Source organism: Podarcis filfolensis (assembly GCF_964270895.1).
Source record: "Podarcis filfolensis genome assembly, chromosome: W".
Lineage (NCBI taxonomy): Eukaryota > Metazoa > Chordata > Lepidosauria > Squamata > Lacertidae > Podarcis > Podarcis filfolensis.
Genome location: NC_139619.1, coordinates 32,205,171 through 32,349,349, shown reverse-complemented (window position 1 = coordinate 32,349,349; position 144,179 = coordinate 32,205,171).

The window sequence follows — 144,179 nt, the reverse complement described above, 5'->3', positions numbered from 1 at the left end:
GAAAGATGAATGCTTTAAAAAATGGCAGAAAGAGATTTTAAGATTTATCTGGGGGGGGGGGGGCAAAAGGCCAAGGATAAAACATAAAATACTTACAGATGTAAAAGATAGAGGCGGGTTTGCCCTCCCAGATCTTAAATTGTATTACAAATCTGCTTATTTGGTATCGATCAGGGACTGGATGAGATTGGACAAGCAAGAGGCATTAGAACTAGAAGGACATGACAAGAAATGAAAAAGTAAAAGGCATTTCAGTCGGTCGGAAAGAGCATAAAGTGAAAGCTTTTGCAGATGACTTAGTATTAACAATGAAAGAACCACTAATTAGTGCCAAGGAAGTATTAGAAGAGATAGAACAATTTGGATATGTAGCAGGTATTGGACTTCTGGCTGTCCAGTGCGCTTCCCTGCGCCAAAAACTCTGCTTTCTCTCAGTGCAATCTTCTGGGTAAAACTTCAGCTGAGGCAGAAGTAGTAGCAGAAATGCAGCGGTGTTGCTGTCGCGGGAGAATAGAGAGTGAAACAGTCCAGAGAAAGATTCTTCTTATCTAGAGGCTTTATTATCTACAAGCTGTAAATTATACCGTCAGAGCTTGCACACATCTTTTCTCAAAGCTCAAACACACTCTGACTGAAAACGAAACTAGAATCACAGATCAAAGAAAACAGGGACATGACAAACTGGCTGTCTTCCCTTAGAAACCCTCCCTCAGACATGAAGCACCAAGCTCTAAAAGTTAACCCTATAATCACCAAACTCTACAGCAGGTTTTAAACTGAACAAAAAGACTAAAATGATAGTTAAAAATATGAAACAGGACTTGGTGGACATGTTGCAGCAACAGATTGGTATTGAAGTTGCTAAAAAAGTTAAATATTTAGGAATTTGGTTAACGTCAAAGAATATAGACCTCTTTCAGAACAATTATATACCGGTGTGGAATGGAATCAAAAGAGATCTGGAAATATGGGGAAGGATGAGATTATCATTTTGGGGAAGGATTTCAGCTATTAAAATGAATGTGCTACCAAAGATGTTATTTTTGTTTCAATCAATTCCAATAATCAAGGGGGCAGCAATCTTTAAAGAATGGCAAAAGTTGGTTTCAAGATATATCTGGCAGGGGAAGAAACCAAGAATTCAATATAAAGACTCTCCTCCTGCAAGAGAGGGGAGTGGTTGTGGTCAGGAGCCGGACTCCGCCTCAAGCAGGGGGCGTTAGCCCCCTGCCTCCCACTCACCTGGCTGGCGCCCACACCCACGGGCAGGCACCCAACCAGGTGCCTGTGAGGGGGCGTGTTTAGCAGCCTAAATTGCTGCGGCACCAGCCTTCCGGCCTCACTTTTCGTCGTCCCGTTGCAAGTCATCAGCTAGGAGTCATCACAGTCATTACAGGGAAGAGCCACGAGGTTTGGAGTCGGGGGGGTCTGTGTGTGTGGAGGCTGCCTGGTTCTTGGCTTGCCTTTTAACTTTAGGAGGCTTGCGTGCGCTCATTGCTTTACTGTTTTTAAAAACCCAGGCATCCAGGTTTGCCTTGCTGTGTCCTCTTTTCCGTGTAAAAACCTACATTTAACCTTCTATTTCCCCCCACTCTTGGTGCTTGATTTGTTTGTGTGGTCTAAGTGCGAATTACCTTTCTTAAGCTGCAGCTTGTTCCCTTGCCCAGCACGTGCCCCCAGCGAGGTCTGAGTGTGAGTGTGGCTCAGTCTTTCTTTCTCCCTCGTCTCCTCGCTTTCCTTCCCCTGCCTTTGCCTTGGTGGCTGTGCGTTTTATTTTAATTTTTGGCCAGGGTGCTTGTACATTTTCCCCTCTATTGCCCTTGCCTGTCCGATTGCGTGGCTGGTCTGGGTGACTGAGTGGGTTTGCCTTACATTTTAATTTGTTGTCCAGGGTGCTTGTGCATTTCCCCCCTCCATTGTCCTTGAGAGCCTGGATAGCTCAGTTGGTTAGAACATGGTGCTGATAATGCTAAGGTTGCAAGTTTGATCCCTGTATAGGACAGCTGAATATTTCTGCATTGCTGGGGTTGGACTAGATGATCCTCAGGGTTCCTTTTCCTGTTCCTCTCTAATTTTAAGTCATGTGTGTGTGTGTGTGCTTGCAGCGTGTGTTTGTGCCTGTCGTTTATTGATTTATTACTCTTCTAGCGTGGGTTTAATTTACCCTGCCATCCCTTCCATTGGTACCACTTTAATCCGGAGCCCCCTGTAAAATTTTAAAGGCTGCCGGGGCTTGGAATAGACTGTGCGCTTAAACCTCACCCCTCTTGGTTTCTCTAAGCCACACCCCCCCCTTCGCTTGATGTTTGGGGGAAGAAATAAGGCAGGGCTTGGGGTGGACAATTCAGGGTTTCTGATCAGGGAACCATTCCTCAGCACTGCACGTTTATACGTTTAGAACCTTTGAAGGTGTGCCTTTGCCTGGTTCTTGTCATTGGCTTCACTTGCCAGTACAGGCTCCCTAAAGAAAACCGCTTTTAAACAACAACAACAACAAAAAGGTTACGGCTTATAGTACCTTACTGAAAAGTCCAGGTTAACCCACGGTTTATATTTCCACTTCATTTTGGCTCACTGTAAAGGACAGCTATTTTCCTTTTCCTTGCCCGGCATGTTCATTTTACTCCCTCCACCCCTCCTCCCTCCCAACTCCCCCCCCCACACACTTTTCTTCTCCTCCCTCCACCCTCCTCCCTCCCTACACCCCCCACCCTTTCAGGAGATACATTGGTCTTTGGAGTTCCCTTTGCTTCTTGCCTGAGTCATCACAGTTACCAGACAGGTTTTTTTCAACTGCTGGGGCAGGCTTGATTGCTCTCTGAGTGACCGGTAGTTTGTGAGGCATTGTCTTTAAGCACCTGGCAGTTCAGCAGCTCTAGTTGCATTGTCAGTTTAACTAACCAGCAGTTTGACCAATTGCAGTCTTTTGTCTGTTTAAGCACCCTTATTTCCCTCAACTGGTCTTGAGCCGACCTTGTGGGCAAAGATTTACTTTTCTTTGTTTGGCAAAGTTTCCTTTGTTTGGTAGAAGTTTCCCCAGCAGTGAGATATTCCCCTTAAGAGCAACCTCACCCCTCCTTTTCAGAGGGCCGCTGGTGTGGGCCTGGAATCTTATTGATTTCCTTTTCTCTTAATTTGGCTGCAGCTTCTGAGCATCTCCTTGTAAGCAGTTATTTTCAATTCTGTTTGATTACTTGGCATTGCTTTGCACCTAGATTTGCCTATCATTTAAAAGGGGCAACTTTTTATTGTAGGCAATTATCTTCTAATTCTGTCTGACTGCAGTTGGGGTTGCTTTGTGTATGGGATTGTTCCTTGGAGCCAGGTGCTAATATGTAGCTGAGCGCTGCTGCTTGAACTCTTGCTGGGTTGTGATTTAATAAATATAAATAAATACAAGCGGTGCAGTTAAGTGACGTATAGCTTGTTCATTTTGTCAGCAGTGAGTAGTAATTCCTACTCATAGCTATAAATCCATTGGCTATTAATTGAGATGCTATCGATTAATAATTAATTCATCAACCGTGCTCTGAACTTTATTGATGCACAATAATTGTATACTAACATTTAATTACAGTCAAGTTATTAATTGATTGGAGATATTAATACTAATTAAAAATAACAACAATAATAAAATAAAATAATAAAATAAGTTTGATAAATAAATAAATAAAATAATAATAATAAATAATTATAAATAAAAATAAAAATAAAAATAATAAAATAATAATAATAATAATTAAAATTAATAATATTAAAAACATAAATAAATAAATAAATAAATGAAAATTAAATTTAAAATAAAATAATTAGTGACGAAATAAATAGTAGGCGCATTTTACTAGTGCACAGAGCAGCTCATGGCGCCCAAGAGGAAGTGCACGGGTGCAGTACCAGCACACACTGCAGCTGGCAACCGTCGTAATAATAAACCCAAACCCATTTCGCATTTCCTCAATGCCTTCAGATCATTCATTGTTGACTATGAACAGCGCTTTCTCTTAGCTATTCTTTAGTTCTATTTGCCTTGCATTTCTTACTTCCTTGTTTCGCAAACCAGTGGCCAGCCTTTAAACTACCCAGGTGCAGGCCCAAGCCCTCAGACAGGAACGGTGGCTGTGCAAACTAGGTCTCAGGCTTGCTCACCGACTTTCAGAACCGCATCGGGGCGCCTGCGTGGAGGCTGCCGGCCCGTATCAATAACCCGGTTGCTTCCAGTTCTTCTAGTTCTTTGCAGAATAAGCAGCCCAGGGTCCAGCTTCCAGAATCAGGCACCTCATCAGCCGGTGATGATGAGTCAGAATGGCTTACGCCCTTTCTGGGGAGGCCGCCGCTATTAGCATCTGGCAGTTAGCCCGTATGTCGAGAAGAAGTCATCAGAGGTGTGTCGCACTGGAAAGCTGGACCTTAGAAAGGATTTAAAACGTAAGGTGTGCTGGTAATTCAATGAAGGGCAATGCCAAAGGCAGTCTTGTAAGTACCCGCACGAGTGTGAGAGATGTGCAGGGGCTCACCCAGCCACAGCGTGTTACAAAGGGAAGGGGCCCTTTCGGGGAGGTCGGGTCTTCCACCACTCTAGTTCCAGACGAGCCCCCGCAGCAGGGAACCATCGATAAAGTCCTTCTGGGTCTAGCATTTTCTCCAATTCAGCTTTCTCCTCTCCTCAACCTCTTGTCTATCCATCTGGACGGAAGTGCAGCACCCTATCTTTGGAAGGGTTTCTCAGAGGGTTTCAGAATCCCAGCAGTTGGCTCCTTAACCGCGAAGGACTCTCCTAATCAGAAGTCATTAAGGGAAAGGATGCTCGCCTCGCCCCACGGGTAGCTAGCCCCACCCCTGGGTGCACACCATGTGTGCCACTCCGGGTGCCAGAGCAGCTAGCTCCGCCTCTGGAGTCACACTATGGCATACAGCTAATTGGGATGAACCCAACAGGGCCGCCACTTAGCCCCTGCTTGGTCTCCAGGACAGAGGCACCCCTTCCCAGACCCACCCCCCTTTTGAGATTATTAGGCAACCAAATGTATCATTCCATAACACCTCATACAGGAATTATTTTTTCCTGGGGAACCTGCCTTTTTCTCCCAGATCAACTACAAGAGCAAGACCACAGCTTTAACAAAATGACAGCCCAAACAGGAAGACACATGGGAGCAATGGTACTGCTTTGAAGTGTTCCAGATCCATTTCCTGTTCTCCCAATGAGCAGGGCAGCTGTGGGCAAAATTGCAAAGAAGTACAATGATTTAGTCCTTAGTCCTAGAATCTAGTAAGCCTTTAAGCCCAACAGTTGGAATCGCATCATTTCAATGCTTGAGATTATGTATAGTTAGTAAACAAATTGCTAGTTTTGTGAGAAATAACACTTCACTGAAGTGGATAACGCTTTGGCCAAGAGCTCACCTTTGGCAATCTTCTAGAACATGTTGCATATGTAGCAGTTCTTTCTAGCTAGAGTGAAACTGAAACCTGACATTTACAGTATCAGATAGAATTGTTCTGGAATGTCCTGGCTGTGTCTGGAATGTCCTGGCTGTGTCTGTAGTACAACAGTTTTGGAAATCTGTAGGAGAGCATCCCACCAATCTCTTGTCATACTAACAATCTTGTTATCAACTAACAATCAAAAGTGCTAAAATTTTAGCTACATTGGCAACAGGATGTTGGCTAGAAGCAACTGGTTTTCTGAAGCTAAAACTTACAATTTTGTTCTAGGAGTTACTTGATCACAATATAGAACTATTTGTTTATTCCTTATGAGTTTTACACATGATGAAAACGTATACTCAAGCAGATATTTTTATAATCACTGTACTATACTATGATACAGTGCATAATGAACATCCACATTCAGTTAGTCTGTGTGCCATCCCCCTTCAGATTCAGCACAGAGAGCACCAAGTGATTCAGAAACAAATCAGAAGTTTAAAAGTCATGATACAAAATGAGTCTTGGGGCCTGTGTGCATACCTAACCTTAAAAAATAAAATAAAATAACAAACAAACAAACAAACTGCACCACAGGGTAAGACTCCCAAAATCGGTTAAGACAGACCTTGAGATCTGGATCACGTTTCTGGAACGCTACAATGGAGTCTCCTTATGGCAGGAAATCCTCAACCTGTCCTCAGATTTCCAGGTTCACTGATGCCGCTGGGTCCTTGGGCTTCAGTTTATTCTTTAGGGGACGCTGGTGTGCTCAACAATGGCCAGCAGAGTAGCAAGGCGAGGCTATCACACGGGATCTCACTTTTCTGGAGTTTTTTCCCCTTAGTTGTGGCTGTTCACATTTGGACTGAGGAGTTCCAGAATCACCGGGTGTGCTTCAGAACTGATAACCAGGCGGTGGTCAACATACTGGCTAAGCAGTCATCGCGTTCCGAGAGGGTGTCGCGCCTACTCCGATCATTCGTCCTCCGGTGCCTCGCTTCCGAGCATTAGCTCCCAGGGCTCAGCCACTGCCAGAACCCGTTCCAGAGCACCTGTGGAACCTTGGAGACGTGAAGTGGTTAAGGGAGTATTAGCATCTGTCGCACCCTCTACGCTTAGAAGGTCTGGTGTGATTTCATGGGGTTCAGGTCCAAAGTATCCTCCCTTTCCACTAATGTTACACCCTCCACAGAAAACGTTCTGCAATACTTAACACACCTTCATGGCCTAGGTTGAGCCTCGAAAACTTTGAGGATACACATAGCCTCTATCACATTCTTTAGTAGACCCATGTTTTTCCACCGATTCGTGCTGTGACTTCATGGTCCGCAGGGCAACTGAAGGTTGGAGTTGACTGCAGCCTCCAAGTAACAAAGGCCGCAAGCCTATTTCTTACGAGCTGCTGTCCCAAATCCGTATGAAACTTAGGTCAATTTGCTGGTCCAAGTTCGAGGCCCGGGTGTTCTCTGCGGCATACGTTATAGCCTCCTTTAGGCCAGGCCCCCAAAACTTTAAAGATACACGTAGCCGCCATCAGCTTCCATTGTAAAGCCATGTTTTCCTCCAACCCGTGCAGTGACTTCCTGATCCGCAGAGCTATTGAAGGTTGGGGTAAGCTGCAACCCCCTAGAGCCGAGGGCCATAAGCCAATTTCTTACAGGCTGCTCTCTCAAATACGCATAAAGCTTAAGTCGATCTGTTGGACCAAGTTTGAGGCCCGCCTCTTTTCCGCAGCATATGCTAAGCCAATTTCTTACGGGCTGCTCTCTCAGATATGCACAAAGCTTAGGTCAATCTGCTGGACCAAGTTTTAGGCCCGCCTTTTTTCCGCTGCATATGCGATCGCCTTTTTGGCGCCTTGAGGGTCGGTGAAGTAGTAGCCGAGGTTAACGCAACTGGGTCAACGCACAGCCTCCTCACGGAGGACGTGCAGTTGTCCGAAGCTAGCACGACGGTGCGGATACGTCAATCCAAAATGGATCAGGCAGGTAGGGGTTCCCTCGTAAAACTTACAGCTTCAGCACAGCAGGGCCCATGCCCGGTCAAGGACACTGGATGGTATCTTTACCTCAGACTGCCCGGTCCTGGCCCGCTCCTGGTTCATAAGGATGGGTCACTTTTGTTGTGACACCTATTCACACGGGTACTCTGCAAAGCTATTGATGCCTGTGGTTTATCTTCCCAGGATTACGCTGCACACTCATTCAGGATTGCCACCACCACAACAGCGGCGCGCTTGGGTCTGCCGGCGGATAGGATTAAAGAAATGGGCCGGTGGAAATCCGATGCTTATAAAGGTTACATTCGCTAGTATGCGCTCCGCTGCATTACCTCTACTTACCCGTCTTTCTCTTTCCTTTATTCTCAGCCGTTCTCAGAAAAAGTGTTTGGATTTGCGGCCACAGTATAGTCCATTGGGCCCGTGTCGGCTAGCTGCGGCCTCACACCTAATCTTGGGTTGCCACCTGGAGTGCGAGTTTCCTGGTTTTCGAGACAAGGCATGCGTTGGGAAGAGCTTGTGCCATTGCTGAGGGAGAAAGTCGCCATGTTTGGCCCTCCCGACATCCTTATCCTTCAATTAGGGGAAAATGACCTGGTTAACAGAAGAAGTGCGGACTTGTCGTGGAACATAAAAAGAGATTTGGATGAGATTGCTGCCTTGTGTCCCAGAACAACGGTGTTCTGGTCCTCCTTCCTGAAGAGAATTGTTTGGCACGGTGCGCAGAACTGTATGGCCATTGAAAAATCCAGGAAACTCTTAAATAGTGCAATAGCCCGTTGGGTGCGCTTTATGAATGGCCGAGTCATTTCTCACGACCATATCCGGATTGGCGATCAGGCCTTGTACCGGAATGATGGGGTTCATCTTTCAGACCAAGGGAATGACATTTGCTTAAATAGCATCAGCAGCAGCATCAGGGATTGGTTACAGCTGTGAGGGTATTGGCGGCGAGCCTTTTGGGCTCGGGTGGCGGTTAGGCATTGGAATAATGTGTTGTGGTGTGTCGAAGGGCTAGGTGTGGCCATCGCCTGCGCCTTCAATTTTGGGTATTCCTTTAAAGGAATCCGGCGGTCGTGTATTCTGTCCGATGCCTGCGTGGCGGGAGGCCATGGCACGACCCTCGGTGACATCAGGGGAGAGCTTATAGTTGGATTAGCATCAACAGGCTCCACCTACTGGTGAATAAACCCCCCTTTTAGACTCACCCCTGTCCGAGTGGGTGGAGTCAAGTGACGTGATCCAATGCCTAAGCCAATACCTTTTCACTTGCTGTAATCAATAAAGTTGTGGCCTTTTCTTGCCCATTAACCTTATATCACGTGTCCTTGTGTTTTCATTCCACTACGCAGGGATCGGGCCCTCGAACCACAAGTTATTAATAGATGCTAAAGAAAGAGGGGGCTTCACCCTGCCAGACTTGAAACTGTATTATGAAGCGTCCTGCCTCTGTTGGTCAAAGGAATGGATGTTGTTAGAAAATCCAGCTTTGCTGGATTTGGAAGGTTATGAGAATAAATTTGGTTGGCACGCATATTTATGGTATAATAAGACAAAAGTCCATAAAGGATTTGGAAACCATATATTCCGAAGATCTCTCTTTGAAAAATGGGATAGGTATAAAAACCTATTAGAATGTAAGACACCTCAGTGGCTATCTCCATTAGAAGCGATGAGTGTGAAGAAGATAAATATGAGCAAAAATTGGGTTACATGTGAAAAATTAATACAAAAAGAAGGAAATGAATGGAAAAAGAAACCTTATGAAGAGGTTAAAGAATATGTAAATGATTGGCTGCACTATCACCAAGTCAATGAAATGTCTAAACAGGATTTGAGGGGGGAAAGGATTTGATGATAATAAATCAAAATTTGAAATTGAAGTATTGAATAATAAATATAAAATTTTGTCTAAAATGTATAAATTGCTGCTTGAATGGCATTTGAAAGATGAAGAGGTAAAGTCGGTTATGATACACTGGGCCAAAGATTTTGGGTATAATATACAGTTAAAAGATTGGGAAAAACTATGGAAGGAAGAAAGAAAATGTGATGAAAATGATGTATAGGTGGTATATCACCCCGGTAAAATTAGCTAAGATGTATAAAATAAGTAATAAATGTTGGAAATGTAAAGCAAAGGAAGGAACTTTTTATCACATGTGGTGGGAATGTAAAAAAGTGAAAAGCTTCTGGGAAATGATATATAATGAGATGAAAAAGATGTTGAAATATACATTGATTAAGAAATCAGAAGCATTTTTACTTGGCATTGTAGGAGATGATATTAATAGACAGGATTGTAAGTTGTTTCTATATGCAATGACTGCAGCAAGAATATTATTGGCACAAAAATGGAAGCAAGAAGAACTACCAGCGGAAGAAGAATGGAGGATGAAGTTGATGGATTATGCAGAATTAGATAAATTAACAGGAAGGATTTGAAACCTGCAGGATCAGAGATTCGTAGACGACTGGAGTAAATGTATGAACTATTTGAAAAGTAATTGTGATGAATAGATTACGCTAGTAGGACTGCAAGAAGTTTTGTAAGGTGGGTACTTTTAAATACTGCAAGAAAGACTATGAAAAGCATTATTAGTTAAGGATAATTAAATGTAATATAGAAATTAAGAAATGCAGAATAAGTGATAAAGAACGGAAAATCATCAGAGGTGTTGACGGAAGTCTAAAATATTGTGTAAGATGAGAAGATATGTTGTATGACTGTTGGAACTGATATATATGTGTGTGTGTGTGTGTGTGTGTGTGTATGTATTTTTTAAAAAATTATGGATGGCATTGAGAAAGCGGGTAGGGAAAAGTTCTTCTCCTGCTCTCAAAGAATCATAGAATTGCAGGGTCTCAGTCTGCCAGTCTAACCACTACACCAAACTATCTCTGTGTCCAGTAATGTCTATGGGTCTGCTCTGAGTAAGATTAGGTCGGCCCCTACGTTCAGCCTCCCAGGTCTTAGGCTAGCTCTCTAACCGCCACACCACACTGCCTTCCCTTTGCACGCTCATAAGCTGTCTTTTGCTCCTTGCTGCCTATACCCTCAGAAAACGAATCCCTGCACCTCGCTTTTGGAGGGAGCTGCTGCTGCCATCTGTGCCGGGCGTGCACGGGTGGCTCACGCCTCTTGCACGCTCGCTCTTGTATCATGTCCTGCTGCATCCTCGGAGGGCAAGTGCCTCTTCCTTGCCTTGCACGCTTCCCATGAGAAAACACACAGCCCTTCCATCCTGTGGGAACCACACTTTCTCCCTGGCTGCAGGTCTCATCTCTCGCCCACTGCACGCAACTTCACATTCACACACGCACAGGCATACACGTGTCTGCCACCCATTTGGCGCGCACCTTGCCTCCTTGCCGTGCTGGCAGTTCGGGAAAACTCTGCCTCTCTCAAGCAACAGGTATAATAATAACACCTTCCTGGTGATTTTCTTTTCTTCCCCAAACACAATTTCCTGTATCATAAAGGGATGCACTTTTGCTATAAACACTGGAAAAGGGACTAAGTATTCTCAGTTATGGAAAAAGGTCACCCCAAAATGAAAAGTTGGAAACATCGTATATGTAACGTTACTACTCATAACTATGAGCACTTTTTAAAACTTCATGGAACTGTTTATAACTTTTACAGCTGCCTGGAACTTCCTCAAACTGTGGAGAATGTTCAAGAAGAATCCAAATATTGGTCTATAGGGAAAGATTTGTGGGCAAACAACTAAACTTCTTAATTTTTAATATTTCTTTCTGTGGCAATATACAATTGTGGTTGGAGAAACCCAGCTGGATGGGCAGGGTATAAATATAATCATAATCATTACAATGTCGCACAAGATCCTCAATTTATTCCCAGCAATAGAAGTGATGAACCATGTATAAAACAGTGTACATGTATTAGGAAATTTGCAAGCTCTATTTTTCCTGTATACATGCTATGCATATTACATAATACACTGTTTATTTATTTTTTGTTCATTCGGGTGCTCAGCTTCTTCTACCATTGCAAGGAAATAGCCTCCTATCCTGAGCAGTACTGAGTGTCCAGCCAAGCAGTGGACTGGGATGCAGGCCTCACTGGAGTCCCTTGGGCATGCCCATTGTGCAGAACCTGGCTGGCCGGAGCCCCCTCTGACAGCAGGCACCATGGGGGGGAGATCTGCTCGGTGGTGAAGTGCCCCCACTTTGCATGCCAAAGGCTCCAGGTTCAATCCCTGGCACCCCCCCCCTTAAAAGGACCCTTGGCCGGAGAGATGCTGCCAGCACAGCAGACAATACCGGTGGGTTAGATGGACCCTTAGCTAGAACCCCCACCAGTGTCCGCCAGATTCTTCTGTTCTGTGCCTTGGTGGAGCAGGTGTGATGAAACTTTGGGCCTCATCCTGGAGGTTTCTGAGCTACAATTCCCATCAGCCCCAGCTGATGGTGGTTGATGGGAGTTGTAGTCCAAAGTATTTCTTTGTTTGCATTTATATCCCACCTCGTTCTCCAAGGAGCTTAAGGTGGCAGAGGTACAGGGTTCTCCCTTCCCGATTGAATCCCATCGCAACACTCTCTAGCAATACCATTGCAGTGCCTTTGAGTGCATGCAGAGTGCCCATACCCTTTGATGCCTTGCGACTGGCCTTCGCGTGGCTTTATCCACCAGGGGTCGCCATGAGGGGCGGAGAAGGGCTATAGTTCAGAAGGTCCCAGGCTTAGTCCCCAGGGACATCTCCAGGAAGCAGGGCTGGGAGAAGACTCATGAGGAGATGCTGCCAGTCAGTGTAGACAATTCCGAGCTCTATAGACCAGGAGTCTCTGACTTGGCAAAAGGCAACTGCCCCACGTTCTTATGTTCTTCTATTATTCTGCGTGGAGCAAATGGGCGCATGAAAAAGGGAACGAAAGAGAAGGAGGGTCACACATTCCAACACAACTCCCTGGTCGGAGGTTATTTATTCATTCATTAATTGCATTTATATCCTCTCTTTTCCTCAGAGGAGCTCAATGTGACATCCATGTAGCGTCCAGAGTGGCGCAATCTAATCCCAACGACAACCCTGTGAGGTACGTTAGGGTGACAAGCAGTGACTGGCTGGGGGGGGGGCAACTTGTATGAAATATTGTGGGAGGGCAGGTAAGCCCCTTCCTGCACACACATCACATCACTTGAGTAGCAATGCCCATCAACCAGGGGAGGGGGAACTGTCCCCCTCGAATATTTTATTAGGGGGTGGACAAAGGGACCTCGACCCCTAGGAATTGGCTTCTATGGACTGTCCTCTAATGCCACACCCAGGGAGCTTCGAGGCTGAGTGGGAGGATTTGAACCCAGGTCTCTCCCAGGTCCTAGTCTGACAAACTAATCACTATGCCACCCCGGATATCCTAAAAAGAGCTCCTTCAATAATGGAGGCCAAAAAGGCAACATGAAAGTGTACTGATTTGGGAGGACTAAAGGAAAGGGAGGGGGCGCTGACACCAGCCGCTCTTAAAGGGCTCAAAAACCACCCCCAGATAGGAGAAGAGGAAGGATGTGCGCTAGAGCAGGAGTGACACGAGGAATCAGGACATCACTGGCATTGCGCATAATTGCACAGGGGTGTGCGCAGACATCGATGCACGCAGCCTCAAGTGCTTCTGGTTCACTTTTTGGTGGCTGATCCAGAGCGATTATTGGCTGCTGGAGACGCGGGGAGGTGGAGATAACAGAGGCCGGAAACATCTTTGCTAGCGGCACCGAGGAAACTCAGCGGTAGGCAGAGGACTTCCCAACGTGGCAGAGATGGGGAACCCACGGCCATGTTGGCTGCAAGTCTGGCGAGCAACGGGCCACGGGGGGGGGGGGGGTCGACCACATCTGAACTCCCAATTCTCATTTCCCGTCGACCGGCTTACAGGAATTGGTGGGACTTGACAATATTTGCAAATGCACTTTGCTGGGAGGTCCCTTCCCCAGCTTTCTTAATTATTTAATTTGTAATGCACTGCCTTTCTGGCCAAGGAACCCAAGGTGGTTCACCATTTTCGAATGCAGAAACAAATAAATTATACAGCATAAACCAATAAGTTCTCTGTGCTGGTCCTGTGGGCTAACCGAGAGGCGAGGTCTGAGTCCAGTCCGAGGTCGAAGGTGCAGTATGGAGGCATTCCGTAAAAGTTGAAGCTGGATGCAGGGCAGATAGTCGGGTGAGGTCAGGAGCTCCAGCAGGATAGCAGGACAGGGTTCAGGCAGGAACTGTCAACCAACAAAGTTGGGACTGGGGCTGGCTGGCTTTTATCTGCCCTGAGGCACAGGGCGGCCCCGATCCTCAGGTGACTCGCCTCTCCTGGCCTGAAGGCGAGCACTCCTCCTGCGGGAACTTAGTTCCCTCCGCCTCTCTGCCCTGAGCCTCTGCAGCTCAGAAGAGGCTGGAGGGTTACAGGACCCAGAGGCAACCTCAGCTTCCTCTGCCGGGGCTGAGAGTGGAGCACCTGCAGGCAATGGGTCCTCCACCCCCTCAGGAGCCTGAGCAGACTCAGCTGGTGCCTGCACCTGAGGTTCCAGCACAGGTGAGGACCCTTCAGGCTCATGCCCCAGCCCTGGCTCAGCTGGTTCTGGAGGCGGGGAATCCTGTGCAGGCTGGGATTCTTCAGGTTCAGCATCCAAATCCAAATCCGAATCCCAGGCCACCATACCATCCCTCCTCAACCGAGGGTCCAGACCCAGCTTGCTGGGGTACGCTGCATAGAAATCATGGAGACAGGCAGGCACATGGACATTGGCCGCTGGTTCCCATGAACGATCCTCGGGGCCCATACCCCTTCCAGTTGATGAGGTATTGGAGCTTCCCCCTGTGGTATCATGAGTCGAGAATGTGCTCCACCTTGTACTCGGGCTCCCCCTGAACCAGAACTGGGTGCAGACATAGTCGGTTCAGGTGGAACTCGTCAGGCTGGGCAACCGGACTCAGTAGGGACTGGTGGAATACCGGGTGAACCTTCAGGGTTGAGAGTAACTGGAGACGGAATGCCACAGGCGAGACCAGGTCCACAATAGGAAACGGGCCAGTGAAGCGGGCATCCAGCTTCCACGAAGGCCGAGAGGGGTGAAGGTGGCCAGTAGAGAGCCATACCAGGTCGCTGACACGGAGTTCCAGCCCCACCTGGCGGTGGCAGTTGGCCTGGGCCTTGTATGTGTCCTTGGCCTGGTGCAGTTGCTCCATCAATAGTTGTTGCTGAGACTGGAGCTCCTGGAGCCAATCTGCCACTGCAGGGACTGCGGATGCCGGCAGCACAACCGGGAACAAACACTGATGGTAACCGTAATTGGCCTGGAACGGGGTCTGCTGGGTGGAGGTGTTCACCGCGTTGTTGTAAGCGAACTCTGCCAATGCTAAGTGGTCAACCCAGTCGTCCTGCTGGAAGCTGCAGTAACACTGGAGATACTGCTCCAGCACTGCGTTTGCCCGTTCCGTCTGGCCATCGGTCTGTGGGTGGTGGGCTGAAGATAAGACAGACCTCTGTCCTGAGGGCCTGGTGCAAAGCTTGCCAGAAGCAGGATGTGAACTGAACGCCCCGGTCGGAAACCACACGCTCGGGAAGGCCATGCAGGCAGAACACGTGCTGAAGGTATAGCTGAGCAGTTTCCTTGGCTGTGGGTACGGATGGGCAGGAGGCACAGTGCACCATCTTAGTGAAATGGTCTGTGAAAACCAGGAGGCAGGTACAGTGATGAGACAGGGGTAAGTCCACCACAAAGTCCAGGGAGACCGTGTGCCAGGGACGTGGTGGGACTGGCAACGGCTGGAGTAGCCCGGGGGGTCACCCGGTAGAACCCTTGGCCCGCCGGCAGACATCGCAACCGGCAACGTAGCGTGCCACGTCAGCCTTCAGGCGGGGCCACCAAAACTCCTGGCTTACCAGATGGGTGGTCCGATACCGCCCAAAGTGCCCCGCTGCTGGGGCATCGTGGGACATCTGGAGAACCTCAGCCCGCAGTGGTCCTAGCGGGATGTACAGATGACCGTGGTGCAGCAGTAGGCCCTGGTGCAAGACCAGCCCTGGATAGTGAGGGCATGACCCTTCGGTACTGCTTGCTGTACCGTGTCTGCGACGTCCTCGAGTTTCCGTGACAAGGCATCCGCCTTCTGGTTTTGGGAGCTAGGGGTGTAGCGGATCCAGAACTGGAATCGGGAGAAGAACAGTGCCCACCGGATCTGTCTTTGGTTCAACTTGCGGGTGGTCTGAAGGTACTTCAGGTTCCGGTGGTCTGTTCTCACTTCCGCCGGGTGTTGTGCCCCCACAAGATGATGGTGCCAGACCTCAAAGGCCACCTTGATAGCCAGTAGTCCCCGCTCCCACACGGTATAGTTACGCTCCGCTGGAAGGAGCTGGCGGGAATAGTAGGCACAGGGCAACAGCGACGCATCAGGTCCGTGCTGCTGGGACAAGACGGCACCGAGAGCCGTGCTGGAGGCGTCAGTCTCCACCACGAAGGGTCGAGAGGGATCAGGATGCTGTAAAATCGGCGCCCTCTGGAAACAGGCTTTCAACCCCTGAAACGCCACCTCTGCCTCCTTGTCCCAGAAAAATGGTGTCTTGGGGTGCAGCAGTCGGGTCAACCGGGTGGTGCGATGAGCATAGTCCACAATGAAGTTCCGGTAATAGTTGGCGAAACCCAGGAACCACTGTAGGTCCTTGCGGTTTCGGGGTGCCACCCACTCCTGAACCGCAGCCACCTTCCTGGGATCCATCTGCACCCCATAAGGGGAGAGTCGGTGACCGAGGAAGTCCACTGACCGCTGGTGGAACTCGCACTTGCTGAGCTTAGCATACAGGCGGTGCTCCCGCAAGCGCTGCAACATGGACCGGACATGACCCTCGTGGCGCGCTGGGTCGCGGGAGTAAATCAGAATGTCATCTAGGTACACCACCACGTACTTGTCTAGTAAGTCCTGGAACACGTGGTTGATGTACCATTGGAACACGGCGGGCGCGTTGCACAATCCGAAAGGCATGACCAGGTATTCGAACTGCCCATACCGGGTCCCAAATGCTGTCTTCCACTCATCCCCGGCTCATATCTGAATCAAATTGTATGCCCCCGGAGGTCCAGCTTGGTGAACATCTGTGCCCCTTGCACCCGCTCCAGCAACTCCGCAATAAGAGGCAAGGGATACCGGTCTGGGATGGTAATCTTGTTCAGGGCCCGGTAACCATGGCAAGGGCAAAGCTCCCCACACTTCTTCTTAACGAAGAGTACTGGAGCGGCGGTGGGCTAGGTAGAGGACCTGCGTTCCAGGTTCTTGCGAAGGAAGGCCTGCAAAGCTTCATGCTCTGGCTCCGTAAGGGAGTATAGGAGACTCACAGGCAGGGGTGCCCTGGGCTGCAGGTGTATGCCGCAGGCGAAAGATCGATGAGGCGGCAGCTGGTCTGCCTCCTGTTCCTCGAACACGTCTTGGTAGTCCCGGTACGCAGTGGGGACCGTTGATGCAGCTTCCCCTGTGGGCGCAGCCGCTAGCATCTTGGACCGAGCATGGGGACATGGGTCTGGGAAGCACACAGACTGTTTGACCCAGTCGATCTGAACATTGTGTGACTCCAGCCAGTCCATCCCGAGCACCAGGGGGAACCGAGGCATGGAGGCAATGTCCAAGGTTTGCACCTCCCAGTGCTGCTGGTGACACAGAACCAAGGGCTGGGTCTCCTGAGCAACGGCGCCCGAGCGCAGGAGCCGTCCGTCAATTACCTCCACCTGTACCAGTTCTGGCTTGTCCTGGAGTGGCACCTGATGATGGGCGGCAAAGGCAGGGTCCATGAAGGAGCGAGTTGCCCAGGAATCCACCAGAGTGTGGGTGAGAATCCAGGGTCCGCCAGGGGGGTATAGACACACCGGGACCATGAGGTGTTGCAATTCCACCAGTGAGGGCCCATCATGCGATGTTTGGGACCCCAGGTAGCCAGGGCCAATGGCTACTGGGGTTGGCGGTTTCCCGGCATTTCTCGGGACAGGTTCGGGTGTAGTGTCCACTCCCGCCACAGTAGAGACACAAGTTCCCCTCCCATCGCTGCATCTTCTCCGAGGGGGAGAGGCGAGGCCGTGCTGCCCTGAGCTGCATTGGCTCCTCCGGCAACTCGGCTGTGGCCGTGGAACTGCTGAGAAGGACCGGAGCCGGGAGTGCCGGTGGCCCCAGGCCTGACGATGTTCCTCCAACCGATCGTCTATCTGCAGGCTCCGTTGAATGAGGGCGTCCAGCATTGCGGGGTGATCCATCGTGGCCAGCTGATCCAGTATCTCGTCCGAGAGCCCCTCGAGATACTGGTACCGAAGTGCAGAGTCATTCCAGGACAAGTTCTGTGCCAGCAGTCGAAATTCCGTGGCGTAGGCGGCCACTGTGGACTTGTCCTGTTTCAACCGCCGAATCGCTCGGTTGGCTTCACTCCCGTTCTGAGGGTTGCCGAACGCGGTCTCCAGATGGTTGCAAAACCCCGTATAGTCTGTCAGCAAGGGAGAGTCTTGCCGGAGCAGCGGCAATGCCCACTTGGCCCCCTGGTCCTTCAGCAAGTTGATCAAGAAGTGCACCTTGGTGCGGTCGTCAGGGAAATTCCTGGCTCGCCCCTGAATATACAGCTTGGCCTGGGCGAGAAACATGGGAAAGCTGGCCGGGGACCCATCAAACCTCTCTGGCAGGGCCACTGGGTAAATGCCAGAAGCTGGGGCGTCAGCTCCAGGAGCCGGTAAGGCGTCCACACGCTGCTGAAGCATAACTTCAGTAACTGTGTTGCTTAGCTGCTGTACGGTATGGGTCAAGGCCTGGTTTTCCTGGGCCAATGCCACCAGCGCAGCTGCCTGGTCGGCCATGGCTTCTGGTTCTTCCCGAATGCACCCCAACGAAGGGGGAGTGCAGGTGTGGCAGGAGCAAACTGTGCTGCTCCCATGGGCTTGTTGGGAAATTCAAGCACTTCTCATAAGAAGCTGGCAGCAGTCCCAGGCACCTGGCTTGAATCCCGGTTGACCTCCCTGGCTGCATTCCCCAGCGAGCGCAGGCAAGGTCTCTATCGGCGATTCTTCTCAGACGTGAGAAGAACACACCCCTCTTTCCTGCCCCCCCAGGCAGGGGAAAGAGATAGACAGAAACGTATTTACATGCTTTTATTTCTGTCTTTGCAGCGTTACAAAAAACATGACTGCTCTCTTCAAACTCCAGCAGTGTTGTGGCAAACACTTCCTGTACTTCCTGTACAGCTCATATTACACTCTGAGGTAATTCCGGTGCTTCGCACTGTGGAAAGACTGCCCCTCTGTTCCCACGAACAGTCCTGTTTACATTCCAAGCTAGGACTTTGCAGCAGCATTGCTTCATTATCGTATCATACTCCCCCATAAGAATCAATGTGCGCTGCAAACATAGCTTGATCCAGAGAAGAAAACAAACAGTTGTTATACATATAACACTCCCCTGTTGTTTCAGTTCCACCCTTGGAACTACCCGCCACTGGTTTCCCCAGTGTACCTCTCTGGCTGTCTGACTTCCAAGGAATGAGTGCATCTGCATTACCTTGGCTAGGGAATGTAGTGTTACGCTTAGCAACTCCCTGTTGTGTCTTTGTCTCTGACTTAGACACAGCTTCAACCTGTCTTGAGTTGTCAACAATAGTAACACATGCAACAGCTGAGTTAGCAAACTCTTTTGAATACCTCTTGGGTGGTTCACCCTTTGTGACTCTCTCGGACCTGCGTATGAGGTGCTGATCCTCTCTGCTCACTGGTTCAGTCTCAGGACTCTTTGGAGAACCAGTTCCAATAGTAAACAGTGGTTCATTCTTTACCTGTGAAGGTCTAGCCATTGTGTGAGATTTCCTCTCAATGACTGTGTCAACTGAGCTCTTTGAGCTATCACTGTCACTCTCAGTACCACTGTAATCAGTAAAATCATCATCATCATCTGAATTGTCCTCAGTGGGAAATGTGTGAACAATTACTCTCTCCTCTTCTGGAGCACTCTCTAGAAATTTTGTGAGAATCACCTGACCAGATTCAGACAAAATTACTCTGTAGAGACCCTTTTCATAACCCACAAAAATGCCTTTGGCATTCTTTACTCCACCCGGAGCTTCAGTCCTGACTTGGGACCCAAAAACCTTAAAATGGGCTACAGAAGTTTTTCTGTGAAATAGCTTTTCAAAAGGAGAACATCCCAAACCTTTTGAAACCTTTCTCAACCACGAGTAACAAAAACACAATAGCGATTCCGCCCAAAACTCATGTGGCAAATGTGAACTCAGCAATTGCGCCTTCATCCCATTTTGCAATTCTTTGTTCACTTGCACACAGACACTTTTGTTCCATGCTCCTGCAGAAACAGCAGTCTTGTGCCTTATCCCTTTCTTATCCAGGAAATCCTGAAAATCCTGTAAAAGAAAAACTGGCTTTTCATCTGTGAAAAGACAATCAATGTTATCATGAACAGTTTTAACCTTGTCACAAAACTCTTTAAACCTTTCTAAGGCTTCTTGTGGTTTCTGCAATATGTATATCCACACATAATGAGAGAAATAATCCACACACACAAGATAATATCTTGCATTGCCTCTAGATGGTGCTAGAGGAACAATCACATCAGCATACACTCGCTGAAATGCACTGTTCACTTTGGTCGCCTTCCGGACGTCATTCGCCATACCTGCAAGAGAAATCATGTTAGATTCAGATGCATTACAATTTATGCAATCACTTTGATCAAAAGTCAACAAATACAGTCCATCTTTCTCTCTGGCGGAAAGATACAGCTCTCCATCTTTGTAGATTTTGCAGCTTTCTCTATCATAGGACAAAGTCAGTCCTTTCTTTGTGATCTGCGAAACACTCAGCAGATTGAACTTTAAATCAGGAACCAAATACACATTGTCAATAGTCAAGTTCAGACTTTCAAGATACACAGTTCCAAACCCGGTCGCTTCCAGCTCCTGGCCATTGGCTTGTTTCACAGCGAAGCTTTGCTTCTTAAACGTTGAAAACAGTCTTCGGTGAGATGTCATGTGTTGCGTCGCTCCAGTGTCAAGAACAAAAGCGTTCTCCATTGAAAATGCGGCTTTTGTTGACAGCAATGCCTTTGCAGGTTTCTCCTGGGACTTGGTATGACTTTTGCCTGACGCCTCAGGCTTTGCAGAGCTCCCTTTAGCTCCTTTCTGTTGACGTGGCTTCTTACAGGTCCGCTGAAGATGCCCAGTCTGTCCACAATTGAAACAACGGACAACGTTCAAAGCAACAGCCTGTTCTTCACTTGCACTAGCAGTGGGGGTGTCAGAATTCCGAGCTTCTCTCCCCCTGTCTTTGACATCTATTGCAGCAAGTCTGTCCCTCTCGTTCAGAATCACGGCACAAATTCTCTCCGCCGTTAGATCTCTGGCTGGTAGAGAACCCAGTTGACTTGCAACCGTTTTATAAGTCCGATTAAGGCTGTTAATAATCATGAAACAGAATATCTCTTCCTGTAGAGGAAAATTGCGTTGCGCCATCTGCTGGCGTAAGAATTTCATCTCTGTCAGATGCGCTTGTACATCTCCATCCGGCGCTAACCTAAGATTGGTCAGCTTTTCAAAATGCAGCAACGCTGAAGAACCAGCATCTCTTTGATGTATTCTACGCAGCGTTTGCCAAATCTCTTGTGCGTATTCCAAATCCTCAATATGCACAAGTTGATCATCCGAGACACACAGAATTATGGCCGTCCTGGCTTTCACATTCTGTGAATTCCAACCTGGTGTTGGAGCTGGAGGGATGGGGTTCTCAATCACCCCAAAAATCCTCTGATTCTGAAGCAGGGCTTTCATCTTTACAGACCATGAGGCATAATTGTCATTTGTCAGTGGAGGTGGGTAAGGTAAGCCTCCCCCCTTCTTGGCATCCATTTTGAATCCAAGTCTGAGCTCTCACTCTCGAGCCTTCTAAAATCCAATAGCTGGCTGTTTACTCTTTGCACCTGGCAGCTAAACGCTGGCTGCTTTGGAAAGTCCCTCCAAGAGCAGTGAGATAGCAGTCAAAACAAACGTTGTTTTTCTTGCCTCTTACAATCCCAGCCTCACTTCCGTGTAGGCTTGGTGATTTTCCACTTTACTTTTCAAGCTAACTAGCTCAGAAGTAGCTGAAAAATTCTCACGTCTCGTTGCTTAGCAACTGGACCTGGTAGACTGCAGTAGCAGAGCTTATCAGTCCTAAGGAATGTGAAATACGTGGCTCTCTCTCAGTGCTGTTTTTTATCCAAAAGCAGCTTCTGTGAACCAGAGAAGAATCAATCTGCGTTCACTCTTTTTAGCCCATAAATCAGCATACCTTGGGGGTTCCGTTGCTCCTTGCTTATCAGCAAAAACGTCTGCTTCGGTGTTCAGCCGTCCGTTGTAGCCTCCATCCGCACGCTACCACAAACACCTTATCTCCTTGCAGAGGATGAAGTACGATCCATCAACCTCTTTAGCTGCTTTCATGGATCGATGCCATCGGCTCGGTGCTACCATATGTTGGGAAATTCAAGCCCTTCTCATAAGAAGCTGGCAGCAGTCCCAGGCACCTGGCTTGAATCCCGGTTGACCTCCCTGGCTGCATTCCCCAGCGAGCGCAGGCAAGGTCTCTATCGGCGATTCTTCTCAGACGTGAGAAGAACACACCCCTCTTTCCTGCCCCCCCAGGCAGGGGAAAGAGATAGACAGAAACGTATTTGCATGCTTTTATTTCTGTCTTTGCAGCGTTACAAAAAACATGACTGCTCTCTTCAAACTCCAGCAGTGTTGTGACAAACACTTCCTGTACTTCCTGTACAGCTCATATTACACTCTGAGGTAATTCCGGTGCTTCGCACTGTGGAAAGACTGCCCCTCTGTTCCCACGAACAGTCCCAACATTCCCATCATGTTTACATTCCAAGCTAGGACTTTGCAGCAACATTGCTTCATTATCGTAACAGGGCTAACTGAGAGGCAAGGTCCAAGTCCAGTCCAAGGTCAAAGGTGCAGTATGGAGGCAGTCCGTAAAAGTTGAAGCTGGATGCAGGACAGGTAGTCGGGTGAGGTCAGGAGCTCTGGCAGGATAGCAGGACAGGGTTCAGGCAGGAACTGTCAACCAACAAAGTTGGGACTGGGGCTGGCTGGCTTTTATCTGCCCCGAGGCACAGGGCGGCCCCGATCCTCAGGTGACTCGCCTCTCCTGGCCTGGAGGCGAGCACTCCTCCTGCGTGAACTTAGTTCCCTCCACCTCTCTGCCCTGAGCCTCTGCAGCTCAGGAGAGGCTGGAGGGTTACTGGACCCAGAGGCAACCTCAGCTTCCTCTTCCGGGGCTGAGAGTGGAGCACCTGCAGGCAATGGGTCCTCCACCCCCTCAGGAGCCTGAGCAGACTCAGCTGGTGTCTGCACCTGAGGTTCCAGCACAGGTGAGGACCCTTCAGGCTCATGCCCCAGCCCTGGCTCAGCTGGTTCTGGAGGCAGGAAATCCTGTGCAGGCTGGGATTCTTCCTGTTCAGCATCCGAATCCGAATCCCAGGCCATCACATTCTCGCTGAAGTAGGAACCAGACAGAGGTGAGAAGTTGAGTTTTGGTGCGCCTCTTCCACTCCAGGGGAGACGAGGAGCCCGCGGTGGTCCCCAGGCTCCAGCAGCCTCTAGAGAGCTGCAGGCCCCTCATCCCCAGCACTCCGAGCTTGGGGAGGGCTGTTGCGCCAGCACCCTGCTTCCAAGATGCATCTGGAGGATGGTGTTATAAGAATTTTCAGGTCTTAGATATGCAATAAATGTTCATAGATGGACCAAGGAAACACGTGCATAAATATAGAAACCACATATCTGGAGCAGCACAGGAATACAGTCCTGAAACCATTTTGACTCCCAAACTGACCAAATGTTTCTCTCTAAGGGGGGAGAGAGAACCTTCCTATTGTCTCAGGAATTAAGCTTCGTTCTGGAGCTGACAGAGGCTGGGAATCTAAGCAAGCCAAGCGAGATAAGGACACTGGAATGCGGACTGGAATGTGAGAGGGAGGAGGGGAAGCTGAGTGGCAGAGTTTCAGAGAGCAGAGAGGAAGAAGATAGCAAAGCTCTAAACACCAATCTTAGCTCAGAGACAGAAGGGGAGAGGCCGGGAATAACTAGCCCAAAGACTCGAAGGCGGGAAAAGGTCAGTGAGAGGAGGGGAAAAGAACGGAAGCGGAAGGGTTTTTTCCACTGTTGGAAGAAGAGGAAGGGGCGAAGTTTAGACTCGGCAACTGCGAACTTGGAGTCAGACACGGAGTGAAGGAGCTCCAGAGTGATTTATGTGTTTGAGCAATAAACCTGAGATAATTACTGCCGGTATCTCGCTTCTGTGGGAGAGCCAAGCCATTACAGATTGCTGAGTCTCATCTTAATCTCTCACACCAGAGGACATCAAAGACCGTGATGGATGGGCAAGTACCGGACGTGGGAAGTGCGGCTGGGGGAGCAGCTGGGGGGGCAGGAGAGCCCACTGACCCCATAACAGAATTAAGGAGCTACATGTGGCAGTTCAAAAGCCAACTAGACATTTTGGCAGGAGCACTGCAGGAACAAAGGTTGACTTCAGAACAGGAAAGGAACCTCAGAGCCAGCAGGGGGCCTGGACTGAACCCGGCTAAATACAATGGAGATACAGAAAGTTATGCAGCCTTTAGAACTGAAGCCAGATACATTTTGGACATTCAGATCAGCTGAATTCAGCTCAGATAAGCAGCGTGTTGCATGTCTGATCAGTTGGCTGGGTGGGGGGGGGGAGCGAAGGACTGGGCTATCACCCTTATGGAGACCCAACACAGTGCTCTAGGGAACCTGCAGGAGTTCTGGAGACTGATGGATGCCATGTTCAAGAGCCCACTAGAGCACGCCACTGCAGAGCAGCAGCTACTGAACTTGCGACAAGGGGGTGACTCTGTGGCTTCTTACTGGACTACCTTCAATTCACTAGTGCACAAGGTGGGCTGGGGACAGAACACAGGCCATGTATCGTGCAGCCACGTATCGTGCAGGGCTGAGTCCTTCGATCCTGGATGAGATGGCGAAGATGCAACCCATGCAGTCATTGGAAGAGATAGTTCAAGCGTCCTTACAGCTAGGGCTACGCCAACAGCAGAGAAAGCTAAAAAAGAGGGGGCAGGGGGGCCCTTGGGGGTAAGGGCCTACACTCCCAAGCTTCCGGAACAGGGGGTTGGCAGCACACCTAGTCAGGGAGAAGCTGTTGAACCGATGCAGATTGGATCGGTGGAAGGGGACAGAACCAGGAAGGCATGGAAGGAAGGGAGTCAGTGGCGTCGGGAGACACGCACTTGCTTCGTGTGTGCTAGGCAGGGGCATTTGGCTAAACAGTGTCCTGATAGGAAGACAGGGGGATTCCTTTCAGGGGCCAGGGTGGAGGAAAAGACCAAACCCCAAGCAGAACAGTCGGGAAACGGCCAATCCCAGCCCTTAAGAGATGCCAGGGGCTGGGAGACAAGTCAGTAGAGGGGCCTCAAATGGAACCAGCCATTCCTGGGATAGCTCTGCCCGTGACGCTACAACTCCCAGATGGTCGCAGGGTGCAAGGGCAAGCATTGGTGGATTCGGGGGCTTCTCTTGACTTTGTCAATGCAGATTTTGTGAAGCAACACAAGCTTGGGACACAGCAACTAGACTCCCCAATCGAGGTACAGACGATAGATGGTAGACCCTTAATAGGCGGGAGGTGGTTCAAGCCACACAACCATTAGGGGTGGAGGTGGTGGGGCACAAGGAGACAATGAGGTTCCATATCACTAAGTTAGCGACACGCCCCATAGTCCTAGGAATGACGTGGCTCACAAAACACGATCCTGTCGTGGCCTGGTTCCAACGCTCTTAATGTTCGCGTCAGCCTTTTCCCAAGTGAACTGCTTGAGGCTTGAAGTACCTAGAGAGGTGGGAGCGAAGGGGGCGGAGGTAGGAGGGAAACTCACGGGAGAAGAGAGTTCCATACCACCGCAGTATAAGGCCTTCAGAGACGTGTTCTGTGAGAAGGAAGCAGACCAGTTACCCCCACACCGCCCTTATGACTGCAAAATAGACTTGGTGCCATGGGCACAGATACCAACTAGTCGCCTCTATTCCATGTCAGAGACGGAGCTAGCCGAGCTGAGGGAGTTCTTGCAGAAGAATTTGGCAAGGGGTTTTATACTGTAGCCTTATTGGGGTTCACCGATTGGGTCTGCGTTGCTCCCGGACAGGAGGAAGGAAGTCAAATGACACCAAGGGTTGGTTCAGAGAAAGAGTTCTTTATTTCTGCTCTCCGGAACAGCAGAAAGGCACTTGCGTGGTCAGTCCACAGCAAGTCCAAAGAAATGAGAGATTACATGCAGTATATATATTCTCCAGGCACCCTCTCCCCCTTCCCCAGGAATCCAGCCACGTCAGCCTACACATGCAGGTTGACATCACAGATGTTCCTGCTCCGGTACTCTTAACCATAAAAGGGTATTCCTTCCTATACTTCTGACCATAAAAGGATATTCCTTCCTGTACTTCTGACCATAAAAGGATCTTCCTGTTCCTACTCTTATCTTGGAGCAAGAGGTCACCATCTCCAAGAACAACCTCTGGCGCTGTTCCCAGACTAGGTCTGTGCGTCTTTTGTGGTCAGGATATAAGATAAGGCACAGACGTGTCTTCCCTGTTCCACTGGTACAGTCAAGGCCATACTTGCAGTCACAAACTGATGAAGGAGAGGGCTCTGAGCACTTGTTTATACAGCTGGGTTTCGGCTCAAGAGCTCAAGTTAAAGTATTTTAGCTAAGGAAAAATAGGGATTTTGGTGCAGTTTCAAACTGCCTGCACAGTCAGTTTTGGGGTTTGGGAAACCCATTCCTTCAATCCGACCAACAAAGGCACCAAGGGGAACCTCAGTTTTCTTCGTAAGCAAGAGGGATACCCCGGAAAAAAGGCTCGTTGTGGACTATAGGAGGACCAACAAGCTCATGATTCCCAGCCGATACCCCTTGCCACGTATTGGGGATCTGCTGGAGAGGCTGAGATCAGCGAAGATTTTTACCAAGTTGGACCTGAGGGGGGCCTACAACCTGATACGGGTGAGGGAAGGCGATGAGTGGAAGACGGCCTTTAATACAAGATATGGGACCTTTGAGTACTTAGTGATGCCGTTTGGGTTGCAATCGGGCACCGCCACCTTCTAGGCCTTCATCAATCATGTTTTGGCAGACTTGCTACACAGGAACGTGCTTTCTTACCTTGATGATCTTTTGATATACTCAGAAAGTCCTGAAGAGCATGTGTGACACGTAAGGGAGGTGTTGCAACGGCTGAGGGCGCATAGACTCTACGCCAAGTTGAAGAAGTGCCAGTTCCACGTGACAGAGGTGGAATTTTTGGTGTATTGCGTGTCTCCTGAGGGGGTGCATATGGATCCGGCGAAGGTGAAGGAGGTGTTGGAGTGGCAGAAGCCTAAGACCAAGAAGGACTTGCAGAGGTTCTTGGGCTTCGCTAACTACTACAGGAAGTTTGTGCCTAACTACTCGCAACTCACCACACCCCTCACTGACTGCTTGAGGGGCAAGAAGCCGTTCGTCTGGACGGAGGAGGCTTAGTGCGCGTTTGAGAGGCTCATGGAGATGTTTGCCGCTGAGGAGTACCTGCACCATGCAGATCTGTACAGACCGATGGTAGTGGAGACGGATACTTCTGAAAGGGCAGTAGGAGCGGTGCTGTTGCAGGAAGACAGCCACGGGGACTTACGGCCGTGTGCATTCCACTCGCAGAAGCTTAAAGCCTCGGAACAGAACTACACCATTTGGGAAAGGGAGCTGCTGGCTATAAAAGAGGCCTTGGAGACGTGGAGGCATTTCCTAGAAGGTGCACAACACCAAGTGGAGGTGCACACTGATCATAAGAACTTGGAATATTGGCAGACCGCGAGACAACTGAACCAGAGACAGATCAGGTGGTCACAGTTCTTTGCCCGCTTCAACTTCCGCATACAATATGTACCTGGGCACCTGAACCAGAGGGCGGACGCCTTTTCCCGGAAACCGGAATACATGAGGGGAGTGTTGAATGGTCACTGTAAAATGTGAAGGTTCATTATTGTTTCACAAGTTGTGTATGTCTTTAAGGGCCAGGGCCAGGGCCAGGGCAAATAACGAGACCGTCTTACAGCTGTGAAACATAACAGGTGCTGCTAGGCTGTGTTAATAAAGCTGTGTCAGCATTTGGGCATAGTATATAAGGAGCAGCACCTAGCTCTCTCCTTACCCTGGTGGATGGATTGGTGGTTGGGTCATGCTTGTTGTTATTTTTAGTGTAAAATGAGTTTTTGCTTTGTTTTTAAAACCTTGTTAAAGTTATTTTTGAGTTCCTTGTTATGCATGGTCTCCCCAGCAAGCTCGCTGCAGCGCTACTAAACTGCAAAAAGCCAACATCTTTGGTTATGGGCCCAGCTGCTGAGTGGATGACTGCATATTTTTGGACTCTGAGAAAGGTTTGAAAACTCCTCCTCCTGTTGGCGTAGTTCTGTGGGTCTGGAAGAGTTCCAGAATGGTTGACCGGGTTCCAGAAGCTGAGAAGGCTCTGGTCTTCCCACAGCTGACAGATGAGAACTATAGTTTATGGTCTTTTCGGATGGAGGTGCTTTTGACCTCTAGAGAAGTATGGACCCATGTAACTGATGACCCTCCTGACCTTGTGACTAATGCTTGGTCGAAAGGAGATGCAAAAGCCAGGGCGATAATTAATTTGGCAGTCAGCGACCAGCAAGTAGTCTATATAAGGAATAAGAAAACTGCCAAAGAAATGTGGGACAGTCTTGCAGCAGTGCATATTAGAAAAGAGTCAGCGTCTGCATTGATGTTTTTCAAACAGCTGTACCAGACGAAGTTGCAGCCTGGTGGTGATTTGGCAGCACACCTGAGATGTCTGGAGGCAATATGCGCCGAATTAATTCAAAGGGACATGGAGATACCTGATATTCAGTATGTGTTTATCATTCTTTGTTCCCTTAATGAGGACTTTGATGGTATAGCTAGCCAGATATCTGCCGTTCCACCAGCACAATTAACTGTGGAAGGGGTAACGGCAAGATTAATGGGCAAGTTGGACAGAAGGGAGGCTTGTGCCATAAGCACTCCTATTTCCAAAAAGAATGAGGAACGCCATATGCAAACTTGTGGTGATACTACTGCATTTAAAGCTGCCAAGCATTGTTGGTTCTGCAATAAGTAAGGACATTTTGCAAAGGACTGCATATCCGAAAGAAAGCAAAGTATTCCCAAGTCTGTTTCTGTTCGTCAATCACGGCCGTCAGCCCAGCAGCCAACATTGTATCATAAAGACAGAAATGAGCCGCGAGCTTTTCATGCTCGGACAACAGATCGTAAAAGAATTAAAGGTGCCAAGTGGAATTCTTTTATTGTGGACTCAGGAGCATCCCAGCACATTTGCAACGATCGAAGCTTGTTTATTTCTTTCGAAGAGGAAATTGGTAATGTACATTTAGCCAATTCACAAGTCTTGCAGTCGCTTGGCAGGGGTACTGTTAAACTTGACTCTTTAAACATTACGATAGTGAACTGCATTTATTGCCTGTCAGTGGACAATTTATTGTCAGTAAGGTGTTTTGCTCGTCAAGGCATAACTGTGTGTTTCTTAGTCAATGTGTGAGTTTTTCGATGGGACCAAATGTCTATTGTATGCCCGGGACTCTGATGGTTTATATAGACTGTATTTTCGCACCTATTCCCAATCGCCTATAAATTGCAGAGCAGCACAGTCAAGCCAGGGTTGAGGAATATAAGGCCACATTCCGGGTGTGTCCATGAGGCACACCGACTTCTAGGACATCTGAATTTTGCTGATGTAATTAAGACAAAGAATGTTGTTCATGGCCTCAACTTAAAACCATGTAAATTCTTTATGCAATGTCTATCTTGTTGCAAGAATAAGATTAAGGTTGCACCCAAGGGTAGGTGCTCAGATAGGAAAGTAACTGAGCCATTTGAGCGTGTACATTGTGATTTAGTTGGGCCACTCCCACCATCATTAGGAGGTTCTAAGTACTGGCTCACTCTGATAGACCAGTATAGTAGATATTGTTGGACTTATGCAATAGCTGAGAAGTCCCAAGCATTTGAGAAGTACAATTTTTTTTTTTGTAGCTGGGTAAAAACGCACTTTAACAAACCTATTAAGAACCTGTTTTCTGGAAAGCCTTTGACAATATTTCTTGGAGTTTCATGAAGAAGAACCTACAGGGGATGGGGGTTGGTCAAGGTTTTGGGAACGGTATAAGTGCAATTTACTCAGAACAAAAGGCTAAATTAATTGTGAATAATGTAGTGACGGAAGAATTTAAGATACAGAAAGGAACACGACAAGGTTGCCCAATCTCTCCATTGCTTTTTATATCGGTCCTGGAGGTTCTCTTAAACATGATTAGAAGTTACAAATTTGGAGGTAAATGGAAAGATCATACAGAATCCATTGGAAATTAGAAACTGCTTCCAGAGATACTTTAAACAACTCTATACACAAGGGCCACAGAAAGAGGCTGAGTTAGACCAATTCCTGACGAAAAATGGATTACAAAAAATTTCTCAAGAAAAAAAGACATTGTTGAGTGACAAAATTACAGAACAGGAAGTGGTGGGTGCCATTCAAAATATGCAGCTGGGTAAATCTCCAGGACCAGACGGTTTAACCTCCAAATATTATAGAGTTTTGAAAGATTGGTTAATTCGGCCACTAATGGAGGTGTGCAATGAGATATTAGAGGGGAAAAAGGCGCCGGAGTCGTGGCAGGAAGCTTACATTACACTTATACCGAAAACTGAGTCTGAAAAGACGCAACTTAAGAACTACCGCCCCATATCCCTGCTTAATGTGGATTACAAAATATTTGCTGACATTTTGGCTAATAGGTTAAAAAAAGTACTATTGGAAGAGATCCATAAGGATCAAGCTGGCTTTCTCCCGGGTAGACACTTGTCGGACAATACAAGGAACATAATTAACATTTTGGAGAAGTTGCAAGTGAATATAAATACCAAAGCAGTTCTAATCTTTATAGATGCGGAGAAAGCCTTTGACAACATTTCTTGGAGTTTTATGAAGAAAAATCTTCAGGGGATGGGGGTGGGTCAAGGGTTTGAAAATGGTATAAGTGCAATTTATTCAGATCAAAAGGCTAAATTAATTGTAAATAATGTGGTGACAGAGGGATTCAAGATAGAGAAAGGTACACGACAAGGCTGCCCAATTTCCCCATTGTTGTTTATATCAGTCCTGGAGGTACTATTGAACATGATTAGAAGGGACCGTCTGATTAAAGGCATTCAGGTCGGAGCTAAGCAATATAAACTGAAAGCATTTGCAGATGACTTAGTCTTAACATTACAGGAGCCAGAATCTAGTTCGAAAAGAGTTTTGGAAGTGATTCAAGAATTTGGGCAGATGGCTGGTTTTAAGTTGAACAAGTCAAAAACTAAAGTTCTTGAGAAAAATTTAACACCGATTGAGAAAGAAAGGTTTCAGAAGGAGACAGGCCTAACAATAGTAAAGAAGGTCAAATATTTGGGGGTCAACATGACTGCTAAGAACTTAAACTTATTTAAAGATAATTATGAGAAATGTTGGTCAGAAGTGAAGAAAGATTTAGAGATATGGTCAAACCTGAAGCTCTCCTTGTTGGGCAGAATTGCGGCTATAAAGATGAATGTATTGCCAAAGATGTTATTTTTGTTTCAATCCTTGCAAATTCTAGACAAAATGGACTGTTTCAAGAAGTGGCAGAGAGATATCTCTAGATTTGTCTGGCAGGGCAAGAAGCCCAGAATAAAATTTAAAATACTAACTGATGCTAAAGAAAGAGGTGGATTTGCCCTGCCAGACCTGAAACTTTATTATGAATCGGCCGCATTTTGTTGGCTGAAAGAATGGCTGCTTCTTGAAAACACAGACATTTTGGATTTAGAAGGTTTTAACAATGTCTTTGGGTGGCATGCATATTTGTGGTACGACAAGGTTAAAGCTCATAAAGCATTTAAAAACCATATTGTCAGGAAAGCATTGTTTAACGTCTGGTTAAGATATAAAGACTTATTGGAGAATAAAACCCCAAGGTGGTTGTCACCAATGGAGGCAAAGGCACTTAAAAAGTCCAATATGGAGGCCAAATGGCCGAAATATTGGGAAATATTGGAACAAGAAGGAGATAAATTGAAATTGCAGAGTTTTGAGAAATTAAAAGATAAGGTGCGAGATTGGCTGCACTATTTTCAAATAAGAGAAGCCTACAACATGGATAAAAAAATAGGTTTCCAGGTGGAAAAATCAAAATTGGAAACTGAGTTGTTAGAACCCAAAACTAAAATACTTTCAAGAATGTATAACTTGCTGCTAAAATGGAATACGCAGGATGAAACGGTTAAATCTGCTATGATTAAATGGGCACAAGATGTTGGTCATAACATTATGTTTGCTGACTGGGAACAGTTGTGGACCACAGGTATGAAATTTACGGCATGTAATGCCTTAAGAGAGAACATTATGAAAATGATATACAGGTGGTACATGACCCCAGTCAAGCTTGCAAAAATCTACCATCTGCCCGACAATAAATGCTGGAAGTGCAAAGAAAATGAAGGAACATTCTTTCACCTTTGGTGGACATGCCCAAAGATTAAGGCTTTCTGGGAGATGATATACAACGAAATGAAAAAAAGATTTAAATATACATTCCTTAAGAAGCCAGAGGCCTTTCTCCTGGACATGGTGGGCCAATTGGTGCCAAAGAAGGACAGAACTCTTTTTATGTACGCTACAACAGCAGCAAGAATCCTTATCGCAAAGTATTGGAAGACACAAGAGCTACCCACCCTGGAAGAGTGGCAGATGAAGGTGATGGACTATATGGAATTGGCAGAAATGACTGGCAGAATCCGAGACCTGGGAGAAGAGTTGGTGGAAGAAGACTGGAAGAAATTCAAAGACTATCTTCAGAAATACTATAAAATTAATGAATGCTAAAACTGTGCTTGGATTGGTTATAAGTGGTAATTAGCGATAAAAGTTAATAAGATCATGCAAAAAAAGGCATTGATGATTGGCTGAAAATATTGATATAGAATGTGTTATGGTATAAAGTTTAAATATTTGAAAAAGGGTAAGAATTTGCTGAACTAAATATCTAAACGGGAATACAAAAGGGGGGAGGCGCGAGGAGGTCAAGAACATAAGCATATGAATTTGAGGTCATTGGGAATAATGGATTTGTTTTTATCTTTTGTTTTTTGTTTAAATTTAATTTTTCTTAATTAGTTGTGATTTTTTTTTCTTGTATCTCTGTGTATTTCTTTTTTCTGTAACTTATGGTTTTTTTTATTTTGAGAATCTTTACTTTTCTTTTCTGTAAAACTTTAATAAAAATTTATTTAAAAAAAAATAAACATGATTAGAAGGGACCAATTGGTTAAAGGTATACAAGTCGGAGCTAAACAGTACAAACTGAAAGCATTTGCTGACGATCTGGTATTGACATTACAGGAGCCAGAATCTAGTATTAAAAGAGTACTGGAATTGATCCAAGAATTTGGACAAGTAGTGGGATTTAAGTTGAATAAGATGAAAACTAAGGTTCTAGAGAAAAATCTAACAGTGACTGAGAGAGAGAGAGGTTTCAGAAGGAGACAGGATTAACACTGGTTAAGAAAGTGAAATACCTAGGGGTTAATATGACCGCTAAGAATGTGAATTTATTTAAGGATAACTATGAAAAATGTTGGATGGAAGTGAAAAAGGATCTAGAAATATGGTCAAACCTGAAGCTATCATTGCTAGGCCGAATTGCTGTGATAAAAATGAATGTATTGCCAAGGATGCTGTTTTTATTTCAAACATTGCAAATTTTGGACAAAATTGAGTGTTTCAAGAAGTTGCAGAGAGATATCTCTAGATTTGTCTGGCAGGGAAAGAAGCCTTGAATAAAATTTAAGATATTAACTGATGCTAAAGAAAGAGGTGGATTTTCCCTGCCAGACTTAAAACTTTATTATGAATCAGCCGCTTTTTGCTGGCTGAGAGAATGGATGCTTCTTGAAAACACTGACGTGCTGGATCTAGAAGGTTTTAACAATGTATTTGGGTGGCATGCATATCTGTGGTATGACAAGGTCAAAGCACACATAAAGCGTTTAAAAACCATATTGTCAGAAAAGCACTGTTCAATGTTTGGATAAGATATAAGGACTTGCTTGAAAATAAAACCCCAAGGTGGGTAATTAGCCTCCTTAACCCCCCCAGGATTGTGGGGGGGACGGCCCTTGCCTGCTGTGCCCTATACCACCCCCGAATTTGTGGGGGTGGGGGCACTAGGCACAAAGCCCTCCTGTGGGATTCCGGCACTCCTGGACGCCGTCCCTGATTCGCACCGCTAGTTGCAAGCATCTTCAAAAGAAACAATTTGGACGAGATAAATTGCACATGCTTCAAGGAAAAGGGGGAGTAAAGACTGCTGACAGAAGAGATCTCTGATAACAAGACAAGAATAAAATATGAGAAGATACGTCAAGATACGGTATGACTGAGGGGGGAGGGGGGAAAAAACCTGCCTTCCTTTTTCTTATGTGATTTAACAAGAATCCCCTCCCCTAATGAGTCAGAAACTAAGGACTTAAGCTGTGGATTTAAGGCTGTGTGGAGATAAACTTTCGAACCAAAGCAATGTTTCAAGATGAAGCTGGAAAGCTAAGAGTTTTGGAATGACGCAGTTAAAAATGCCGTCGCCATTTTGGGAGGCATTGTTGGAGCTCTTGGGTCTGGGAGGAGAAAGAGAGAAATAGAGTTGTTTACATATCGTGGATCAACTTCTCGGTGGGACTTAAGAGCGACAAATGCCAAATTTATGATGGAAAGAGCGATGTTATCTACGAAGGAGATATATGGAAACCATCTGGACTTAGTGGAGGAACGGGAAATCCACACAGGTTTATTATTTTGCTTATCGGCTTAAGGAGGCTAACAGAAGAGATCGTAAAGGAAAAATAGAAATTATATGAACAAGATATGATGTGGAAACACCAAGATAAGACTGGATAGAATTATGAATTTTGTTTGGACTGATTGGGACTGATTTGGACATTAACACAGTAATAAGAAGATGATCTGAATCCCCCTTTGGATCTTGAAGTATGGGTTCCCCCAACAAAATTTAAAAATTTGGCTTTGTAATTTGGAATTTATGTGATGTGATTTAATTTGATGTGATTGGCCAGTTAATAAAAATTATTTTTTAAAAAAGAAAGAAAATAAAACCCCAAGGTTGTTGTCACCAATGGAAGCGAAGGCTCAGAAAAAGCTCAATATGGAGGCCAAATGGCTGAAATACTGGGAAATTTTAGAACAAGATGGAGACAGAATAAAACTACAGAGCTTTGAGAAATTAAAAAACAGAGTGCGAGATTGGCTTCATTATTACCAAATAATGGAGGCATATAACTCGGACAAAAAAGTTGGTTTCCAGGTGGAAAAATCAAAATTGGAAACAGAATTGTTAGATCTTAAAATTAATAACTTGTCAAGAATGTATAACTTGCTGTTGAAATGGAATACTCAGGATGAAACGGTGAAATCTGCTATGATTAAATGGGCACAAGAGGTTGGACATAATATTATGATGGCTGACTGGGAACAGTTATGGACCACAGGTATGAAGTTCACGGCATGCAATGCCTTAAGAGAGAATATAATGAAAATGATCTACAGGTGGTACATGACACCAGTCAAGCTTGCAAAAATCTACCATTTGCCCGATAATAAATGTTGGAAATGTAAAGAGGCTGAAGGTACATTCTTTCACCTTTGGTGGACATGCCCAAGGAGTAAGACTTTCTGGGAGATGATCTATAATGAAATGAAAAAGGTATTTAAATATACCTTTCTGAAGAAACCAGAGGCCTTTCTCCTGGGCATGGTCGGCCAATTGGTGCCAAAGAAGGATAGAATTTTCTTTATGTATGCTACAACAGCAGCAAGAATACTTATTGCAAAGTACTGGAAGACACAAGATCTACCCACCCGGGAAGAATGGCAGATGAAGGTGATGGACTACATGGAACTGGCGGAAATGACTGGCAGAATCCGAGACCAGGGAGAAGAGTCGGTGGAGGAAGATTGGAAGAAATTTAAAGACTATTTACAGAAACATTGTAAAATTAATGAATGTTAGAAGGATGTTGGAATGATGTTATGTGGTTTTAGCAGAAATGTTATAAAGGATTAAGAAAAAACAGACTGTTAATTGGTGAAAGGAGGGAAAGTAAAGTTACATTATATTAAGATAAATTACAGGACAAAAATTTGAAAAGATGGAAAGGATTTGCTGAAACAGATAATCGAACTAGAATACAAAAAAGGGAGGTGTGAGGAGGTCAAGGAAATAAGCTAATGAAAGATAAGTTATGGGAAGATTCGCTGTGTTGTTTTTTTTTAATGGATTTTATTTTTCTGTTTTTTTTTCTTTTTCTCGTTCTTTTTTTTCCTTATTGTGATGTGTTGTTTTGTTTTTGTTTAATATGGTGTTTTTCACTTTTTCTTTCTGTAACCTTTAAAACTTTAATAGATATTATTATTATTTTTAAAAAGAACCTGTTTTCTGACCGGGGCGGGGAATTTGTTTCTGAGGTTTTTGAGAATTTCCTGGAAGCGCAGGGGACTACTCATGAGTTATCTTGCCTCCGAAGTCCCTGGCAAAATGGGCTTGTTGAAGTTGTGCAGCGTGACCTGCAGGCAGGGGTTAAAACTTATCTGCACGATGCTAATCTTCCCAAAGATTTTTGGGCTGAAGCGCTCCATGCCTTTTGCCATTTTAGAAATCACAGTTATCATTCTGGTTTAGATGTCACCCCCTATGAGAAGTTGTTTAAAAAACGCCCTAATCTGAAATACCTACGCATTTGGGGTTCAGATGTAATTATGCATTATCCTGCTAAGCAGAAATTGGGTGAGCGTAGTGTTCAGGGAAAATTAATGGGCTACCAGCAGGGGGCGTACAGAATTTACATACCAGCAACTGGCAAATTTCATATTACCAGAAGCATGATACAAACTGTAAATTAGAATGGAGTTGCTGTTTTCCAAGATACTAATGGTATAGATAATACTGAGGAAGAGGAAGAAGAAGCAGCAGCAGCAGGAAATGGTGCTTCCGAATTAATGGAAAAAGACAAAAAGCCTGTTGAATCTGATAATTTGCTTGATGATTTAAAGTCACAGGCACCCGAGGGGAGGTTAGATTCTTTTGAGTTTTCTGACCGTGAGCTTAGCCTACAGGCATCTTTTCAGTCTGACAATGATGATTTACAACCTGAAATTAGTAGTTCACTTAGTCCCATTAAGTCTGAGGAGTCTGACTCTCCTTCCGGACTGAGACGTTCAGATAGAAAGAGGCAGAAGCCACAACGTTTTGCAGATGAACATTTTAATACTGTGCATGCCAATAAGGTGGTTTTTGAGCCAAAAAGTTACAATGATGTTCGGAATTTAACTAAGCACCAAGCTGCAAATTGGTATAAAGCTATGAACTCTGAGATAGCTTCTTTAAAAGAGCATAACACTTGGTCTCTTGTACCACAAACCCCAGATATGAGACTTATTGATTCAAAATGGGTTTATAGAGTGAAAATGAATGACAAAAATGAAGTTGTAAGGTACAAGGCTAGATTAGTTGCTAGGGGTTTTCAACAAATTCCAGGCGAAGATTATGATTTGTGTTATTCACCAAGTGTAAAATATGAAACAGTTAAGCTTTTGTTAAAAGATGCATCACAACGTGGACATTCTGTTTATCATTTGGATATAAAAACTGCATATCTGTTTGCAGATTTAAAAGAACAAATTTTTAAGAGTGTTCCTGAAGGCATAGACGCCGCTGAAGGTTTGGTATGCAAATTAAATAAATCCCTTTATGGTCTGCACTAAAATGGAAGGAATTGGCACCAAAATTTAGCAAAAGAATTGCTGGATATTGGTTTTTTCACAAGGAAAGGCAGACTTTTTTTTCTTCAAAAATGTTTATTAAGATTTTCCAAAAAGACAAAAAAGATTTAAAAAGAAAAAACAAAAGAGAAAAAAAACACATTCATCTTTTACCTTTTTTTCAATAACATATTTCCATGACTTCCCCACACCTCCCTCTCTTGTATTCCATTTCCAATTATTAGTTCAACAAGTTCTTATCCCCAGTTTTTTAACCTTATTATATTTAATTCATTATTGTATTTAATTCATTTTATATAACCAATTTTAGCTTATAAACATCCATCTTTGTACCTCAGTACCCATTCTTTAAATCTTTTTTCCCCCAATACATTTTTATTCAAATTTTTGTAAATAAACAATTTCTTATAGAAGTAAGGTACACAAATAAACATGCTAATAAATGTTACAATATATGTATAGATATACATATCTTTCATTTACATAGTTTATTATATCCCTTCCCCAAACAAACAAACAAAAACCTTTGGACTCCCCTCTACCCTTTTGGTAAGTATCAAATAAAAATTCTATAATCATGTACTTTGTTTTTAAACTTATATATTGACTGCTGTTAGCGTTACTCCATCCCCGCTAATATCATCTACAAATAATTTCCAATATATTTCCAGTATTTATTCCAATTTTTATGAAATTCCTGTTCATCTTGATCTCGTATTCTTCCTGTTATCCTGGCAAGCTCTGCATAGTTTACCATTTTAAGCTGCCATTCATTTATATTAGGTATAACTTCCGTTTTCCAATTTTGAGCCAACATAATTCTTGCGGCTGTAGTGGCGTAGAGAAATATTATCTTATCTTCTTTCTTGATTTCTTTACCCAAAATTCCTAACAAAAAGGCTTCGGGTCTTTGGGGAAATGTATATTTGAAAATTTTTTTAAGCTCATTATAAATTAGTTCCCAAAAGCCTTTCACTTTATTGCATGACCACCATAGATGATAAAAATCGCCCTCCGCCTCACCACATTTCCAACAACTTTTGTTCTTTAATCTATACATTTTGGCCAACTTCACCGGTGTATGGTACCACCTATATATCATTTTCCATACGTTTTCCCTCAGTGCCATACACGCTGTAAACTTTATATTTTTATTCCATAATTCCAGCCATCTTTCAAATTCAATGTTATACCCGAAATCTAACGCCCGTTTGGTCATTGCCTCCTTCACCTCCTCGTCTTTTGTATACCACTCGAGTAATATATCATATATTCTAGACAATATTTTACTCTTGCCTTCCACAACCTCCACATTAAACTTAGATTTTTTATCCTCAAAACCTGCCTTCTTTTTGTCTTCTTTTAACAAATCATTCACCTGGTGATATTGCAACCAACCAGTAAGTGAGTCTTTTATTTCTTCATACGGTCTAAGTTTAATACCTTGTTCTGTTTTACTTATGAGATCTTCATAGGTGGCATTTTTCTCTTCCATATTAGATTTCTTGATAGTTAACACCTCTATTGGTGAGATCCACCAGGGGGTCTTTCTTTCCAGTAAATTTTTATTTCTCTCCCATACCTGAAATATTGGTCCCCTGAAAATGTGATTTAGAAAGCCCTTGTGCACCTTCACCTTTTCGTACCATAGGTACGAGTGCCACCCGTACCTATTATCGAAGCCCTCCAGATCCAATATATCGCTATTTTCCAATCTAATTCAATCTCTTAGCCATAGCAGACATGCCGCTTCATAATATATGCTCAGATCCGGTAGGGCAAAGCCCCCTCTTTCCTTTCTATCAACCAATATTTTCATTTTTATTCGTGGTCTTTTTCCCTGCCAAACATACTTCCCCAGGGCTCTCTGCCATTCTTTACATTGTCTTAAACCTTTGAGTACGGGTATAGTTTGAAATAAAAATAAAAATAAATAAATTATTTTATTTCTTTAAATCTTTTTCTAAGGTTGACCCCAATACCCTTCCACGAATTCCCCATTTTAATACCCCTGACAAGATAGAATAAAGAATCAAAATATAGTTATACACCCTTTAGGTTCCCAATCCCCACCCCCCTTTTCCCGGTTTTGATCCCCCACCAATATCTATCATCCTATCTGCAATCAGCCTGGAGATCTCACGTCCGAGGCTCGTAATTCTCTCTCAATTCCTCTCTGCCGGTTTTTTTGATAGTCCTTTATACCAAAAACCAAAACTCGGGGAAGCTCTGTCTCAGTAATGTCCATTTTTCTTCCAGCCAGATCTCCATATTTAAAAGTGGAGCTCAAATCTTGTTTCTCAATCTTTTTGAGTCCAAATGTCCCAAAAGCTCCAACTTCTAACTTGATCAAATTTATAATCCACAAATCTTCAGATTTCCTGAGGAGGTCTCTCCATTCTTCATTCACCAATTCAAACAAAATTTCCCTCATCCAGTTCTTATTTTCCTTTGTATCCTTTTTGACAGGCCTCTGGCTTTCCTTCATCTGTGGCATTGTTGCTCCTCCTTCCTTACTCTCCAGCACCTCATATATTTCTTTTCCCACTTTCTCAATTTTCTCAAGCTTCTCTTCCTGTTCGGCTACCAAAACTTTTTGTTCCGCTGCAAGGGCCTTTTGTTCAGTTGCAGAGACTTGAGTCAAGTCCTTACTAAGTTCAGTAAAATTGTTTACTGTTTCATTCAATGTTTTGACCCTTATAGCCAAAACATCATTTTGTTTTTGTAGCTTTCCCAGAAGAAACCAAGTTCTATTTAGCTCCATTAGTATTTTTCCACTTGCAGCCATTGTAGTGTCCCAGAACCTCCTCTAGAGGGATTCTGGTTACTTAGTTCATAAAAAAGCCAAAAGTCAAATTAGTTTGTATCAATTCCTCCTTGTTTCCAACAATTTATAACCAAATTGTAGCAAATATGTCCAGCAGAGACCACAGAACCAATGTTCTCTTTCTTTCCCAACTTTGACAGCTAATTTGACAGCTGTCAAAATCTTCTATGTCTCTTAAACAGGCTCTCTCGCGGATCGCTCCCGGGTCCGGGGGGGGGGGTGTTGCACTTCAGCTCTTAAAAACAACTCTTATCCTCCAGCAAACAGCTTAAACTGCCAAGTCGTGGAATTAATAACTTTTATCCAATAAGAAAGAAATTATTCTCTCAACCTTAGTTAGCTAGTCCTTGCTTTAAGATGTTTACAAGGCGGGGAGACGGACTTCCTTTTTGCGCCTACCCCGTTCGTTCCAGATTAAAAAAAAAAATTCCTTTTAAGTCCAGTTTCCATATTACTCACGGGTTGTTACTTTTAGTCCCAATATTTCAAGGAAGAAGTCAGCGCTCTCCGTCCATGGCATGCGGCTTCACTCAGCAGGGGAAGCAGAGGACTCTCAGCACCGCGCCGCTCCCCGTCCCCCGTTCTGCAGCCTTTAAAAAGGCTCCTTCGCGGGTCGGGGGGGCGCAAAGGTGCCCACCGAGTCACCAGGTCCACAGGCTTCCACGCCTGTGGTTTTTAGGGGTCCCCGCGAAAGGCAGACAATTGTGTGTTCATAAAGGAAAGGGCAAACTCTGTAACAAAAATATGTGTGCATGTAGATGACGTGTTAATTTATACAAAAGCTAAACAGGAATATGAACAGGTAGTTTCACAGTTCCAGAAGAAATTTGATGTGGTGGAATTAGGCATAGCTAAAAATTACTTATCCATGCAAATTGAGAAAGGCAAAAATGAATCTTTTCTGGTTCATCAAACTGCAAAAATTGATGATCTTGTTGAAATGCTATGTTTAGAAAATGCAAATGGGAAGGAAACACCTATGGTGTGTGGTTTCACCTTTACAGGTGAAGATAAGCCATTTCCTAACAAAACTTTGTATCGTTCTGCTATAGGCAAGCTAAATTTCATTCAAAGAATCTCAAGACCAGATATAACTTATGCTTTTCACTTTCTGGCAAAATTTGTGGAAAAGCCCACTACACAATGTTTCTCTGCTTCTAAGAGAGTGGTAATGTACCTTAAACATACTAAACATTATAGGTTGCAGTTTACATCAAGTATTGACAAAGGTTTTGAAATTTTCTGCGATGCATCTCATGCAGTGGAACAAAATAATTGCAGAGGTGTGTCTGGTATGGTGTTTTAACGGTTGTCCATTTGAATGGAAGTCCCAGACACAAACCATTATTTGTCTCTCCACAACAGAGAGTGAATTATGTGCATCCGTTCAGGCCACTCGTGATGTAGAATGGTATCTGCAAATATTTGCAGACCTACAGATGCAAGTAACACTACCAGTAAAAGTTTACCTTGATTCCCAGAGTGGACTCGCTATCCTATGTTCAGAAACCAATACGCAGCGCACTAGAGTCTTAAGATTACGTTTACAGTTTGTAAAGAAACTAATTGCTGATGAAATGATTGTATTTCAATATGTTCCAGGTGACAATCAAATTGCAGACATTTTTACTAAAGCACTTCCAAAGGTTACACATGAAAGACATGTACAAAATATGCTTTATGTTTTTGTTCCACAATAATGAACCGCAGGGGAAATGTTGAAAGGTCACTGTAAAATGTGAAGGTTCATTATTGTTTCACAAGTTGTGTATGTCTTTAAGGGCCAGGGCCAGGGCAAATAACGAGACCCAGTCTTACAGCTGTGAAACATAGCAGGTGCTGCTAGGTTGTGTTAATTAAGCTGTGTCAGCCTTTGGGCATAGTATATAAGGAGCAGCACCTAGCTCTCTCCTTACCCTGGGGGATGGGTTGGTGGTTGGGTCATGTTTGTTGTTATCTTTAGTGTAAAATGAGTTTTTGTTTTGTTATTAAAACCTTGTTAAAGTTATTTTTGAGTTCCTTGTTATGCATGGTCTCCCCAGCAAGCTCTCTGCAGCACTACTAAACAGCAAAAAGCCAACAGGGAGAACAGAAGCAAGAATTGAAACACATTCTGAAGCCAGAACAGTTGCAACTAGCGGTAACGTCGATTGTCGGAGTAGAGGAGTTCAAGCACCAAACACAAGGAGATGAATTTGCGCAGCAGAAACTGGCAGCGATACGTAACAAGGAGAACAGCACTGAAGGATTCACTGAAAGGGAAGGCCTCTTGTTTAAGGGTGAGGTGCTCTACGTGCCAGAAGGGGATTTGCGAGCACGAGTCATGCGGCAGTGCCACGACAACCGGATGGTGGGTCACTTTGGGCAGTGCAAGACCGTAGATCAACTAAGGAGACGGTTTTGGTGGCCCAGGATGAGAGAAGAGGCCCAGGAGTATGTCAGGGCATGTGACACTTGCCAACGAGCAAAAACACCTAGAGCAGCACCCAGCGGGACTTCTGCAACCGCTTCCGGCTCCGCAAGGACCTTGGGAGGCGATCGCGATGGATTTTATCACAGACTTGCTGCCTTCTCGAAAGCAGACAGTGATCTGGGCTGTGGTGGACTTGTTCGCGAAAATGGCGCACTTCGTGCCATGCCCAAAGCTGCCGTCAGCACAGGAAGCGGCCCAGATGTTTGTAGACCACGTGTTCAAACTGCACGGGCTGCCGTTGCGAGTGATTTCGGACAAAGGAACACAATTTACCTCAGTTTTGGAGGAAGCTGATGCAGCTTTTGGAAGTTGAAGTGTGTCTGACATCAGCGAGACACCCTCAAACCAATGGAGAGTCAGAGAGGACCAGTGCTACGTTACAGCAATACCTTCGTTGCTACGTGAACTACCAGCAAGAGGACTGGGTGGATAAATTGACACTAGCAGAATTCGCGTATAACAATGCGGTACATGCATCTACCCAACAAACACCGTTTCTGGCCAACTATGGACAACATCCAAGGGCATTTCCAGAACCAGAGGACACCTTGTTGGTGCCAGCGGCAGAACAGTTTGTAGGGGAGATGCAGGCGTTACACGAACTACTGAGAGAAAAGCTGGACACAGCTAAAAATGCGTATAAGAGGAATGCTGATGAACATAGACAGTAGAGAGAGGAGATCAAGGTGGGGGACAAGGTGTGGTTGTCAGCCAAGGACTTACCAACAAAGGGGAGGTGCAAGAAGTGAGAGGTAAGGCGGTTGGGACCATTTGAAGTGGTAGAACAGGTAAACCCTGTAGCATTTAAATTGAGATTGCCTGCCTCAATGAAGATACACCCAGTATTTCACAGGGCTCTCTTGTCACCATACGTTCCTGCACATCCCTACCAGGAACCTAAACAGACACCTCCTCCTCCGGTCATGGTGGAGGATCAGGAGGAGTTTGAGATCCAACAGATTTTAGACTCAAGACTGTGTAGAAGACAGTTACAGTATTTTGTTTCATGGAAAGGTTATGGTCCTGAAGAAAACTCCTGGGTACACGCCCCAGACCTGCAACGGCAGTTCCACCGTAGGTTCCCCCACAAGCCCAACCCCAGAGGTTGGGAGGAAGAGGACGACCTTAGCGAAGAAGCAGCTGAGGAGAGAGAGCCCTCCGAGTCAGCCAGCGAAGCCAAGGAGGAGGAAGGGGGGCTTAGGAGGAGGGGGTGATGTCAGCTTTGTTCTGGAGCTGACAGAGGCTGGGAATCTAAGCAAGCCAAAGGAGATAAGGACACTGGAATGCGGACTGGAATGTGAGAGGGAGGAGGGGAAGCCGAGTGGCAGAGTTTCAGAGAGCAGAGAGGAAGAAGATAGCAAAGCTCTAAACACCAATCTTAGCTCAGAGACAAAAGGGGAGAGGCCGGGAATAACTAGCCCAAAGACTCGAAGGCGGGAAAAGGTCAGTGAGAGGAGGGGAAAAGAACGGAAGCGGAAGGGGCGGAGTTTAGACTCGGCAACTGCTAACTTGGAGTCAGACACGGAGTGAAGGAGCTCCAGAGTGATTTATGTGTTTGAGCAATAAACCTGAGATAATTACTGCCGGTGTCTCGCTTCTGTGGGAGAGCCAAGCCGTTACAATACCATCTCAAAGGACTGGCCAGCTTCCCCAGGTAATCCAATCAAGTGACCATTAACAGGTAACCTGCCACACAGGAGATAAACAATGCACTCAGATTTCTCTTGTAGACCGCCTTTTCTATGATGTAGGTATGATGTATCGGGGGGGGGGGTCTTGGGCTACACCCCTTCTGTGATGTAGGTATGATGTTTCTGGGGAAGGTCTTGGACTCCAGGGCGGGCAATTTAAATGTCTATATAAGGGTGGGCACACCTTTGTTGTGGGTCCTCCTCCCTCCTCCTGCGTGTGAGGGGAGCACCCTGTTGCAACAGCTTTAATAAAGATCAGGATTACTAGCTGCATTGCTTCTCAATATTCTCCGGTTGACCTCTGTTATTTTCTCCTACTGATAGGAAACCCACTTAAGGACTCTATACGGGCTCTTGCATACCCCATAAGGGAAGAAGGGCAGATTTTGTTTACAACAGAGGGCAGCATGAGAAAAGCATATTGGACCACCAAGGTCTTTGGTTGGACCTGTTGGGATACTGCCAGGGAGACAAAGGCCATCATGCCTCCACGACGTCTCCCGGTCTCCCGTGGAAACAGTATCAGTCAATTAGCGACACGAGCCTCAGAAATAGCTGTCCGCATTTCAGGACTCATGCACGCCCTTTTCGCAGAGTTTCCACAACGAAAGATTCACCCAGGAGAGCATATTTTACAGATTTATTCAGCGTTAGTCAGAACAAAGGAAAAACATGACTGCCTGCCTGCGTGTCGAGGCATCAGAGAGAAAACTAAAGCTATATACAAAACAGAAACTTCCTGTGAGCAGGAAGTACGCAGGCTTGTGACATACAACAGCCTGCTCCCTTTTTAAGGTGGAACGGAAATATCCTAACAGGACCTCCCAATGTCAGCTGCTGGCTGTGCCACTGGCTTCTAGCTCATGCACAGACCGACCGCTGGGGTGCACAGATGGGGCAGGTTGTTCCCACTCCAAATTATTTATTTTTTTAAAAAAAATTCTCATTAAAGAATTCTATATATATCTACTTTTCCATCCCCACTTTTTCTATTTACTTATTACAATGGTTTTCCCCCCTTTTCTTTCTCTTTTCTGAACAAAAAACCAAACAAACAAACAAACCATTTTCAATAGGATTTTTTGTTTTCTTTTTCTTTCTTTCTTCTTTTTCTCTCTATCTCTTTTCTCTTTTCCTTATTTTTTTCTTTTCTTTCTCTTTCCCTTTTCTTTTCCATCTTGTCTTTTTTCTCACACTATAACTTGAACCACCACAGCGACTTTTGATTTTTAAATAGAATTCCATTAGCCTTTACATTTTTAACTTTTAACTCTTATCTGCAAACTCCCAACCTCACCTCCCCACCTTAACATTGGGAGGGCAATGTCCCCGGAATTTGTGAAGACAGGATTCTCAAAAATACCTCTTGCTTGCGGCTCCTGGAGTATTGCTGGCAACGCCTGGAGTTTTTCTTCAAGCTCCTGGACCTTCATAGGCAATGCTTGATCATCCTTAAGCACTGTTTCCGCCCCCGTCTTAGGGCTATTGGGCGCCTTCTTCAGTATTTCAACATCCTGGAGAGGACAGACACTTCCTGCTAGACATTTACTCCAGACATTTACAGAAGGCACAGAGGCACTGTTTGAAGAAGTTGGGAATGAGCAGACAGTGCTATTGCTGAGAAGGAGCTCCACCCCAGGGTGCTAAAGAGCTCTTTCCCTAGCCTGCAGGTGCCAGAAGGCCACGCACTGGTGTTGCAGTGGTGGTACTTCAGAGGAGTATGAGAAAAGGCTGCTCTGGATTCTGGGCATATAAATGGCATTGCCTGAAGCTTTGGATTGTGCTCTGCATTAGCAGAGAGGCTCTACTTGCAAAGGCAAGAGGATGGAGCAGTGTAAACCCCTCCACGGGTACTGTGAAAACAGACTCCTTTTGTCTGGATCTTCCCCGTGCAAAGATGGGTCTGTATGCATTTTGAGCAGAGGAGGAGGGTCTGTGGAACTGCCCAGGATAGGTAAAGATCATTCAACAGTTTTCAAATCGAAAAACGGTGTTTCATTTTGAGATCCTTCGTAACACCATCCAGTTCATTTAACCACAACCTACGACCCTTGAGGTTTTTACTGAAGCAAAAGGATTGATTCCATCCCTGTATCAAACAGCTGTGATTTGAGGATCATCTGTTTCATAGCAGCTCCTGTGCCTCTCCCCTCTGCTGCATTTGGCATGAAATTGCCGGTGATTTCCCCAGGAGTAAAAAGGCCTACCGACTCTGGGCTTATTCTTGGGAATTACTTTGCAACAAAGAAGAAAGCTAACATAGAAGGAAGCTTTTTCCTATTCCATACATATTGTTGATACTTAACACCAGGAGGCTGTGTGTGTTTCTGCCATTGCAATTTGGATGAGATAGATGGCAGAGAGTATAAGTAAGACTGCTTTTGACAATTCAGCTGCCTTTGGGGTGTTTTTTTTCCAATTTCTCAGGAGTGTTGACTGAATGGTCAGTTTATAAAACTGTGCTTTATAAACTGGTTGCGGTTGGTGGGTTTTCGGAATAATAGATTTAAGTTTTATATTGGTTGAGCTATATTTACATAAAGTTGCTCTGTTATGTGGATTTTAAGATTGTTTAATCATATGTATATATTGTGGTGATTTCAGTTCTTTAAAAAGTGTTTTACAGGAGTTGTTCAAATAGATAGATAGCATTTCATTATTTTAAGCAATGTCCTTGCCTCTCAAAATGCACCTGGCCTAATATCTCGCTTTGGTGTTGATCTCCTCCCTCCTCCTCCTTTCTTTCCTTTCCTCCTAATGATCTGTTTTTACAAGAGAATTGGAGTTTAATTCAAACATGTTGAAGACCACACTTAAAAGCTTTTGCAGCGGAGACATTCTCCCATTAAGGATGCTCAGGAGAGATTTAAAAATGATCCTGCCTGCCTGGCCATTGATGGCTGAAAGACACTGGCAAAATGTTTTAAACTGTTTCTTAGAATGTTTTTTGTTCCTGCTGTTAATGCCTTAATATTGCTGTGTGTCAGGCTGGATAGGATGACTTGAATTAGTAACAGAAATACTAAAGCTGTAGTCAGACTTGAAGGACTTATTGGAACTAGCAAGCCACCTGACAAAAAAGAAAGGTTGAGTAGGTTCTTCATTACTTGCTCCAAATGGTCTTAGGGAAATCTTCTCTCCTGCCACCACAAAATTGGAGCTGTTTCTCGCATTGGGTCTGACTCGCCCTGTATTTTTTTTTTAATTCAAAATTATAACAAGACATATTATCCAAAAACATATCATCCTTGTTTCCCCCCCATTTTTCCTCCCTCCCCCCCACAAAACCCACCCACCCCCACCCCACCCCCCGACTTTCCTCAGTTCCAGTCTTTGGTTTCTCTAAGAATGCTGGTTTCTGCATGTTACAAAGTTGTATAGATTCTCAAACTATTTAGCTGATAATATATCATCTACAAAGCAAATGCAGTAGAGCTTGTGCTGATTGGACTCTTTCACAAAAACACAAGAATCAGCCTTCCCTTGCTGAAAACCTAGGGAGAACAGCACTTCAGTCAGCTTCGTGTGCCAGCATCGTGCACTCTGTTTTAAATCATACAGGGATTTTTTCAGCTTACAAACCATTCCCTGTTTTATCTGCACACCATCTGGCGGTGACATGTAGATATTCTCAGTGAGAACTCCATACAAAAATGCAGTATTTACATCATGATGAGAAATGGTCATACCTTCCTCAGCAGCAATTTTCATCAACAGCCTAACACTCTCAAACTTTACTGTTGGTGAATATGTCTCATGATAGTCCTGATCAGGTATTTGAGAAAAACCTCATGCCACTAGTCTGGCTTTGTACCTGACAATTTTTCCATTCTGATCAGCTTTTGTCTTGTAGACCCACCTGCTATCAACACACTTCATGCCTGGTTCTGCTGGAACCAATTCCCAAGTATCATTTTGCTTTAGGGAATTCAACTCGGCTTTCATGGTGTTCGGCCAAGGTTCAGCATCCTTTGCGGACAGATTTTGAACCTCTTTGTAGTTGGCTGGTTCAAAAACCGCACCAGAGTTGCTAGTAACAGCAGCTTTAGCAAACTCTTTGGAGAACTGTTTAGGTGGTATGGCCTTTGTAGTTATTTTAGATCTACGCAAAACCCTCTGATCCTCTGGGTCTGGTGTCTCCTCCTCCTTGGGAGAATGATGACCTAAAGTAAATGAAGGTGCTGTGTCTGAATCAGTGTCAGACTCATCTGAGGCTTTTGGACTTTGATAATCTGTGTCATCATCAGAATCTATGTTGGCATCAGCATTATCATCAGCAACAACAGAATCTGCCTCTTTCTTAACTGCTTTTGCGCCATCATCATCTGAAATGGGATGACATTGAAAAATGCCAACTCTGTCCCATTTTGGATTACAATCCATGCTTCTGGTCAACCTAATCACCTTTGTGTCAGTGATTAACACACGATAGGAACCCTTTTCATATCCCAGAAAAATACCATATTCACCACGTTTGCTCAATTTGTTGTCCTGCAAAGTGTGCACCCATAGCTCCGAACCTAAAATTTTGAAATGTTTTACGTATGGCTTCTTTTTGTAAAGCATTTCATATGGGGTGCAATCAATAGCGGACTGATGTCTACGATTGTACACATAAGAAAAACAGGAAAGAGCCTCGGCCCAAAAGGGATTGGGTAGGCCCGAATCGTGCAACAGAGTTCTTATACCTTGTTGCAAGGTTTGGTTCACTCGTTCACACAAACCATTTTGCCAGGGAGATCTGGGCGTGGCAGTCATGCGCTCTATGCCCTGTTCAGTAAGAAAACTCTCAAATTCTTCTGAACAAAATTCTCCACCACTGTCAGTAAACAATGTATGTTCTCATTGTGTACATTCCTGAGCCATGCACAAAATTGTCGAAACTTAGGAAAAGCTTCAGATTTCTTCTGCAGCATATAGACCCAAACATATCTTGAATGGGAATCTATCACCACCATGAAAAAACGTGAGTTGCCTCTAGAGAGCGCTAGAGGTCCCACCAAGTCAGCATGTATGACTTCATAAGGTTTCTTGGCTTCTCTCCCAGATTTTACACCTTTGGGAGCTTGCTTAGCCTTATTTTCAGTGCAAGAAACACATTTCATATGGTAAGGACATTTTTTCAGTTTCAGAGTCAGGGACTCAGGAGCAGGAGCACTGGGGAGAGAGGAAATGGAGAGCGAAGGGGAAGAATCCGAGGGCAGCGTAGGGGAGTATGACAGTGGCCCGAGAGATTCCATGAGCTTCTCCAGCGAATCAGAAGATTCCCAGAAGGGGGCGCCGATGGTCAGGGCAAGGGGGGTCCCAGGGGGGACGCACCAGAAACAAGGAGCCAGAGGGGAACCCCAAAGCAGCAGTGGGGGATCGGGACCAGTTTCCCCACCAGAGCGTAGTGGGGGGGAAGAGTCACATGTGTCAGGGCCAGCGTCTCCTCCAGCGGGGAGAGAGAGTGAGTCAGGGCTGACCACGCCTCCAACGGAGGGGAGGTCAGTTGCAGCTAGCCCCCCCAGAGGGGGAAGCAGTGACAGCAGCAGCAGTGAAATGGTCAGGAGAAAAGTTACCGGCTGGGCGCGCGCGCCAAGTTCAAATGTACAGGCGCGGGGAACAGCAGGAGACCCGGATGGGGAACCAGCTCCTAAAGCCCGCCGGAGGGAGGGGGAAGGCTCAGGGGACTCAGCGTCAGAAGAGTCTAGAAAGGGCGAGACCCCAACGGCCAGGCGGAACCAGAGGCGGAAGGAACAGAGGAAGAGGTGGAGTAAGGCTAGAGTCTTAAATTGGTGTCTGGGGGGAGGAGACTCAGACGGAGCATCAGCGGTCTGACAGTTGAGACGTAGAGCTGCGCGCTGCAGCTTTGGAAGTGAAACTGAACTTCAATAAAGACTTTTGTACTTAACAACGAAGCAGCGTTGGTCCTTTGTGAGCTGGGACCTTGGGCAGCTCTGACACATGCCCTCAACCATGCTTGGCATTTTAGCCACTGCCTGAAAATGCAAATGACCATAAAGACGGTGGTACTCATGAATACATTGATCATGCAGCTTCTCATTCTTATCTACAGAAATGTTACAACATGTTTTCTCAGTTGCTTCAGCAGCTGTACCTGTAACAAAAGGCAATTGATATAAACCATTAACACATTTGGCATACAGAATGAGCTTGCCATCTTGACGAATTTCACAACGAGATCCAGCAAAAACCACCTTGAACCCTGGATAATCAAGCTGAGAAACACTCAAAAGATTGTCCTGAAGATGAGGAGCATACAGGACATTCTTAATTGTTGCATTAAGGCTCTTTAAAAACACAGTTCCTTGAAACAAACTTCTGAAAACAGTCCCATCTGCTTGACGAATTGCTTTCTCTTGCTTCTCAAGATGAACAAAGAGATCCTTATCTTTGGCCACGTGGTTGGTACAGCCAGAGTCTATGACAAAAAAACTCCGCCCACGTTGATTGGAGCAGCGTAAGATCAAAGCCTTTGAAGTAGCCGGTCCTTGGGGATTTCGTCCTCCTCCCCCTCTGCCTTTGAAGTTGTCCTTCTTCTTTGAAGTTTTCTTACACTGGAAACTCATATGGCCTTGAGCTCCACATGAAAAGCAACGCCGCAATTTTAGAGCTTTAGCAGCACTTTCACTTTCCCCTGCTGGAGACTTAGGCACATTTTCAACAGCATTGTCCCGACTTTAACAGCCTGTCTGCGATCCCACTCATTCAAGAGCATGCTAGACACATAATCTTCTGTTAGCTGGTCAGAAGGCATGGTAGAAATCTAGGCAGCTACGCCTTCGAAAGAATCGTCTAGGCTATTTATCACTAGCATTGCAAACACAGCCTCCGAAATATTCAGGTCTTGCTGAACAAGGTCCTGTCTGAGGTGTTTTAATTGGGACAGATGGCTGGGCAAATCGCCATCTTTCTTTAACTGCAGCCTGCACAGCTTCTTGAAGAAAATCACGCTGGAACCGGCATTTTGTCTCAAATGCATATCTCTCAGTTTATGCCAAACAGCTCATGCAGTCTCTTGACCCTCTAAGTTTACCAACAAGTGGTCTGAAACACTCAAAACAATTGTCCCCCAGGCTCTCATGTCTGCAACATGCTACTCAGGCCATTCATCTGCATCCTTCTGGGGTGGGTCATCTTCTATGGTGTGGAATAGCTTTTCCCTCTGTAAAAGCGCTTTCATTTTGACCTGCCACATTGGATAGGTCTCAGGCGTGAGGAGAGGAAAGGATAGAGCCATCTGGCCGGAATGTGCACAGGCCATGTCTGCTATTAATTAAAGCAAGACACTTCCCTACATGCAACACAAATAAAGCCTTAGACTCCTTCAGCCACTCTCTCTCCCACCCAGAGTGCAATTAACAGGCAAACAGGGATGCTATCTTCTTTTCTTGGCAGACAGCAACATACCTCCATAAATCAAGCAGCAGCAGTGTGGAAAACAGCTCCAGAAACTCTGCTTCTAGGCACCGCAAATAAATCCAACATGCAACTTCTGTTCTGCCATCCGGCATCAGCATCAGAAGCCACTGGGCCCATAACTGATGTCAGCTTCACCTTTGAGCCAGTGCCAATGACTGGGCTCAACCTCTTCAGCCCTGACTGGGCCAGGCGAGCTGGAAAAGCACTCCCAGAGACTTTCCACTGCAGGGAGCAGGTCTAAGTGCTGTGGACTCACAACTTAGAGCTGTGAGCACCAAAACTCAGTTCCAAAAGTCAGCGGAGCACAGCAGAGCATGAACCATACGAACAACAGCTCTGAAGTATAACTTCTTTTATTCTCTACAGTTACTGCATAAACTAACTAAAGACTAATCAGAGATGCTGGACTGCATGAGTGTTACAGCTGCTTGAGCAGTCACCTTATCTATATACAGATAACACTCAGACTCCCTTTGAAAAAAGGAAAAGAAGGGAATGCTTTTTTTAAAAAAGGATGTGCCCAGAACTCCTTTCTCTGATCAGTGAGTAAGCCCAAACAGCTCCCACACATCTGGCCTTAGGACTTCCAGAGCGGATGTGTGATCCCAAGCTATTGTTTGACATGCCATATTTTTCATTTCAGAATTGGAGCACTCTTGCAGAGACTGTCCCTTTGTTCAGAATGTCACAGGCCCACAGTGAAAAACTGACACTCCTAATTTCAAGCTCAGGCCCTCCAGGTGTTTCTGGACTCCAGATCCTATAATCCCAGACCATTGGTCATGATGGTGATGGGCATTGGAGACCAGCAAAATCTGGAGGGACACAGATCCCCCACCTCAGCTGTAGAAAAACAAGCTTTACTGTCTTAAGGCAGGGTTTGAAATGTGGATCCAGCAACTTCTGATTTAAGGGGCAGACCAGCGATAGCTAATCCCATTTCAGGCTGAGGGCCACACTGATTCATGGTCAACATGTCAAAGTAAGTACCACTGAAGTGTAAAAGTGGGTGCAGGCATATATATTTTAAGGACCACATTGTTTGGGGTTTGGTGGAGTCACGAAAAGCTTTGGACCTCACAGAATAACAGCAAGGGATCCTCAGGAGAGGTCAGTTATAACAGTATTATTTCCCCCATATGTGGGGTGGAGTGGGGGGGGGGCAGGGCTTATAAAGTGAAGTTGATCCTCCACTGTGGGTTACTTTTGTTCAAAGCAAGATTCCTCTGGAGGGAGAGGATGTTGCAAAGTAAGTCAGAGGCAAAGCAGCCCAAAGCCAGGTTCTGTGTTTGCACACATGATTTGCAGTGAGCCAAGGGCTGAATTGCTGCTGTTGTTTCATAGCCCAGAACAGCAGGTGTAGGCAAAAGCTCTAAAGTTAGACAACCAGGTCTTTGTCAAGGCATCCGCTGACCAGCAGGCCATAGAGAAGAGGAACGTCAGCATTTCAACTCTGAGCCAAAAGTTTGGCTTTTGCTATTTTTTGACACCCTTGGTCATGGGCCAAGTATGATTCTCGAACTCTGAATGCTGACTTTGCCAAATCCATACAGGCCCTTTTCATCTCTCATGCTCAGGAAGTAGCAGCCACAGCTCAGGAGAGGATTTTTCATTTGCTCCTTTTCCATGGGGTGGGGAAAACTCAACACTTTTAATCTTGTCTTATTTTTATGCAAATTGGGTGGTCCAAAACAAGGAGAGTTATATCTGCACCCTCTCTTTAGCACAGATGGCCTGCAGGAGAATTTCCTGTCCTTAAAAGTAAAACTGAACATTTTTGGCAGTGCAACTGCAGGGAAGGCATTGTCTGCCACGTTTGCAGTTGAAGGCAGAGCTTGGGGGGGGGGGTTGGGGGGCAGGAATGTTCAGCAGAGGGCAACCAAAATTATCAAGGGGCTGGAGCAACTCCCAGATGAGAAGCTAAAACATTTGGGGCTTTCTAGTTTAGGGGGGAAATGAGTAAGGGAGGACACGGTCAGGGGTACACGCATAGTGTAGAGAAAGTGGAATGTGATAAGTTTTTCATCCCTCCATAATACTAGAACCCAATGGGGCCATCCAATTGTGGGTTACTGGGTTGTTGTTGTTTTTATTTTGATTACAGTCGTACCTTGGAAGTTGAATGGAATCAGTTCCGGAAACCAAAACGTTCAGGAACTAAGCTATGGGTAATTAGAGCGACCTGGTTGTCGAGTCAAATGGACCCCTGCACTTGACTCCAAACTGAAGAAGATTCTAACCTCTGAAAAACTCTGCACAATTTTAACTGGCTTTGGGAATAATCCTAGGCCTGAGGACCCAGTTTCCAAGTATGAGAGCCTGCTCCAACAATTAAAACCCTATCTTTTTAATAACACAGAGAAAAGGCCAACTAAACCAATAACATCAAATAAACCCTGGTTTGATTACACCTGCTTTGAGGCAAAGAAAGCCCTGCAAAATGCTTACAAAGCCGACAGCCGAATGCTGACAGCCGAAAATTCTGTCAGACACCAAGCCTATCTTGCCGTCCGTGCCCTAAAAAAAGAGTATAAAGACCTAATACTCCACCAAAAGAATGCCTATACCAGAAAATGTTGGCTAGAATTAATTAGTGCAGCAAAAGCAAAAGATCAGACACTATTCTGGAAACTGGTAGCTTCTGGCACCCATAAAGCTATTTCCCCCTTAACCTCACAAATTCCCCCTAGCCTGTGGGTCTCATTCTTCCAATCTTTGTATGAGGACACTGAACCTCCACTACAGAATTATAATATAGAACAACTGGCTAAATGGCCGCCAGTTTCAGTAACTGAAATCATGTATAAACCAACTGAAAACGGCCAAAGCCCCAGGCTCAGACGGCATTACGCCAGAAATGATAACAGCACAGGCGGATTGGTGGGCACCTTTCTTAGCCACCCTCTTCACTTACATAGATGACACTGGCCGCATCCCAAGGGAATGGGGAACAGCCATAATAGTCCCAATCTATAAAAGGCAACAGAGGGGACCCAGCGAATTATTGGCCGATTAGCTTATTAAGTGTGATTAGTAAACTCTACTCAAAGCACCTCCTTAATAAGTTTACAGAATGGCTAGAGAATGAAGATATCCTGGCAATAGAACAAGCGGGCTTCAGACCCAGAAGGTCCACGACAGATCACTGCCTAACGTTACAACATCTCATCAACAAATACAAATCAGGAGGGCAGGCCTCACTATACGCTGCCTTCGTTGACCTAAAAGCAGCCTTTGATACAGTCTCCAGAACCAGACTCTGGGACAGACTACAGGGTACCAATATAGATAGAAGGCTCCTGCTCTTAATTCAGGCGCTGCACGCAAACACGGCTCTTAGAGTCAGGTGCAGCCGCCTAGGACACCTAACGGAACCTATTAAAACCTTCAAAGGAGTCAGGCAAGGGTGCCTATTGGCCCCTCTACTATTTAATTTCTATCTAAATAACTTAGTATCTGCACTCAATGACTCAGAACTCCACCGGCCGAAGCTTGCAAATCGGCATATTTCGGTCCTGCTATATGCTGATGATGCGGTAATTATAATAATATAATAATAATTTATTATTTATACCCCGCCCATCTGGCTGAGTTTCCCCAGCCACTCTGGGCGGCTCCCAATCACGTAATTAAAAACAATACAAGGCTGCCTTCAGATGTCTTTTAAAGATAGGATAGCTACTTATTTCCTTCACATCTGAAGGGAGGGTGTTCCACAGGGTGGGCGCCACTACCAAGAAGGCCCTCTGTCTGGTTCCCTGTAACCTTATTTCTCGCAATGAGGGAACCCCCAGAAGGCCCTCAGTGCTGGATCTCAGTGTCCGGGCTGAACGATGGGGGTGGAGACGCTCCTTCAGGTATACAGGAACGAGGCTGTTTAGGGCTTTAAAGGTCAGCACCAGCACTTTGAATTGTGCTCGGAAACATACTGGGAGCCAATGCAGATCTCTCAGAAACGGTGTTATGTGGTCCCGGCAGCCACTCCCCGTCACCATTCTAGCTGCCGCATTCTGGATTAATTGCAGTTTCCGGGTCACCTTCAAAGGTAGCCCCACGTAGAGCGCATTGCAGTAGTCCAAGCAGGAGATAACTAGAGCATGTATCACTCTGGCAAGACAGTCCGCGGGCAGGTAGGGTCTTAGCCTGCATACCAGGTGAAGCTGGTAGACAGCTGCCCTGGACACAGAATTAACCTGCACCTCCATGGACAGCTGTGAGTCCAAAATGACTCCCAGGCTGCGCACCTGGTCCTTCAGGGGCACAGTTACCCCACTCAGGACCTGGGTGTCATTTGCATACTGATGAACACCTAGCCCAAACCCCCTGATGATCTCTCCCAGCGGCTTCATATAGATATTAAAAAGCATGGAGGAGAGGACGGAACCCTGAGGCACCCCACAAGTGAGAGCCCAGGGGTCTGAACACTCATCCCCCAACACCACGTTCTGGACACGGCCCAGGAGAAAGGAGCGGAACCACCGTATAACAGTGCCCCCAGCTCCCAGCCCCTCTAGATGGCCCAGAAGGATGTTATGGTTGATGGTGTCAAAGGCCGCTGAGAGATCCAGCAGAACTAGGAAACAGCTCTCACCTTTGTCCCTAGCCCGCCGGAGATCATCAACCAGCGCGACCAAGGCAGTTTCAGTCCCATGGTGAGGCCTGAATCCCGATTGGAAGGGATCCAAATGGTCCGCATCCTCCAGGCATGCTTGGAGTTGTTCAGCAACCACCCGCTCAATCACCTTGCCCAAGAATGGAAGATTTGAAACTGGGCAATAATTGGCCATATTGGCCGGGTCTAAATGTTTTTTTAAGAAGCGGTTTAATGACCGCCTCTTTCAGCGGGTCTGGGAAGGCTCCCTCACAGAGAGAAGCATTCACCACTCCGCAGAGCCCATCGCCCAGCCCTTCCCGGCTCGCTTTTATCAGCCAGGATGGGCAAGGATCAAGGAGACAGGTGGTTGGTTTCACTTGTCCAAGCAGCCTGTCCACATCCTCGGAGGTAACAGATTGGAATTGATCCCATGTAACAGGACTAGACAGAACTCTAGCACTCTCCCGCCCTGGCCCTGCTCCCACGGTGGAGTCTACCTCCTTCTGAATCTGAGCGACTTTATCTGCAAAAAACTTTGCAAAAGCATTGCAGGAGATCTTGGGGTCCCTACCAGGCCCTGGTGGTGCAGGTGGTTCCGATAGATTGCGAACCACCTGAAAAAGTCTCCTGCTGCTGTTTTCTGCAGATGCAATGGAGGCAGCGAAGAAGGCCCTCTTCACCGTCGCCATTGCCACTTGGTAGGCTCGACGTTGAGCTCTAGCCCGTGTCCAGTCTGATTCAGAGTGAGTTTTCCGCCACCGGCGCTCTAGCCGTCTCAATGATTGTTTCACCGCCCTCAGCTCCGAAGAAAACCACGGGGCTGTCCGGGCTCCATGCAATCGGAGAGGGCGCTTCGGAGCCAGACAGTCAATAGCCCTGGTTAACTCCGCATTTCAGCGGGCCACCAGGGAATCAGCTGAGAGGCCATCAGCTCTGGATAAAACATGGAGGCCATGCTTTCCACAAATTCCTGAGCGGTCCCTTGTAAGGTCGTGTCGGCATGGATGTTAAAATCCCCCAGGACAACCAAGCTAGGTGTCTCCAGGAGCATATCCGCCATGACCTGAAGCAGCTTGGGCAGGGAATCTTTGGTGCAGCGGGGAGGTCAGTACACCAAGAGGAATCCTGTACTGCCCCTATTGCCCAACTTCCAGAACATGCACTCAGAAAACTGGGTCTTCCCAATAGGATGCCTGGTGCAGACTAATGACTGTTGGGATACTGCCAGGGAGACAAAGGCCATCATGCCTCCACGTCGATTCCGGACGATCCATCGATCTCCCGTAGATACAGTATCAGTCAATTAGCGACACAAGCCTCAGAAATAGCTTACCACATTCCAGGGCTTGTGCACGCTCTTTCAGCAGAGTTCGTACAACAAAAGATGCACTCAGGAGAGCATTATTTACAACTTTATTCAGCGTTGGTCAGAACAAAGAGAAAACATGACTGCCTGCTTCGATGTTCAGGCGCAGAGAGAGAACAAAGGCAATACACTAAAGAGAAACTTCCTGTGAACAGGAAATACGCAGGCTGTGACACAACAACCTGCTCCCTTTTTAAGGTGGAACGGAAATATCCTAACATCGACTTCCTAAAAACCACTGCAACCCCCCCTCCCCACCCACATGACCTGGGTTCTTGTGCGTAAGAGAAACCTGGTGGGCAAGCAGCGGCAAGGACAGGCCCATCTGCTTCCTCCAACCAGGTCTCTGGCACACATGCCAGGTCTAATCCTCCATCCACAATCAGGTCGTGGATGGCAGTGGTTTTATTCATCATTGACCTGGCATTGCACAGCAACACTTTCAGGTCATGTGGGTTTCCCTTGCTGATTCCAGTATCCTTCCGGTCAGGACCAGACCTGGAGGCAGGGATAGTCCTCAAACAATGACTAACCCTACCTCCTCGGTAATGACATGGTCTGGTCTTAGCGTAACTCCTCCTCCTGCCCGTGAGGGGATTCTTCTATCTAGAACCCCCATTGGACTCAAAAGAGCACTAAGAAAGCTCACAACATACTGTGAATCTGAATGTCTCAAAATCAACTATCAAAAGACCAAGATACTCGCTTTTGGGGGAAAACCAAAGCTTAGAAGCTGGGAACTCCAAGGCCATAAATTAGAACAAGTCACAAACTACAAGTATCTAGGAATGGTGGTACAGGCCTCAGGAACCAACAAACTACACATAAACTCCATTGGGAGTTCAGCGGAAAAAAACGCAAATTGTATCCTTAAATTCTTCAGAGCACAAGGGGGCTTCTTCATCCCCGCAGCTCTAAAATTATACAAGGCCAAAACTTTGGCACAACCCCTGTATGGTTCCTTTTTGGGTCCGCCTTCCTCTGCTTTCTCCCCCCTTGAGAGAGTTCAATCCAGGCTTCTTAGAGCTCTCCTCCATGTCCCCAGATGTGTCTCAAACGCATGGGTGAGATTGGAAACGGGGATGATGAGAGTGGAGGCTAGCATCTGCCTAACATCAATCTACAAATGGCTGACATTGAATCTGCTCCCCCGAGGGATAGCCCCATTGATCCTCTGTGACCAATTCCAGTCAGGTTGGCAGACTGCAATCATGAACACCCTCCAAAAACTGGGTTTTGCCCCTCAAGCCCTTCTAAGTCTGGGCTTGGGCCAGGCAAAAGATATGGTCAGGCAAAGAATATTAGACACTGAGAGACAACAGGACAGCGCAAGGTGCCCCGACTATAAAATTGGAGAAATCGAGAGAGATATAGCCGCACCAGCAGCATATCTCTCCTTTCTTGTATCTAGAAATGCAAGGAGGGCCTTTACACTCACCAGAAGCTCAGCTCTTCCCTCACCGGTCCTGGATGGAGTGACGGAATCCAGCCGTCATGAGATGGTGCACAGCATAGAAAAAAGACACAGAGAGCCAGCTATATTTTCAGGATGGTAAGAGCAGCTCCCTCGTCCGCTCTCCCCCGATTTTATTCTCCTTTGTTCTCCCCAGCCGCATGGCCGTTTGCCAATGACTCACGTTACCTCATCCGGTCATGGCTTTTGCTACGCCCATCACCATATAAGGTCAATACATTCTAATACATTGTAAGGCACAGAGTGTGAGTCAGCCGAGCTCAGGGGGCACCCTGCAGTATTACAAGCCTCTGCCATGGCTTTATGACTCCCACATGCCCTCTTTCTTTATTTTATTAATCAGAGTCATATATGTCAGTACCAATACGGTTATATTGAGCGCGATAAGCGACTCTTGTGAGGCCGGAAGCAGGCCGCGGACGGGAGAACCATGCAGTACATACAGAGATTAAAGAAGGAATACATTGTATACAGCAACACAAAATAACGCAAATAACTACTATTAGGATCACTAAAATCAATAAATGTCGAAGCCAACTTCCATCCGGAAGCCAAGAATATAACCATGCCCATGGATCAGTGGAAGGAGGGGGGGCAAACGGATTGTGGGCTACCATGGTTTCCATATGATCGATCGTCGCAGATATGCTAACATTATTATCAGGAATAAACATACAACAACGAGAATGAACAAGTCCACAAACCCCTCCTTTTGAGGCTAAAATCACATCTAAAGAATAACGATTCTGTAAGACCACCTCTCTCATTGCAGACACCTCTTGGTTGAGATTCTTCAAGGCTTTTATGGTATCATTGAATAATCCTTCAGTCCAATTTGCTAGCCGATGGAGGTCCCTATAGTTCATTGCTGCGCCCACTGAGGGCAGCAAGGCCCGAGAGATCTGGGTACCAATATATTGATTTATGGGTGAATTAACCTCCCGACGATTTCGTAGTCTAAGAGAAGATGGTAACTTATCAACCTTATACAACAACGGAACCACGATACCTAAGGTACATGTGCCTGTGAGGTTTTGAGGAATGGCTTTGTATGCTTTTTCGCCACAAAGCAACCATAACTCTCTTTGGAGTAAATAGCTGATATTACTACTCTGTTGGGACCAATTAAAGGCTTCAGTAAATAAGGAACTGATATGAAATTGCTCATCTGCGGCATTTGCTAAGCCAGGGATAGAAGAATTCAAACTCCAATTTGCATGGTAGGTTTCTTTCCTAGTTTTTAGCCATGCACTGGTATCGCTCCTATAGCACTGAGATTGGTCACTGTATGTTCCTGTAAGAGAACAAGAGCTATTAAAAGTGAATTTCAATGTATATTGACAGTTTGGATATATGCCCCATGATTCTTTCCCCTCTTTAATTTGAAAACAAATGGGGCAGGCTCATGGAGGGTCAAGTGTACTGGAGGCCAAAAAGATTGCTTAGGGGATATAATATTTGTAAATTGAAAAGATCCATTGACAGGCACACCATGAAGCATTATGCCTGAATGACTGGCAAAAGGGGGCATGTGCATACACAGCCAGCATCTAGAAGCATTCAATAAACTGGTAAACATAATCATATCTTGTACAAAAATATTATCCCTCCATATCTTATGATAATTTTCTCCCCTAAAAGTCTTATTCAACAACGCTGTTCTTCTAGTTCGAGAGTGGCTGAGCTGTGGATGCTGCCAGCCAGAGTAGGATTCAGACGACAGCGGCTTGCCAGCTGGTAAGGTGAAATATGGTGGTTTCAACTGGACTGGGTCGTCTGCTTCTCTTCCTTGTATAACGGTGCAGCAAAGGATGGCAAGGCAAATGGTTAGGAAGGCGCTTCCGCGGTTGAAGATGCTCGCCATGGCCGCACGCATCGAGCTGGAACCCACAAAGGCTTGTCCTCGACGTCCACTGCCGCGTACCCTCGTCCCCACGTGATCAGCGGGACAGGTCCATGCCACGCGGGATCAGGCAAGCGTCGGTACACCACCAAGGGGCGGGGGAGTGTCTCCTCCTTCCTGAAATGCAATTCAGCGGGGGTATGGGTCCTGTTATGTGGATATAAAAGATGGTTAAGTACAAAAAGAACCTGGTGGACTGCCGAAGGGATATCTGCTGTTGGTATGCTTCGGCCGCCAAGCTGTTTAAGCAATAGTGTTTTGAACGTCAGGTGTGCTCTTTCCACTATCGCTTGCCCTGTGGAGTTAAAGGGTATACCATGAGTTAATTTCACATTCCACAGCATGCAAAATTCCGAAAATGTTTTAGAAATATATGCTGGACCATTATCAGTTTTGATACGCGCAGGTTTACCCATGACTGAGAAACAGCGGATAGTGTGCTGAATGACATGCCGAGCTGTTTCCCCCCTCATGGGCGTAGCCCATATGAATCCAGAGTGGGTGTCCACCGTGAGATGAATCTTGGAGAGTGGAGCCAACACAGGTGTGTGTGTGACATCCATCTGCCAACACGCCAATGCAGACGTGCCCCTAGGATTGACAGCGTCAAAAGGAACGGCCAGCTGAGATTTAGAACAGGAAGCACATTGGGACACAATATCCCTAGCTTGGGCCAAAGGAATAGAAAACTGCTTAGCCAATGCTTTCGCAGGGAGGTGAAAGGTGTTATGACATAGTACAGGATCAGAAAAGAGAGAAAAGGCAGAAATGTCCCTCAACGCTGCATCTGCTCTTGCATTGCTAAATACCCTGGGTGCGATGTGTGGGAGCGAAGATGTGCAACATAATAAGGGAACTCTCTGTGCTGAAGTAAGGCCTGCAGGGCGAGAAACAAAGAAAACAAGTCAGAATCCAAGGAAGGAGTTATATAAGATATTGGTAAAACAGTAAAAATGCGATATACATACTGAGTATCCACAATAAGATTGAAAGGTTGAGTAGGAAAGGATTGAAAGGCAAGAATCACAGCCGCTAGCTCAGCTCGCTGAGCAGAAGACTGTGGAGGGGTAAATAAACATTTCCATTTTCCTCCCTCCTCCCATGTCACTACCCCCCTACTTCTTGTTCCATCCGTGAAAAGGGTCAATGCAGAGGGGAGAGGTGTGAGAGACAAGGGGGTAGCCAGAACATAGGTGACCTGTGTCAGAAATGTCAAACGGTCATCCTTCGGAGGGTTAAAAATGATGACACCTACAAAATCCGCCAACGCGATTTGCACGGCAGCATTAGTTATGAATAAGTGCTGCTGTTCTGTCTGTGAGAAAGGCAAATAGATTGATGCAGCATCAAAACCGCTCAAGGCCAAGGCACGTGAACGTCCTTTAATGACAATGTCTGATGTGGATTCAATTACTGAATAAATGTTTTTTGGAGGGGTATGTGGTAAATGTAACCATTCTATAATGCAGATAGTCTTCTTCTTGTCCTTCTGAGCATATAAAATTCCTGTTGGCAACAATGGTGTAGCAAACACTGCCAGATGAAGTTCGTGTGCAGAGGCTTCTGTGATCCTGTCCACGAGAATAGATCGCAGGCGCTGATTAACAGTTTGTAATGCAGTGATCATTGCCGAAGTGACCTGGATTACATCTGCTGGATCCTTGTGTCCTGCGAGCGCTGAGAACAATGGTGATAATGTGCTGGTAGGTAATGCAAGGAAAGAGCGGGCCCAATTCAGATGCCCAAGAAGTTGTTGCAATTGCACAAGCTTCATGTTTGAAGGGATAGTCAGTTGGGGAACAATAGGCAGCGCTGCTTGTGCAGAGACTTTATGTCCCAAGTAGGTGGCGGGCAATGTCAATTGATTTTTTTCAGGCGCTACACAGAGTCCCGCTTCCGCTAACGTGGCAGAAAGTTCTTGAAAAATGCCAGGCGGGAGTTCCTTCGCAGCGATTAAAATGTCATCCATGTAATGATAACAAATGACCTCTAGGTGGCGCATGCGGAAAGGTTTCTTTTTTTTTTTTTTTTTTTTTTTTTTTTTTGGGTTTCAGGATTACATCTTGCATTTAATCTGCCACATTTCATCCTAAAAACAATCCCCAAAGGTCTCTCTTTTTAACACCCAGTTGTTTCAGTGGATTGCAGTCATTTCAGGATCTTTGCTGGATGCAAACATCTAGTCCCTGTGAAATCATTATTCATTAGTGCATTCATTCAAAGGCACGCTTGGATCGATGCATCGTTGTCTTCCTCTGCTGGTTTTGCTCCGGCCCCATCCACACGCGAAACACACGTGAAATGTTTATTTGGATTTCACCTGATTCGCTTTCTGAAACCAGTGAGATTAACTGGCTGCAATCACCTAGAAAAGTTGCTGGGGGGCAAACCGCCACGCTGAAAAGGGAAAGGGGAAAGCTAAATGTCAAATTTACTAATAAATCTGTTTCTCCCGAATTAATTAATCCGGAAGTACTGCTCACTCCTAATAGCCTTCAAAAGGATTCGAGAGGATTTCGCATTGTCATCCCTTGAGAATACATCTGGGGGTGAGTTCACATTTCAAGATTATCATGTCCTTAGCCCGCTCCTAAACGAAAATAAAAAATATTTTTATTTTTCCATATAAACACAATACAACAAACATAAACATACAAAAACAAAAACAAAACAAAAAACATGTATCGTTTCATATCCTAATTTCATATCCTATCTTCCCCGACTTCCTCATGCCTCCCCTTTCTGTATTCCAAATTCTTATCGATTGTTCAGCAAATCTTCCCTTATTTTAATTTAAATTTAGACTATTCTTCCTTATTTTCCTTGTCTTAACCATTGCTAATAGTAACCATTTACTTTCCAGTCCAACATCATTCTAACTTTCATTAACTTTGTAATATTTCTTTAAATAGTCCTTGAATTTTTTCCATTCTTCTTGCGCTGCTTCTCTTCCCTGGTTTCGGATTCTGCTCGTCATTTCTGCCAAGCCCATATAGTCTATCACCTTCATCTGCCATTCTTCCAGTGTGGGTAGTTCTTGCGTCTTCCAGTACTTCGCAATGAGTATTCTAGCTGCTGTTGTAGCATACATAAAGAAAGTTATATCCGTCTTTAACACCCCTTGGCCGACAATACCCAAGAGAAAGGCCTCTGGTTTCTTGGGGAAAGTATATTTAAATACCTTTTTAAGTTCATTATAGATCATTTCCCAGAATGCCTTAATCTTCGGGCAGGTCCACCAAAGATGAAAAAATGTACCTTCAGTTTCTTTACATTTCCAACATTTGTTGTCAGGCACATGGTAAATCTTTGCAAGCTTGACTGGGGTTATGTACCACCTATATATCATTTTCATAATGTTTTCTCTTAAGGCATTACATGCCGTAAATTTTATCCCGGTGGTCCACAACTTTTCCCAATCAGCAAACAAAATATTATGACCAATGTCCTGAGCCCATTTAATCATAGCCGATTTAACCGTTTCATCTTGTGTATTCCATTTCAGCAGCAAATTGTACATTTTAGACAAATTCTTAGTACTGGGTTCTAACAGTTCTGTCTCCAATTTTGATTTTTCCACCTGGAAGCCAATTTTACTGTCCAGTTTAAACGCTTCATTAATTTGATGGTAATGGAACCAGTCTCTCACCTTCCCTTTTAATTTCTCAAAACTCTGCAATCTCAATTTGTCCCCTTCCTTTTCCAAAATTTCCCAGTATCTTGGCCACTTGGACTCCATATTTAACTTTTTAACTGCCTTGGCTTCCATTGGCGACAGCCACCTTGGAGTTTTATTTTCCAGCAAGTCTTTATATCTGTCCCAGACATTTAGTAGTGCTTTTCTGACAATATGATTTTTAAAACTTTTATGTGCTTTAACCTTGTCATACCACAAATATGCATGCCACCCAAAAATGTTATTAAAACCCTCCAAATCCAAAATGTCTGTGTTTTCAAGAAGTAGCCATTCTTTCAGCCAGCAGAAAGCTGCCGCTTCATAGTAAAGTTTAAAGTCTGGCAGGGCAAACCCCCCTCTTTCCTTTGAATCCGTTAATATCTTAAATTTAATTCTGGGCTTTTTGCCCTGCCAGACAAATTTAGATATGTCTTTTTGCCACCTCTTGAAACAATCCATTTTATCAATTATTTGCAATGCTTGGAACAAAAACAACATTCTTGGCAATACATTCATTTTTATAGCTGCAATACGGCCTAACAAGGAAAGCTTTGAGTTGGACCAAATCTCCAAATCTTTTTTCACTTCTCTCCAAGTTTTTTCATAATTATCTTTAAACAAATTCACATTTTTAGCTGTCATATTTATACCCAAATATTTCACTTTTTTAACCACAGTTAACCCTGTCTCATTCTGAAACCTTTCCTTTTCTATCTGTGTCAAATTTTTCTCCAAAACCTTTGTCTTAGACTTATTCAATTTAAATCCTGCCATTTGACCAAACTCTTGGATTATTTCCAAAACTCTTTTCGTGCTAGCTTCTGGCTCTTGCAATGTAAGTACTAAGTCATCTGCAAATGCTCTCAGTTTATATTGTTTAGCTCCGACCTGAATCCCTTTAACCAACTGGTCCCTCCTAATCATATTAAGCAAAACCTCCAGAACCGATATAAAAAGTAATGGGGAGATAGGGCACCCCTGACGTGTCCCTTTTTCAATCTTGAACTCTTCTGTAACCACATTATTTACAATTAGTTTGGCTTTCTGTTCAGAGTATATTGCACCTATACCATTTTCAAACCCTTGGCCTACCCCCATCCCCCGGAGGTTCTTCAACATAAAACTCCAAGAAATGTTGTCAAAGGCTTTCTCGGCATCCACAAATATCAAAACAGCTTTAGTGTTTATGTTCACTTCCAGCTTTTCCAAAATGTCAATTATATTCCTTACATTGTTCGACAAGTGCCTTTTTGGGAGAAAGCCCGCTTGGTCCCCGTGAATCTCCTCCATCAAAACTCTCTTCAGTCTTTTTGCCAAAATATCAGCAAAGATTTTGTAATCCACATTCAATAACGAGATGGGTCGGTAGTTTTTAAGTTGGGTCTTTTCCGTCTCTGTCTTTGGTATAAGTGTAATGTAGGCCTCTCTCCACGTATCGGGTGCCCTTTTCCCTTCCATAATCTCATTGCAGACTTCCTTCAAAGGTTGTATCAACCCTTCCTTCAAAACTTTGTAGTATTTGGAAGTCAGTCCATCCGGTCCAGGGGATTTGCCCAGCGTCATGCCTTGAATGGCATCTTCTATTTCTTGTGCTGATATCTCCTGGTTCAATATTATCTTACTTTCATGCGAAACCTTTTTCAGCCCATTTTCCTCGAGGAACTGTTGTATGTCCATTTCTTTTTGCGGCCCTTGTGTGTAAAGTTGTCTAAAGTAGTTCTGAAAACAATTCCTAATTTCCGCTGGGTTGCTTATGTTTTTTCCTTCCACTTCTATATTTGTTACCGTGTTGAGTTTTTGTCTCTTCTTTATTTGCCAAGCCAGTAACTTGCCACATTTATCAGCAGATTCAAAAGTCTTTTGTCTCATTTGTTTAATTCTCCACTCTAATTCTTGATTCATCAGTTCCATATATTGTGTTTGATGAAATTTGATTTCTCTTAGAATCTCTTGGGATTTTGGCTTCGATCTTAATTGTTTTTCCCCTTCTTTTATCTTTTCCAAAATTCTCTCCTTTTTCTCATTTTGCTTTCTCTTCTTTAAAGTATTTTGCTGAATCAAAAACCCTCTCATCACGGCTTTGCTTGCGTCCCATACTATTCTTTTTTCTACTTCAGACCTTAAGTTGATTTCAAAATAGTCTTTCAAAGTTTTTTGGGCCTTCTTACAGATCTCCTCGTCTCTAAATAAGGTGTCATTCATTCTCCATCTGAAGGAACCAGTTGTTGTTTGCCTCATCACCATCTTTACAGCATTATGGTCGGAGAAAGTTTTTGGGCAGATTTCTACTTTTTTTATATTCGGAGCCATACTGCTAGTCACCCAGATTTGGTCAATCCTTGTCCATGTCATTTTGGCTTCAGAAAAGAAGGTTCCCTCTCTTTCTAATGGGTGTTTTGTTCTCCAAATATCAATCAAGTCCATATTGTCAGTCATTTCAAAAAAAGTCTTTGGTAGTCTTCCATCCTTTGTTATTACCTGTCTTTGTGCCTTGTCCATATTTGTTGAAACCACTCCATTCATATCTCCCATCAAAATTAAGTTGTAATCCATATGATCCATCAAAATTTCATGCAACTTCTTAAAAAATTCAGCTTTCCCTTCGTTTGGTGCATAGATTCCCACTATCAAATACTTCACTCCTTGAGATTGAATTTCAATTGCCAAATATCTTCCTTGATCATCTTTAAAGATTTGTTTCGGTTGCAATTTTTCTTTTGCATAGATCACCACTCCTCTCTTTTTTACTCTGTCTGAAGATATAAATTCCTGTCCCAATCTTTTATTTATTAGTAATTTTCTGTGTGCTCTTGTCACGTGGGTCTCTTGTAGGCAAATCAAGTCCAATTGGTCTTTCTTTAAGGCATGAAATATACTTTTTCTCTTCCTGGGAATGTTTAAGCCGTTACAATTCCAGGTTAGAAGTTGCAGAGCCATGATGGGATTATTTACTCCTTCCTCCTACAGCTCCCTGTTTTTGTTCCTCGTCTGTCGGTGGTACCGTGTTCGTGTCCAGTGATGGATGCCCTTGTCCTGGAAATGTCTCTTTCTGTAGGTCTTCTTCGTGTTCTCCCAAGAACTTGTCTTTATCACTTACAGTCTTTATTCTTCTCTTCTTTCCCTTATATTTAAAAGACAAGCCTTGGGGAAATTCCCACCTGAATGGTATGTAGTTCTTCTTCAGCAGTGTCACCAGGTCTTTATAATGTCCTCTTGCGTCCAAGATACTCTTAGGGATGTCTTTAAAGATCTCAATAAAAAAGTCTTCAATTCTAAGGGCTGTTTGGTAGTGCAGGTTCAATATTTTATCTCGCTCCTCCTTTGATCTTAGGGTAATAAGACAATCTCTGGGTCGATTTCTCTTCTGTCTTATTCCCAATCTAAATGCACTTTCTATCTTAAAATCTTCTTTCTTCAGCTCCTGCTTCCAAAAGTCAGAAAATTCTTTTGTCAAATCATCCACCAAGTTCTCTCCTTCCTTTTCAGGCACAAGTCTGATCCTCAGGTTCCTCTCCTTGCGTTGCATATCCTGCATAGAGAGTGCCAGTTCATATTCATCCAATTTCTTGTAAACTGGTGGAAATTTTTCCTCCGCAGCAGTTGCAATTTCCTTAGCTTCCTCGGCTATCTTTCGTATTGTAGATGAATCTTCCAATAATTTCCCAATTGCTTCTGCATTTGAGTTCACTTTATTCCCTAGGTCAGTTATACTTTTAGTATTTAGGTCAATTTTCCCAGAGATTTCTTCAATTTTTTTATTTGTTTCAGCAACTTGTACTTTAGTTTCAGCAACTTGCAATTTAGTCTCCACACCTTGCTTTTTTAGTTCCTCCAAAGAGTCATTTATCTTCTCCAATACCTTGGCAAATGATTCTTCTGTAGACATTGCTTTCGCTTTTGGCTTTGCAGCCACTATAGTTCCAGAGGCTCCTGTTACAGAGGCCCTTCTTTGCATGTAAGTGTCAATTTTGTATTGTCTGCCAGATCTCAAGGTTGTTTCTTGTAACTCCCCTTTCTCTTTACCATCTGCCATAACAAAGTCTTTTAGTCAAGGTCATTCCCAGACTTTGAAACTCACAAACAAAGTTCTCAAATTTTAAACTCCACTTGTTGCTGAAACAATTTGTAGATCCTCTAGGGGGCGTAGAGTCAGTTCTATACTTCTCAAAGTAATCCCACACTCTTCAAAAAAGAAGGAATAAAAGTTTCATAGTCCCTTTCAATTTTTCTTTCCTTTTTCAAGGGGATCCCAGTCAATAGTGTCCTGTAAGTAACTTTGTAATGCCACAGAAACAGTGTTTCAAATTGAAAGTAACCAAAGTCAATTTAAGATATTTTTTAGCCTCTTATGGCAACAGTCCTTAGCCGGTTCCTTTTCTCCGGCAGTCCGATCCCAGGTTAAAGAGCAGCGATACTTAATCCAATTCTTTTAAATTGGCAGGGAAACACTTTTAAAATCTTCTTCCCCCTCCTCCTGCCTTCGGGGGGGGGGAGTTCTTTGCTTTGGTGGTGGATTTCTTAAATCCCGCAAATTTCCTCTCAAGCAGTTACAGCTAGAGTGCCTTTCGCTTTGATCTTGCTACAGAACGGAAAGCAGACTTCCTTTTTAATGCTTGTCCGTCTCGGTGCCCAATTTCTTTACTTTTAGTGTCCAATTATATTTTAGCAATCAATCCTACTCACGGATAGTTGTTCTTTTAATCCAATTTCCCGGGAAGAAGTCAGCGCTCTCCGCTAATGGCGACGCGGCTTCGCTTCGCAGGCTGGGTGAAGACGACTCTCAGCACCGCTCCAAGACCCCTCCGCTCCTCCGGAGCCTTTAAAAAGGCTATTTCGCAGCGTCGGGGGGGCGCAAAGGTGCCCGCCGAGTCTCCAGTTCACAGGCAACGCGCCTGTGATTTTTAAGGGTCCCCGCTTCGCCGTAGCTGACAGGACCCGAACCCACGAAGCAGATCTCTCCCGGAGCTCCGGTTGAGATCCGCCATTAAGCGCCGGCGCTGACCGGAAGTCCATGCGGAAAGGTTTCAATGCTTCATCCACAAAATGTTGACAAAGTGTAGGGGAGTTCCGCATGCCTTGAGGCAGGACAACCCACTGATATAGCTGGGTCGGCTGCGAATTGTTATATACTGGCAATGTAAAAGCAAACCGTTCCCTGTCTGCTGGAGCCAGTGGGATAGAAAAAAAACAAAACAAAAAAAAATTTTTCCTTCCAGTAGCACCTTAAAGACCAACTAAGTTAGTTCTTGGTATGAGCTTTCGTGTGCATGCACACTTCACGAAAGCTCATACCAAGAACTAACTTAGTTGGTCTTTAAGGTGCTACTGGAAGGAAATTTTTTTGTTTGTTTTGACTATGGCAGACCAACACGGCTACCTATCTGTAACCAGGAAAAAAACAGTCCTTTAAATCAATCACAGCCAATCAATCAATTTCCTTTATTCGACCGATAGTCAGAAATAAAACATTACACAATAATTATAAACTATAACATCATAGGGGTACATAAATAAGGTAGGGTTAGGGTACTAGACCTCTCACAGATAACCCACATCAAAGCATTCAGTTATACGTTTCCGACACTTGAGTGCCAGGAAAAGGAATTTAGCCACTGACAAGGTTATTTTCCCTGAAGACTTATTTAGCAGATATGCTGTCTGCTTTCCTCTTTGTCGGGAACTGAGCTGGGGTAAGTATGGAGTTATAAGGTACTGTCTTAAATCGTTGTAGAAGGGACAGCTCAGTAAGATGTGCTCTGTGGATTCTACCTCACCCAATGCACAGTGGCATAATCTCTGGTCATATGGGACTCCTCCATATCTTCCCTTCAGAACCGCCGAGTCAAGAACATTCAGCCTAGCCGCAGTAAATAGTCTGCGGTATTCCACGTAGTGGATATCCGCCAGGTAGCAAGCTGGAGCAGCCCGATACAACTGCTCCCCCAGAAACAACCCAGGTTTCACACGGGCTATGTCCTCCTGTCTGGCAATATCCCTTAATCTTTGAGCGATCACCGCCTTTGCATGGCTATACGTCATGGACTCTATATAAAGGGAGGACAACCCGCACTTCTGCACTTCCTCCACTATCTCCCCTTCCCATGGAGATTTAAAGTTATCCCTCAGAATCAAGGGGGCCAAACCCACCGGTCTGAAACAGAGCTTGAGCCATAGCCATAACTTCGCTTTCAGGGCCACATACCTAAAGGCTTGACAACCGGTTTCCAATCTCATGATCGCGCCTGCCACAGAGGGGGGGATCCTGAGTATGGCCCTGAGGAATTGGGTTTGGATAGATTCCAATTTTTCAAAGTCCCTACGTGAGCCCAAGGCAATGCCCACCAGCAGAAGAGGGAGGACTTTCATTTTAAAGAGTCGCAAGGCAACTTTGACAGTTTGTGCCTGTTTCTTGGAGTACAGGGTTCTAATCACCAAGGCTGCTTTGGATGCGTTCGAGGCTATGTATTCTCTGTGCGCCAAGAAGGACCTATTTGATCTTACAACCTGACCCAGGTATTTGAAGCAACTGACCTGCTCTAAAGGGATACCATTAATTGACCATAAATTAGGTTTCAGTCGAGCAGCAAAGACCATTATTTTGGTCTTGGCATAATTTAGTTGGAGCTCGTGTTGGGTCTCATATTCATGAAGAGCTCGAAGCATCCTCCTTAATCCGATGGGGGAGGTAGCTAATAGGGCGGCATCATCCGCATACAGTAGGACATTCAAGGCTCGTCCTGCCAGTTTTGGTGGATGGAAATCAGCATTTGCCATATGCACCACTAGCGAATTAATATAGAAATTAAACAAAGCAGGGGCAAGCAAACAGCCCTGTCTTACCCCCCTAGTGGTGGCAACCGGATTGGAGACTAGCCCCTTACTATCTAGCCTAATCCTCAGGAGGGTATTTGTATGCAAATTAATAATCAGCAGGAGAAGGCGGCGGTCGATAGATGTCGCTGCCAGTTTTGTCCATAGCTGGTTCCTGGGAATTAGATCAAAGGCCTGCTTAAAGTCTATAAAGGCGACATGGAGGGCTTTTAGGCCATTGCCAGCATACTTGGTGGCCAAGTGATTTAGGATTAAGATTTGGTCTGTTGTTGATCTTCCGGGGCGGAAACCCGCCTGTTCCTCTGCGATGATATTGTTGCTTTCCATCCAGGTCATTAATTTGTTAAGTAGAAATCTTGAATAGATCTTCCCGATAACATTTAGCAGGCTAATTGGTCTAAAATTGGCCAGGTCTGTGCACGGCCCTTTCTTGTGAATTAACACAATCAGTGCAGAGTTCCAGCTTGGAGGAAATTGTGCTGTTTTGTTTATATAAGTAAAAAGAGCTGCTAGGGGTGGACACCACCAATCCTTATTGGCTTTAATAACATCTATGGAAATAAGATCGTCTCCGGGTGCCTTGCCCGCCTCAAATTGACCTATAAGTGTTTCCACTTCAGAGCAGGTAACAGGATCCCACTCAGGCAAGGGGGCCAAATCTAACCTTCCTCCGCTGGCAGCGTGAGCTGCATATAAATCGGAGAAGAAGCTTTCCCAGGTGTCAGCTGAAATTTGGGGTTCTATCCTTGACAACGGTCTACCCAGGTATTGAGAGATTTGGTGCCAAAAGGAGGAGGGATTTCTATTTTCTGCAGCTTTTAGAAGGTTATTCCAATCATTTCTTTCTGCTGCAAGCTTCTTTTCCTTTAATAGTGCTTTATACCTTCTCTTGAGGTTCATAAGGTGACTGCTAGGTGCGGGGTCATTTGATGCCCTATATGCCAAGAATTCATTATATAGGTTGTTCTTGAAGTGTCTACATTCCTCGTCAAACCACTTTTTATGAGAGAAATGGTTACTATTCATTACCGGGGCCTTAGCCAACGAAGGTTTTAGCAGTTCTACTAAATTGTCATATATTGGCAGTGGCTCAACTGCCTGGATAAGGGAGTCCCTTGTCTCTTGCAGTTGGTCAGACCACAGGAGTTCATTTATCCGTTGAGCCATATTGTCGGTCCATTTTAAGGCAGTGGGCCTCATCTGAAGCTGGTTATTTGTAATAGGCACACAGGAATAGGTAGCCAATTCTCCATCCAGGGTCAGAGAGAGTTCTAATGGAAAATGGTCACTTTCCAGCCTCGTTACCACCCTAAAGTTGGAAATTTTGGGAATTAAGTCTACTGATGTCCAAATAAAGTCTATGGTAGAGGCTCGGGAACCTGACCAGAAAGTAAATTCGGCAGGGTAATCAGAACTGAGAGCTCCGTTTAGAAGGTGAAAATTAAGAGCCATCAAAGTTTGTCTACATTTAAAACCTGCGTATGTAGCAACACTGTCTTTAAAGTTCCTGGGTAAAAGGTCTGAGGTTAAAATGGGTGGTGAGGGATATTTATTATATTTAGCAAATAATGATTTATCAGAGTGAGACAATCGGCTGTTGAAATCTCCTGCAACTAGGAAGGTGGCTTCAGGATATTTCTGTAGGAGAGTTTCAAGAGTCAGTTGAATTCCCCTCCATCTTTGGTCCACCAGGTTTTTCTTATAGGTTGGGTGCAAATAAACATTAATCACCACGAACACTTCCTCCGCTGTTTGTAGCTTTACACCCAGCATGGATGACGACTGGATGTCGATTTGTTCCACCTGCAGATTTAAGGCCAAAGAAACTAAGGTAGCCAACCCACCTTGTGGTCTACCAGGTGATAGTGAATTCTGTTGTGCATTCAGGTAGAAGCCCTTATACCCTGATAAGGAGAAGCCCTCACAAGCCCAGGTCTCTTGCAGCAAAAGAATACGACTGCCTTTTATGTAGGCGACAAAGGATGGATCCATCAGCTTAGGTTTAATGCCAGCTACATTCCAGGACAAGAAAGTAAGTAGTCTCCTGGTCACCCCTTCAAGTCATGCTGGGCCTTGCGGGACCAGCACGGCAGAATCCACCTGAGAATGCATGTGGCGAGGGGGGGCAATTGGCTGGAAGAAGGAAGTAATTGTAGCTTGCTTACCAGGCAATTTCCGAGCACCACTTACCGCAGCAGCAGCCATGGATTGAGGCTTAATTATTGGTAGCTGCAGGGATGGATTCTGGTGCACGGGAGTATCACTTAACGACAGGTCCATAGACTCTGCATTTAAAGTATGCTCTAAGATTGAGGGGGGTGGGCCTTTTGGATCTGCGGTTGCTGTAGGGAACATGCAGTGTAAGGCAGGTGGGAGGCATCCTTTTCGGTTTGCCTCCAAAAGAGCATTCAGTCTTGCCACAGCTTCCGAGTTTGACCAGAGGGTTGTCGAATCTTCCACTGTATCCTGCCCGGGCTTGACATCCCGAGGCCGTGCACAGCCAGGTTGCAGATCAAAGGTCGTTAAAACAAGTACCACTTGGGCTTGTGTAGACTGATCTACAATTGGTGAGGAATTCATCTTATTTACATGAGCATGATCTTCTGCGTTACGGAGACAGAGTAGCAACTCGTCCAATCTGTCCGTTATCTCTGTTCGCTCCAGTTTTGGCAATTGGGAGAAGGATAGAAGTAATTCACGCTCCGTAGAATTCTCCAGATGTATAGCCTTTGTCAGTGGAGGCAGGGGGGCGTCAATCCAGCTGATTAGATCTGCGGCCAGGGGAGTTGGGGTCGTGGCAATTGGCGGACCCTCAGACTTGTCTGCTTTCTTTTTGAACAAGCAGTTTGGTAAGAGGGGGCCGATCTTGGTATTGGTAAAGACTCTTGTAGCAAGGATTCCATAGTTAATTAGAAAGCTTCTTGAGGACATAATAAGTGCAGGGAACTTTTTGGTTTTAAAGGAGAGCAGCACTCTCTGCCTCTGAGGTCTGCTGCTAATATGGTCAGTATGCTTCAGGTCAATAGAGCTAGGGATTACCCTCAGAAGCTCCGCTAGGTGTCTCCTTATATCACTCTTATAGTGCCAGTTTATCACCTTGCCTCTAAAGGGGCAAACCGTTAGGCAGATTTTGGTAGCTTGCAGCAGCAGTTTGTGAGGAGGTGCAAAGTGTTGTTCCTTCTTATTTTGCTCACTTGGCTCGCTTTTCTGATTGCCAGCAACTTGAGGAATTATACAGGAGGTATGAGGTAAAACGGGTGCTCTGGGCATTTGTATGGGCTTCATCTCAGGTGGTACATCAGGGGAACTGTTTTTACCTGTTAGGGATACAAGCGAGATAATCTTCTCCAAGGATCCTCGGATGTCTTTTATGTACCGTATTTTTCGCACCATAGGACGCACTTTTCCCCTCCTAAAAAGCAAGGGAAAATGTGTGTGCGTCCTATGGAGCGAATGCAGGGGGGAGGCAGGCAGGAAAAGCCCCCAAGAGCTGCACACAAGCTCCGTGCGCTCTTGCGGGCTTTTCCACAGGAGGGAGAAGGGACTGACTGGCCGCATCAGTCCCTTCTCCTACCTCCCAGAAAAGCCAGGAGAAGCCGCAATCTCTTTAAAGGAGTTGCGCGGCTTCTGCCGGTTTTGCGGGAGGTGGGTGAATCCCCCCACCTCACAGTAAAGCCAGGAAAGCCCTGCGCAGCGTCTCCCGGCAAGGAGAGGCTGCACGGGGCTATGGAGTCTTTAGCCCCGCGCAGCCTCTCCCGGGAGGGAGAGGCTGCATGGGGCTAAAGGGGAAGGCAAAACAGCGAGCGGGATCCATCCCGCTTGCTGCTTTGGCTTGCTCCATAGCTGCGCGCAACCCCTCCGGCAAGGAGAGGCTGCACGGGGCTATGGAGTCTTTAGTCCCACCAGCCTTTCCTGGCAAGGAGAGGCTGCACGGGGCTAAAGGGGAAGCCAAAACAGCGAGCGGGATCCATCCCGCTTGCTGCTTTGGCTTGCTCCATAGCTGCGCGCAACCCCTCCGGCAAGGAGAGGCTGCACGGGGCTATGGAGTCTTTAGCCCCACGCAGCCTCTCCCGGGAGGGAGAGGCTGCACGGGGCTAAAGGGGAAGCCAAAACAGCCAGCGGGATTCATCCCGCTTGCTGCTTTGGCTTGCTCCATAGCTGCGCGCAACCCCTCCGGCAAGGAGAGGCTGCACGGGGCTATGGAGTCTTTAGCCCCACGCAGCCTTTCCTGGCAAGGAGAGGCTGCACGGGGCTAAAGGGGAAGCCAAAACAGCGAGCGGGATCCATCCTGCTCGCTGCCTTGGCTTGTGCCATAGCCGTGCGCAACCGCTCCGGCAGGGAGAGGTTGTGCGCAGCCTGTACGCTACTCTTTGGGGCTGGGGGGGAATTTTTTTTTTCTTGATTTCCCCCCCTAAAAACTGGGTGCGCCCTATGGTCCGGTGCGCCCTATGGTGCGAAAAATACGGTATTTAAAGATATAGTCCACTGTTTTAGCAACTAGGTCTAGAGTAGTCGAGTGTTCAAATAGTATCTCATCAATGCAGCTTTCACAGGCTCTATTGCAGTCATTCGAGTGGATACCAGTATTATTATTGCTTGAAGGTTTAGTAGGCAGGTTATCAAGAGGTTCTTTCACAATGGTTTCCTCGTCATTCATCTCTGCTAGCAGTGTGAAAGAGTTTGAAACCGGAATATTAAAAATGTCCATTGTACTTTCAGATTCACTAATTTTTGTTTGTTTAGCAAGAGGCAGGCATCTCAGTTCCTCTGTGTCGTCTAAATCTCTAAAATCTCTGGTACGTTTCCCAGTTCCTCTCCCACAGGCAGGGCTGTATAATTGCTTAGTCATTTCTCTCTTCATGCAGCCGCCCCAGTTTCAAGGTCGATGGTTGTCTCCCCGATAGAAGAAGGCGTCCTCCTACTTACTAGTTTAAAACTAGAACTAAAAAACTAAAAACTAAAGTTAAAAGTTAATAGGTTTCTATACTCATTAAAACAATCTTAAAAGATAAATCAGGGAGCTCACACTCACGCTGACTAAGTGCCGTTCGCCATCTTGAATCCTTCCAATCACAGCCAACTGATATTCTTCTGGGAGCATATTTGGATTTGGCATGCCAGGTTGTAAAATTCCCATTGGCTGTATTTGGTTATTAATTTTTCTCATGTCCTGCAAAAGACGCCATTTTCCTGATTTTTTCTTAATAACGAAAATTGGGGAGTTCCAGGGAGATGAGGACGGTTCAATGTGGCCAAGGGTCAATTGTTCAGAAATAAGCTGGGCCGCTGCTGCTAATTTTTCTTTTGATAAAGGCCACTGTTCTACCCATACTGGGGTAGTGGTGATCCATCGTAACGGCAGTGCGGTGCTTAGAATAAATTTGACTCCAATTTGGTGTCTGCAATAGCCAAAATATCGCGCCCCCATAAGGAGACTGGAATGTCCATTATTAACGGATAGAGGGTGATCTGAACCCTGCTATCGCTTTGGATGAGTATTGAGTGGAGACTGCGCCGTGCCTGTGATTCACCTCCCACACCAATAACTTGTGTGGCTGGACAGGTGGGCCAACTGGATGGCCAAGCAGATTTTGCCACGACTGTTACATCCGTCCCTGTGTCCAGAACTCCCTCAATGCGTCGACCTCCCACTGTCAAAGACACAGAAGGGCGCGAGGCTGTAATGTTCATGGCTGCTGCAATTAGGGGTAGTTGTTCGGATGGGGGGGAAATGATAATCTTCGCCACTGAAGTATTTGACTGTATTCTGCATGGATGACCCGCATATAGCGTGATCTCAGGGAAATTCACATATGGTCCGTGTGTTAGCATCGGTACCGCATGAATTCCTGCTGTTTGTGCAGATAATAAGGGCAATACCAGACAAGTGGCATGATTGTCTAACCCTGCTTCAGTGAGAACATGAGTCTTTAAAGGGCAGAAAGGCAAATGGAATTCAACGTCCTGAGTCAGGCGAAGTCGTGGTGCTGTTTCCCTGGACTCCGGGGGGTCCCCTATTGATTTATCTGGGCCCGGGGAGGTGCCGGCTGCCAGTTTCCCTGCTGTTGTCCTTGCTGATTTCGGGCAGTGTACTGACCCTGCTGTTGGTTTTGGGGAAACGATCTGCATTGATTGGCCCAATGAAAGCCTTTTTTGCAGATTGGACATTTGGTAGAAGGACGCCTAGGCGGTTGCGTGGATCTACATTGCGCCTTAAAGTGTCCTGGTTTGCCACACTGGAAACATGTTTTATCGGTGGCTACAGGCTGGTTTTTATTTAACGCTGCCGCCAACAATAGAGCTTTATGGGAGGCTGTACCTACAGACTGACAAATGCGATGCATGGCTGCTGTGTCTGTGGTAGGATTGTGTATTATCGGTCGTAACGCAACCTTACAATCCTCATTGGCATTTTCAAAGGCCAATTGTTTGATAATTATTTGTTTGGCTTCAGGATTTTCAATTTGGCGACTCACTGCTGTAAGCAGCCTGTCCATAAAGGAGGAATATGGTTCTCTTGCCTCTTGCCTGATCGACCCCCACCTCGATTGAATACTGGTGGGCTCTGGGATTTTTCTCATTGCTTGTTTAGCAGCAAGAGCGGTGTCCCCCTCACTTCCGGTTAGCGCCAGCGCGTAATGGCGGATCTCCCCCGGAGCACCGGGAGAGATCTGCTTCGTGGGTTCGGGTCCTGCCAGCTACGGCGGAGCGGGGACCCTCAAAAATCACAGGCGCGTAGCCTGTGAACTGGAGACTCGGCGGGCACCTTTGCGCCCCCCCGACGCTGTGAAATAGCCTTTTTAAAGGCTGCGGATCAGCGGAGGGTGTGTGGAGCGGTGCCGAGAGTCGTTTCCACCCAGCCTGCGAAGCGAAGCCACGTCGCCATTAGCGGAGAGCGCTGATTTCTTCCGGTGAATTCGGACTAAAAAGAACAACTATCCGTGAGTAGGATTGACTTCTAAAATATAATTGGACACTAAAATTAAAGAAATTGGGCACCGAGACGGACAAGCATCAAAAAGGAAGTCTGCTTTCCGTTCTGTAGCAAGATCAAAGCGAAAGACATTTAAGCTGTAACTGTTTGAAAAGAGAGCTGTGGGAATTAAGAAATCCACCACCAAGCAAAGAACTCCCTCCCCGAAGGCAGGAGGGGGGGGGAGAAGATTTTAAAGTGTTTTCCTGCCAATTCAAAAGAAATTGAGTTATTTACCGCTGCTCTTATACCTGGGGATCGGATTGCCGGAGAAAAGGAACCGGCTAAGGACTGTTGCTATAAGAAGGTAAAAAAGTATCTTTAATTGACTTTGGCTACTCTCAACCTGAAGCACTTACTTTGTTGCACAATAAAGATACTTGCAGGAGATTACTGATCTGGACTCTTCAGAAAGAGAAAAGAATATTTGAAAGGAACTAGGAGGACTTTTGTTTTCTTTTCTGGAGAGTGTGGGACTAAATTTGAAGGTAAAGAATTGACTTTACGCCCTCTAGAGGATTTACAAATCGTTTCAGCAACAAGTGGAATTTAAAGCCTGAGAACTTTTGTCTGACAGCTCAAGAGTGTGGGAATGACCTTGATTAAAAGACTTTGTTATGGCAGATGGTAAGGAGAAAGAGGACTCACAAGAAACAACCTTGAGATCTGGCAGACAATACAAAGTGGATCCTTCCATGCAAAGAAGGGCCTCTGTAACAGGAGCCTCTGGAACTACAGTTGTTGCAAAGACAAAAGTGAAAACAATGTCCTCAGAAGAATCATTTGCTAAGGTACTGGGGAGGATAAATGACTCTTTGGAGGAATTAAAAAAGCAAGGTGCAGAAACTAAAGTACAAGTTGCTGAAACAAATAAGAAAATTGAAGAAATCTCTGGGAAAATTGATTTAAACACAAAAAGCATAATCGACCTTGGGAACAAAGTGAACTCAAATGCAGAAGCAATTGGGAAATTACTGGAAGATTCATCTACAACACGAAAGATAGCTGAGGAAGCTAAAGAAATTGCAACTGCTGCTGAGGAAAAGTTCCCACCAGTGTATAAGAAGCTGGATGAGTATGAGCTGGCACTCTCTATGCAGGATATGCAACGCAAGGAGAGGAACCTAAGGATTAGACTTGTGCCGGAAAAGGAAGGAGACAACCTGGTGGACTATCTGACAAAAGAATTTTCTGACTTTTGGAAGCAGGAGCTGGACAAAGAAGAATTTAAGATAGAAAGTGCATTCAGATTGGGAGCAAGGCAGAGGAAGAACAGACCCAGAGACTGTTTAATAACTCTAAGATCAAAGGAGGAGCGAGACAAAATATTGAACCTGCACTACCAAACAACCCTTCAAATTGAAGATTTTCATATTGAGATTTTTAAAGACATTCCCAAAAGTATTTTGGACGCAAGAGGATTCTACAAAGACTTGGTGACACTGCTGAAAAGGAACTACATACCATTCAGGTGGGAATTTCCCCAAGGCTTGTCTTTTAAATACAAGGGGAAGAAAAGAAGAATAAGGACAGTGAGTGATAAAGACAAGTTCTTGGGAGAACACGAAGAAGACCTACAGAAAGAGACGTTTCCAGGACAAGGGCATCCTTCATTAGATACGGATACGGAACCACCGACAAACGAGGAACAAAAACTGGGAGCTGTAGGAGGAAAGAGTAAATAACCCCATCATGGCTTTGCAACTTCTAACCTGGAATTGTAACGGTTTGAATATTCCCAGAAAAAGAAAAAATATATTTCATGCTTTAAAGAAAGACCAATTGGACTTGATTTGTTTACAAGAGACCCATGTGACAAGAGCACATAGGAAATTATTAATAAATAAAAGATTGGGACAAGAATTTATATCTTCAGACAGAGTAAAAAAGAGAGGAGTGGTGATTTATGCAAAGGAAAAGCTGCAACCGAAACAAATTTTTAAAGATGACCAAGGAAGGTATTTGGCAATTGAAATCCAATCTCAAGGAGAAAAGTTTTTGATAGTGGGAATCTATGCACCAAATGAAGGGAAAGCTGAATTCTTTAAGAAGTTGCATGAAATTTTGATGGACTATTTGGATTACAAATTAATTTTGATGGGAGACATGAATGGAGTAGTTTCAACAAATATGGACAAAGCACAAAGACAGGTAGTGACAAAAGATGGAAGACTACCAAAGACCTTTTTTGAAATGACTGACAATATGGACTTGATTGACATCTGGAGAACAAAACACCCATTAGAAAGAGAGGGAACCTTCTTTTCTGAAGCCAAAATGACATGGACAAGAATTGACCAAATTTGGGTGACTAGCAGTATGGCGCCGAATATAAAGAAAGTGGAAATCTGCCCAAAAACCTTCTCCGACCACAACGCAGTAAAGATGGTGATGAGGCAAACAACAACTGGTTCCTTCAGATGGAGAATGAATGACATCTTATTCAGAGACGAGGAGATTTGTAAGAAGGCCCAAAAAACTTTGAAAGACTATTTTGAAATTAACTTAAGGACTAAAGTAGAAAAAAGAATAGTATGGGACGCAAGTAAAGCCGTGATGAGAGGGTTCTTGATACAACAAAATACATTAAAGAACAGAAAGCAAAATGAAAGGAAGGAAAAAATCCTGGAAAAGATAAAAGAGGGGGAAAAGAAATTAAGATTGAAGCCAAAATCGCAAGAGATTCTAAGAGAAATTAAATTTCACCAAACACAATATATGGAACTGACGAATCAAGAAGTAGAGTGGAAAATTAAGCAAATGAGACAAAAGACCTTTGAATCTGCTGATAAATGTGGCAAGTTATTGGCTTGGCAAATAAAGAAGAGACAAAAACTCAACACGGTAACAAATATAGAAGTGGAAGGAAAGAATATAAGCAACCCAGCGGAAATTAGGAACTGTTTTCAGAACTACTTTAGACAGCTTTACACACAAGGGCCGCAGAAAGAAATGGATATACAACAATTCCTCGAGGAAAATGGGCTGAAAAAGGTTTCGCAAGAAAGTAAGACAATTTTGAACCAGGAGATATCAGCACAAGAAATAGAAGATGCCATTCAAGGCATGACGCTGGGCAAATCCCCCGGACCGGATGGACTGACTTCCAAATATTACAAAGTTTTGAAGGAAGGGTTGATACAACCTTTGAAGGAAGTCTGCAATGAGATTATGGAGGGGAAAAGGGCACCCGATACGTGGAGAGAGGCCTACATTACACTTATACCAAAGACAGAGACTGAAAAGACCCAACTTAAAAACTACCGACCCATCTCGTTATTGAATGTGGACTACAAAATCTTTGCTGATATTTTAGCAAAGAGACTGAAAAGAGTTTTGATGGAGGAGATTCACGGGGACCAAGCGGGCTTTCTCCCAAAAAGGCATTTGTCGGATAATGTAAGGAATATAATTGACATTTTGGAAAAGCTGGAAGTGAACATAAACACTAAGGCTGTTTTGATATTTGTGGATGCCGAGAAAGCCTTTGACAACATTTCTTGGAGTTTTATGTTGAAGAACCTCCGGGGGATGGGGGTAGGCCAAGGGTTTGAGAATGGTATAGGTGCAATATACTCAGAACAGAAAGCAAAACTAATTGTAAATAATGTGGTTACAGAAGAGTTCAAGATTGAAAAAGGGACACGCCAGGGGTGCCCTATCTCCCCATTACTTTTTATATCGGTCCTAGAGGTTTTGCTTAATATGATTAGGAGGGACCAGTTGGTTAAAGGGATTCAGGTCGGAGCTAAACAATACAAATTGAGAGCATTTGCAGATGACTTAGTACTTACATTGCAAGAGCCAGAAGCTAGTACGAAAAGAGTTTTGGAAATAATTCAAGAGTTTGGTCAATTGGCAGGATTTAAATTGAATAAGTTAAAGACAAAGGTACTGGAGAAAAATTTAACACAGATTGAAAAAGAAAGGTTTCAGAATGAGACAGGGTTGACCGTGGTTAAAAAAGTGAAATATTTGGGTATAAACATGACAGCTAAGAATGTGAACCTATTTAAAGACAATTATGAAAAAACTTGGACAGAAGTGAAAAAAGATTTGGAGATCTGGTCAAACTTAAAGCTTTCCTTGTTAGGTCGAATTGCAGTTATAAAAATGAATGTATTGCCAAGAATGTTGTTTTTGTTCCAAGCATTGCAAATAATGGAGAAAATGGACTGTTTCAAGAAGTGGCAAAAAGATATATCTAAATTTGTCTGGCAGGGCAAGAAGCCCAGAATTAAATTTAAGATATTAACGGATTCAAAGGAAAGAGGGGGGTTTGCCCTGCCAGACTTTAAACTCTACTATGAAGCGGCAGCTTTCTGCTGGCTGAAAGAATGGCTGCTTCTTGAAAACACAGACATTTTGGATTTGGAAGGTTTTAATAACATTTTTGGGTGGCATGCATATTTGTGGTATGACAAGGTTAAAGCACATAAAAGTTTCAAAAACCATATTGTCAGAAAGGCACTATTAAATGTTTGGATCAGATATAAAGATTTGCTGGAAAATAAAACTCCAAGGTGGCTGTCGCCAATGGAAGCTAAGGCAGTTAAAAAGTTAAACATGGAGTCGAAGTGGCCAAGATACTGGGAAATTTTGGAAAAGGAAGGGGACAAACTGAGATTGCAGTTTTGAGAAATTAAAAGGGAAGGTGAAAGATTGGTTGCACTATCATCAAATAAATGAAGCGTTTAAATTGGACAGTAAAATTGGCTTCCAGGTGGAAAAATCAAAATTGGAAACAGAATTGTTAGAACCCAGTACTAAGAATTTGTCAAAAATGTACAATTTGCTGCTGAAATGGAATTTCCCGGGAGGGAGAGGCTGCATGGGGCTAAAGGGGAAGGTGTCCCTCAATAAGATTTGCAGCAGTGTGGCTTGCACTGAAGCCTGAGCAAAGGGACCACGCCCCATCATGACGTCTAGGACGTCTGCGAGGGTAATATTTGGATTATTTCCTCTGAGTTGTTGTAACAAAGCTGGGGCATAAACACGGCAGGCAGTTTCCCATTCGTGGGCAAACAATACACCAGCTGATGGGGGTAACACTGTACGTGCCAAAAGCTTTATGTCATCTGGAACCAAAAGCTGGGCTAATGTGGCTTCCAAAGGAGCCTGCGTATATGGGGCTTGGAGTCCATTTGTCCTTACTGACAATTGCAGCTCTTTCAAGATTTTAAAGTCAAAAGGTTGGTGTTGGGCTTGAGTTCCTGCTGGAGCACCAGCAGGGGGCACAATAACGGGAAATGCCACAGTATCCTGAATTAAGGAACAGGCAAGTACAGCACGTTGAAAAGGGGTGGCTGGTTCTGTCGATGAGAGAGTAGGATCATTTCCACCCAGACCACGGTATTTTTGCAGGATTGGGTCCTCTGGTGAGGAACTGTAGTCCAGAGGCTTGGGGTCTGGGGGTGCTGGCAAGGCGAGTGCCGGAACAGATGGCATCACAGCAGGCTGGACTAAAGAAGCTGGAGGTGATGTTGGCAATACAGCCATGGAGATATTTTTTGGTGATAAAGAGCCCATGGCGTAATGAACCTTGCACCATGCATTTAGAATCCGAACACCAATGCTGGGGTGTCCGTGAAAATGTGCTCCAACCTTATCCCAATGTTTTAATTCCCAAGTCCCATCTGCAGGAAACCAGGGGCAATGCTCATCGATGGCCAGAATAAGCTGTATCAAATCACCCTCAGGAACTTCCAATTTGTTGGAGGAGAGGAGAAATTTTAAGTCTTTTAAAAATTTCTGTTGGGGAATAGACAAAGAGCTGCCCATTTTTCTAAAATCAAGATAAAAGGGATCGACTCACCGGGGATCCGAAGATGATTCAGCGCTTGCAACCCTTGCCGGACGTGGTGAGGCGATGATTGCGTGGATCGAAAAACCTCACACGGTTTTCTTTTAAAAGCCTCTTAGTCTGCCTCAGACTGTTTTCTTTTAGTTGCCTCACACGGGGCACCACTTGACGGAATCCAGCTGTCATGAGATGGTGCACAGCATAGAAAAAAGACACAGAGAGCCAGCTATATTTTCAGGATGGTAAGAGCAGCTCCCTCGTCCGCTCTCCCCCGATTTTATTCTCCTTTGTTCTCCCCAGCCGCATGGCCGTTTGCCAATGTCTCACGTTACCTCGTCCGGTCATGGCTTTTGCTACGCCCATCACCATATAAGGTCAATACATTCTAATACATTGTAAGGCACAGAGTGTGAGTCAGCCGAGCTCAGGGGGCACCCTGCAGTATTACAAGCCTCTGCCATGGCTTTATGACTCCCACAACAGAGCTTTTAGAAAAGTCCCCTATGCTCAGAGACTTTGCACCTGTCCATTGGGAGAGATAGGAAGCCCAGAACACTTGTTCTTTAGATGTCCCTTTTATGAAGAGGCACGTAGTAAGATCTTGGACCCCCTACTGGTGAGGCTCGCCGACCTCCCGCAAAAGCAAAAAATTGACCTTTTGCTGTTAGGCAAAGATCAGAAGATGACCTGGATGGTCGCCAGATTCTGTGTACAAATCTGTAGGCGCAGACCATCGCCCAACTCAAAATAGCCCGGCATGAAAAACCCCAAACTCGGTTCCATGGGTGACTCTGAGTCAACTCCCTGGGATAGTTTATTGTTGTACATTGTTTCTAAATTTACTGTTGTACATTGTTTTAATTGTCTGTTTTAACCATATTTGCACAGCAGTTTCTAATGTTGTGAGTGTCCTCTATTTCAGACGCCTCTACTCTGTAGCCCCTTATAGTTGTTTTAACTGCGAGTCTTTTAGTTTTTATGCTCCTACAGCTGTTTTAACTGCGTGTTTTTATTTGTTTTTAGTTCTTATCTGTTTTAATTATCAGTTTTTACCCATTAATTATCCGTGTTTAATCTTGTATTTTATTCAGATGTTTTATCCTATGGTTGTTTCTTTGTCCTTATTTGCTCTAACAATTATAGGTTAAAAAAAAAAATCCTAACTGCTATTTTATTTATATTTTGTTTTTGTTTGTTTTTTTATCCTGGTCTGTGACCGTAATAAAGTTCATTCATTCAAGCTGTGGGTATAGAGTGGTATATAAATTCAATAATAAATAATTAAATAATATATTGAAGAGCAAAAAAAGAATACAGCCTGAGGCACTGCCAGCCTGAGCTGGGAAAAGAGGTGTGCGGGGTCGCCACTGCCATGCCCCTTTCCCCAGCTCGGGCTGGCAGGGGCCATGACGGGCAGAGCAGCCCAATTCTGAGCCACCTGAGCCCGAGACCCCAACAACTCCCCCTCAACCTGGACATTTCCTTTAAAATGTAAAAAATCGCCCATATGTTGGTCCCCAAAAAGAGGACATGTCCGGGTTTCCCCAGACATATGGCAACCCTATATTGTTTTGTTTTTTCCCAGATGATCTTTATTGAATTTTTAGTTACATACTATACATACACATACATTATGTTTCACATTTGTTCTTGCTCTCCCGAGCTGACTTCCCTCCTTCCTCCTTCCGGCTTTTTTATGTCGTCTTTAACTTTTTGCATTGTCTTTGTCCATTTTATATATAATTGTTCTTCTTCAATTTTTTTCATAAAATGTCTGTCTGTAAACAAATAAATATTTCTATATATACAATTCTTGTTGTCTGTCTATATTCATTTACAAACATTGTTCAACAATAGTCCTAATATACATTTTTAATTCATTTTGATATTATTATCCAATAAATTTCTTGTGTTTTCCTGTTTTGAGGTTTATTTTAGTTCTACTGGTTTCCCTATTTTCTCTATATATAACATAAATTTTCCCCATTCTTTTTGATATGTTTCGTCACCCTGATGTCGAATTTTTGCTGTTAGTTTGGCTATTTCTAACCTTGTATTGCCACTCTTCTATTGTAGGCAATTTTTGCTGTTTCCACACCTGAGCCAGCAATAACCTCGCCGCTGTTGTTGTGTATAAGAACAGTTTCTGGTTATTCTTGTCAATAACCTCTCCCACCATTCCCAACAGGAATGACTCTGTTTTTTTCAAAAACCTATACCTAAAAATCTTCTTTAATTCATTATATATATTTCCCCAATACATTTTCACTATGTCACATGTCCACCACATGTGAAAGAAACTGCCTTCTTTCACCCCACACTTCCAACAGTTCTTATTTCCTGTTTTATACATCTTTGACCATCGGCTGGGTGAGGACTGCAGGGCCTGCTCCCTTCCAGGGCCTTTTCCAACTGTCCCAGGGGGCGTGGCCCAGGCCCTCTCTCCCAGCTATAAAGGGACTCCTGCTGCAGTGAGGCCTCGGACCATCGGCTGGGTGAGGACTGCAGGGCCTGCTCCATTCCAGGGCCTTTTCCAACTGGCCCAGGGGGCGTGGCCCAGGCCCTTTTTGGAACAAACTTTTTGGGAAGGGTGGGAAGTGTTCTGCCATTGCTTCCCTGTTCCAGGGGGTTAATGTGCTTTAAAATGTCCTCAAGCAGTCGGTGGCAATTTAAATTTTTATTTCTTTTTTCCCTTTTTTCCTTTGTTGGGGGTGGGTGGGATGGATATTTGGTTGGGGATTAATTTTATTATAATTGTTCTGTTCTTTTTTGTTGTTGTTGTTTTATTGGTTCTGTATAGTTTGCGTTTTGTTTTTAAGGGGCGGGATCAGGGCTGCCTGGGAGTGGGGCCCCAGCCAACACGATGGCTGGGACAAGTTCCACAGGGGGGGAAGCACTGGGACATCCGATCTCGGTGATCATGGGCAGGAGGCGGAGTTACGCTAAGACCAGACCATGTCATTACCGAGGAGGCAGGTTTAGTCGTTGTTTGAAGACTATCCCTGCCTCCGGGTCTGGCCTTGACCGGATGGATACTGGAATCAACAGGGGAAACCTACATGACCTGAAGGTGTTGCTGTGTAATGCCAGGTCAATGATGAAAAAAACCACTGCCATCCACGACCTGATTGTGGATGGAGGATTTGACCTGGCATGTGTGACAGAGACCTGGTTGGAGGAAGCAGATGGGCCTGTCCTTGCCGCTGCTTGCCCACCAGGTTTCTCTTACGCACAGCAACCCAGGTCATGTGGGCGGGGAGGGGGGGTTACAGCGATTTTTAGGAAGTCACTAGCTTGCACCAGGCGTCCTACTGGGAAGATCCAGTTTTCTGAGTGCATGTTCTGGAAGTTGGGCAATAGGGGCAGTACAGGATTCCTTTTGGTGTACCGGCCTCCCTGCTGCACCAAGGATTCCCTGTCTGAGCTGCTTCAGGTCGTGACGGATTTTCTCCTGAAGACACCTAGTTTGGTTGTCCTAGGGGATTTTAACATCCATGCCGACACGACCTTACAAGGGGCCGCTCGGGACTTCGTGGAAAGCATGGCCTCCATGGGGCTGTCCCTGAATAAGTTTGGCCCAACTCATAGTCATGGACATTTCTTAGACCTGGTGTTCACCTCTAGTGACGTGGGTGATCTGACACTAAGTAAAAGTGAAACAAAAGAAGTGCCATGGTCAGATCACTTCCTGGTGCAACTGGACTTCTCCGCGACCCTTCCCCTCTGCAGGGAGGTGGGACCAATTCGGATGGTCCGCCCCCGCCACTTAATGGATCCAAATGGTTTCCAGAGAGTGGTAGGGGATGCTTTATCCCATGTTGATGGCCTTTCAGCTGATTCCCTGGTGGCCCGCTGGAATGCGGAGTTAACCAGGGCTATCGACTGTCTGGCTCCGAAGCGCCCTCTCCGATTGCATGGAGCCCGGACAGCCCCGTGGTTTTCTTCGGAGCTGAGGGCGATGAAACAATCGCTGAGACGGCTAGAGCGTCGGTGGCAAAAAACTCACTCCGAATCTGACCGGACACAGGTTAGAGCTCAACTTCGAGCCTACCAAGTGGCGATAGCGACGGCGAAGAAGACTTTCTTCACCGCCTCTATTGCATCTGCAGAAAATAGTAGCAGGAGACTCTTTCAGGTGGTTCGCAATTTAACGGAACCACCTTTACCACCGGGGCCTTGTAAAGACCCCAAGATCTCCTGCAACGATTTTGCAAAGTTTTTTGCAGATAAAATCACTCATATTCGGAAGGAGCTAGACACCACCGTGGGAGCAGGGCTGGGGCGGGAGAGTGCTAGAGCTCTGTCTGGTCAAGTTGCATGGAATCAATTTCAATCCGTTACCCCCGAGGATGTGGACAGGCTGCTTGGACGCGTGAAACCAACCACCTGTCTCCTTGATCCTTGCCCATCCTGGCTAATAAAAGCAAGCCGGGAAGGGCTGGGCGATGGGCTCTGTGGGGTGGTGAATGCTTCCCTCTGTGAGGGAACATTCCCAGATCCGCTGAAAGAGGCGGTCATTAAACCGCTTCTTAAAAAACCATCTTTAGACCCGGCCAGTATGGCCAACTATCGCCCAGTCTCAAATCTTCCATTCTTGGGCAAGGTGATTGAGCGTGTGGTTGCTGAACAACTCCAGGCACGCCTGGAGGATGCGGACCATTTGGATCCCTTCCAATCAGGATTCAGGCCTCATCATGGGACTGAAACTGCCTTGGTCGCGCTGGTTGATGATCTCCGGCGAGCTAGGGACAAAGGTGAGAGTTGTTTCCTAGTTCTGCTGGATCTCTCAGCGGCCTTTGATACAATCGACCATAACATCCTTCTGGACCGTCTAGAGGGGCTGGGAGCTGGGGGCACTGTTATGCAGTGGTTTCGCTCCTTCCTCCTGGGCCGTGTTCAGAAAGTGGTGGTGGGGGATGAGTGCTCAGACCCCTGGGCCCTCACTTGTGGGGTGCCTCAGGGTTCCGTCCTCTCCCCCATGCTTTTTAACATCTATATGAAGCCACTGGGAGAGATCATCAGGGGGTTTGGACTGGGTGTCCATCAATATGCAGATGATACCCAGCTCTACCTCTCTTTCAAATCAGAACCAGTGAAGGCGGTGAAGGTCCTGTGTGAGTGCCTGGAGGCAGTTGGAGGATGGATGGCGGCTAATGGATTGAGGTTGAATCCTGACAAGACAGAAGTACTGTTTTTGGGGGACAGGGGGTGGGCTGGTGTGGAGGACTCCCTGGTCCTGAATGGGGTAACTGTGCCCCTGAAGGACCAGGTGCGCAGCCTGGGAGTCATTTTGGACTCACAGCTGTCCATGGAGGCACAGGTCAATTCTGTGTCCAGGGCAGCTGTCTACCAACTCCACCTGGTACGCAGGCTGAGACCCTACCTGCCCGCGGACTGTCTCGCCAGAGTGGTGCATGCTCTGGTTATCTCCCGCTTGGACTACTGCAATGCGCTCTACGTGGGGCTACCTTTGAAGGTGACTCGGAAAGTACAACTAATCCAGAATGCGGCAGCTAGACTGGTGACTGGGGGCGGCCGCCGAGACCACATAACACCGGTCTTGAAAGACCTACATTGGCTCCCAGTACGTTTCCGAGCACAATTCAAAGTGCTGGTGTTGACCTTTAAAGCCCTAAACGGCCTCGGCCCAGTATACCTGAAGGAGCGTCTCCACCCCCATCGTTCTGCCCGGATGCTGAGGTCCAGCGCCGAGGGCCTTCTGGCGGTTCCCTCATTGCGAGAAGCAAAGCTACAGGGAACCAGGCAGAGGGCCTTCTCGGTAGTGGCGCCTGCCCTGTGGAACGCCCTCCCATCGGATGTCAAAGCAATAAATAACTACCTGACATTCAGAAGACATCTTAAGGCAGCCCTGTTTAGGGAAGTTTTTAATCTGTGATATTTTAGTGTATTTTTGGTTTCTATGGAAGCCGCCCAGAGTGGCTGGGGAAACGCAGCCAGATGGGCGGGGTACAAATAATAAATTATTATTATTATTATTATTATTTGACAATTTCATTGGCGTGAGGTACCATCTGTACATCATTTTTAACAGATTTTCTTTTAACAATGTACAAGCTGTAAATTTTAGGCTGGTGTTCCATAATTTTATCCACTTTTCATACTCAATGTTGTGGGCTACATCTATTGCCCACTTAATCATGACACTTTTGATTTCTTCATCTTTTGTGTCCATTCTAGTAAATACTCATAGACCTTAGACAGTGTTTTTTTGTTATTTTGTAGTACTGCAGTTTCTAGTATTGATTTTGTTTGTTCATACCCTCTTGCTTTCTTATCTTTTGAGAAGATGTCATTCATTTGATGGTATTCCATCCAACTTGATAATTTATCTTTTAATTCCTCATAAGGTTTGATCTTGATTACATTATTCTCTACCAATAACATGTCTCTATAGGTCAACCATTTTCCTTTCATATATAGTCTTTTCAGTGAAAATGCCTCTTGGGGTGACAGCCACCATGGTGTCTTCCTTACAAACCACTCTTTAGATCTTATCCAGACTTCAAATAGTGGTCTTTTTATGATGTGATTTAAAAAGTCCCGATGTACTCTGACTTTGTCATACCAAAGGTATGCATGCCACCCGTATCTGTTTCCGAACCCCTCGAGATCTAATATGTCCGTATTATCGAAGCTGAACCATTCTTTTAACCATGTTATACATGCAGCTTCATAATATATTTTGAGGTCCGGTAATGAAAAGCCTCCTCTTTCCTTTTTATCCTTTAAAAGATTGAATTTTTTTCTAGGCTTTCCCCCCTGCCATACAAACCTAGAAATCACTTTTTGCCACTCATTGAATTGGCCTTGTCCTGTTATAATTGGAATAGTTTGAAATAAAAAGAGCATCTTCGGTAGGACACTCATCTTAATAGCTGCTATCCTTCCACAGAAGGATAGCTTCAGTCTGTCCCATATTTCCAATTTTGTTTTTACTTCTTTCCATGTTGTTTTATAATTATCCTTAAATAGGTTTGTATTTTTCGGGGAAAGCCAAACACCCAGATATTTTATTTTCTTTACCCTTGTTCTTTCTGTTTTGATTTGTAATTGGTCTAATTGTTCCTCATTCATGTTTTTTACCATCATTTTTGTTTTACTTTTATTAATTTTTTTAAAGAATATAATTTTTATTAAAATTTTCCATTATATCAATTCCAATATCAAACAATTTTCACAAATTTCAATTTTTGGACTTCCATCAGCTTCTCTGTCAATCATCCATATTTACCCATTTTTACACATTTTCTAAATTTAATATTGCATTTTAATATTACTTTTACAATCCTCTTTCTGTTTAACAATACTCCTCTCCCTTTCACAAAGCCTCTTTAAATCCCACTAGCGTTGTTTGTTCATCACATATACTTTTCAGATATTCTGTAAATTTTCCCCAGTCCTCGATGAACTTGTGGTTCCGTTGATATCTAATCTTCCCAGTTAGTTTGTCCAATTCTGCATAGTCCATAAGTTTCATTCTCCATTCTTCAAGAGTCGGTATTTCTTCCTGTTTCCATTTTTGGGCCATTAATATTCTTGCTGCTGTTACTGCGTATTGAAAGAGTTTATTGTCCCTTCTATTTATTTCACTTCCTATTATTCCTAACAGAAAGGCTTCTGGTTTCTTTACAAATGTGTATTTCAGCATCTTCTTCAATTCATTATATATCATTTCCCAGAAACCTTTCACTTTCTTACACTCCCACCAATTATGATAAAATGTTCCTTCTTTTTCTTTACATTTCCAACACTTATTGCATGTCTTATACATTTTTGCTAACTTAACCGGTGTGATATACCATCTATATACCATTTTCATAATGTTCTCTTTTAACGCAGTACATGCTGTAAATTTTATATTTACATTCCATACTTTTTCCCAGTCATCCAATTGTATATTATCTCCAAAATCTTTGGCCCAATGTATCATCACCGACTTTACTTCCTCATCCATCGTTTGCCACTCCAACAACATTTTACACATTTTTGACAATATCTTATAATCACTATTTATTATCTCTGTTTGAAATTTCGATTCTTTTTCTGCATATCCACTCTCTTTAAAATTCTTTTTGAACATTTCATTTACCTGAAAATAATGCAACCAGTCAAACACATATTCTTTTACTTGTTCATATGGCTTCATTTTCCATTTTCCTCCTTCTTTAATTATTAATTCTCCATATGTAATCCAATTCCCTCTCATATTGATTTTCTTTACTCTCATAATCTCTAATGGAGACAACCAGTGTGGAACTTTAGGTTCTAATATATTTTTATACCTATCCCATATTTCTATTAAAGATCTCCGGAAGATATGATTCTCAAAACCCTTATGGCTTTTCTTCTTCTCCAACCATAAATACGCGTGCCATCCAAATCTGTTATCAAATCCTTCTAAATCTAACAATTTGTTATTTTTTAATTTTATCCATGCTTTTAACCAACAGAGACAGGACGCTTCGTAATATAATTTCAAGTCTGGCAGGGCAAAGCCTCCTCTTTCTTTCGCATCTGTTAATAACTTGAATTGTATTCTTGGCTTTTTACCCTGCCAAATGTATCTTGAAATTACTCTTTGCCACTCTTTAAAAATCACAGTCCCTTTGATTATAGGAATAATTTGAAATAAAAATAACATCTTTGGAAGTACATTCATTTTAATCGTTGAGATTCTGTGAGGAGAACCTGAGCTTACAGGGTTAAACAGCTCAGAGTGTATGCCCTACCTACAAATTGGGAGGAGGGGGGAGACACGTCATATCCGAGAGTCTCCAGCCTTTGTTCTTTCTCTCTACTTTCGCTTTTGAGGAGAGAGGACGTGTTTTCACGATGCTGTTCGCTGTGATAGACAATGGATAGTCTGCTGTAAATAAAAACTGCTTCTAGCTGCTAATATCCTGAGTGGATTTTATTTAAGCACACTGAAGAACGCATTGGAGCTTGCAGCTTTCTCTTGCTGCTCGTTAAACTCTGCGTTTGCTCAGAGCCTTTGGAATGTGGCCTTTGAAGTCCGGAGGCCCAGCAGAACTGCGCAGCCGAAGCGGGCTGGACGCCAAGGCTTATCTGAGCAATTAACATTCTTCAGGTTATGGGAGACAGTAACTGCAATTAGAAGAAGCTGCTTTGATGCCTGCTGTGTGCTTAAAGAGGCTGTGAAAGTTGAGACGCTGCTGGAAGAAAAGAAATCCTGCTTTGAGGCTTTGCCTGGGAGAAAGCAGGGAGGCTGGCTGCAAGCTGTGTGCTGCAAAGGGACGCCGGAGGCCTATCCTCGGAGCCGGTTTGGTACGTGTGAGTACTCCAAGGCCCCAAGGGGGGACTGGGGGAGGAGATGGCTGAGCTCCAGGACTTTTATGATGTCCCGTTTGAAAAGCTCACAACCCAGTCCTGGGATATCTGGGTTAGGAGAGTAAGGGGGTGGTTTTTGGCCACAGGGCTCTGGAGTATAGCCCAGAAGGAGCCGGCCCCACCCATGCCAATTGCTACTGAAGATGACGCAGCAGACCTGGAGGCTGCTTTGCTGGAAGATAGAGAGCAAAGAATGCACAGAGAGCTCTGCATGTTGAGAGCAAGCATGGACGCTTTGCTGTTGCCTCACCTGGAGGGCGTTGAGTCGGCTCAGGCCGCCTGGCAGGTGCTGAGGAGTCTGTGTGAAAGCTCAGCAGGAGCCCAGGGCCGGGAGAAAGCCGAAAGCAGAGAGGAAGCCGAGAGCCCAGTGGGGGCTGCTGGCCATGTTCCTGAAGTTACAGCTGGGAGTAGCTGCTTTGTCTCCGAGGGGCCGTGTGATGTAGAGGCCCGCAACCAGAGTGCTGGGGAGCGTGCAGGCCCAGGCTGTGCACCCAAAGGTGGGGGTGCTGGGAACAAAGGAATGGCTGAAGAGGGAGCTGTGAGAGCTTTTGCTTCCCGTCGCTGTTATCGCTGTGGCTCCCCCTCCCATCTGGTGAGAGAATGTCCAGTGGAGGCACAGGAACAGCCAAAGGCCATCTCCCGTAGCAACCAGATAAAGGGCTCTTCTTCAAAGCGTGGGAAAGGCAAGCCGAAGGCAGCTGGCAGAGACACTGAACATAAACATTTGGCAGCCTCTATGGCTGTAGTCAAGAGTTGTCAACAGGATGCTGTGCTGGCTTTTGTCATAGACTCAGGTGCTTCTCATCATTTGGTGCCATCTAGAGAATTCCTGGAGAACTGCACCTCTGTAACTTCTGGGAAGACTGTCTGTTTAGCAGATGGGACTTGACACCCACTCAGGCAGACTGGCTCACTGTTTTGTTCTTTCTTACAGGATTCAATCAAAGCTTTTGTTGTCCCGGGATTGTCGTGCGCGTTGCTGTCTGTCAGCGCCCTTCTTGCTGAGAACTACAAAGTGTGTTTTGAGAACAATACGTGTTCTATTTCTAAGAATGGACAGCAACTAGTCAGTGTTGAATGTAAAGACAGGTTGTTTGTGATAGATGCTTCTTTTGCAGGTACAGGTGACACGGAGGTGGCTCGAGCACAGTGTGCCAACGTTCCAGTTCATGATGCGTGTGCTCACTTATGGCACCGACGCATGGGTCACGTATCCTGGGGGTCAGTCAAGAAGATCCCAGAGTGTACGCAAGGGTGCAAAATGAAATCATGTGCTAAGTTTCTAGATTGCAGAGCGTGCAAGTCCGCAAAGGTGAAAACGTGCATATACCCAAGGTCTGAGAGGGTGACCACTAGGGCTTTTCAATTAATTCATGCAGATTTGTCAGGTCCGATGTCTGTGACCAGTATGGGCGGAGCCAATTATGCGCTGGTTCTGATTGATGACCATACACGGAATTCCTGGACCTTCACGATCCGACACAAAAATGAAGCTGCGCCGCTAATCAAAGACTGGATTGCGGCTGTGGAACTGCAGTTTTCCACACGGGTGCAAAACTTTCAGAGCAATCGCGGTGGGGAGTTCACCGGGTCTGCACTGAAAAGTTTCTTCCGCAAAAAGGTGATTCAACACAGATTGTCCTCTCCGCACTCTCCCCAACAGAACGGGATTGCGGAAAGACGGAACAGGACTCTAGGGGAGATGTCCGCAGCTCTTTTGTTTGATGCCGGGCTCCCACAGCGCTTTTGGGAGGAGGCTTGGCGAACGGCCAACTTTATTCTCAACAGGTCGTTCAATTCAGTGGTAGGTGACACACCGTACTTCTTGCTGCATGGAAAGAAGCCGAAAGTGCACTACTTCCGCGTTTTTGGCTGTGAGGCTTGGGTCCTCATACCAAAGGCCAAACGCAAGAAAGGTGAACCCAAGTCCCAAAAGATGATTTTCTGTGGGTATGAGCCAGGGACTAAGGGGTGGAGGTTTGCTTATCCGTCAGGGAATCAGTCCAGGATTCTGCTCAGCAACAGTGCTGAATTCTGTGAGCAGAGTGGCTGGGCAAGGATACATGGGAACCCTGACATCCTGTCAGAGAGTCTGTTTGACTCTGCCGATGAAGAAGAGGAAGAGGTTGAACCTGCTACTGAGGCTCAGAGTTCAGACCCAGTGCAGGCAGAGGGGAGAACTTCTCCCAAGGCTGTGAAGATTGAGCAACACAGTGCTCCATCTTCCCCCACAGGTTTGGCTGAGAAGTCCAGAAGGCGCAGTAAGTCAGAGGGGGAGCTCTCTGATGCCAAGGACGTTCTGGCTGGCCCCAGTGGGTCAGAGGGGGTTCCTGAAGTAGTGCTGCGCCGTTCAGCTCGGACGACCAAGGGGAAACCTCCTGAAAGGTTTGCCGCCACTAGCGTGTGGGTCGGAATGGCACAGTGTGAACCCGAGAGTTTTGAAGATGTTCAGAAACTGCCTCAGGAAGAAGCCAGGAAATGGCATGAGGCGATGCAGAAGGAAATGAACTCAATGGAGTCTCTAGGTGTGTTCTCCCTCACGAGGTTGCCGGTGGGAAACCGGGCTGTGGGTAGCCGCTGGGTTTACCGTCTTAAGCCCACACCGACAGGAGAACCGCAGTATAAGGCCAGATTAGTGGCGAGAGGATTCACGCAGCGCAGGGGGTTGCATTATACGGAAACGTATGCTCCCACCTGTAGGAGTGAATCTACGTTTGCTCTTGGCCATTGCTGCACAGAGAGGGTTGCTGTTGCATCATTTTGATGTGGACGTTGCTTACGTGAACTCAGACCTCCAGGAGGATTTGTACATGCTTCCTCCTCCAGGGTTTGAGGGCAATGAGCAAGGTACTGTGTGGAAACTTCACAAGTCAATTTACAGCCTGAAGCAATCGGCCAGGAATTGGAACTTGTGCCTGAATGAAGCTTTGGAGAAGCTAGGTTTCAGGAAGAGTCTTGCTGACAGTTGCCTGTTCCTTAAAGGATCAGGAGACTCACAGGAAATGGTGTTATTTTATGTTGATGACATCATCCATATAGGAAAGGTACAGAAGTTTGACAAACAGGTACAGAAGTTTGCCAAAGAGCTTGGTAAGCGTTTTCAGCTCAAGAACCTGGGTGCAGTAAAGTCCTACCTGGGCGTCCAGATAGCTAGAACTGAGGATGGTAGCTTCTTGCTCAGTCAGAAAGGCAAGATTGAGCAGTTGCTTGAGAAGTTCAGAATGTCCGATTGTGCAGGAGTTTGGACACCCATGGAGACGAACTTCGTGAAAGATAGCCAGCAAGCAGAAAGTGCCGAGTTTGAGAATGCTGAGCTCTTTCAGTCAGCTCTAGGTAGTCTGTTGTATCTGTCCCAATGGAGCAGACCAGACATTGCCTTTGCTACCAACCTGCTAAGTAGGGAAGCGTCAAGGCCCAGTGTGAGTGCTTGGCACGGTATCAAGCAGGTACTGCGCTACCTGCAGCATAGCAGAGACTTCTGTCTTAAGCTGCCAGCTGAAGGTGAGGCGAAGCTCACATGCTATGCGGACAGTGACTGGGCGAATTCGCAGGACCGCAAGTCTGTATCTGGGTTGGTGGTAAAGTTTGGGAAGTCACTAGTTGGGTGGAAGTCCCGGAAGCAAAGTCTCATTGCGCTGTCTTCTACTGAGGCTGAATTCAGTGTACTGTCTGATTTGTGCCGGGAACTAGAGTTCTATAGATGCTTGGTGCAAGAGATCTATGGGGATTGTAGCTTGCCCATCACGGTTTGGGAAGACAATCAACCTTGTTTGAAATTGGCTGAATCTGCGCAATTTAAGGCCAGAACCAAGCATCTGGACATACGCTTCCAAAATGTGTGTCAGAGTGTTCAGTCAGGTTTGATTCGGCTGAAGTATTGTGCCAGTCACAATAACTTGGCCGATGGATTTACCAAACCTTTTAGCTTCCAGCGTCATGGGGAGTTTTGTGGTGGTTTGGAGTTGGGGGTAAATTCTGTACATACTTTCCCCACAGTAGTGCAGGGCGAGAGGGGGTGTGAGGAGAACCTGAGCTTACAGGGTTAAACAGCTCAGAGTGTACGCCCTGCCTACAAATTGGGAGGAGGGGGGAGACACGTCATATCCGAGAGTCTCCAGCCTTTGTTCTTTCTCTCTACTTTCGCTTTTGAGGAGAGAGGACGTGTTTTCACGATGCTGTTCGCTGTGATAGACAATGGATAGTCTGCTGTAAATAAAAACTGCTTCTAGCTGCTAATATCCTGAGTGGATTTTATTTAAGCACACTGAAGAACGCATTGGAGCTTGCAGCTTTCTCTTGCCGCTCGTTAAACTCTGCGTTTGCTCAGAGCCTTTGGAATGTGGCCTTTGAAGTCCGGAGGCCCAGCAGAACTGCGCAGCCGAAGCGGGCTGGACGCCAAGGCTTATCTGAGCAATTAACATTCTTCAGATTCTACCCCAAAAAGAGAGTTTCATCCTTCGCCATACCTCCAAATCTTTTTTAATTCCGTTCCACACTGGTATGTAATTATTTTGAAATAAATCAATATTTTTAGAAGTTAACCATATTCCCAAGTATTTCACCTTCTTCGCCACTTCAATCCCTGTTTCTTGTTGCATTGTTTCTATTACATTATGGTCCATATTTTTTACAATTACTTTTGTTTTTTCCTTATTTAGTATAAACCCGGCCACCTTACCAAATTGATCAATCTCCTTCAGTACCTCATTTAGACTTTTTAATGGATCTTCTATCGTTATTACCAAATCATTGGCAAAGGCTTTAACTTTATATTCATTCTGACCTACTGTCACCCCTTTTATTAGTCCATTTTGTCTAATTGAGTTCAAAAGGACTTCCAGGACCATTATAAATAACAGTGGCGAGAGAGGACATCCCTGTCTTGTACCTTTCGATATCTTCACTTCTTCCGTAATCACATTATTTACAATCAGTTTTGCTTTCTGTTCTGTATAAATCGCTCTTATTCCATTATAAAAATCTTTTCCAACCTCCATATGCTCTAAATTTTTTAACATAAATTCCCATGATATATTATCAAAGGCCTTTTCTGCATCTACGAACATTAGTATAGCTTGTTTCTCATTCCTGACAGTCAGATACTCCAAAATATTAATTATATTTCTAACATTGTCTTTCATCTGTCTGCCTGGGAGAAAACCCGCTTGATGTTCATGGATAAGTTCTTGCAAAACCTTTTTCAATCTTTTTGCTAATATTCCAGAAAAAAAATTATAATCTGTATTCAACAATGAAATCGGCCTATAATTCTTAACTTGTGATAAATCAGAGTCTTGCTTGGGAATAAGTGTAATGAAGGCTTCTTTCCAAGATTCCGGGATATCTTTTTCCTTCAAAATGTTATTCATAACTTCTTTTAGTGGTACCGTCAGGATATGTCTCAGTTCTTTATAATAACTAGATGTAAAACCATCTGGTCCTGGAGCTTTCCCTTTTTTAAATTCTTTTATGACCTCTATTATTTCCTCATTCTCAATTGGGGCATTCAGTCTGTCTTTCTTTTCTGTCGGGATCTTCTGCACCTTTTTGTCTTTTAAATATCTTTCTATTTTCTTCATGTTATTCTTTTCTCTATTTCTATACAAATGACTGTAAAAGTCCAAGAATCCTTTCCTGATACCTTTCGGATTTTCTATATCTTCTCCATCCACAATAATTTTACTAATTGTGTTTTGTTCCTTTCTTTTCTTAATTTGCCACTGTCAGCTAACCAGCTGCAGCGCATTGCTGCTCTCAGCAGAGAAAGCACTCCAGGCAGCCAGCCATAAATTCCATTCTTTATTTCCTTCTGACACGATTACAGGCAAAATAAACAAAGCGATCCGTCTCTCATGACGCGTTGCTTCGACTGATTTCTTTTCCCCCTCTCCCCCGAGACCAGCACAGCCAACGGCCCAACCCCTTCCGTCTTTCCCTGTGACGTGGATCCCCCTTTCTAGGAAGCACCCCCTCCTGCTCAGACTCACTTTCCTCTTCTCTGTCCTTTGAGGACGAGCCAGTGCTAATCAGAGGAGATCGTTCTCTGTATCCTCCCTTTCCTTCCTCTGTCGCTGCCTGCAGTTCCCTGACATCCACCCCCTCCTCAAAGGCCCCCCTTCCCTCCTCTACCTGAGAGGGTGCCTCACCCGATGCGTCCTCCTCATGCTTCTCGGGGGTAAATCCCAGGAAAATCTCCTCCTCCTCTTCGGTATCATCAAAAACGTTACCCCAACCCCTAACACCTGATGGACCTGGACGATCTTCACTCACTCCTCCCCCCCACTGTGTTTCCTCTTGGTCCGACGCTGGGAACCCTTCGAAATCCTCTTCATCGTCCGTCGGCCCAAACGCCTGCTCAGAGAACCTCCCTGCGGGTTGTGGCTTATGGGGAAATAGCTCGTGGAAGTCCTCCACTAAACCCTCCTCAGTGACCCACTCTGACGGCACCCACGTGTTGTCCGAACTGGGAGCCCCCTCCCAAGCTACAAGATACTCCAGCTGATTACCCTTCCAACGCGAGTCCAGTATTTCCTCTATCTGGTGTCCCCGCTCCCTTTCCTCGACTTCGGGCGGTGGCACCTCCCCTTCCCTTCTGCCCGGCCGGTAAGCCGACAATAGCGACCGGTAAAACACGGAATGAATTTTCATGCTCTCTGGCAGCCTCAACCTGAAGGCCACCGGGTTGACTTGGTGTATGATCTCAAAGGGACCCACCCTCCTGGGTTTGAGTTTCTTACAGCCCCCTTTCCAAGGCAAACCTTGCGTTGATAACCACACCTTATCCCCTACCCGAAGGGTTTCCCCTTCCCTCTGATGCTTGTCTGCTTGCCTCTTGTATACCTCCTTGGCCCTTTCCAAGTTCAACTTCAGTTGCTGTTGAATCGCCTCCATTTCCTCCGCAAACTGTTCAGCAGCTGGCACACTCCACGACTCCTCCCCCCTCCCAGGGAAAGCCCTAGGATGACACCCGTGATTAGCGAAAAACGAAGTCATCCCTGTGGACACGTTCTCAGAGTTGTTGTATGCAAACTCTGCCAGTGCTAATTTGTCCACCCAATCGTTCTGCCTCTCCCCCACATAACAACACAGGTACTGCTGTAGTACTGCATTGACCCTTTCCGCCTGCCCATTGCTTTCGGGATGTCTGGCGGTGGTGAAACTCACCTTGACCTGCAGCAAACCCATGAGTTTGCACCAGAACCTTGAGGTAAATTGTGTTCCCCTATCTGAAATGACCCTCGAAGGGACCCCATGCAACTTAAACACGTGCTCCACAAACAATTTGGCTGTCTCCTCCGCAGTTACCGCATGAGAACACTCCACAAAATGGCACATTTTGGTAAGTAGATCCACCAACACCAACACCGCCGTTTCCCCCCTGGACCGGGGCAGGTCAGTGATGAAATCTACTGATACCACCTCCCATGGCCTCCCTGGTGTTGGCAGAGGCTCTAATAACCTTGCCGGAGCTGCCCTCTCCCCTTTGGCTCTCTGACAGGTCTCACACCCTCGCACATATTCCTTCACATCTTCCCGCACCTTGGGCCACCAAAATTCCCTGGTGACCAACAACATGGTTTTATGTTGCCCAAAGTGTCCTGCCGTCGAGCTGTCGTGAAGTTGTCGGAGGATTCGGGCCCGGAGAGGTTCCCCTGGTACATACAAAGCCCCCCGATAAAACAGTAGCCCCCCTCTTTCCTCGAAACCTCCCTCAGCCCCTCTCCCTTGCCCAAGTTCATCCAACTTTCCTCTGGCAAAAGCATCGTCTCGCATCAATCGTAGCTGTTCGTTGTCCTTCACCAGTGTCGCCCCGCAAGCCCACCTCTGCTCGGGGAACATGAACCGGGCTACCGGAGGTCCTTCTTCTGCCAAATACTCTGGTTTACGGGATAAAGCGTCCGCCCTCAAGTTCTCCTCACCCGGTACGTACTGAATCCTGAAGTTAAAGTTGGCAAAGAACTGTGCCCAGCGTATTTGCCTCTGGCACATCACTCTCGCTGTCCGCCAGTACTCCAAATTCTTGTGATCCGTGCACACCTGTATCTGATGCTTCGCTCCAATCAAAAAATGGCGCCATTGTTTGAACGCAGCCACAATAGCAAGCAATTCCTTACCATAGATACTATAGTTTACTTCCGATTTATTGAGCTTCCGGGAGAAAAAGGCACACGGTCGCCACTCCCCCTCCCCATCCTGCTGCGTGAGGACCGCTCCAATCGCTCGATCCGACGCATCTGTCTCCACCCGCAGTGGTAGTTCAGGGTTGACATGCAGCAGTTGTTCCTCGGAGGTGAAGACCCTCTTTAGACTCTCAAAGGCCCTCTGCGCCGCCTCCGTCCACTCAAACTTCTTCTTGCCACTGAGGCAATCCGTTATGGGGGTCGCCAGCCGCGCGAAGTTCTTGATGAACTTCCGGTAGAAGTTACTGAAGCCCAGGAACCGCTGAACATCCTTCCTTGTTTTCGGACTTTTCCACTCCACCGCCGCCTTGACCTTCTCCGGGTCCATTGCCAGACCCTTGTCCGACAGCCTGTAGCCCAGGAACTCGACCTCTCTCGTGTGAAACTGACACTTCTCCAGTTTCACCCATAGGCGATGCTCCTTGAGCCTAGTTAGAACTTCCCGCACATCCTTGACGTGCTGTTCTTCGTCTGGAGAGTAGATAAGTATGTCATCCAAGAATGCAGCGCAGTTTTTATAGAGCAAAGGTCCCAACACGTGGTGCATGAAGGCTTGGAAGCACGGGCTACCACACTGTAAACCGAAGGGCATAACGAGATATTCGAATGCTCCTAGTGGTGTGAACATGGTAGTCTTCCACTCGTCCCCCTCTCGCACCCTGATGAGATTGTAGGCTCCTCTCAGATCCAGTTTCGTAAACATTTTCCCCTTTCTCACCCGCGCCAATACGTCATCGATTCTAGGCATGGGGAAGGCCATGGGGACTGTCTGGACGTTGATTCACGGGAAATCCACGACCAGTCTCCTCTCTCGCGTGGCCTTCTTGTCCACAAAGAACACGGGGCTTCCGCCCACTGCCCTGGACTCCCTGATGAAACCTCTCCTTAAGTTCTTGTCGATAAAGTCTCTTAAGTCCTCCATCTCCTGATCAGACATAGAGTACAGTTTTCCTGCCGGTAACTTGGCCCCCGGGACCAAGTTGATCTGACAATCGTAAGGCCTGTGCGGCGGCAGCGTGTCTGCCTCTCTTTCGCTGAAAACCTCCACCAAGTCCATATATTCTGGAGGAATGCCGCCTTTCTCTCCCGCACGTGTAGCTGCCACTCTGTCACTACCAATTCGCGGCTCCTTTACTCCCAAACAGTTCTCCAAGCAATGCGCTGATCCAAACATCAGGTTACGCTGATGCCAGGAGACCACCGGATCGTGCAAGGCCAACCAGCTCATGCCCAGAATGATGGGCGGACCCGCCAGCGTGGCCACATGGAAAGCAATCGTTTCGGAATGCGTCAAAATCCTCATTCTCATGGGGGGGGGGTCTGATGGGTCACTTCCCCTCCCAAAAGTTCCCGCCCATCAATGGTGGTCACTTGTAGCGGAAAGTCCAAAGGTAGTAAATGCAATTGGTGCTGTGCAGCGAAGTCCCTGCTGAAGAAATTGGCACTCGCTCCTGAGTCCAACAGGGCATGGACCTCCATAGCATGTCCATTGGGGAGGTCCAGCAACACCCTCACAATTATGCCTGGTTGGGGTGTCCTGGTCGGGGCTCTGGTTCGGTCCCATTCCTGCCTGGCTGCTGCCCCGTTCCATTCCCAGCCAGGCACTGGCGTTTCCCTGCATTTGGACTCCCCCCTCTCCCATCTGGGAGGAAGCCCCCACCATTCCCTGCCAGTTGCGACGTTCAGGACACACTCTGGCAAAGTACCCTGGTTTCTGGCAGATAAAACATTTATTGGCAGCCTGCCAGTCTTTTGTCGCCTTGTGAATTGGCCGTTGAGCCTTTGAATCTTCCCGCACGCGGGCCGAGTCAATTTCCATTGGCTCCGAACGAGAATGACCTTGCTCTCCCTCACTTGGTATCTCAGGAATGCGATCACCATGGAAACACCGGCCTTTGCTCTCAGCCTTCTCAAACTGCCTCAGCTCTTGCCTGCTGCCCACCGCCAGAGCAGCTTTAGCGAGGGAATCCAAGTCCTTGTGACGGGGGCCCCTGGCAAGCTCATCTTTCACCTGAGAATTAAGTCCGGCCTTAAATAAAGCTTGCACAGGCTTTGAGTTTAAGTTCCAATCAAGCTTGTGCACCAGCATCGCAAATTGGGACCAGTACGCCCTCACAGTTGACTTCCCCTGCCGGAGATCCAATAGCTGCTGCTGGGTCACATCCTCCTCCGATTCAAATGAAAACATAACGTCCATCGCTTCCCAGAATTGTTTGAGATCCCTGAGCGCAGCATTATGGCTAGCAAGCAGTGGGCGTACCCAATCTCGCGCTGCCCCAGTCAAATGGCCTATAAGGTACCCCACCTTTTCAGCATCCCCAGCAAAAGCAGCTCCTTGCAGTTCCAGAGCATACTGCATGTCCAGTTTGAAGCCCATATACAGTCTGGGATCTCCATTGAATTTGCTTACCAGCGGCAAAGACCGGTTCAGGGGCCCTCCAGAAGCTCCAGCAGATCTGGCTCTGGCTTCTTCCAAACGAATCCTTAATTCCTCTGATGTAGCCAATAAATCAGCTCTCTCTTTTTCCAGCTGTTCAAGGCGACGTTCCATCCTCCTTTTCTTCTTTTCGAGCCTCTCCTCTCGAGTGCTCATTAACTGGGTGTGTGAGTCGAAGCAAACTGTCAGCTAACCAGCTGCAGCGCGTTGCTGCTCTCAGCAGAGAAAGCACTCCAGGCAGCCAGCCATAAATTCCATTCTTTATTTCCTTCTGACACAATTACAGGCAGAATAAAGAAAGCGATCCGTCTCTCATGACGCGTTGCTTCGACTGGTTTCTTTTTCCCCTCTCCCCCGAGACCAGCACAGCCAACGGCCCAACCCCTTCTGTCTTTCCCTGTGATGTGGATCCCCCTCTCTAGGAAGCACCCGCTCCTGCTCAGACTCAATTTCCTCTTCTCTGTCCTCTGAGGACGAGCCAGTGCTAATCAGAGGAGATCGTTCTCTGTATCCTCCCTTTCCTTCCTCCCTCGCTGCTTGCAGTTCCCAGACAGCCACGCAAGCCATTTACCCGACTTGTTAGCAAACTCAAAATTCTTTTGTCTTAACTTTTTGATGTTCCATTCCACCTCTTTGTTTATTATCATAGCAAATTGCGTTTGCAGAACTTTAATATTTTGTTTTATTTTTAAATTATTGGGTTTCTTGATTAGTTTTTGTTCATTCTCCATTATTTGTTTTAAGATTTCCTTCTTTCCTTTCTCTCTATACTTATTTTTAATTGCGTTCTGCTGAATGAAGAATCCTCTCATTACCGCCTTACTTGCATCCCAAACTGTACTCATCTTTGTGCCTTTATTACAATTATCCGTAAAATAGTCCGTCAACTTCTTTTGTGCATCTTGTATGATTTTTTGATCCTCTAAGAGATAATCATTGATTCTCCATCTAAATGATCTTTCTTCATAACCTTTAATCTCCAATTTTATTGGGCTGTGATCCGAAATTACTCTAGGTTGAATTTCAATTTGAAGAATTCTTGGAGTTAGTTCATTTGAGACCCAAATTTGATCTAATCTTGACATTGACTGATTTGGATCTGAATAGAATGTAAACTGTTTTTCTAGTGGATGTCTAAGTCTCCAGATGTCAGTTAAATTACAATTCTTCGTCATCAAAAAGAAAGTCTTGGGTAGTTTCCCTTCTTTACTAACTTCTTTATCTCTTAATCTATCCATTTCCATTGAAACTACTCCATTCATATCTCCCATGACTATAATTTTTTGGTCCATATATTCAAACAGTCTTTCTTCCAATTTTTTTGTAAAAATCAGTCTTATTTCCATTAGGTGCATAGATCCCGACAATTATTAATTTTTCGCCTTGCCATTTGATCTGGACAGCAATAATTCTTCCTTCTTCATCCTTAAAAATTTGTTCAGCTTCAATTTTTTTTCTTACATATAATACAATCCCTCTCTTTTTCCCTTTGTCAGAAGATATAAATTCATTTCCTAGTCTGTTATTAATCAAAAATTTTCTGTGTTTCCTTGCCACATGTGTCTCTTGTAGACAAATAATGTCCAAATTTTTCTTTTTTTAAGTATTGTTCAATTTTATTTCGTTTTTTCTTATCATTCATTCCATTAATGTTCCAGCTCCACAATTTCAACGCCATGATAACTTTTATTAATTTTAAATCCTGCCATCCCTCCAAATTCTTCTATTACTTTTAATGCTTCTACTATCGAAGTTTGAGATTCTTGTAATGTCAGGACTATGTCATCAGCGAAAGCTTTAACTTTGTATTCCTTTTCTCCACATTTTATTCCTGTAATTTTCCCTGTTTCTCTTATGTTTTGAAGTAATATTTCCACTATTGATATAAATAATAGGGGTGACAATGGGCAGCCCTGTCTTGTGCCCTTTGTAATATGGAAGTTCTCTGTTACTCCATTGTTTATTATAAGTTTTGCATTCTGATCTTTATAAATTGCCTCTATACTTCTTAAAAACTTTGTTCCCAGACCCATCATTTCTAAATTGTGTTTCATAAAAAACCAAGACACGTTATCAAACGCCTTTTCTGCATCTATGAAGATTAGTGCAGCCTGCTTATTTATTTTTGTTTCTAAATATTCAATTATATTTACTATGTTTTGTATATTGTCTTCTAACTGCCATCCTGGTAAAAAGCCTGCCTGGTCTGAGTGTATATGTAAAGTCATAATGTTTTTTAATTTCTGCGCTAGTATGTTTGCGAACAGTTTATAGTCGTTGTTAAGCAGTGATATCGGTCTAAAGTTTTTTACGTTTGTAAGATCAGTTCCTTGTTTTGGTATTAGGGAAATAAATGCTTCTTCCCATGTCTTGGGAATCTGCCCTTTTTCCATTATATTATTCATTACTTCCTTTAGTGTGGAGACTAATTGTTGACTTAATTTCTTATAATATTTAATTGGTATGCCATCTGGCCCTGGGGCCTTCCCATTCTTTCCTTGCTTAATTGCATCTATAATCTCTTCTTCTGATATTGGTTTTTCTAGTTGTTCTCTTCTTTCTTGGGAAATTGCCCTCAGTTTATGTTTTCCTATATAAGTTCTTATCTTCTCCTCATTTTCTTTGGGTGCTTTATATAGTTCTTTGTAAAATTTAAGGAAAACTTTCCTTATTTCTTTGGGATTATCTATTATTTCATTATTGTCTTTTATTGTATTTATGATCTTCTGTCCTTGTTTTTTCTTTAGTTGCCAAGCTAACCATTTTCTAGTTTTGTTTGCTGATTCAAAATTTTGCTGTTTTAGTAGTTTAATTTTCCATTCCCCCTCCTGATTTATAATCATAGATAGTTTCATTTGCAGCAATTTACTTGCTTGTTTTAGTTTTGGGTCCTCTGGTTTCCTTACCACCTGCTTTTCTATATCTTTTATTTTATTTAATATTTCTACTTTTTCTTTTCCTTTTCCCTTTCCCTCTTTTGGATACAATTCTGTTGCAGGAATAATCCTCATATAACTGCTTTGCTTGCATCCCACACTACATTTATGTCTGTACCTTTATTTAGGTTTAATTCAAAGTATGTACTTAGATGTTTTTTAGTTCTTTCTAATATTTCTGTATTGTCTAACAAATTGTCATTTATTCTCCACCTCCTAACTGTTGGGTCTTTAGTCTTCCATTCCATTGCAATAACATTATGATCTGATAACATCTTCGGTAAAATTTCAGCTTTCACCACTCTTGTAGTTAGTTCTTTTGATATCCAGATTTGATCTATCTGGCTCCAACTTTAATTTGGCTCTGAGTAATATGTGAATAGGGTGATGCTTTGGGTTAAACCACAGAGCCTAGGACTTGCCAATCAGAAGGTCGGCGGTTTGAATCCCCGCGATGGGGTGAGCTCCCGTTGCTTGGTCCCTGCTCCTGTCAACCTAGCAGTTCAAAAGCACGTCACGTGCAAGTAGATAAATAGGTACCGCTCCGGTGGGAAGGTAAACGGCGTTTCTGTACACTGCTCTGGTTTGCCAGAAGCGGCTTAGTCATGCTGGCCACATGACCCGGAAGCTGTACTCCGGCTCCCTCGGCCAATAAAGCAAGATGAGCGCCGCAACCCCAGAGTCGGTCACGACTGGACCTAATGGTCAGGGGTCCCTTTACCTTTACCTAATATGTGAATTGTTTTGTTAATGGGTTTTTTAGTTTCTATATATGCACTAATTCATTATTCTCTGTTAAAGATATAAAAGAATTCGGTAATTTGCCCTGGTCCGATTTCACTCTTCTTATTGATCTATCCAGTTCAGTGGAGATTACCCTGTTGAAGTCTCCCAACAATATAGTATTATAGTCTATGTAGTCCATCAATATTTCCTCTAATTTTTTGTAAAAGTCTGCTTTCTTATCGTTTGGCGCATATATCCCCACTATGATTATTTTTTCTCCTTCTATTTGTACTTGTATTCCTATTATTCTTCCTTCATTATCTTTAAATATTTGTTGTGCTCTATATTTATTTTTGACATATATAACAACTCCTCTCTTCTTTTGCACATCTGAGGAAATAATTTCATTCCCCAATTTTTTATTCTTTAAAACTGTATTGTGTTTCCGTGTTACGTGTGTTTCTTGTAAGCAGATTATGTCTATATTTTTTAAAAAATAACTCATATTCAATTTTATTTCTTTTGGCTTTATTATTCATGCCATTAACATTCCATGATATAATTTTAATTGTCATTTTGATTTGTTTAATTAAACACAATTTTATTTTATTGTTTACATTTAAATATCTCCCTCTTCTCCCTCTTGTTCTTGTTTATCCTCTTCACTTTCCTGTTCCCCTCCCTCCATCTTCCCCAACTCCTTATATCGTCTGCCAAATTTCTGCATTTCTTGCAATGTCTTAATTTTGAATTTCTTGTCCTTATAATAAAATGACACACCTTCTGGATACTCCCATTGGAACCTTATTTTGTTAGCTGTTAAATTTTTTGCCAATTCTTTGTAAACATTTCTCTTGCGTAAAAAACGATTGGGAATATCCTTAAACACCACAATTGTTTTCCCATCTATAATCAATTGTTTTTCTTGGCTCTTCCTCAGAATAGTGTTCCTCACTTCTGCTGAGTTAAAGATTGCTAAACAATCTCAAGGGTATTTTTTTTGTCTTGCCTGGACCGAGGTGACTTTTATTCTGAAAACATTGGTCACCATGTAATCTAAATCCTCCTCCCTCATTTCTAATAGTTTAGCAATTTCTGTGATAAGTCTTTCTCTCACATTCTCCCCATCTTTCTCTGGAAGTCCCCGAAATTTCAAGTTCTGTGCTTTTTGGTTCATTTCAAGAAAGGCTAGATTGTCTAATGTATTTTCTTGTGTTTTGAAAGTTCTTCTATTTGCCCTTTCATTCTTTCCCCTTCTCCCCCCCCATTTATTTTTGCATTTTTTTTATTGTTCCTCTACTGTTTGTATTTTTACTTTCAATTCTTTCATTTGTCCTGATAAATCTGAAGCCACTTCCAATAACTTTTCCCCAATATTTTTTTTCACTTTCCTTTACTTCTCTCCTGATTTCTCTTATTTCTGACAATATTTTTGCAAAATCTCCCTCCCCTTCTATCTCAGATTTTGATGTCCTTCTCTCTCCTGGTGTTGTTATTTTTGCTGTCTTACTTATGTTTCTTTAATTAATAAATAATTTTCCAAGATGCAATTCCACTAACTTCCACAGGGGAACTTATTTTACCCTGTTTGCCAAGACACTTATTTTCTCTGCTATTCCCTCATTCACCACAGGGTGTATCTATCTCTCCTACTTCCTCTTTTATCACACACAACTGTACACAATGATAGTGTAAATTTCCTCTCTTAAAGAGCAACTTAACTCAAACAAGTATACAATCAAATACTTCATATATTCAGTATCTGTCCAATTGCGTTCTGTTTATATCAACACCTTACGTTTCCCCAGACCTCAGTCCCTCCCTCCTATTCAGTTCACAATCAGCTCCGTCATTCTACACAGCGTCACGAGTCGCAAACAATAGGGGAGAAGAAGTAGCAGTTCTAATTTCCCCTCTGTTGCCACGTAGGGAAGGTTGCAAAAAGTCTCAAATCGCTCAAGTCCAGTAGTTGTAAACATTGAGAAGTGAAGTGCAAACAATGACTCTAAGCTCTCTGCAATCCTAAACCTTCAGTAACGTCCAGTAGCTATGTTGTTACAATGTTGTTACAGTATTACGATGGGTCTTTACGTTCAATGGAGTTTCCAACCTGGTATTCCCAAAAGCGCCTTAACAGTATGTACAAAGTTCTGAGTTCCTCACAAATGTACTGAATTTCATGGGTATTTGAAACATTGTCCTATATCTCTCAATTAATTTTATTTGTTTAGCTTTATATTGTCTCTTAGCCCTTCTAGGAGCTGAGACTCTTTTCCTTCTTGTTACTCCGCAGACTTTCTTTTTAAAACGCTGGCTCACTCATACCAATTTTTTCCCCTTGCGTCACTTTCTCCACCAGCGTCAGGAAGGATTTCCTTTGCTCTCAAATTGTTATAACACTCCCCTGTACCTCCTTATTCTTTTGCTTCTGTTCCGCTTTTTCTTTTGTTTTGGGGTGTGGGGGTTTAATCTTAAGCCTCGGAATGCTTTACCGCTTCACCTTTCGGAGCCTGTGGCATCGCTTTGCAGGTCAGAATGGATCCTAGCGTTCGCGTCTTCAATCCTGCCTCCTTGCCGAACCCCAACAGGTCCGGTGTGCACACAGGAGAGACGCCTCTGAACACAGCCAGACCCCCAGCCCTGAGGATTTACCTCCTCGAGTTACGAGGTTCGCTTTTGCCCTAGCGTAACCTCTTTTTGCCTCGCAAAGCTCAGGACCTCTCCAGAGAGTTGATCCTGCGCTCCTTCAAATGGCGGCGGTAAAACAGGAAGTCAAAAAAACCATAAACTTATTTATGTGTTCCTGCAGTTACTTCCTTCTCCAGCTGGTGCCGCTGTCTTCTATTGGCAGCTTGCTTTGTTTACTTTACTTGCTTCACTCCTCCCCCTCCTTCTTGGGCGTTGCCTCTCAGACAGTCATTCAAGCAGCATGAGACAGCAGTTTTCCCCTCGCCATTTTCCTCTTTAGGGCCTTCCGTCACTCACCACCCCTCCTTCCAAGCTCCACCGTTTCTCCCTCTTTTCCTCTTTCAGTCCTCAAAATTATCTTAATGTGCTGGGGTTCTCCTATTCACTCCACTGTCTTTGGCAGCTCGTCCGTAGCTTGGGGAGAACCCTTAGAACATAGCTTGGCACATTTGAGATTAGATCTGCAATGGGGGTGGGGGTGGGAATAAATACTAACAAAGTCTTGCTCTCGTCTATTCCTTTCTATTTCAATTAAATCTAGTCTCCAAGATGTGATCAGGCTTCAGGCCTGGAGACCAGAAGTAAGAGCAATTAATTATATTTAATTATTTACTCCAAGATTTCCAAATATTTTACTGTCCTGGGTATTGATCCTTTCTTTCCTCCCCCCCCCCCATTCTACTATTTAAATGTAAGATTTCCAATCATTTCTAATTGTCCATTTTTTTTCTTCACAAGCCCTTTGCTTTTGATCCTTTTCCAGCCAGTAAGTTTGGCGTCCGGCCAAGGTCTGGCATCTAGCCCAGAAATTAAGTAGTAGTGTTTCACTACTCCAGATTACATTCCTGCTTGAAAAGTTCTTAAGGACTGACCTGTATTCTTTGCTTCATGGTACTTGATCTTCAGAGTGAGAAATCCGTCTTTTAAAATATTTTCTCCGGGAGCTCTCAGTTTCTGCTGCTTACTCCATCTGCAACCGGAACAGGAAGTGGCAACCCTAAATTGTGGTGAAAGATGACCCTGGAAATACTGGCAAAGCCTTGTATGGTATGGCATGGAAAGGAGAACTAGAATAAAGGACTGAAGGGGCTGCATTAGTGAGGTTGTTAGAGCAAGTTTCCTTGGAATGAGGCTCAGCGGAGACTGTGGTGTCTATATGATATATGGTTTATTCACACATATATACAACCTGAGCCTAAGATGGAGAGGCTCACAGCATTAACGCCCCAGAAGGTCTTGCTTCTTCCAGTTACAGCCTTCGAATCAAGAAGAAATCAGGAATGGCTCTCTCTCTGTGACTTCTGCCAACTTCTAGCCCAGCATTCTCATGCAACTCTGACCTTTTCCTTTCTCATTCCCAGCCAGGCGAGGGAGGAGGCCCACCCTCATTTGCCCTCTGGCACAGAGCAACCACAAGGTACATAGGTGGCAACTATGACCCTTGCTTGGTTAATTCAGCAATGGAATCCTCCATTAGATTTTCACCCTTGCAGACTAACTCCCAAACTCACAAGGCTGAGGGACTAGGCAAGACCAAGGCTATTTCAAAACCAGTTTTTAGGTGCATTTAGCTTTGTGTTCTATAGCTTTTAGCCCAATATTGATTGATGGGGAATGGAGGCTTATTTTGGGATGCTTTGTGGTGCACAGCCCTGTCTTGTCTTGTCCTCGTGTGTGTGTGTGTGTTTGTGTGTTTCAAGGGCTTTTTGCTTGTTCACTGGGATCCTTCAGAAGGAAGAGACAAAAGAGTAGTGGCATTTTAGGACAACATAACAAAAACTTATGCAGACATAGCCTATTTCATCAGAAGCATAAAGGAGACTGAGGAGGTTGATTGATAGTTCGAGGTACTGGTTGAGGCTAAGGCACCTGAAATAGCATATCACCCCTTATATACCCAATTGATGGCTCTGCTCTGCAGATGACGGCTTCCTGCAGGTACCATCTTATTGGGGGTCCCTTCTCTGCTATCTTTTCAATATGGCATCCCTACCCTAAGGCTCCTCCCCAGTCGGCTGACTGCCCAACAGTCGTGGAGGGGCTCTCTGTGCCTTTTGTTCTGCTACATGTAATGCCTCCCTTGTTCCTGGGGACAGAGGAGGAGGGGAGAAGGGAACAGTGAACATGGCAGGTGCCTGGGGATCTGTTGCAGCCTCCACCACCTCCTCCTCCTCCTCCTCAGCTGCCTCAGTCTCACTTAAACCTGTTGCTTCTTTAGCCTCCAAGCCATCTGCTCCCCCTTCTTCTTCTTTTTCTGACCTGTCTCCTGCATCCCACCAGCAGTCTCCTGGCTCAGAGCCTTCCCACTCTGATGCTTCCTGGTGGAGGGGGGTTCCCTGGTTGTAGCCTCCCGCCATTCCGCCTCCTCTAACCAGTACCCGGCACTAGCTTTGCGTGCAGGGGAAGCCCCTACTCACTGAGGGTTTGAGACCCATCAACTCCCCTCACCTGGTTAGCCCGCCAGTTGAAGCCGTTCCTGGGGTGTGGCTGCTGCTGCAGGCTGACACTTTCTAAGAGCCATAGATGAGAGCTGTAGTGACCAAAGGTGGACAAACTACCCCAGAAGGAGTACAACGTGTGCCCCCCCGAGATACTACCCCTCCCCTTTCACCCTTGAGTCATGAAGGACAGAAAGTGGAGAGTTGAATGTGTGTAGAAACCAGCCTCCCTTAGGAAACCAAAGTTTACATTCATCACTCCATTCACTTTCATCTGTGGCCCCTCCCACCACAGGCACACGGCCCCTGGAAGGCTTCCCAGAGGAGAATATGGCCCTTAAGTCTGAAAAAGAGTCCCCAATTCTGAACTAGTGATGAACTGCCATTGATGGCTCCAGCTGGATGTTGAAATCTCCCTCTAAGCTCCTTCTCAGATCCATGTTCCATTTCAACAACTGGCTTCCTCCTGCAGGTCAAACAGTTCCCTCAGTACAAGGACCCATTGTTTCTCCATGTGCATTTTCTGCAGCCTCCCATGTGGCTGCCAGTGATATCATTTTCCCCATCCTCAGATTTTGCCCCACCCCCAGCAGCCTAAAATTCTCATCAGATTATATCTTCAAAGGAAATAAGACATCTCCCGCTGAGCAAGACCTGATATTTTCCCCTCTTCAGATAGCTCTGAATCTTCAGCTGCAGAGGAAAAATGCCCACGGTCCTTTCAAAATTTCCAATGTACGCGTAGGAACATCACCTGTCTTGGAAAAAAGGAAGGAACAAATGTCTCAGATGTAAGCCCTTTAATCTGGAATTACTATTCTTAATTCCATGTGGCTGGGGTGTTCTGGGGCTTCTGTACCTTGAACTAATAATTTCTTGTTTGCATGTTCTACCCCAGCTGCTGCTCCCTGTTCAGTTCAGCTGGGGGATTAATTCACTGGGTAACAATTTTTTACTTTTTGAATGTTGTCTAGATTTCTACAACTGATTTAGGGTATTTTTGCACTGCTGAATAAGGAAATGGCATCCGTTTCTCTCCATCAGGTCAGGTTTACTGTAAACTGAATGGTGGGCATTGATAAAGGTAAGTACACGTAAATTGCATGTTGCTTCACCATTTTTCAAACTTCAGGGCTTGAACTTCCATTTCTTGGAACTCCTGGAATGCTCAGCGGCAGGGAGGTCTCTCTTCAGAGTCCAACAGTAGTCAGCCATCATGACTGTGTCCCAGCGACCCTGAGACCTGGTCTCCATCTCTTTCATGTCCTGATGGAATATCTCCCCCTGCTCGTCACTCATTGAACCGAGGTTCTCAGGAAACCGGTCCATATGTGAAAATAGGTAGTGCATCTTGACGCTCATGTTGCAGCCCAGGTTTCTGAAAGCAGTCAGCATGTTGTTGACAAGTTCTGTATAGTTTCTGGCCTTATTGTTGCCAAGAAAGTTCTTCACTACCAGAACAAATGCCTTCCACGCTTCCAGTTCCACTTCGTTCATTGAGTTTCCCAACTCTGGATCTCTGATGAGCTGACAGATCTGAGGACCGTAAAAGATGCCAGCTTTCAACTTCTCCATGGTCAATCCTGGAAAAGCCTGGCACAAGTAAGTGAAGCAGTCACCATCCTTGTCCAGAGCCTTGGTGAACTGCTTGATTAAGCCAAGCTTGATGTGCAGCAGTGGGAAGAGTATTCTGTCTCTGTCCACCAGAGGGTCGTTGATGACGTTCCTTTTTCTGCAAGGCACCAATTCCTCCCGCACAGGCCAGTCCTTCTTCGTGTAATGCTGAGCACAGTCCCTACTATCCCACATGCACAGAAAACATGGGTACTTGGTGAAGCCAGACTGTTGTCCCAACAAAAAGTTCACCATCTTCAGGTCAACACAAATAAACCACTTATGCAGATCATAACCAATTTTCTCCAGCACATACTTCACCGCTTCATAGTTCTCCTTCAGTGTACTCGAGTGAGCCAGGGGTATAGAGGCAAACTGGTTGCCGTTGTGTAGCAGAACACATTTCAGTGATTGCTTGCTGCTGTCAATGAACAGTCTCCAATCTTTGGGTTTGTACTGTGGCACTCCAAGCTTGAGCAGAAGCTGCGCAATATCTGCACAGTACACCAAGTCCTTCTCTTCCGAGAAAAAACGGAGCTACTCTTGATGCCTGTTGCGGAAGAAGCTGATGCGAACACTGTCAGAGAGGAGGTTTTTTTCCTTCAATCTGGATGCCAACAGTTCGGCAGAGTCCTTTGACAAGCTGAGGTCGCGAACTAGATCATTTAACTCCTTTTGGGAAAATGGATGTGGAGCATCATCTTCAAGAACCACTTCTTCTTCTCCATGTCCTTCAACACTGGAGGCATCTTCGTCACTAATGTCAGGAAGTTCTCAGAAGACAGGCACTGGAATTTCACAATGAGCTACAGGACGACGTGCTGATTGAAGATCAGGATACTTGAGGCTGCTCCGGTTCTTTCTGTTGATTCCAGCCACACCAATTTATGGAAGATTTCGAGGTTTTATGACTTCAAACTGATCCCTTTTCGACATAATCACCCAGAACTATCGGACCTGAATACTTCTTGTCATTAAAATAATCATTTCCAATCAAAACAATTATTTGACATGGCATTTTACCCCCACCAACTTCTTCTAAAATGCTCCACACAAGCATACATGTGAACAAAAATGTAAAAAAGACATGTGGCCATAGCTCAAAAACTTGACCTGATTGAGCAAAACCAATGTGATTTTTGGATTCAGCGCATCAGATTCATCCTAAATCAACTGAAAAAACGCAGACAACAAATTTGTTGTTGACCAGTGTTATGCTTTGTCATTTGATTTGTCAGGGTCTGTTCCATACATGTCGGGTGGAGATAGAAGTGTAATTTACTTTTTTCCTGTGTGAGCTGTTGAGGGGCGGGGTGTGTGAGTGTGGAGTGTGGAGTGTGGACATAATGAAAAGAAACACATTAAAGCAACATGGAGAACAGAAACCAAGTAGTTAAGGGGCAGTTCATCAAATAATCCCCCTAGTTGTGCAGAATGAGAAGAACTGGGGCAGCTGCAAGGATAAAACTACTAATTCATGTCATGTCTAACTGGTTTGAGTGAAAGGCTTCTCAGAAGCTAGGGCATGTCATAAAATACAGCAATGTACAAAAGCAGGTGGACGGTGGACATTAAAATCAGTCAAAATAATTAAAATGTCTGGGTGCTCAAGAAATGTTTAAATGGCAGCACAGACCTGTTGGCATAAAAAAGGTCTTCAAGAGATGCCTGAAAGTCAGCATTTCATTACAGATCAGCCTTCTCACTGATTCAGTCACTTGTGCAGACAGCTCAACTTCTACAACCAATTACCTCCTGCAGAGTGTAGCCACAAAAGAGAGTTTTGGGAGGACTGTAGGACAGGCTTGCAGTTCATTCAGGGCAGAAGCAATGGGAGAAGGGCCATAGCCTGAGTGAGTGCCTGAGGGCCCTGCTCTTGCCATTTACCATCTGGCCTGGGGCGGGGCCTGAAGCCTCACAGGGACTGCTTGCTGCTTGCTGCCTGCTGCCTGCTGCCCAGGAGGACTCCCCTGAGTGAGTGCCTGAGGGCCCTGCTCTTGCCACTTACCATCTGGCCTGGGGCGGGGCCTGAACCCTCACAAGGACTGCTTGCTGCCTGCTGCCCAGGAGGACTCCCCTGAGTGAGTGCCTGAGGGCCCTGCTCTTGCCACTTACCATCTGGCCTGGGGCGGGGCCTGAAGCCTCACAAGGACTGCTTGCTGCTTGCTGCTTGCTGCCTGCTGCCCAGGAGGACTCCCCTGAGTGAGTGCCCGAGGGCCCTGCTCTTGCCACTTACCACCTGGCCTGTGGCGGGGCCTGAAGCCTCACAAGGACTGCTTGCTGCTTGCTGCCTGCTGCCCAGGAGGACTCCCCTGAGTGAGTGCCCGAGGGCCCTGCTCTTGCCACTTACCACCTGGCCTGTGGCGGGGCCTGAAGCCTCACAAGGACTGCTTGCTGCTTGCTGCTTGCTGCCTGCTGCCCAGGAGGACTCCCCTGAGTGAGTGCCCGAGGGCCCTGCTCTTGCCACTTACCACCTGGCCTGTGGCGGGGCCTGAAGCCTCACAAGGACTGCTTGCTGCTTGCTGCCTGCTGCCCAGGAGGACTCCCCTGAGTGAGTGCCCGAGGGCCCTGCTCTTGCCACTTACCACCTGGCCTGTGGCGGGGCCTGAAGCCTCACAAGGACTGCTTGCTGCTTGCTGCCTGCTGCCCGGGAGGACTCCCCTGAGTGAGTGCCTGAGGGCCCTGCTCTTGCCACTTACCATCTGGCCTGGGGCGGGGCCTGAACCCTCACAAGGACTGCTTGCTGCCTGCTGCCCAGGAGGACTCCCCTGAGTGAGTGCCTGAGGGCCCTGCTCTTGCCACTTACCATCTGGCCTGGGGCGGGGCCTGAAGCCTCACAAGGACTGCTTGCTGCTTGCTGCTTGCTGCCTGCTGCCCAGGAGGACTCCCCTGAGTGAGTGCCCGAGGGCCCTGCTCTTGCCACTTACCACCTGGCCTGTGGCGGGGCCTGAAGCCTCACAAGGACTGCTTGCTGCTTGCTGCCTGCTGCCCAGGAGGACTCCCCTGAGTGAGTGCCCGAGGGCCCTGCTCTTGCCACTTACCACCTGGCCTGTGGCGGGGCCTGAAGCCTCACAAGGACTGCTTGCTGCTTGCTGCCTGCTGCCCGGGAGGACTCCCCTGAGTGAGTGCCTGAGGGCCCTGCTCTTGCCACTTACCACCTGGCTCAGGGCAGGGCCTGACAGGCCTCACTAGGACAGTTGCTGTTACTGCTGGAGGGGCACAGAGTGTTTTTAAAATGTTTTTTAAAATTTCTTTTGGATTTTTTGTATATGGGGGGTGGGGGTGGGATGGATGTTTGGTTGGGCTTGGGGAATTTTTTTGATTTTGATGTTTTTGTAATTTTTACAGTTTTTTGTTTGTATTGTTTTATTGGTTTTGTTTGTTTGTTTAAGGTGTTATTTTGTTCTTAAGGGGAGGGATCAGGGCTGCCGGGGAGTGGGCCCCAGCCCACAAAATGGCTGGGGCATGTTCCACAGAGGGGGGATGCACTGGGACAACCGATCTCAGTGATCACGGGTAGGAGGAGGAGTTATGCTAAGACTAGACCATGTCATTACAGAGGGGGCAGGTTTAGTCGTTGTCTGAGGACTATTCCTGCCTCCGGGTCTGGTCCTGACCGGATGGATACTAGAATCAGCAAGGGATACCCACATGACCTGAAGGTGCTGCTGTGCAATGCCAGGTCAATGATTCATAAGACCACTGCCATCCATGACTTGATCATGGATGGAGGACTTGACCTGGCATGTGTAACAGAGACTTGGTTGGATGAAGCAGATGGGCCTGTCCTTGCCGCTGCTTGTCCACCAGGTTTCTCTTACGCACAGCAACCCAGGTCATGTGGGCGGGGAGGGGGGGTTGCAGTGATTTTTAGGAAGTCATTAGTTTGCACCAGGCGTCCTATTGGGAAGACCCAGTTTTCCGAGTGCATGTTCTGGAAGTTGGGCAATAGGGGCAGCACAGGATTCCTTTTGGTGTACCGACCTCCCCGCTGCACCAAGGATTCCCTGCCCGAACTACTTCAGGTCGTGGCGGATGTTCTCCTGGAGACACCTAGCTTGGTCGTCCTAGGGGATTTTAACATCCATGCCGACATGACCTTACAAGGGGCCGCTCGGGACTTCGTGGAAAGCATGGCCTCCATGGGGCTGTCCCTGAATAAGTTTGGCCCAACTCATAGTCATGGACATTTCTTAGACCTGGTGTTCACCTCTAGTGACGTGGGTGATCTGACACTAAGTAAAAGTGAAACAAAAGAAGTGCCATGGTCAGATCACTTCCTGGTGCAACTGGACTTCTCTGCGACCCATCCCCTCTGCAGAGAGGTGGGACCGATTCGGATGGTCCGCCCCCGCCACTTAATGGATCCAAATGGTTTCCAGAGAGTGGTAGGGGATGCTTTATCCCATGTTGATGGCCTTTCAGCTGATTCCCTGGTGGCCCGCTGGAATGTGGAGTCAACCAGGGCTATTGACTGTTTGGCTCCGAAGCGCCCTCTCCGATTGCATGGAGCCCGGACAGCCCCATGGTTTTCCACGGATCTGAGGGCAATGAAACAATCGTTGAGACGGCTAGAGCGCTGGTGGCGGATAACTCATTCCGAATCTGACCGGACACAGGTTAGAGCTCAACGTCGAGCCTACCAAGTGGCGATAGCGACGGAGAAGAAGAATTCCTTCCTCTATTGCATCTGCAGAAAACAGCAGCAGGAGACTTTTTCAGGTGGTTCACAATTTAGCGGAACCACCTGCAACATCAGGGCCCAGTACGGGCCACATGTTCTCCTGCAATGATTTTGAAAAGTTTTTTTGCAGATAAAATCGCTCAGATTCGGGAAGAAGTAGACTCCACCGTGGGAGCAGGGCCGGGGCGGGAGAGTGCTAGAGTTTTGTCTAGTCAAGTTGAGTGGGATCAATTCCAATCTGTTACCTCCGAGGATGTGGACAGGCTGCTTGGACGAGTGAAACCAACCACCTGTCTCCTGGATCCTTGCCCATCCTGGCTTATAAAAGCTAGCCGGGAAGGACTGGGCGATGGGCTTCGTGGGGTGGTGAATGCTTCCCTCCGTGAGGGAGCCTTCCCAGACCCGCTGAAAGAGGCGGTTATTAAACCGCTTCTTAAAAAACCATCTTTAGATGCGGCCATGACAGCCAACTATCGCCCAGTCTCAAATCTTCCATTCTTGGGCAAGGTGATTGAGCGAGCGGTTGCTGAACAACTCCAGGCACACCTGGAAGAAGCGGACCATTTGGATCCCTTCCAGTCGGGATTCAGGCCTCATCATGGGACTGAAACTGCCTTGGTCGCACTGGTTGATGATCTCCGGTGGGCTAGGGACAAAGGTGAGAGCTGTTTCCTAGTTCTGCTGGATCTCTCAGCGGCATTTGATACCATCGACCATAACATCCTTCTGGACCGTCTTGAGGGGCTGGGAGCTGGGGGCACTGTCATACAGTGGTTCCGCTCCTTCCTCCTGGGCCGTGTTCAGAAAGTGGTGGTGGGGGATGAGTGTTCAGACCCCTGGGCTCTCACTTGTGGGATGCCTCAGGGTTCTGTCCTCTCCCCCATGCTTTTCAACATTTACATGCAGCCGCTGGGAGAGATCATCAGGAGGTTTGGGCTGGGTGTTCATCAGTATGCGGATGATACCCAGCTCTACCTCTCTTTTAAATCAGAACCAGTGAAGGCGGTGAAGGTCCTGTGTGAGTGTCTGGAGGTGGTTGGAGGATGGATGGTGGCTAACAGATTGAGGTTGAATCCTGACAAGACAGAAGTACTGTTTTTGGGGGACAGGAGGCGGGCAGGTGTGGAGGATTGCCTGGTCCTGAATGGGGTAACTGTGGCCCTGAAGGACCAGGTGCGCAGCCTGGGAGTCATTTTGGACTCACAGCTGTCCATGGAGGCACAGGTCAAATCTGTGTCCAGGGCAGCTGTTTACCAGCTCCATCTGGTACGTAGGCTGAGACCCTATCTGCCTGCGGACTGTCTTGCCAGAGTGGTGCATGCTCTGGTTATCTCCCGCTTGGACTACTGCAATGCACTCTACGTGGGGCTACCTTTGAAGGTGACTCGGAAACTACAACTAATCCAGAATGCGGCAGCTAGACTGGTGACTGGGGGCGGCCGCCGAGACCATATAACACCGGTCTTGAAAGACCTACATTGGCTCCCAGTACGTTTCCGAGCACAATTCAAAGTGTTGGTGCTGACCTTGAAAGCCCTAAACGGCCTCGGTCCAGTATACCTGAAGGAGCGTCTCCACCCCCATCGTTCTGCCCGGACGCTGAGGTCCAGCGCCGAGGGCCTTTTGGCGGTTCCCTCATTGCGAGAAGCAAAGCTACAGGGAACCAGGCAGAGGGCCTTCTCGGTAGTGGCGCCCACCCTGTGGAACGCCCTTCCAGCAGATGTCAAAGCGATAAACAACTACCTGACATTCAGAAGACATCTTAAGGCAGCCCTGTTCAGGGAAGTTTTTAACGTGTGATATTTTACTGTATTTTTGGTTTCTATGGAAGCCGCCCAGAGTGGCTCTGGAGGCCCAGCCAGATGGGCGGGGTATAAATAATAAATTATTATTATTATTATTATAGCTTAGTGGTAAAGCAGCTGCTTACATGCAGAAGCTCTCAGGTTCAATCTGTTGTATCTCCAGCTAGAATGCCCTCTGTCTGAAACCCTGGAGAGTTTTTGCCATCCATTGTGGACAACACTGAGCTAGATAGAGCCATAGTGTGACTCAGTATAAGGCAGCCTCCTATTGTCCTTGCAAGAAGCCTTTGCCACGCACAGAGGACTTCTTAAATACATGAAATAAATAAAGCTGCCCTGGAAAGGGATGCTAAAAATGAGTCAAAATTAGAAAGCACTGGGACAACAAAACAAAACACTTGGACACTGTGCCTTTAAAGCATGGACCTGTGAGGTGGAGACCCATTGAAATCACAAGCGGGAGAAGCTTGTGAACCTGGGATTTGGCTGGCACCTTTTGCGCCTCCCCTACTCGCGGGGAAACCCTGTTTTGGGGATCCGGAGCGACGTGGGGTGAGTGGCTCAGTGCTTTGAATCGACTGCTTCTTTCACGGAGTGAAGCCGCATTGCTGTTGCCGGAGAGCGCTGACTTTTTCCTGTGGACAATTGGATTTTAAACAACTACCCGTGAGTAGAACGGAAAATTGGATTTTTAAATACCTTAATTTGGCACTGAAGCGGGAAGGTCATAAACAGGAAGTCCGCCTTCCGCTTTTGTAAATAGACTGAAGCAAAGACGTTACAAGCTAAAGTCTTTGAAAGCTTTTGGCAAAGGATTAAATTTCCATCGGTTTAAAATACAAAACCCCCCTTGGAAGCAGGAGAAGAGGGGGAAAATTTTGGACCTAGTGAGCCTGCAGGAGAGAGTGAAAAATCAAATTACCACTGCTCTGAACCTGGGAATGGGCTGCCAGATGACGTTTGGAGAGAGTGCATTGACAGAACGGATTTAACAGCTAGCTAAATAAGAGTAAGATACTGTTTCCATTGTCCTCTTCTGCGTTTAAAAAGGAGGAAAAGTAACTGAAAATTGAAACTATCTTTAATGTTTGAGTTGTGCCTGAAAGAACTGATACAAGTGGAGACTGTTTCCCTCTAGAGGGAGCTTTTGAAACTGTTACAGGAGTGTAACTAGGGGATTTACAGCTGTAGATAAGGATTCTGAGAACCAGAGATTGACCTTGGACCATTTAAAAATGTTGACAGGAGAGGCCATTGTGACTGTTTTATGTAAGATAAGCTGTGTCGCGAATCCTCGCGGCGCTTTTAGCAGAAATGCTCAGAGTCCCAGGTTTTTCCAGTGCAGTCTTTTCAATGTGAGCTATATACAGGTATTTACAAAAACAGCCCATACAGAGTACCTGCTCCTTAAGGCAAACAAATACTCTCCACCACAGCACCACCACACCACAGCACAACCACCACAACCACAATTACTGTTGCACAGGCTTTCCTTTTAAAGCAGGTGATAGCCAATCACATTCCCGCTGAGTCACTCTGACCCAGCACTTCACAGAGTATTGCATCAGCCTGTTGAAGCCTGCAGACTTACTCAGTATCCTGCGAATCCCAACACTCCTCCTTAAGTCAAAGGCTTGAGACCTAATAATTCTCTTAAGTCTCGAAATTTAGGAGCATCCAAACATTTTGTATACAAATCCGCCACATTACATTTTGTGTTACAGTGCTGTACCTTTAACACATTTCTTTCCAAAGCATTTTTCACATTTCCGTATCTTATAGCTATATGTTTACTCTTGCTCTTAAAGTTCTGTTGGTTAGCAAGCTGTTGTGCAGCCATGTTGTCACTTAGCACAGTGATTGGCATTTCAGAAGGTATTCCAAGCTCTTTTGTTAGACAAGCAAACCACTCTATTTGTGACACACATTCGCTTATGGCTGAGTACTCTGCTTCACAAGTACTTGTGGCAACAAATGTTTGTTTCTGGGATTTCCACTGAACCAGGGCATTTCCAATATATATGGCATAGCCAGTGGTAGACTTTCCGTTTTCTCTGTCCCCCCAACTGGCATCAGCGTATGAATACACTTGCTGATCATATCCTGTATCCAGCACCAGTTTGTAATCTTTTGTGCCTTTCAGATACCTTAGGATTCTTTTAAGTGCTACCCAATCTCTCTGCACTTCTTTGGCTTAACATGTGCACTGCCAATGTTATGTCGGGTCTTGTCCAACAACTTAAATATAACAGAGAACCCAACAGAGAATGAAATGCTGTTGCATTTTCACATTTTTGCCCTTCTGGTTCATTTTTGTACTGGGTAGTTATGGGAGTGTCAACCTCATTTGCCCTCTCCATTCCATATGTCTTCAGTAACTTTTCGATTTTTTCCTTCTGACTCAGAGAGTAGACGCCCTCTTCATTTCTCTGAACCTCTACTCCTAAGTAATTCTGAATCTCTCCCAAATACTTCAGTTTGTATTTGTTATCTAGGCTGTTTATAAACCAAGACACTTGCTTTTGTGCAGTTGTTATTAGACAGATATCGTCAACATACAAAAGTAAATAACAAACACTTCCTTACACCATTGCTGAATATAAACAGGAATCAGCCAGGCTTTGTTTGAATCCCATCTTTTTCAAAGTTGTGTCTATGCATTCATGCCATAGACGTGCACTTTGGTGCAACCCGTATAGTGCCCTTTGCAGCTTTAACACCATGCTGTCTTTTTCCAGCTCATAACCTGGTATTTGCTGTAAACACACCTCGGTGTCAATAGGAGCATTTAAATATGCTGAGGCAACATCAAAATGATTAACTTTTAACCCTCTCAGACTTGCCATTGCTAAAACTGATTTTACTGTTTCAGCCTTTGCTGTTGGGGCAAACACTTCATCATAATGTATCATTTTTCTTTGTGTAAAGCCCCTTGCAACCAACCTGGCTTTCCTCTGACAACTACCATCAGCCAGCTTTTTCACCTTAAAAACCCACTTACAGCTTATGGGCTTTTTACCTTCAGGCAATTCTGTAGGTACAAACGCATTGTTGTTTAGCAGAGGGTTATACTCTGCCTGCATTGCCTTTAACCACGCCTCTTTCTCTAGAGTAGGTAACTCTTGCACTTCTTCAAAGTTTTCTGGCTCAGTTACACAAACCTGGTTTATGGTGGCTGGGAACCCATAACGGTCTGGAGGTTGACCTTTATTACTTCTTGCAGACCTCCTTGGTTCATTAATCTCACCCCCTGGGCTACCTTCAGGACTGCTTTTGGGGTGAATTGACTCCGTAGATCTACCTCCTCCTGTCCCTGTTGCACTTTCTTCTTTCCCCTGCTCCATGCTAGCAGCTGGAGAAAATGCTCAACCTTTACCTCCTCCCTTTCAGTTTCTCTGGGAGAGCTGCCAATTCTTAGCTTTGTTTCAGCTGCCTTATCAGGTACGCTCGGCAGTAAAACTTTTTCTGGCAGCAGGTTTGCATGTATCTTGGGCCAATTTCTTTGCTCATTAAAGCTGGCTGATCGACTATAACTCAAAAGATTTTTATCATCTTCAAACCTGTAGGCTTTCGTACCACTTTCATACCCAAGAAATAGCAACTGCTGTGCCCTTTTCCCACCTTTTCTTCGGTTCTTTACAGGTATGTCAACCCATGCCTTTGTCCCAAAGATTCTCAAATGTTGCAAACTGGGACTTTTGTTATAGAGAATCTTATAGGGTATGTCATCTAGTACCCTTGACCATAAGCGATTCCCAATATAATTTGCGGTCTTAATGCTCTCAGCCCAGTATTTAATTGGAAGATTTGCATCTGCTAACAATGCTTTCATTTGTGTCTGCAAAACACCTCCCCTACGCTCTGCTACTCCGTTCTCCTGAGGCGTCACCACATTGGTAAGCCTATGTTTAATCCCTTGGGAACGCAACCAGTTTCTTAGGGAGCTTGCCATAAACTCTCCTCCCCTGTCTGTCTGAATAGAGCACACCTTTTCGCCAAGTTGCCTTTCTACCCTTCTTACCCAGAATTTCAAAGTTTGAGCAACGTCAGACTTTTGCTTTAATGGATAGACCCAGCCAAATCTAGAATAGTCATCCACTAGGATCAAACAGTACTTGTTATGGGAGACACTTGGTGGAAAAGGACCAGTTACATCAGCATGAATCAACTCCAGTGGTTTTTTGGTTTCTCTCTGGCTTGCTCTTGCTACTGGGCAAGCCCTGCTTTTAACCTCCTTGCAGATATTACAGTCTAAGTAATTATCACAACTTTTTATGTTTTTCATCCCCCCACACAACTCCAATGTTTTGTTTAGCACCTTAAAGCTAGCATGAGCCAGACGCCTGTGCAGGAGATGAATACATATATCATGGGTTGGGACATTTTGCACATTCGCAACCTTAGACTCACACTGTAGTACATACATATTAGTTCTAAGGTTAGCATTTGCCAACACTGCCCCATTTTTCTTTATCTGGCACTCATCTCCCACAAAGTTTACTTCAGAGCCTGCTTTTGCCAAGTCTGGAATACTCAGGAGATTGTTTTGCAAACTAGGCACACACAACACATTCCTGAATGTGTGTCCCAGCTGTGGGAACACAACCTCCCCCTCACAGACTACATTAGCTTTCTGGCCTGTAGCAAGACTTACATGTTTTTTGTTTGAAGCCCTAGCATCAGTTAGCAATCCTTTTCTTTTACAAAAGGTTTGAGAAGCTCCACTGTCCAGAACCCACAGCTCTTCATTTTCTTGACCATCTGCAGACACCCAAGCGGTAGACTCTCTCTGCTGCCTCCTGTGCTTCTGCTGTTTTTGTTGTTTTCTCGGGCAGTCCCACAGCAGATGTCCACTGGACTTGCAGCAAAAACACCTTTTTACTTTGTTGACCACCGGCTGGTCTGCAGCAGCTCCTCCTGGCTGATTCTCCAGCTCCTGACACCTCTGCTCTTCCCGGCTGTTGTTCCCTCTGGGACGCTTCAACAGCTGGGCTGAGGTCATCTTTCGCTCTGCACGCCTGTCCTCCTCTGCATACAACCGTCCAGTAACGTATTCCAGAGTCAACTTATCAGTCTCTACAGACTCGAGGGAATTGACCAGCATATCATAGCTGTCATCAAGGGAACTCAGGACTATAAAGACTTTGTCCTCTTCCCCCACAGGCCTCCCTCTTAAGGCTAGCTCCTGGAAACAGCCTGTTAGGAATTTTAGGTGGTTCACCAGGGAGTCCCCCAGTTTCTTCCAACATCGGTACAGTCTCCTGGTCAATGTTATCAGTGAGCCAGCTGTCTCTCGCACGTGGACAGCCTTGAGCGCATTCCACGCCTCACTTGCCGTCAGCTTATCAGCTACGTAGACTAGCTGGCTGTCGTCCACTCCAAGAATGATCGTAGCCAAAGCTTTCTCATCCTTTTCTAGCTGGGCCTCTGCTAGTGCCAGCTTTTCATCGTCGTCCTCATCCTCCTCAGGGGGCTGCGGTGGAGTTTCCACCACCTTCCACAGGCCCTCACGCTTGAGGAAGTGTTGCATGCGGACCGACCAGGTGCTGTAGTTCGTGGCCGTGAGCTTCTCCAGCAACACGCCAGTTCTGGACTGCTCCATCCCTGCAGCTCACCTCCAGCACCCACGGCTATATAACTGCCACCTGTACTCTTGCGCAGCGGAAGCGTGCTGGGCCCATAACCCTGTCGCGAATCCTCGCGGCGCTTTTAGCAGAAACGCTCAGAGTCCCAGGTTTTTCCAGTGCAGTCTTTTCAATGTGAGCTATATACAGGTATTTACAAAAACAGTCCATACAGAGTACCTGCTCCTTAAGGCAAACAAATACTCTCCACCACAGCACCACCACACCACAGCACAACCACCACAACAACCACCAGCACAACCACAATTACTGTTGCACAGGCTTTCCTTTTAAAACAGGTGATAGCCAATCACATTCCCGCTGAGTCACTCTGACCCAGCACTTCACAGAGTATTGCATCAGCCTGTTGAAGCCTGCAGACTTACTCAGTATCCTGCGAATCCCAACAAGCTGTTCGCTGGGACAGCTTCACAAGAAGATGGATGACATGACTTTTAAAATTGATAATTTGGAACAGAAAGTGACTAATTTGAGTCAAAAAGCGAATACCAACACAGAAATAATTCAGGATTTGGTACAAGAATCCACTTTGGCAGGACAAATGGTGGAGGAGAAGGAGGAGAAGGAGAAAGCTGCTGTTGTTGAACAAAGTGGGATCCGTGGCTTTACAGAAGCAAATTGAGGACTATAATTGAGGCCTTTTATGATTGAATCTAGGAAAAGTCAGACTTTGAGGATTGGATCCCGGCTTGGACTGAAGAAGGAAAGTTGGAAAGATCCCTCTATGGAGGGGTTAACTGACTTCTGGGACATGGACTTGGGCTTGGAGGAGATTGAAGTTTTGGGGGCCTTTGGATTTGGAGGAATCTTGAAATATGTCCTGAAATACTTTATGGACTTTAGTTTCAACTATGGAAATTTGGCTGACCTGTTCAGAAGGAAGAAAAGTATTGATAGGTTGGAGTTTCCCCGAGATTTGCTCTTTAGCATTAAAGAAAATGAAGAAGACCTGCAGAAGGGACTTGGAAAAGAGTTAAGAGCCTCGGACATAAGATCACCAGGTTGATGAACTTTATGGAGTTGACGGAAAGGACTGGCAGAATCCGAAACCAGGGAGAGGAGATGGTGGAAGAAGATTGGAAAATTTAAAGTTTATATATAGACATATGGTAAAACTAATGAGTGATAGAAAAATGGTGGAATGATTTTTTATGGGCTTAGCAGAAATGTTATAAGGAGCTAAGCATATATAAGTATTTTAGTTTTAATGGAAAATAAGGTTAAAACATATGTTATTTACAATATGATAGAAAATGGAGAACGATGGAAAGGATTTGCTGAAACAATTAATAGAAGAGGAATACAAAAAGGGAGGTGAGAGGAGGTCGAGGAAACAAGGGAATGAAAGATAGAGTACGGAAAAGGGATGATGTATGTTTTTAAATTGTTTTTGTTTTGTTTTATTTAGGGTTAAGGTTAGGGAGTGGGTTTTGTTTAGTTTAATTTAATGTGTTTAGTTTTGGGTTTAGGTCGTGTTTTGCATTGTCTATATACTGTATTGTATTGTTTTTTTCTTTTTTGCTTTTTCTCCTTTGTCTTCTTTTTTTTCTTTTTCCTTTTTGTAATCTATAAAAGTAATAAATATTATTTTTTTTTAAAAAAAAATAAAGCACGGACCTGTGCCTAGGAAGCATGGGGCACAAGGTAACTGTGGATGAGCCTTGAGAGACTGCTGTCCAACGTGCTGAAGGGATTGAATACAAAGATGCAATTGTTATAATGTCAAGTGGCATGATGGTGCTTTGAATGTATAAAGCAGATGCGGCCTAACTTGCACAGTTGCAGAATTAACTGAATTGAGCTAGAAGAACCAGGACTACATGGGATGTAGAACGCTATGCAGGAAATGGCTCTGGATGGCCCACTGGGAGAGGCACATGATGCAAAAAGCGGCAGTTTCAATCCATGCATGGGAAACAGAGCTCTGAAAACCTGGAGAGCAGCTGCTGGCTATGGCAGACCATACAGAACTCGATGGCCCAGTGGTCTCACTGGGTTTTCAAGCCAGAACACAGCTTCAGCGCCCCCAGAACAAACCAATTTTTAATTCCCCAAACTCTTACTAATCAGAGTTTCGTTTTTAAAGCGATTGTAGTTCAAAGCATTGATTAGGGGCTTTTCAATGTTCAAAAGCACTTCGGATGCCTTGACTTGCAATCCTTACAACAACCCTGCAGAGCAGTTCAGTGTTATCTCGAGTTGCAGAATAGCGAGGCGCGATGCCGAGGCGGACGCAGGGTGACCCACCTAAGGAGTTCATGGTAGGGAGACCTAATGAGGCCAAACTCAGTCCTGCATATTGTAATAAACAAAAATCTGCCCTTATTCCCTTATGGGGAACACAAGAGCCCTTCTAGAGTCCTTTGTAGTTTCTCCATCGGTCGGAGAAAATAACAGAGGCCAAGCAGAGAATATTGAGAAGCAAAGCAGCTAGTAAGCCTGATCTTTATTGAACTGTTGCAACAGGGTGCTCCCCCCACACGCAGGAGAAGGAGGAGGACCCCAAACAAAGGTGTGCCTGCCCTTGTATAGACATTTTAAATTGCCTGCCCTGGAGTCCAAGACCACCCCCAGAAACGTCATACCTACATCACAGAAGGGGTGTAGCTCAAGACCACCCCCCAGATACATCATACCTACATCACAGAAAGGGGTGTAGCTCAAGACCACCCCCCAGATACATCATACCTACATCACAGAAACGGGTGTAGCTCAAGACCACCCCCCAGATACATCATACCTACATCACAGAAACGGGTGTAGCTCAAGACCACCCCCCCAGATTCTTGGAGTGGCATACAAAGGATGAACAAGTTAAATCAGTGATGATAGATTGGGCAAGAGATGTAGGACATAACGTAATGTTTGAGGATTGGGAAAGATTGTGGAAGAAAGGGGTCAAGTTCACTGCGTGTACTGTACTAAAGGAAAACATAATGAAAATGCTGTATAGATGGCATCTGACCCCTGTTAAATTAGCAAAGATTTATCACAACTGTGATAATCATTGCTGGAAATGTAAAGAAAAAGAAGGTACCTTCTATCATATGTGGTGGACCTGCACCAAAGTGAAAGACTTTTGGAAAAGATTTATAATGAATTGAAAAAAAATGTTGAAATATACATTCAAAAAGAAACCAGAGGCCTTTCTTCTTGGAATAACAGGTCTGGAATTGCCCAAAAAAGATGTTAAATTATTTTTGTATGCCACAACTGCTGCTCGAATTTTACTAGCTAAGAATGGGAAAACGCAAGAAGTACCAACAGTGGAAGAATGGCAGATGAAGATGATGGATTTTTCGGAGCTAGCCAACCTGACTGGAAGAGTCCATGACCAGAAGGAGGAGGAGTATCAGGAAGAATGGATGAAATTTAATGACTATTTAGTTAAATATGTTAAGTTAAATTAATTGGAAAAAGCTTGCAAATACCGGATAGGCTTAGGATTTAAATATGTAATACGTGATGAATTAATATGTTTAATACTGAATTGGGAAGAAAGAAAGATTGTAAGTGATTAAGTTAATTTTATAAGAATATTGATTTGGAAAACCGTTAAAATGATATACACTGAAATCCAACCAGGGGGATACGAGGAAGTCATCTAAAAATGTTAATTAGATTAGTCTTAATAAGGTTATGGTTTATGTTTGTTTGCCTTTCTGTCTGTATGTTTAAATTTTTGTGAAAAAACCAATAAAAAATTTTTTGGGGAAAAATGACCACCCCCCAGATTCATCACAGAAAGGGATGTAGCTCAAGACCACCCCCCAGATACTTCGTACCAACATCACAGAAAGGGCAGTCTGTTGGGATTTCAGTTCCCATAAGCTGCCAGGAAGCAGCAAGAGCTACAAGGTTGTTGTTTACATCAGGTGTAGCTGACCGTGAGAAAGGAAGTCTGAGCCAGTTCTCAGACTGTCCTGAGTGTAACCGGGGCGGAGTTACACTTCCCTCTTCTGCTTCTAGGATGAAGCAGTGTTGAGTCAGAGAACTCAGAAGCTGGGCTGCTCAGAGCGTGCAGTCATGTGTGTGTGTGTATATGCAGTTTTAATAAAGTAGCTTGAAGTCTACGAACTGCCTTTTCCTTCCTATGCCAGGAGGAAATGGGTGTGCTTTTCTCAGGAGGGAGAAGTCGCCTATTCATCGGTCTCTCTGGACTGAAGGAGGATTCCTGGGCAGCAGCCAGAGAGTGACCACCGGATTAATCGCCCCGGAGTGCTTTGGGAGGCTGGCATAGCTCCGGGGGGGGGGGGGGAAGAATCCAACATGGTCTACAACAGACATCTGAGTGTGTTGTTTACCTCTGGCAGGTTACCTATTAATGCTCACTTGATTGGGTACCCTGGGGAGCCTGGCCAGTCTTTTGTAATCACAAATACTTAGTTCCTGAGCCAGGTCACAGGCTCAGCCTATGTAAGAGTGCAAATATCCAGAGATGTAGTGATCAGATGGGATTACTATGAGGAATTATAAAATATGCATCAAGCCATTGTGTCCGCGATGAACGCATTGTGTTGACTGGGTTTAATTCATTGACAATAATTTCTGATCAAATCCCACAAGCCTGAGGTATGTGAAGCATAACTTATGTTGATGATGCTGTCAATGTGCAAAGTGATGAATCTTGTTGTGTTATGAATACTAACAAAATTCTCCGTTTAGATTGCATACATTCTCACCACAGGCGGTTCGGTCACCTGGGATGGCAGGCACTGACCAAGATGCCAGAGATGGTTCAAGGCATGACCATCAAACCCTGCAGGTTTTACATGAAGTGAAAGTCATGTGCAGAGCACAAGGTGAGGGTTGCACCAAAGGACAAGGTTTCTGGCAGGTAGGCATCTAAACCCTACCAGATTGTCCACACAGACCTTGTTGGTCCACTTGCAACTTCTCTAGGTGGAGCAAAGTACTTCATGGTATTGATTGATGCTTTCCCCAGGTATATTCATGTGTTCATGCTCAAGCAAAAATCAGAAGCGTTTCCTAAGTTCAAGGAATTCTGTGCTTGGTTGTAAAATGCCCATGGAAAGCAACTGCAGTGTTTATTTACTGACCGTGGAGGAGAATCCCTTCTCTGCAGTTTGAGGCTTTTCTCACTGAGAAGGGGATTCAGCATGACCTTGCAAGTCCAAGATCTTCATGGATGAATGGACTTTGCGAAAGGGAAAACCAGACTTTGCTACAAGGACTAAAGACCTTGTTGCATGATGCCAATCTTCCTGAGGACTATTGGGTGGATTCGCTGAATTGTTTGGTTTATTGTTTTAACAGACGATTTTCTGCACCCATAGGTTGCACTCCCGATGAAAAGATGTTTGGTAAGAAACCATACGTCAGGCACATGAGAATCTTTGGCTCTGACATGTGGGTCTATACTCCACAGAGCAGCAAGCTCGGGAAGTGTGTTGTGCATGGCATATTTGTGGGGTATGAAAAAGGTGCATACAGAGTGGTGATGGCTGACACAAAGACGGTTTATCAGAAGTGTTCGGTACAATGCTAAATGTATTTTCCAGTCACCCTGAAGATGAAGAAGCAGAGGAAGCTGAGGATGATGATCAGCGTTCGGATTCCAGTTCAGTGGGCAGTGCTAGTGCTGATGTCAGTGACAGTGATGACACAGCAGACTACAAGAGCGCAAAGGCCTCACTCAGACCATCTGATGAGTCTGACACTGAATTGGAAGAACCACTGTTCACCATTGGCCACTATTCTCCTAAGAAAGAGGAGATGAGTGCTGAAGACTTGCATCTAATACACAGATCTGAAAGGGCCACAAAGGGCAAACCTCCAAAGAGGTATGCTGATGAGTTTGCTAAAACAGCAGTAGCTGTTGTTAGTAGCTCAGAGAAGGTGTGGGAACCTTCAAGCTTCCAAGAGGTCCAGGATTTAACCTCAAAGGATGCTGAGCCATGGCTAAATGCCATGAAGGCTGAACTTGATTCCTTGGAAAGTAACAAGACCTGGGATCTGGTTCCAATAGTCCCAGGGATGAAGCTGGTTGACAGCAAATGGGTCGTTAAATCCAAGACTGATCAGAATGGCAAGGTAGTAAGACACAAAGCCAGATTGGTCGCCAGAGGTTTTTCACAGGTGCCAGGACTGGACTACCACGAGACCTACTCACCCACCGTCAAGTATGAGAGCATTAGGCTTATGCTCAAGATTGCTGCAGAAGATAAGCTTCAGGTATCACATCACGACGTGAACACAGCTTTTTTGTATGGGATTCTGGGGGAGGTGATTTAAATGCTTCCACCCGATGGAGTGCAGGTAAAGAAGGGAATGGTCTGTAAGCTACAGAAATCCCTATATGGTCTCAAACAGAGTGCCAGGTGTTGGAACACAAAACTAACAGAGACACTGCTTTCTCTAGGTTTTCACCAAGGCAAAGCTGATCCATGTGTGTTTGTCAAAGAGGAGGGGCAAAACAAACTGTATTGTTTATGCTTTGTTGATGATATTCTTCTTTTTTGGAAGAATCAGGCTTTGTACCAAAACACCCTAGCTCAGCTGAAGCAGCACTTTGACATGAAGGATCTTGATGAGGTATTCAACTATCTTTCTCTGGAAGTAGAGAAAAACCAGGCAGGTGATTTTTTGGTACACGAATCTCAGAAAATAGCTGATGTGTTAACCAGGCTGAATTTGGTTGAAGCAAATCCTGTAGATGATACTGGTGAAGCATTTTCTGACACTACACTGTACAGATGCATTTTAGGCAAACTGAACTTCATTGCCAGATGTTCAAGACCTGATATAGCTGTAAGCACTAATCTGCTTAGCAGACACGCTAACAATCCATCTACAAACCCCAAAGTTTATATTTTCTTTAGCTTTCTATAGAGAAGGGGCTGTTTTGTATATTGGAGCAGAATAGTGTATTAGCTCTAATGTTTTGTTTAAAGCAAGACCTTGTTAAGTACCGTCAGCTGAATTGGGCTTGTGCCCAGATCTTAGCACACTAACCGATAAAACAGGTGAGGGTAACCTCTGGCCCTCCAGACGTTGCTTAACGACAATTCTCATCATCCTGCCCATTGGCAATGCTGGCTAGGGCTGAGGAATTTCAATGAAGCTTTAGACTTGCCCCTACCTACACCTACCTACCCACTGAACGAAGGAGCAAGAAAGCAAGAGGCAAGTTCAGAATTCCAGAGTTTTCCAAATGCCATGGCATCTCAGTGGGGCTCCCTTGCCAATTGATGGTAAAGCAAGCCATTGGACAGGCCATCATGCATGGGGATGGTTTTTCAAATGGATTTGAATCACACTTTGACTTTTTTCTAATTCAAGATAGTGCCTCACGAAAGCATGGAGCTTTGCAGAGTCCTTTGGAGACTTTGGAAAAGATTGCACAAGAGGGAGGCTTGGCACCAGAAGAAATTCATAACTTGCTGAACATCGCACTCAGTGCCAAGCTTGGTAAAGTAAACATGTTTTGGCGTCTCTTTCCCCTTGGTAGTAAAGTATGTCAAAGTAGCTGCATTGCCCTGCCTTCTCCCTTAACAAGAACCGGGGCTGCTTCTAGCTTGTGAGAAATTATCAATAGTGAAGATGTTCAGAATGTTAAGCAGTGTCTTTCAATGTCTTGCAGGCACAGTGATAAGCACTAGGCTACTGAAGAATCTGATTCCCATTTCCGTAATAACAGAGGATTCTCTTATTTCAGCTGTGTCTTGGCTCTGTGCTCGCAAGTGTTCTAGTGACTTTCAGGTAAGGTAACTTGGAAAGCATGGTAATGATGTCTTGGTTCTGAAGAATGATATTTTCCCCAGTCTGACTTAGTTATCCTGGTGATGATTCAGCTAGATGTTGTACATGCTGACCATATTTCAGAAGAGGTTTGTTGTCTTGGTCTTGCTTTTGCTTACTGATATCTGTCTTCTCCCTATAGGTGCTCATTCTAAAATGGATAATTGTAACGTTTGACTTCATTGATCAGAAGGAAAATATTAATGCTCTCTATGGTTTCTTCTTCAGCTTCTTACAATATGAGAAACTGGTAAGATAAAAATGAATGTGTTATTTTGAAGGAACTCGCTTTTATTCTGACATTAACCAAAATCAAACAATAAAGAGTAGTTTCCGACCACACAACAGGACACCATGTGAAAAGTGGGGCCTTAAAAAAACCTGTCCCATTTCCTTCCTTTTCCTGTCTTGTTCCTTCTCAATGGGTGCCGATCGCAGTGCACCCCAGGTGCACGGCATGTTCAGGCATGCATGCATGCACACGCGCAGGCAGCTATCCGATGTAGATCCCGCCCATTCCTCCCTCCACCCCCCCTCAAAGACAGCCACGCAGGCAGCTATCTGATGGAGGGAGGGGGAGAAGGCAGGCTCTACATCGGATAGTTGCCTGCGCTGCTTCCATGACAAGGGGGGGAGGAGGGGGGATTTCAATGTGGGGGGGGGGTGACAAAAAAGTTTCCACATCAGATACCACCTGACCTTGGTACGCCACAGTTCACAGTGTCCCCTAAGGACCTAGGGCAGTTTCTTTTTGTCTTCTTCAGCTGAAAACTGAAAAAATGAAACTAAACTTGGGTCTTTGGCACGAGGGAGCCATGGCTGCTGCAGTGGGTCACATCAAGAATCTTTGTGATGAAGCCACTTGCTCCATCTGCCTGGATTACTTCCATGATCCTGTTGAAATAGGAAAATTAATTCCTTATAAAGGGGTCGCAGCTTCATAGGGAGGACCGAAACCCTCGGAAGAGCACCGTTGGGTAGGCTCTGCTCCGGTCGGGAAATGACAGAGACCAACACCAGGATTCAGGAAAGCAAAGTCTGTTCTTTATTGAAAGAACAGGAAAAAAACTGTTGCAACATGGTCCCCCCTCACGTAACAAAGACGGAGAGAGAACCTCAAACAAAATAGCTGCCTCGACTTTTATACCTTTTGGTTTCCATACAGATCAATGACACAGAAGAACAGCAAGGGTGGTGGGAAGCAACATGAATGGCGTGAAGAGAGGATTAACATAAGGTAAGTAGGATGTTGTGAGACCTTGGCTGGTGTTAATGGAGGTGTCATTTTTGCTGGAGGGCTGAAATAATATGTGTTGAGCTTCTTCTCATTTATCTTGAATCCAGTTAATGGCTTTTTCCTTTATCTACAGGAAAAAACTCCAGAGCTGCTGATAATCAGTATGCAAATCGTGAGGCTGGATATTCAGGAAATGGCTTCAGTGTTGGTGTGAAATCCTGTTCTGCATAGCTATCAATTCGGGTGTGATAGTCTTATGTTTGCATACTTATTGGAAAATAAAACTAATTTATTTTAGAGCTTGTATTTGTGTGCATTTATGGTATTATTTGAAGACCCAGTAGATGGCAGTGTGGTGTGGAGAGTGTTTTTGGCAGCTCGTGAAAGGATAGAGGGTGGAATGTTGACCGTTCAAAGGCACTATAAGCAATATATATATATACACATTTTTCTAGCTACGTTTTCACATAAAAGTATACACTCAAATACATTTGAATCAAATACATTTGGAACAAGTGATTGTTACATTTAAGGAACATTCTCTAGGCAATGAGATTGGGGGGAAATACAAAAACCCATTTGGATACATTTGGATACATTTAGAAAAGTACAGCATTTTGAGGAAAAATACATTTGAGTAGAAAAATACATTCAGATACATTCTTAAAGTCAATGAGAAAGATACAGCAAAAACGATACAGCGAAAAATGATACATTCCCCAAGGCACAGTTTATTGGCAAAACCTATTTGGAGTTTTGCAACTTTCTGACTAGTTGCAGGACCTTAGCCAGACCTAGCAGAGTACACAAAGAATCCATGGAAGCAATTGGCAACTTGGCTGCAGACAGGATAGACGAAGCAGGAACCAGGAACTTGTAGTTAGGTGTTTATTATATACAGTGGACTATTTACAGGAACAGAACACGGATCTTTTGCTAGATCTCTCTGACACTACTCACAACTCCTACACTGACACACAGAACTCTGGACTCCAAACTCTGAACTACCAGTTAGTAGGCCATTAATTATCACTCCTTTGAGAGAGCTTGACCAATCAGGGAGCAGTCTCCATGTCTCTGTTATCACCAGGCAGACTTACTCCTTCAGATTGCCTTCTGGCTGTCTGCCAAAACTTAATTGCCTCTGTGTGAGTAGCTGCACATACACACTTTCCCAAATAAAAAATAAATTTGAGTAGAAAAATACATTCAGATACATTCTTAAAGTCAATGAGAAAGATACAGCAAATAAGGTGGAATTTATACTTAGCAAACAGAAATTGGATTTGATGTGTTTGCAAGAAACTCATATCGCAAAACAACACACAAGAATTTTATCAATAAGAAACTGGGACTTGGTTTTGTTTCTTCAGATAAATCTAAGAAGAACGGAGTTGTAATATACGCAAAAAAGCATTTGGAGCTGAAATTGATCTATAAAGATTCACAAGGAAGGGTCGTTGTGATAGAAATAATAGTCCAGGGGGAGAGAATTAAAGTTATTGGCTGTTACACGCCGAATGAAAAAAAAAGTGAATTTTATCAAAAGTTGGAACGAGAGTTGGGGGAGATTATTGGAGAGAAAATTATATTTTTAGGAGACCAAAATGGTGTGGTAAATCCTGATTTAGACAGATCCAAAAAGACTACTAAAATTCCCCAAAACCTTTTTTCAGTTAGTAGATTTGTTAAGTTTAGAGGACGCATGGAGAATACAAAATCCGACAGTGAAAGAATACACTTTTTTCCCCTACCCTAATGACTCGGCAGGAAGAATTGATGCATTCAAATCTGAAATTCAACCAAAGACAATAGCTGATCATAATGCAGTACAAGTAACGCTGACTTGGGAAAGAGGAAATCTATAAAATGGAGATTAAATGAAACTTTATTGAGAGATGAAATAATAATAGAAAAAGCAAAAAAGACCTTAAATGAATTTTTTGAATTGAATTTAAATAAGGGAACCAATTTAAAGATAGTCTGGGATGCTAGTAAAGCTGTCTTAAGAGGTTTCTTTATTCAACAAAATGTAATTCAAAGAAAACAAAAGGGAAAAAAACAACAAGAACTCTTAGAGGAGATTAGAAAAAGTGAGCTGGAATTACACAAAAAACCAAATAGTGTAGAATTAAAAAGAAATATTAAGATCCTACAATCTCAATATTTAATGCTAATAAATGCAGAAATGGAATGGAAATTAAGATTATTGAAACAAAAAAACTTTGAACATGCTAATAAACCAGGAAGGTTATTAGCATGGCAATTAAAGAAGAGAGAGGCAGAAAGGCTTATAAATAGAGTTAAGTGCAAAGGCAAAATAATAAACAACACTAAAGAAATAGAGAAACGATTTCTCGAATTCTTTAGAGAACTCTATAAGGAAGGAAATGAAACAACAGAAGAAGTTAAAGAATATTTAGAACAGAAAGGTCTTCTGAAACTTACTAAAGAACAAAAAGAACTGTTGAATGCCCCTATTACATTGTACGAAATTCAAAGAGCAATTAAGGAAGCAAAGATAGGAAAGTCACCAGGGCCAGATGGCCTACCGGCAATATATTATAAAAAAAAATGAGAACATACTGTCTGACCCATTAAGAAGTATCATGAACAACATCTTAAAAGACGGAACCGTGCCGGACTCATGGAAAGACAGCCTTATTGCATTAATTTCAAAACAGGGAACGGACAATCTACTTATTAACAACTATAGGCCTATCACACTCCTAAATAACGATTATAAATTATATGCAAATATTTTAGCCGAAAGATCAAAAAAAGTCTTCCAGATGATTATACACAATGACCAAGCTGGCTTTTTGCCTGGGAGAAACATTTATAGCAACACTAGAAACATTATAAACTTATTGTGAGGGATGTGTTTGCTGCCTAGCTAGTTAGGAGATAACATTCCAGGCATCGAGCCACTTCTGTCCGGTAGATTTATTACTGCAAATCCAAGCCCACGCCGAAGCTCCAAAACAACACGTCCGTGTTGTTCAGTAAGTTGCCGCTTCTAAATTTTTGTGACGTTGCTTTCTAGACCAGCATGCCCAGCGAGACAGGGAACGCCTCTTATCTCCTCTCTTCTGGGAATAGCTAGTTCCTGGAACAGACTGGCCACTCCCTATTTCAGTCTCTGATTCAGAGGACTGGCTGGAAAAGGGCTGCTTGGGCTCTCGGTAAGTGTTTCCATGCCCCCCCCCGTCTCTGTCTGCTTCCCTTTCCCTGACATCCACCCCCTCCTCAAAGGCCCCCTCCCCTCCTGGAGCCTCGACTGTCTCCATTTCTTTCCCATCCGGGGTGGCGAATGGAAAACCTGTAAAACTACCCTCCTCCTCATCCGTTACTTCAAAAACCTCCTTCAAGTCCCTCATTCCTCGTGTTCCCCAATAATATTTTTCTTCTTCTTCTCCTTCTCCTCCTCCTCCTCCTCCTCCTCCTCCTCCTCCTCCTCCTCCTCCTCCTTCTTCTTCTTCTTCCTCCTCCGATGGCGGGAACCCCTCGAACTCCTCTTCATCATCCGTTGTCTCGAACACCTGTTGCAAAGACCTACCCCGGGGCTTGGGCTTGTCAGGGAAAAAATTGTGAAACTCCTCCAGTAGGTCCCCTTCTGTGATGCAGTTTTCCGGAACCCAGGTGTTCTCTGAGCTTGGGGCCCCTTCCCACGCCACCAGGTACTGTAACTGCCCCCCATGCCAGCGAGAATCCAGTATTTCCGTCACCTCGTTGCACTGCTCCCATTCCTCCATTTCAGGTGGTGGGGGTTCCCCACCCCCACCATCCTGCCTCCCCCCCCCCCGTAGGGGGAGAGCAGTGACCGGTGAAACACTGGATGGATTCTCATGCTCTCCGGCAACCGCAGCTTAAAGGCCACCTGGTTGATTTGTTGGATTACCTCAAATGGTCCCACCCTCCAGGGCTTGAGCTTCTTGCAACCTCCTTTCCAAGGCAACCCTTGCGTGGACAACCACACCTTATCCCCAACCCGGACCACTTCCCTCGGCCGCCGATGCTTGTCGGCCTGCCTCTTGTAAACCTCCTTGGCCCTTTCTAAGTTCAACTGCAGCTGCAGGTGGATCGCCTCCATTTCCTCCGCAAAGCGTTCCGCTGCGGACACACTCCATGACTCCTCCCCCTTCCCCAGGAATGCCCTTGGGTGACAACTGTGGTTAGCAAAAAACGGAGTCATTCCTGTGGAAACATTCTCCCCGTTGTTGTAGGCAAACTCAGCCAGAGCGAGTTTGTCCACCCACTCGCTGGGTCTCTGACTAACATAACACCGCAAATACTGTTGCAAAACAGCATTTGCTCTCTCCGCCTGCCCATTGGTCTCCGGGTGCCTGGCTGTGGTAAAACTCACCTCCACCTGCAACAGACTCATGAGTCTGCGCCAAAAACGCGAGGTGAACTGAGTCCCCCTATCTGAGACCACCCGCGTGGGTACGCCGTGTAACCTAAAAACGTGCTCAACGAACAGCTTGGCTGTTTCTTCTGCCGTCACGGCATGCAAGCAGGCCACAAAATGGCACATTTTTGTTAGAAGATCCACCACCACCATGATCGCTGTCTTTCCCCTGGACCTGGGCAGATCAGTGATGAAGTCCACCGCCACCACCTCCCATGGCCTGCCCGGTGTGGGCAAAGGTTCCAGCAAACCAGCAGGTGCCGCCCTTTCCCCTTTGGCCCTCTGGCAGGTGTCACATCCTCTCACGTACTCCTTGACATCTTCCCTCACCTTGGGCCACCAAAATTCCCTGGTGACCAGCAACATGGTTTTATGCTGCCCAAAGTGCCCCTTGTCTCAACCCCACCGCAAGCGCAGCCTTCGTTAACCCATCCATGTCCTTAGGGCGTGGACCCCTGGCCAGTTCGTCTTTAACTTCTGAGTTCAAGCCCCCCTTAAATAGAGCTTGTACTGGCTGTGACTCCAATTCCCAGCCCAGCTTGTGAATAAGCATGGCGAACTCGGCCCAATAATCGCACACCATGGATTTCCCCTGCTTCAAAGCTAACAACTCCTCCTGTGTCTTGTCAATTAAACTTTCATCTGAGTAGATAAAGTCCATAGCCTGCCAGAATTTGGACAGATTCTTGAGCGCTGGATTTCCCGATGCAATTAACGGCCTCACCCAGCTCTTGGCAGAGCCCGATAAGTGACTGATTACGTGGGAAACTTTCTGCGCATCATTGTTAAACTGAGCGCTGTGCAGTTCCAAAAAATAACCCATTTCAGTTTTGAAATCAAGATAAGTCCCAGGGTCTCCACAGAATTTTTCAACCCACGCAGACCTGTCCCCTGCCCCTGGCGCACCTGCGGTCCTTTGCTGTGCTGCTCTGGATTCCATAAGCCGAGCCTCCAAGTCCGAAGCACGAGTCTGAAGAGCTGCATTTTGCTTTCGCAAGTCTGCCAATTCCTTTTCCATAATGGGCCGTCTGCTTTCTGTCACTAGCTTCCTGCAGCAGTAAATTGAGAAGCGGCAAGCTGTGAGGGATGTGTTTGCTGCCTAGCTAGTTAGGAGATAACATTCCAGGCATTGAGCCACTTCTGTCCGGTAGATTTATTACTGCAAAATCCAAGCCCACGCTGGAGTTCCAAACAACACATCCGTGTTGTTCAGTAAGTTGGCGCTTCTAAATTTTTGTGACGTTGCTTTCTAGACCAGCATGCCCAGCGAGACAGGGAACGCCTCTTATCTCCTCTCTTCTGGGAATAGCTAGTTCCTGGAACAGACTGGCCACTCCCTATTTCAGTCTCTGATTCAGAGGACTGGCTGGAAAAGGGCTGCTTGGGCTCTCGGTAAGTGTTTCCATGCCCCCCCCCCCGTCTCTGTCTGCCTCCCTTTCCCTGACACTTATTAGCGTATTTAGACTTAAGAATAGAATACAAGGCTGTCTTAATGGCCATAGATGCTGAAAAAGCTTTTGATAGGGTCTCCTGGAAATTTATGAAAGGTCTATTACACCATATGGATTTTGGTATACAGTATATAAAAGGGATTGAAGCAATATATTCAAAACAAAAAGCTAAAATCATAATAAATGGAAATTTATCACAGGAGTGTAAAATCAGTAAAGGGGCCAGACAAGGTTGCCCACTATCCCCCTTAATTTTCATATTAACATTGGAAGTTTTATGTAAACGAATTAGGGAGGAAAAGGAAATAAAAGGGATTATGCTGGGAAATAGAAGTTACAAAATGAGGGCATTTGCTGACGATCTACGGTAATTAGGATTATGGATAACACCAAAGAATATTAACTTGTATGAAGATAATTATATTAATTGTTGGAAAGATATCAAAAGACAGTTGGAGACATGGACAAGCTTAAATTTATCATTCCTGGGCCGTATTTCGGTAATTAAAATGATAGTCTTACCGAAGCTACTCTTTTTATTCCAAACGATTCCAATTATAGGAAAGACCAGCAGTATTGACAGGTGGCAAAAAGAAATTTCTAAATTTTTGTGGAAGGGTAAAAGACCAAGAGTAAAGCATAAGATATTAATAGATACTGTAGAAAGAGGTGGCTTCGGGTTACCAGATTTGAAGCTATATTACGAAGCCTCATGTCTTCTCTGGTTGAAAGATTGGTGTTTATTAAAAAATTGGGATATTTTAGATCTAGAAGGTCATGACACCCGTTTTGGGTGGCATGGCTATCTTAATTATGGGAAAATAAAGACGCATAGGAGTTTTTCAAATCATATAATAAGAAATGCTATATATAAGGTATGGGGAAAATACAAAAGATATTTGGAACAGAAAACCCCAAGATGGAACTCTCCACTAGAAGCAATCACTGTTAAAAAAAGCAACAACATCAAAGAGAACTGGATAACATATAACACAAATTAAGGGGGGGGAGGAGGGTCAACTAATATTGATAAGTTATGAGAAAATAAAAGATAGATAGATAGATTCTTTATTGTCATTACACACGTGCAACATTGCACAAGTGCAACGAAATTGGATGCCATCCCTTAAAAACAACAAAAGCAAAACAACAACAACAACCCACAAACCACATTCCAGCCACACCCACACCCCCACCCATCAATCTCCCAAGTCACACTATCGAGTTACAGCATTCAAAAGGGCCACAGCTCTCGGGTAGAAACTATTTTTCAGTCTATTTGTCCTTGACTTGATGTTTCTATATCTCCTGCCAGACGGCAGTAGTGCAAACAGACTGTATCCCGGGTGAGATGAATCCTGCAGGATGTTGTTTGCTTTCCTAAGACAACGGGAACCGTACAATTCTTCCAAGGATGGGAGAGGTTGACCAATAATCCTTTGTGCTGTGGTTATGACCTTCTGGAGCACCTTCCTCTCCCTAGCTGTACAACTGGAGAACCAAGCACAAATACAGTATGTAAGAATGCTCTCTATGGAGCCTCGGTAGAAGGACACCAGCAGTCTCTCACTCAGATTGTTCTTCTTTAAAAGTCTGAGGAAATAAATTCTCTGCTGGGCCTTCTTCACCAGAGCAGTGGTATTTGCGCTCCAAGTCATGCCCTGATCGATAGTTACTCCCAAAAACCTGAATTCCGCCACCCTCTCCACCCGTTCCCCATTGATATACAAGGGCTGAATGTCCGCCTTTTTTTTCCTGTAATCCACCACTAATTCCTTGGTCTTAGCCGTATTAAGAGCCAGATTGTTCTCTCCACACCAAACACAGAGCCGCTCCACCTCGTCCCGATAGGCGGACTCATCCCCTCCTGAAATGAGCCCTACCACCGTAGTGTCATCAGCAAACTTGATGATTTTGTTGCTGGAATAGATGGCTGTACAGTCATACGTATAGAGAGCATAGAGCAGGGGACTCAACACACAACCCTGTGGTGAGCCGGTGTTAAGGCTAAGGGCTGTGGACATATGTGACCCTACTCTAACCCTCTGAGAACGTTCTGAACGTTCTGTGGCCCTTTTGAATGCTGTAACTCGATAGTGTGACTTGGGAGATTGATGGGTGGGGGTGTGGGTGTGGCTGGAATGTGGTTTGTGGGTTGTTGTTGTTGTTTTGCTTTTGTTGTTTTTAAGGGATGGCATCCAATTTCGTTGCACTTGTGCAATGTTGCACGTGTGTAATGACAATAAAGAATCTATCTATCTATCTATCTATCTATCTATCTATTTATGTTTGTGGTGTCTAATAAAGAGTTGCTATTAAAAAGGCAAAGGCTAATAGAGTTCTGTCAAGAGAACAA